Source organism: Sphaerodactylus townsendi, linkage group LG14 (assembly GCF_021028975.2).
Source record: "Sphaerodactylus townsendi isolate TG3544 linkage group LG14, MPM_Stown_v2.3, whole genome shotgun sequence".
Lineage (NCBI taxonomy): Eukaryota > Metazoa > Chordata > Lepidosauria > Squamata > Sphaerodactylidae > Sphaerodactylus > Sphaerodactylus townsendi.
The window spans coordinates 28,737,254-28,881,432 of record NC_059438.1 but is presented as its reverse complement, the minus strand read 5'-3'; the positions used below and the strand labels follow the sequence as shown (position 1 = coordinate 28,881,432).

The following is a 144,179-nucleotide window of genomic DNA, read 5'->3' as shown; positions in this document are numbered from 1 at the left end:
ACAGGCGAAACGTTAGGAACGTTAGGAAGATCCACCAGACCGGAAAACCCACCAGAACCAGTTGAATCCGGCCGTGAAAGCCTTCAACAATACATAGGTGATTAATGTTTAGAAAATTAAGTCACGCAAAACCTCTCAGGAAAACCAGAGTGGGGATGGAGCTACTATCCTTGTAATTTCCTCTTTAGCAACGCATTTACCAAGTGCTACATTATTATTCCTTTATATGACATACCGAAGATAAAATGGAAAATAAAGCACCAGAGGGGAAAGTATTGCCATTGTTAGCCATCACTGTGTTAATCCAAGGTTCCCACTGCAATGGACATACCCAGAAAGGAACAGGTATCAAGTTGAACATGGTACCAGTTGAGCATGGCTGTGGACCTTTATGGATACAAGTGCCACAATTTAAAGTTCCCACAACTCAGATTGCTTTCACATGCAGACTTTGCTTCCACTTATCTTCCCAACCACAACAGGGGTTCTTTTTTTTCTTTAGGGAGGATGACAGCCACACAACATTGACCCTTAATTATCTACTTCTAGTGTTTTCCTCAACTTTGCTGAGATCTTTCTAACACTGGTTTAGTGTTACCCTTGGTGTGTGTGTCTGGTGTATAGAAGGGAATCAGGGTTAAAGGACTTTTTACTATGTGGATGCGAAGGTGAGCATTTTTGCAGCTCTCACCCAAATATAATCGCGATATAGTGGTTAAGAGCAGGTGGATTCTAATCTGAAGAACCAGGTTTGATTCCCCACTCCTCCACCTGAGTGGCAGAGGCTTATCTGGTGGAACAGATTTGCTTCCACACTCCTACGTTCCTGCTGGGTGACCATGGGCTTGTCACAGTTCATTCAGAATTCTCTCAGCTCCACCTACCTCACAAGGTGTCTGTTGTGAGGAGAGGAAGGGAAAGGAGTTTGTAAGCCCCTTTGAGTCTCCTTACAGTAGAGAAAGGTGGGGTATAAATCCAAACTCTTCTTCTTCTTCTGTAAGGGATCACCCTGGCTGGTGATAGTCATGGAGGAATGAGGGACCCAATGAAATACCAGACTTTATTAATTAAAGATGGACTTTGAAGATTTCAAATGGAAAATGTACTGGATGGACAGACCACAAAACTTCATTCGAACAGAAGCAACAAAACTGTCTTTTAGTTTTAACACCGCTTGATGTCCTCCACTCCATCAAACACATACTCCAAAGATAACGGTGGAGCTGAAAGACATTATATAGAAAAGCTTTACCTGAAGAAAAACTTAGACTATCCTATTTGCTAGCCAAAGATGTGGTAGATTGTTTCAGAATCACATGTGGTTCCAAGCCTTCGCAAGTCCTGACCATAACTTCTCCTTTCTGCCCTTCTCTCCTTCCCTCTCAGACTGTTCCCTCTTCCATTTGCCATGCATTCCCTTCCCAACTCTAGATTCTGCCTTCCTAAAATCCTTCGCTTGTTCCTGCTTCTTTAACCCACACTTCTTTTACCCCTTTCCTTCCTAGGCCTTTCTGCCTGTCCTTGAGATCTGAGCAGCTCAGCCAATAGAATCCAGAGAGTCTTCTGCCTGCCTATGTGACATCACAGAAGCTCAACCAATAACTGCTAGAAGATTCGCTATCTATGCAAAAACCCTGACTTTCTTACAACATAGATTTATTAAAATCAACACTACAGTGATTTAACAGCACTGTGAATTTCCAGCCTGTTATGTAAAGACCTGAAAAGACAACAGATTTGCACAGAAAGGATGCAAATGGTCACCATCAACAATTTCATGTATTCAGACAGAGAGTATCAGTACTTGTTAGGTAACACTCTTACAGATCCAACAATAACATATAAACCCAGTGTATTTTTGTGGTTGGTGGATTCTTCTCCATTTGGCCAATGCACCAGACTGTTGAATTTAAAATGTGTGTTTTTCTAACTAGTTTTTCTTACATCATTCATGTTCTCCTGTCATGAATGAACTACCCAAATGTCCCCAAACAGACAGCATGCTAGGGGCAGGAGAAAAACAGGACTCCAGACAATAAACCAGTCACAGTATTCCTGAGTAAGATCCTTAAAAATTATCTTTAATCGATGCCAAGTATGAACAGATGTTAAAAGTGACAGAAGCAAGTAAAATTGCATAGATGAAAACTATGCACTTTTGTATGTTTTATATATAAAATGGTAACATTCGCTGTCCTAAAAATTGACAAACCAAACTATTTCAAAACTATTTGAGCTATGGTTAAGTCAGATGATCAGTAATATGACAATGAGGTACATACTTGACTCAAAAAGTATAAGCAATTTGCAAATTATGGAACTGAAAAGACCCAACTCAGCTTCAATGGTTTGTTGCCCTGATGGTGCACATTTCTGTGAATATCCCATTCCATGACCTCGTTCAACAATAATACTGGATCTTTAAAATGAGAGGTATGTCAAAGAATCCATTTACGTTCCTACCGACTGCTGTTATTTACATAGTTTCAAACCAATGCGCTGGGAAAAAAATATGGTTAGATGACCTGGAAAGAAACAGAAAATTCTAATGTTTTCTTCTTTGATAAATTTAGTCATAAAAATATCCTTTTTTTTTACTTTTGTACAAAAGTAAAATATACATTTGATTCCAATCACATTATAGAAATGCCATTGAAACAACAATTGAATAAAAGACAAATATGCCCCCAAAGAACTCAGATGTGTTCAAATGATGGTAATAGCTGGACAGGAAGACCAAATCATATATATTATAAACAGAAGAGGTGAACCAAAAGAACAAGTTATCAACCAGGGTTGTCTCAAACAAACTGGGATACAAACTGTAAATTCATGACATTTCTTTCAGAAGGTCAAGGCATGCTATTTTAGATCATACAAGTTTCTGACCTTACTATTGTATACCTGCTGCCATTAATAACGTCTGAATTTCTTGATGAAAATCAAGGAACTGATTAATTCTGATTTAACACCTCACTGTTTCGGGATGTAAGGGGGGAAAAGGCCATGCATACCCGTCTCTTTGAAACAACCTGTTTTGAAGTAAAATATTAATTTAAAAGCCCACAATGCTATTTACATACAATAGAGCTGTCCATTCTAACTGGCTCGGGGACTAAATGGCTCAGAAAAAGAGGAAGAAGAACCAAAAATACTCTGAAAATACTTTGAACAAAAAGATTTTCCTGTCATAGCACAGGAATTAACAGAAAGGGTTGAGTTTTCCAAAAGGGAGCATATGCCATTTTTTTTAAGTTTAAAAAAGCACCTCAAAATCATAAAGACTTCCCTTTTTCAGCTCTGAGGTCAACATTTGTCAATCAATAATAATTCAAACAGTGCAAAATAAAAATTGTATTTGGTCAGATATTCCAGGATTAACATCTGAATTGTGTTTGGCAAGATGTATTCTAGGCTCCTTCTTAATTTATTTCTAAATTGCATGTAATGCCTTACATTTCATTTGTGCTATAGTTGTATCATAAGGGGAAAATTCCCAAACTTCCGGTTTGGTCATGGCTGCGTCCGCAGGTCCCTAAGAACAAAGGGGAACATAACCCACAGAAATCCAAGAGCTCCCGACCGTCAGGAGCCTCTTTTCCATCCCCAAAGGAGGGATAGAACCAAACTAACCTTTTTAATGTCAACTATTGTCTCCGGATAACACCTGGACAGAAAAAAATTGACACAGCATTGTGTGTCTCTCTTCATGTGCTGCCTGAATAAGGACTATATGGCTCAGCTATAAGGGTTTATTTGCACTTACTCATATATGTGCTAAGAGATTTATGCATACGAATGGCTAAGTATATAAGAAAGGCCTATAAATAAAAGATTTTTACATTCTCAGAAGCCAGCATTAAATTCTAGGATGTTCAGCTTGTACCAAACTAAAGAAATATTTAAATTCTTCTGGTCCCAACATCTGAGATTTGTCCAGCCTTAAAGCAGATGCCTGGCCCACATAAACAACAGATGATATGGTAAAATTGTTCTAGGACTGTGCCAGTTCAGAATGGATGAAGAAGAATCTCATGACTGAATGTGCTCCTCTGCATACAAAAAAACAAAATTCCTGGAAAGCTAGAGCCTAGTTTTCAATAAGGTAATAAACGTGTGATAGCCAAATGCTCTTTCATGACCCCTTCCTCCGCCCCTGAAATAAGGATAAGATTATCTGGAATTTCCCTGATGCATTCATTTTGTGAGTGAAAGGGTTGGCATTGGTCATGATGCCCCCCAACACAGCTCTCTGCATTCTGAAATTGTATGATTTAGAAACAATCTTGTTACTTCATTTTATGGTTTGTGAAGACCTGGCCAAGCCAATCAGAATTAGGGGACATAATTTAGTGGACATAATTTACTTCATATTTGACAGGAACACTGGATCCAAAAATCAACTTCCTCCACTTCACTGTGACCTAACTCATCTTTGGAAATAGACAGGAAAGTAATGAGAAGTAACTCATCGTCAATATATATAGTTCACGTGGTAGTGAAACACATCAGTTCAACAGCAGAGTTCCATTTCAGTTAAAGCTAGTTTTGGGGAGTTTTTTAAACTCTAGGGAAGTAATCTTATTTATCTTTCTCTCTTATCCCTCTGTCTGAAAGACAGAGTATTCCCCTCCCCCCAATTCATATAAATCTTTTGTCATAGTGTTTTCCAGAAACTCCACTACTCATCCTTCTAGGGGACACAGAAGCAGAGAAGACTACTGTATTCTCAAATGTTCTTTTTTAATATACCAGAATGTATTCCTAGAAAGGGAAAAGGTGTGCAAAATCTCTTCCACTGACCACATGAGGTGGATATCTGTAATGCCAAAAAGAACAAAACGCAGGCAGTTCAACACCTCAGGTGGAAAATCAAAATGGCTGCCTTCCTTCCACTAACGAATACATCCAGGCAGTTATCTTGTGTAGGCCTCACTGAGATGAATGGGAGTCTCCAAAAGAAATACCATATTCTTGGGTACCTCTTGCTTACTTCTATGTGACATGTGCAAGTCAGCTTCCCAGTAACTCAAGGGTCTGGTCCAGTGGTGGGATTTAGCCGGTTTGCATCACTTCGGCAGAACCTGTTGTTAAAATGGTGCTTGTAAACAACCAGTTGTTAAATGATTTGAATCCCACCACCAGAACCGGTTGTTAAATTATTTGAATCCCACCACTGGTCTGGTCCCTGAACCTCCTGCCCTAAAGTGTACCAAGTCTACAGTCTGAAGGGGTACCAATGTTTTCTCACCATATGAAATGCCTCCCTTGCGAAATTAAAGACATGCCAACCAGTTCTGGGCCTTGGAAATCATTATTCTTATTTCAGAAACAATCTGGTTAAGCTATGGCCCAATCCTCACACTTAATGAATCGGTAAATAAATGCTTAATGTGGGGAGAACCAATTGCCACATCAGCAGGGTGTCGCAAACCATGAGATGATACTGACACTGTTGCTCCTGATATGCTAGCAGATGAATGAAATATCTCTGTCCCGCTTTGGCACCCATTTTCAGGCCACTCCCACAGGGACAAATTTCCACGTCTACATTTTAAATCCAATCAATCCTCAAAAAGAAATGTGGTAAAAACTATTTTTTTAAAAAAATCCAAAGTTTATTGGTAAGAATCAGGCAGTAGTCTAGTGCACCTTCAGGCCTACAAAGTCATTTCCGCACCATACAGTGCAAAGCAATTTGCTTGGTTTCAAGGGGACCTTGCCAGAAGAAATGCATGCCTATGCTACATGAATTTATTCCCTGTACTCCATACTTATCAAGTTTCTTTGTCGTGAGCTATAAATCTGTAAGCAACAATCATAATGCCTCCAGCCACACCCCCAAGCCCTAAAGATTCACCCATCCTTGCTAAAAGTAAAAGCAAAATAAGCCATGAATCAAACCACTGCATGCAGTAATTTCTCTTAAACATGCAGAATAGGGGTCAGTCTAGCAGCATAGATAACGGAATCATCTCACCAAGCTGCCCATCTGAGGCCTCAAAATCTCAGGGGGGGGGGGGGCGATATCTCCTGATTAGTGACCCTACATAGCAGTGAGCTGATTTACGGATGGGGCAACAGCACAACTTTCAAGTCACAGAGACATCCTTTCCAAAACTTTGGAGCTTTGGCAAGTCTAGATCAGATCACATCTGGTACTTTACTGTGGGGAAGGTTATCTTTAGGCTTCGAACATGGAAGAGTAATGACAGCGTGGAGCTTCCTATCAGAAATGCAAAATGGCTTTGCCCTCATATATATTTTTTTGCTATCAGTTCTTTAAGAGGTTGACTATTTCCTACCATTGTGTGTCACAGAAGCCTCAAAAATGACTTCTTTCAAAATACCTGGAATATCAGGATTCTACATAACTGCATAGTTAATTTTTTTGTTCAGGTTTCAGTGCCTTTTAGAACTGTCATGATTGAGATTCAGCCATTGAAGATGGAATGTGGGCCTTGAGAAAAAAAAAGGAAACTGGAGAACAAATGGCGGCGTCATGCATGCAAAAGAAGGATCCTCAACCCTGACCTTTAAAAACCATAAAAAGATTGGTGCCTTATATTGGTTAACGTCCACAGTTAATCGATTTCCAGGGCCTATAGCATAAAACTTGCATATTTGGAGAAAACGCCTTCTCACGGTGCTGTGACCTGCAACCCTACATAACAGTAGGGAAGCTACTTGGTGAGAGGGAGAGTTTTCAAAGAGATCAGATACCAGAAACTGAAGGACTCTGGAAGGGTTGGAACAGGGCAGGCACTTCCCTGGGAAAGCAGAAGAGGTGAAGAAGAGACCGAGGGAATCAGAAGGCGGTCATCCAACCTGACTGACTTCCCAGCCATCTGAGGCAACTGATGGCAGTTCCCTTGGTCTGTTTTGAGGGGTGGGCTCAAGGATCTTCCTGGGGAAGCACGGGCCAAACCTACCATCCCTCCAAATATGGAGGGCAGTCAAGTTCTTTTCAACAAACAAGGGAAAACTTTGAATCTTCCATGAATAGGATTGCAGCTTATTTGGGCAAGGCAAACGCCACCAGGTTGCAGAAGTCACATTGTGAGGGAAGAGGACAGCAGTGTGTTTGGGGGGGGGGGGATGAGGTTTGCTTACGCTCTGGTGATCTGTGCCCTCTCCCTCTCACACAACACTTCCTTCCCTCGCTCTCTCCGATGTGCATGTACCTGGCCCAGCGCACTCATGATCTTGCCCTGTCTCTTCCCTGCAACTCAGAATCAGCTCTTAGAGGCACTTTCAGCAGTTCAGTGGCTGTAAGGATAAAGGCACTAAGCAACGATCTAAAATCAATTGGAGTCTCTCTGACAAGTCCTAGGGGAGTACAAAATGTCTCTATGGTTCAAACAATGACTGTGAAAGGAACTGGGTTGCAATTTGGATGCATATAATAGATTAAGTTTCATTTTACATTCTAAGAATGCACCAAAAGGCATGCTTCTGCACCTTTTTTTCTGCTCTAAGAGATACAGATTATTTAGGCATTGCTATATATAAACTGGGCTTCTTAATTTTCCATATAGCTTTCCCTTTAAGGGATGGGATATGTTACTTTTCAACAAGGTCTGGCCAGTAGCCAATACATTTCCCTGACCAATGCAGGGGACAAAAAGTCTCTCTGGGTGAGCTCTCCCTGGCCCTCACTCCCAACAAGCAATTTTTTTTTGTATTTACTACTGAAATCATGCATTAATTAATTTTGAGTTACACCTTAGTCAAATAGGCCATAATGCTGAATATTTGAACATGCTTTGATCTCCAAAAGTTATTGTTCCCATTTGACTAACATATGCACTTAAATACAGTTCTTTTAGTTAATAATCAGATACTTAATAAATAAAAAAGGAGTGTGCACTTTTGGTGAATGCAAATCGAAACCAAAATAAAGGGGGGGGTCTATTTTAAAGAAGATTGGTTCAAACGAAAGCTTATCTCTCCTATTGTCTGAGGTAATGTTTCAGGCATGCAGTTATAAAATAGATAGTATCAAAGTCAAACATGCTTATAGTAAATTCTATTGTGCTATCTTGCAACGAAGGAGCTAAAAAGGTTTGCATCCAGTTCCGGAGGGGGGGGGGGAGTACACGGAAACCATCTGCATTTAAGAAACCTTAGCAGCGCTGCAGATGTTGTCTCCCCTCCCCGCAATTTTAAGAGTGTATACAGCGAAAACCAAAAAGACCTGGCATATTTTTTTTTATATAAGGTGCTGTGTGTGGATCTGTAGATCAGAACTACAAAACCTTTCATAAAGGAAGGGAAGATACCTTGGTCAGTCTAAAGGATTGCAAATACTTGCACGTTTCTGCTGAAAATTAGTTGGATGCGTTTTCTAGGATGCATTGTGCAGGGTTTTGGTAGAAACTTCCTGGAATCCATGCATATTTTAAATATTTTTTAAGAGTCCACTCTTGAGTTGATCTTTTTAAAAAAAGAAGAAGAAGAAGGTAAACTGAAAGTAATGGAGGGGAGGGGGAATCTAGACTTATAAGCATACGATCCTTATTTATAACTAAGCTAGCTGAAAGACTTATAGTTAGCCATTTATACCAGTTGGAAAATACCCTTAAAAAAAACAAAAAAATGAATATCTTTTCATGGATTCTGAAAGCTTCTTGAATCGCTGAGCAAAAAATCCACAATGCAACAATGCATCTACGAGGTAAAGCATTCAAAGACTATTCATAAAGCATCTACAAAGAGTGACCGCAGATCACTTAAAGTCTTCAAGCTGCCGGTGTTTCTCCTCTCTCTATATAATATATATATATATATACCTTCATATATATAAATATATATATATATATTTAAACATCTGTGAGCAGCTTGCTTTTATTAACACAGTTTTGGTTGGTTATGGTGTAGTTGCCAGTTCTGAGGTTAGCCTCTCTAAAATTGTCTATGCTATTATTCATATCCTCTTCAATTTCCATGTACTCAGATTTGCTGATCGTGGAGGAGCTACGGCGACTCAGGTCACTGTCAGATGCTAAATTTGGAGAGCTAACTTTAAGTAACTGAGCCTGTTCTTCCCCCTCTGTTTCTCGGTGGTAGAAGTAGTTGAAGTTGGACACAATGACAGGTACAGGCAGGGCAATTGTCAGCACACCAGCAATGGCACACAAAGAGCCAACTATCTTGCCTCCAATTGTCACAGGGTACATGTCACCATATCCCACAGTGGTCATGGATACCACTGCCCACCAGAAAGCATCGGGGATGCTGCTGAAATAAGTCTCAGGTTCTTCCGCTTCGGCAAAGTACACCGCGCTAGAGAATAAAATCACCCCAATGAAGAGGAAAAAGATAAGCAGCCCTAACTCCCTCATGCTCGCCTTGAGGGTCTGTCCCAAAATCTGTAGGCCCTTGGAGTGTCTGGAGAGTTTGAAGATTCTAAAGACTCTTACCAGTCTGATGACTCTCAGGATGGCCAAAGAGGTAGCTTGCTCCCCCTTTTGGGGCCCCTGCTGCTCAGCCATCTCTGTACCCAGAGTGATGAAGTAAGGGATGATAGCAACTATGTCAATGAAGTTCATGATGTTCTTGAAGAACTCGGCTTTGCTGGGGCATGCAAAAAAACGCACCACCAACTCAAAGGAAAACCAAATGATGCAGAGGGTCTCTATAACGAAGAAGGGATCGGTGAAGATGTTAAACTTCGGAGGCATAGTAGAGTTGTTGCTGCGGTTTAGGGGTTCCATAGGCTCCCTGCCCTGTGCTTTCAATGCTGGCAAAGTTTCCAGGCAAAAGATGACTATGGAGATTAAAATCACCATGACAGAAACTATGGCAATGATCCGGGCTGCCCCGGAGCTCTCGGGGTACTCAAAGAGGAGCCATATCTGGCGCTTGTATTCCGACTCAGGTAGGGGCCTCTCTTCTTCTTTGATGAACCCTTCATCTTCCCGGAACTTTTCCATGGCTTCCTCTCCCAGCTCGTAGAACTTGATCTCCTCAGAGAACATGTCCAAGGGCACGTTGACAGGCCTACGAAGCCGCCCTCCGGACTGGTAGTAGTAGAGGATGGCATCGAAGCTGGGCCGGTTCCGATCGAAAAAGTATTCATTCCTCAGCGGGTCAAAGTATCGCATGCGTTTCTTGGGGTTGCCTAGCAAAGTGTTGGGGAACTGGGCGAGGGTTTTCAGTTGTGTCTCAAACCTCAGGCCGGCGATGTTGATGACGACCCTCTCACAACATTCATGGTCGTCGTGAGCACCAGGCCGATAGCTATCCTGCGGGTGGCCCGGCAAAGCTGACGTCTCGTCCATATTTTCCCCAACCATCACAGTCATGGCGGCAAAGGGACGGGACAGACGGAAAGACTAGAAAATGGGATGTGATGCGGAAGGAGAAGAGTTCCGAGAACCAGAGGAGAGAGAATGGAGAACCTCGGAGGGGAGGGAGACAGGGTCTGGAGACAGAACGACAGAGTACATGCAGAGGAGAATATGGGGTCCTGGAACGGACAGCTTCAAGAACAGGATGGAAAGTGGGTTACCAGAGCTGGGAACTTCAAGGATATAGGAATGAGAATGGGGTGAGAGGGTTCCAGGCTGGAGAAAGGGGCAGAAGTCATTTGGAAGGGAAGGGAGGATGAAGAGAAAAGCTCCAGTAGTACCCAACGGGGCCGCTGAGTTCTCTGAGAACACCTGCAAAGCAAGAAGACCAGAATCCTTCTCAGCTCCTTCCCGGTGCCTTTTTAATGCGGTCCCGCTGCTTTCCTCCAGAATGCAGCCATCGCTGCTGCAAGGGCGGCGTTTCGGCAGGCTTCTGCTGTTGTAGCCACACACTTTTTTTTTTCCCTCCCCAGCAAATAAATAAATAAATGCAGACAGCTGGGATGGGCGCACCGGCTTGAAATGCCGAGTCAGCGATATCCAGGAGCTTCTGACTTCCTTGGGACCAGCCCCCCCCGGGCTCCTCTTTAATTTCTGTTATTTATGGAAAAGAATAAAGCTCACTTCCAGGGAGGGGAGGCAAGTGGTGGATACTGTAAAGGGACAAGAAATAAATTCATTTTTTTAAACACCCCACCCTCTCTCATACACAGGCAGGTAAACTGCCAGCCCTGCAGTTCCTGGGGCTGTGGTTTGCCTGCGACTTTTTCCTAGCCTGACCCCTGAAGAGTCCACGTAAGGAAACGAAAAGGGAAAGGGAGGATGCCAAAGTCCCACCTCGGCCACTGCTGTTTGAAATGTCAGCGTCCCCCTCCCTCCTCCTCCTCCTCCCCCCCCCCACAAAAAAAGTCCTGTCTCTTTGCTCATCCTAACTTTCCCGAGCCTTTTCGAAACCGCTGCCTCCCTGGCATCCACCCACAACTTTGCCTTCCCACCCCGAGCGATGCACAGGAGCCCCACTGACTTCCGTGGGGCAGCCCCAGAGGCGAAGCAAAGAGCGCGTTGGAATGGGGACTCCTGACCGGCGAAATGGGCAGAGAGGAAATGGGTGGGGAGGGAGGGAGAGAGTCTGCAATATTTCTGAACAGATCTAAACGGGGGGGGGGTGTTGCAGAGTGCCCAAGGGGGGGAGGTCGTGCATTCCCCAGCCCCCGACTCGCCGGGGGTCAGAAAGTCCCTAAGTCTTCCCCTGCAGTGTTCCTGGTCTGGCGCTTGCAAGCCTTCCCCAAGCCCCCCCCCCCTCCCCCAGCGCAGCCTGGGCTGCGACTCTTCCTTACCTGCGGCGGCGGGCCGGGTGTTGCAGCAAGCCCCGGCCGGAATGCGTCAAGGCGCTTCGCAGCAGGAGCAGCGGCGTCAGCGGCAACCAGGCGCCCGCCCCCTCCGCCCCTCGCCCCCCTCCGCCTCCTGCTCCTGCTCCGCGCCCGCTGGCTTTGCAAGGCTGCCCGCCAGCTGCTGAAATATTCATGGGACCCCCGCCGCACCCCGCCGCCGCCGCCGCCGCTTGGAGGAGGAGGAGGAGGAGGAGGAGAGCAGGGGATGCCAGCAGCCGGGGGCGCCTTCCTCGCGGGCAGCCCCTGCTTGCAGGCCGGTTGCTACTCACGCGAGGGGCCAAGGTGCAGTTCTGCGGCGGCGGCGGCGGCGGCTGCAGCCCTGGGGTCCCCCGGCGGAGCGGCGGGCGGGCCGGCCGGGCATGTCCTCTTCCCCCTCCTCCTCCTCCGGCTGCGGGCGCTGCAGGCAGAGCGGCGCGCGTTGGTGCAGCCGCGGCGTTGCGTTGCGCGGCGTTGCGGCGCGGGCTGGCGGGGGAGGGGGCCGGGCCGGGCCGGGCCGGGCCGGGCCGGGCCGGGGGCAGCGTGGTCTCCACCAGGCGCCGGAGCCGGAGCCCCGCGGGGCGGCGTCGCAGTGCAGGCGCGTGGCGGGACCGGACGGCTGCGGGCTTCCCACCAACGGCGGCCCTGCTGCGGGCCTGGCACGGGGACAATGCGGGGCACGGGCAAGTGGCTTTGCGGTCGTCGGGCCCGGTGGAGGGGGGGCGCTTGGAGAGGCCCGCGTAGGTGTTTGGCGGGGGGGGGGGGGGTAATATGGAGCCCCGCGTGTCTCGACACGCGTGTCCTGGGGCTTCGAATGCGGCCGGGTTCCGGGTCCTTTTTTTTTTTTTTTTTTTTTTGGCTTGGTGTTGAGATGAGACTTGGCCCCTTCGCGTCTTCCCAAATTCTGTCCCCGATCTCCCCACCGCCGCCATCTAGCCGGAGCGGGTTGGCCCCCGAGACGCTCGTCGGAACATATGGGTTAGTGGAGCACTCGCTGATCCCGGAATCTGAACACGGTGCTGGGCCGTTGGGGTGCTGAGCACGGGTTTGATCCCCCTTCTGCTGCTTTCCAACCCCTCCCTCGGCGGGCGTTAAGCGCAAGCAGGTCCCTCTGCAGAGAGCTGCTGCAGGAAAGCAGCCCCCCCCCCCCTCGAATATACCTGCAGAGCGGCTGAATTGGTGCAGCTCGGTTTGCCTGCCTGCCTGCCCGCCTCCCTCCCCTGGCGCTGCACCCAGCCCCAGACAGGACCAGCTCTCCGCAGGCTGCTGGAGTTCTTTGCAGGGCCCCTCTGGCCAAGCCCCCCACGCCCCCACCAGCCTCAGCCCATTGAGTAGCCCCCACCCACCCCTTCCCTCTGGAACTGAGGTCATCCTTAGCCACCCCAGATACACAACACACACACACACACACCAACCCTCAATTCATAATCAGGTGCTTGCTAATGGACTCTGCTTCCATCCCCAAGGGAAGCCTCCCAAATGTATTTGGCACAGTTGTGCGTTTCGGGGGTGAGGAGTGGGGAGACGTTAGGTTCAAATCGCCCTTTTTCGTGATGGTGTCATCAGTTCACTGAGTTCATGGGCTTGATAGATGTCAGCACCCAGAGTGGAAGGAAGGAAGGAAGGAAGGAAGGAAGGAAGGAAGGAAGGAAGGAAGGAAGGAAGGAAGGAAGGAAGGAAGGGCTGGAGTCGCCATGAGAGAGGTCCAACTTTCCCCCCCCCCCAGAGAAAAAAAGGGAGCCGCAGACATCACCACAAGAACACCCCCAGCCTCGACCTGTAACAGCTGGGGGAGCAAGGTGTCACCCATACTGAATCATAGGCCGATTCAAGTTTCTGGTACTCACTGTGCAAGGGAGAAAATCCTCTGCATGCATCCATTGAAGCGTTTTCATCTCTCAAATACCAGTTTCCCCATATCCACAAAACTAGTGTCGGAGTTATGCAACAGCCAGGGTGTTATAGTGCTGGATTATGAGTAGAGAGAGCCGAGTTCAAGTCCTTCATGGCCAGGACATTTCCTGGACGACCTGGGGCCCGCCATCTGTTTGCAGGCTGGCTGAACTCACAGGGTGGTTGTGAAGGCAACGTGGAGGAAGGCAGGAGCGTGCCTTTTGCCCTGAGCTCCTTGGAAGAAGGGAGGGACAAAGATACACGAAATCAAGGGTGTCCAACTCCAGCCATCCAGGTGTTCATGCTGGCAGGGGCTGATGGGACTCAGTCCATGAACATCTGGAGGGGCAGAGTTGGACAGCCCTGCACTCAATAATTTTTAAAAGCGGGGGTTCAAAAACAGTTCCAGATGTGAACAGGTGTATCACCATTCGGGGTGGGGGGGACCAAACACTCTGCTAGGTTCATCCAAGCTCTTGACTTCCCCTAAACTACTCCTTTGGAATCACAGTTGCTTATTCTGGCCGAGATCCTATTTATTTCTTTCATTTTCCCCTGCCTTTCTTCCCAGTGGGGGACCAAAGCGATTTACATCATTCTCCTCTTATCCATTTCATCCTCATAACAACCCTGTGGAGTAGGTTAGGCTGAGAGTTGTGTGGCAATCCCAAGGTCTCCCAGCAAGCTTCTGTGCCAAAATGTGGACTCGAACCTGGGTCTCCTAGATCCTAGCAGCATCAGCAGAAGGTACCAATGGAGATGGCTCTTCCTCGCCTTCACCTTCTTTCAGCAGTCACCTGTGAGTGCCCCAGATGTGATGCCAAGATTTGGGGAGCCTGCAACCAACGGGAGGAAATGAATGAAACTACACAACCTGCCTCTTGTATCAGTAGAGCTCCTTGTAACAAAGAAGGTCTACTTGCATGGCAGGAAAGGATGCTTAGGGAGCAAAAAGCCCCAAACACCATGAGAACATCAGAAGAGCTTGCTGGATTGGGTCCATCTAGTCCAGCATCAAGTCTCACAAAGTGGCCAGCCAGTTACTATGAAGGACCAACAATAGGGCATAGAGGCCAAGTCCTTCCCCTGATGTTGCCTCCCAGCACTGGTATTCAGAGGTTTACTTCCTTTGAATGTGTAGGTTGCCTTTGTTCACCGTGGCCAGTAGCCACCGATAGACCTCTCCTTCATGAATCTGCCTAATCCCCATTTAAAGCTGTCTGTGCTTGTGGCCATGATGACATCCTCGGGCAGTGAATTGCACATTTCCATCACTTACGGTACAGAATCATACAGCTGGAAGAGACCACAAGGGCCATCAAGTCCAACCCCCTGCAATGCAGGAACACACAATCAAAGCACTCCCGGCAGATGGCCATCCAGCCTCTGTTTAAAAACCTCCAAAGAAGGAGACTCCACCATACTCCGAGGCAGTGCATTCCACTGTCAAACAGCCCTTACTGTCAGGAAGTTCCTCCTAATGTTTAGATGGAATCTCTTTTCCTGCACCTTGAACCCATTACTCCTTGTCTTAGTCTCTGGAGCAGCAGAAAACAAGCTTGCTCCCTCTTCAACATGACATCCCTTCAAATATTTAAACATGGCTATCATGCCACCCCTCAACTTAACATTCCCAGCTCCCTAAGTCTCTCCACACAGGGCATGGATTCCAGACCTGTTTGCCATTTTGGTTGCCCTCTTCTGGAACCATTATAGCTTGTCAATATCCTTCTTGAATTGCAGTGCCCAGAACTGAACACAGTATTCCAGGTGAGGTCTGACCAATGCACAATAGAGAGGTACTATTACGTCCCTTGATCTAGACACTATATTCAGTGGTGGGATCCAAAAATTTTAATAACAGGTTCCGATGGTGGTGGGATTCAAACAGTGGTGCCGCCGCAAACATGCACCTCCAGTCCCTATTGGGAAGGGAGGTTGCTTTAGTAACCCCTTCTCAGCACTCAGAAAAAATTAGTAACCACTTCTAGAGAAGTGGTGAGAAGTGGTTGGATCCCACCTCTGACTACATTCCTATTGATGCATCCTAGAATTGCATTGGCTTTCTTAGCAAGCTTGTTTTCTGTTGCTCCAGAGACTAGGACCAGGAGTAATTGGCATTATAATATAGTCCCAAATGAATATGAGAATTATCATTTCATTTTTATGCACTGCCTTTGTCAAAAACCATTATTTTGTGCATTATTGGACAGGGTACTTTGATACAACAGCATTTATTTTTAAATCTGGCATCTTCAGATCCTCGGAAGATGCCAGCCACAGATGCAGGCGAAACGTCAGGAGAGAATGCTACCGGAACACGGCCACACAGCCCAGAAACCATACAACACCTCAGTGATTCCGGCTGTGAAAGCCTTCAACAGTACATTTATTTTTACTTTCAAACAGATGGGGGAGCAGGGGTAGGTAGGAACTAGGACCCAGGTGGAGCATTTTACAACAAGAAGATCCGGCATGCTTTGTTTTGTGCGAGTGGAATATACAATCTGCTATTATCTTTATGTGGAACATTGTGTTTTATCTCCAGCATATGATGTTGAACATGGTGATGGAAAGAAGCAAGGTAAGAAACAAACAGTGGTGGATTGCCATTGCCTGCCTCTTCATAGTAACCTGAACTTCCAGGGTCATCTCCCATCCAAGTATTAACCAGAGTTGACCCTGCTGAGCTTCCAAGTTCTGGTTAGAGAAAGCTAGCCTAGGCCATCCAGTTCAGGATATGGAATTTAGAGATTCCATTTGCCAGTCATGGCTGTGTCCATACCTGTCCTCCACAGGTGCTCAGCCTGGTGTAAATGCATGCATTTATAAGAGTTTCCCATAGGGAAACCAAAAGCAGCCTAATAATTATATAGTTATTTCATTGAAATATGTATGTGCCTTCTTTTGTCCTGAGCATCTCAAGCTATAAGCAAAAGCAGAGAACCGCAGAGAAGAAAAGGAAGAGGAGGAGTTTGGATTTATACTCCCCCTCTTTCTCTCCCGTACGGAGACCCAAAGGGGCTTACAGTCTCCTTTCCCTTCCCCCCAAAAAACACCCTGTGAGGTGGTGGGGCTGAGAGAGCTCCAAAGAGCTGTGACTCACCCAAGGTCACCCAGCTGGCGTGTGTTGGAATGCACAGGCTAATCTAGTTCCCCAGATAAGCCGCCACAGCTCAAGTTGCAGAGCAGGGAATCAAACCCAGTTCTCCAGATTAGAGTGCAGCTGCTCTTAACCACTACGGCACTGCTGCTCTCAAGGAGCCAAGTAACCCATTTCCTTGTGGTCATTAAAAAAAAAATCATAATGATAAACACCTTACAGGGAAAAAAGGCGTATTCCCAGTTTAATGCCCTGATAGTACATGTTCCAGTTTAGGGTAAAAAAAAACATATTTCATTCAAAGTTAAATGTTAATACCTTTCAACTGTTCTGCCAATGCACAATATGTCAGTTTCCGCAGCCTCCATTGCCTTAATTTGCCCCTCCCGGAGGTGGAACTATAATTCAAGAAGAAGGTTCGCTCCCACAGGTGTTTCAAGGCCACATCTAGGCACCAGGATCCAGATCAGTGCAATGTGCCACTAGCACAAAATAACCTAGCACTAAAGTGAGATTTAATTTTCTAACAGTGTAGTCTGAAACACCCCACAGTGCCAGGTAATAAGTGTTAAACTGTACTCAAAGCCAGACATACATCAGGGGAACTCACCTTCGAAAGAGCTTGTTTGCTTGGTGATGTGGAGGAGAGAAAAGGCTTCATGTTTTCCTCCTGTCCAAATTCAGCAGTGGAAATGGTGGCAGCGGGGGGCCTTTTCTCCCCTTTTCTCTGGCCCCACATATCCTTCCACGTCAATAGAAGTCATAAGGGTGTAAGTCTTCCCTGTAAATTTTCTTACTGCTTTCTGATAGCCAAACACCAGCAAAAAGGTTAAATACTAGACCTGGGTGGCCCAGGCTAGTCTGATCTCATTAGATCTCAGAAGCCAAACAGGGTTAGTCCTAGTTAGTACTTGGATGGGAGAAGGAGAGGAGTTTGGATTTATACCCCACCTTCCTCTCCTGTCAGGAGACTCAAGGTGGCTTACAAGCTCCTTTCCCTTCCTCTCCCCACAACAGACACCTGGTGAGGTGGGTGGGGCTGAGAGAGTTCCGAAGAACTGTGACTAGCCAAGGCAATGGCATAGCTGCCATGGGGACAAGGGACAAACGCCCCGGGCGCCCCCGTGGAATTCACATGGGGGGGGACAAAATTGCCCCCACATTGGTGTCCAGCGGCTGCAAGACTACACTCCCTATGTCCATGTCGGGCAGAGGGGATGGCGGCAGCCTCAGCCAGCCGAGCCGGCCACATCCCCTCTGCCCAACAGAGCAGGTGCAGTCGGCTGAACTAAGTTAAGTGCGGGTGGAGCCTCAGGGTTCTTTTTTCAACAGGCCCAGTCCTGCCTTGGACTACCTTTTCCAGTTATGGTGAGCATTTCAACAAACATATTACAATTTGCATATTTAGCAAAGGCACATGGACATGTTGTTGAAATGTTCACCGTAACTGGAAAATATAATCCAAGGCAGGACTGGGCCTGCTAAAAGAAGGACGTCCATGCAAACCAGGGGGTCGGTCTCAGGGGCAGGGCAAGCCACGGGGGGTTGTGGGGGGGTGGGTCCAGGCAGCATTTTGGCCTGGGCGCCATTTTGCCCCCCTACGCCTCTGACCCAAGGTCACCCAGCTGGAATGTAGGAGTGCGGAAACACATCTGGTTCACCAGATAAGCCTCTGCCACTCAAGTAGAGACCACCAAGGAATACCAGAGTATCTATGCAGAGGAAGACCTCCTCTGTTAGTCTCTTGCCTTGAAAACCTTACGGGATCGCCATAAGTGGGCTGTGATTGACGGTACCTTACAGGCACAAGACAAGTAAAAGGTTAGAGCTCAAGATAATAACTAGGTCCGTGGTGGCGAACCGTTGGCACTCCAATTGGTCATGCTGGCAGGGGCTGATGGGAATTGTAGTCCATAACATCTGGAGTGCCAAAGGTTCGCCACCACTGAACTAGGTAGTTTCAAACAGCAGCCATGTTGCTCTGCAGTAGAAACAGCTAAATTCAAGTCCAGTAGCCCAACAAGATTTTGGGGTACCGTATAATGTTTTAAGAGTAAAACTCCCTTCGGACCCTTCTGCACATGCAGAATAATGCACTTTCAATCTACTTCAATGCACTTTGCAGCTGTGGAACAGCAAAATCCACTTACAAACTATTGTGAAAGGGATTGAAGGTGCATTATTCTGCATGTGCAGAAGGGGTCTGTGTCTTATCTGATGAAGGGAGTTTTACTCTTGAAAGGTTGTACCCCAAACAGCTAGGCAGGTGGCCAGTGTGACTCTCACCCCTGACCATTGGTAGCCCAGCTGCTTTTCATAAGCTGGTTCTAACAAATTTTGCAACAGCTAAAAGATTCTGCAATAACCGATTCAGAGCACTTTTTTCCTCTCTTTAAAATATTCAGTAGGGATATTCTTACTCTTTTATCTGTGACTTTAAAAAATTACTTAAATAATTTGATTCTAATACCATAGGGAACATGATAGCTCTGTCACATGTGGAAAAATTCTGCATAATCCTCCTGGTATTTCTAGTGCTTAATTACACCCCTAGTCAAGATAGTATTTAATTGTACTGGTGTCAAATGCTTTAACTAGAGTGTAATGCTTCAGCACAGCCTTAGCAAACAATACTACACAAAAAAGGAAAATGCAGTAGTACTAATACCAATTACGATATCAGCATCAACACAGCTACCACATAATTTGATCAATAAATAGTAACACGAATGAACACAATCCTGTCCACAAAACAAAATTCATAGAATCATCATATGATATATAATTCATCATATCTAAAAGATCTTATAAAATTAATTTGGTTCTGTAATCTTGACTGATGCTACAAACTTTGCATTGTGGTCCATTTGTCCTTATCTGCCAATTACACAGCAGTTTATTTTGCTCTGATTTTCCTGGAAAACCTTGTAAAATATTTTTTAAGAAACTTCCCCCCAAAAATTACAAATTTTGGACATTGAAACACAACATGAGCCAAATCTTCAATAGATTTTGTGATCGCAAGAACATACTCGATCTACAAATAGGGATTTTCTCGTAGGGTGTCAAATACTATAGAACACTGCTTTCTCAATAGTATGAAAACCATGAAACTGAATGATGGATTCCCCGCCCCCAAAAAAACCCCCTCTGAAATATTAATACCAGATTTCTTGCCTATGAACATAAGAACTAGCCTGCTGGATCAGACCAGAGTCCATAGAGTCCAGCACTCTGCTACTTGCAGTGGCCCACCAGGTGCCTTTGGGAGCTCACGTGCAGGATGTGAAAGCAATGACCTTCTGCTGCTGCTGCTCCTGAGCACCTGGTCTGCTAAGGCATTTGCAATCTGAGATCAAGGAGGATCAAGGTTGGTCGCCATAGATCGACTTCTCCTCCATAAATCTGTCCAAGCCCTTTTTAAAGCTATCCAGGTGAGTGGCCATCACCACCTCCTGTGGCAGCATATTCCAAACACCAATCACACGTTGCGTGAAGAAGTGTTTCCTTTTATTAGTCCCAATTCTTCCCCCCAGCATTTTCAATGAATGCCCCCTGGTTCTAGTATTGTGAGAAAGAGAAAAAAAAATTCTCTCTGTCAACATTTTCTACCCCATGCATAATTTTATAGACTTCAATCATATCCCCCCTCAGATGTCTCCTCTCCAAACTCAAGAGTCCCAAACGCTGCAGCCTCTCCTCATAAGGAAGGTGCTCCGATCCTTCAATCATCCTCGTTGCCCTTCTCTGCACTTTTTGACATTTGATAATATTTTCATCTTTTTTTCCTTTTTTGGAATTTTGTAAAAGTAAAAAAATTGTTTGAGAAACAGTTCAATCCTAAATAGAGTTATGCCCTTTCATGCCCATTGACTTCAGAGGACCTAAAAGAGCATAATTCTGCGTAGCACTGCATGACTAGTTCCTGTCATGTAAATCCTGATAACATGTAGGCATCCAGTTATTTGATTTATGTATTACTTTTTCAAGCACAAGAAATAGTTATGATTACTAAATCTTTGCACCTGTAAACGTTGGATTGGATCCAAGGATTCTCTTAAATGAGGAGTGTTCCTCTCCCGCAATAAGCCTTCTTCCATTGGAAGAAGATTCCTCCCATCAGAGCAGAACTTTTCACTTAATGGAAGGAAATATGAGTCCAAACCGTTAACAGCCACTGCACTGAGTAAGCCTGCCAATACATTTTCTGAATTAAAATCAAAGTTCGTAAGTGAAGTCAGTGGCTAAGAAACTAAAATCTTAAGGGAGACACCCCTTGTTTTTTGATAATGTCTTGTTTTTTGGATAACGAAAGGGCAATTCACAATTGTGCATTTATCATTAATATAAGAAAAAGCAGCAGTTTAAAACCTCTATTATGTTTTTAAAAGCTCTCTAGTTACAGTTTTCTACAGTGCTTAATTAATTACTTCCTGTTCACTTCTGGTGCTCCAGTATAACTGAATGTATTAGCCAGTTGCTTTTCTTTTTTGGGGGGGGTGTTTTTTTCAGGCCAGCAGAGTTTGTTCAATATTTTTTGCCATGGTTGCATGTGTGTAACTTTGTGATTATGACAAAGAAATTAAAAATTAATTATCAACTTTTATTGCTGCAAAGGGTAAATTGGTCATTTAAAGGCTATTCCCTGCCCCTAGCCCCCCAAAAATGAATTTTTAAAAAATCCATTTAGGAGCACTGGCCACTTGAGTGAATAAGAAGTAATGAAGTAAGCAGAGAGCAACAGAAGTGGCAGAGAAGTCTAGGAGGAGACAGGACTTTTGCTGAACAAGGCTTACTTCAAAGTAAACTGAATAGTAGGAATTTGGGGACAGGCATTGCCACATTTTTCTAGCCCATACCATTTCTGAGTTGTAAAGGCATACAGCCCCTTTACCTTTTCAACTCTGTAAGAAAAAGGGTTTGGGACTTCCTTTTCGAAAACATGAAATGTGAGACTTCAAAGATCATGGCAACAGATTTTTTATAATGTTAGTTTGCAGTAATGATTACCAATTTAAAAGAAAAAAATTCAGAAAAGAAGAAGAAATGAGATATGACAATGTGAGTGTAGCCATGGACAGTTTCAATCTGTTACAAATTATAAAAATTGGTCATGAATAAATCCTGTGCTTAAAAAAAATTCTACCCTTTTTTTGGTGATCTATGTAATTCCCAGCATGGTAGATACAAGATTATCAGAGGGTAGCCATGTTGGTCTATAGTAGAACAATTAAATTTGAGTCCAGTATTACCTTAGAGACTGACATGAGTTTCAGAGTGTACATGCTTGAGAGTCAAAGTTCCCTGCTCATGTGGAGGAGTGGGGTATCAAATCTGGATTTCCAGATTACAGTCCACCTGCTCTTAACCACTACACCATGCTGGCTCCCAGAGAACTTCATGGCAGAGCAAGAATGGGAAGTCTCCCTAGGAGCAGCAGTGGCGTAGGAGGTTAAGAGCTTGTGTATCTAATCTGGAGGAACCAGGTTTGATTCCCAGCTCTGCCGCCTGAGCTGTGGAGGCTTATCTGGGGAATTCAGATTAGCCTGTACACTCCCACACACGCCAGCTGGGTGACCTTGGGCTAGTCACAGCTTCTCCGAGTTCTCTCAGCCCCACCTACCTCACAGGGTGTTTGTTGTGAGGGGGGAAGGGAAAGGAGATTGTAAGCCCCTTTGAGTCTCCTGCAGGAGAGAAAGGGGGGATATAAATCCAAACTCTTCTTCTTCTTCTTCATGGATTTGATGCTAACCCAGTGATCTTAAACCCGTCAGACAGACCCTTCAGGTTGGTTGCACGGCCCTTATTTTGGGTCGCAGCTCCCTCTCTCTGTGCACATAAAGGGCCACCAGGTCACAGCTGACTCACTGCAATCCTTCGTGGACCTTTCGAGGCAAGAAAGTGGCTTGACATTGCCTCTCCCTGCAGGATGACCCTGAACTTCCTTAGGGGCTCCTCATCCAACTGACCCTGCTTAGCTTCTGAGATCTGACGAGATCAAGCCAACCTAAGCCATATAGCTTAGAGCAGGGGTGTCCAACTCTGGCGCTTCAGCTGTTCATGGACTGCAATTCCCATCAGCCCCTGCCAATTGGCCATGCCAACAGGGGCTTATAGGAATTGTAGTCCATGAACATCTGAAGCACCAGAGTTGGACACCTCTGGCTTAGGGCAAGTCCCTCTAGAGTTGCCATATTTTTAATCAGTTAATTACCTGGACTCTGGTGAGGTCATCAGAAGCCCCTCCCTCTTCCTGGCAGGAGACTCTGATGTCACAGATTGGAAGGTCTGCAGGTCCAGGGTCTGAACATCTTGGAGGCTACTGTTCTAACCACCACACCAAGTCTCTTTTAAAACTAGTGGCCTGCTATTTATTTTTCTGGACTAATAAACTTCTTCTTGCAAGGGCTCAGGGAAGAGAAATATATGTTAAATGCCTTCCCAGCAGAATGAATTATTCTCTGCAGAGCTGGCACAGTAGGCGAGAAACAGAAAGGGAGATTGAGAGGGAAACCAGGGAAGGAATGAGTAGAAATATCTGAGCCAAGATTAAGGAGTCAAAGAAGGAAGGGCAGGATTCAAATATTTCAGTAGTCTCCTTCATCACTCTTAAATGCAAGAAAAATTAATCCTTTCTGTTCTCATTTTTCCCCAAAAGCCTTGACCAGTCACAAAGGATCAAGTGTAGGGGTGACGTTGTTCACACCCTTGGAGATCTTGACCATGTTAGGGTGTCCTGTTTGAAAGGATCTGCAGAAATCTGACACGTTCATCACACTCAGCCCTGGACAGCAGAAGAACGAACACAATTGAAGCAATAAGTCAGAGGATCATAAGGTGCTGATGGAGAGACAGCAGCAACAGAGCAGCTAAATAGGTTTTTAAAAACCAGTGGTACAATCCATACACAGACACACACACTTTTCGTCCCCCATCCCAAGGAGTCCTGTCTAGCACTTTGGAGGGAAAATTATGCAGCAGGTTTGGAAAAAGCAAACTCTACCTAAAATGTTAAGGGGGGAGAGGAGGGCGTTTTAAAAAAATAACTTGGTTTTAATTGCTTCTTTTATTGATCTGGCAAAGTTTTCAGATTTATTTTTATTGACTTGGTTATATTATCCTGTTTATTTCATCTTGCTTGCTTGTATTAGTTGTAAGCCACCCTGTGCAGTTCTGAAGAGGCGGCATACAGATTTTGTAAATAAATTGAAAGGAAATGGCAGGCATGCAGTTTGTGGTGCAGTGGCTATTTCTTTGGGAAGACCCTGTCCCTCCTGCGGCACACAGCAAAGCATGATTAACACACCTGCAACAATTAACACAATTTACCCAAGGCAGAAAGACTGCAGTCACCAAAAATACCAGTAATAAAAGATGTAAAACGTTCAGAAAAGAGGGGTCAAAGACAAAAGCACATTTGGATGAGTTTTTTTTTAAAAAAACACATTGCAATTCGAGAGGGGCAAAGAGGTCATCTTCGAACAGATTTGATAAGCTCAGTTTTGATTATAGAAGATTGGATTACTAATTTTTATGAGTCACTGGCTCCATATGAATTGTTTCCTTCCATATAATTTCTAAAAAATCAGTGAGGGAGCATTGTGGTTCAGTGATTATCAAAGAGTCAAAAAAAAGGTATCCATTTGGGCATCATTAGCTAAAACTCTGCTCTCTGAACTCAGACCTGGAGACTGATGACTTCACATTGTTTTCTGGTTCCTGTTCCCATATGAGGCTATCCCTATTCCTGCAGCAAGAAGAGGGGCCGAGGGTGCCAAGAACTTTGCAGTTGGCAGATTCAGCAGTTGAGCACTCTAGGCCTGGCTGCCATGGCAACACAGAGGCCAAGTCTCACATACTCCTGCCTCATCCCACTGGGTCTTGAGTAGATGTCGAGTGATGAGCTGTGGTGGCGGCGGCAAAAACCACAAAGGGGTGGTCTCAGCAGTGGTGGTAGCAGGAACTATGGTGGGACCTGCCGAACAATAGGGGAAAGGAGGCACTGGAGGGCCCATGGAATGGTGGCAGCTGCATCAGGAGAGATGGGGAGTCTCAGTGGTGATATCCCCCCCCAATAACCATCCTGACAGTGGGTCTGAGAAAGTGCTACAGGGGGGCCTAATCTGTTTACTGTGTGACCCTTTGTTAGGTGACCCCTAGGTTACCTCCTTCTACCACATTCCACCCCCATGTTGGCTTGATGGAGTAGCAAGAGAAAAAGGGCTGGGGTCAATGGTGCAAACATTGCGATCTCATATCCAGGTGAGCCCCTAGTAGTGATACTGCAGATGCTATCTCTCTAGAAACACACACACACCCCCTCCAATCTCTGTGGTAAAGATCATAGAGACTGGGGAAATTCCTAGAGCATCGCAGATGCTTTGATGTCAATTCTGTGTTATCCTCAGGACGCAGCATCACAGTCCATGAAACTTCCCTTTCCCAGGCTTAGTCCCCAAAATGCTCCCAGGGATTGCCAGTGAGGGGCTAGCAACCCCTACCCCTTGTGGTGGCATAACACAGCAATGTGCACTGCATGGTGTCAGACCATATGCAAGGTATGGCTGAAGGAATAGGGTCAGCCTCACAGACGGCTGAATTGCCTACGGGTAGTCAGCTCCCTGCTCAAGATAAGGGCAGGGGTGAGCTGAGCCGGCAGTCATGTGAGCATCCCTAGAGAGGACATCCAGCGTTTTTATGCTCTTCAGCACAGCATGTCTCGCAGAGGCCTTTTGTTCTGAAATGTTCTGTACTCTCAACGAGTTCAGTTCCACACTCTGCAGATTTCTAGAGCCGCCGAAGACAGCTAGGAAATTAGTATTCAGCAAGATTTGCCGCCCGTCCATTGCAGTCTAGATTATGAATCGTTGAGGCACCATCCAAAAATTGGATGGATTTAATTCTCATTGATTGCTGCATACAGGAGAGAGTGAGGAACATGAGATCCTGGCGTTTTTGTGCGGCTTCCAGGTTCCTAGGCAGGAGCTCAGATCCCAGGTGGAATCATACATTTCTGCCAAAGGTCTAGAAAAGTTTAGCGAGAATCAGGGCCAGCATTAGCTGGGGCCAGGGCTTCTGGCGGGGACCACTGCTGGTGACCTCAGCCACCCACTCCCTTGCTAGTGCCAGCCCACCACCCACACTCTCAGTTGTGTGCACTGCCCAGTGCCACCAGAAAAAGGGCTGCTGTGGGTGTGGTCAGGAGGAGAGCTGTCAAGCGCCAGGTGGAGGGAGGGAAAGGGGCACAAGCAGGGTGCCCGGTGGTGGGCAGAGGAGTGGACAAGGCCCCCTAGGAACTTTTTGACTAGCCCCCCCCCCCCCAAAAAAAAACATGGAACTTGCCCAGGTTTTGACCTTGTGCAGTTCCCATCAGGGCAGCAGCGTATCAGGGGAAGGGGAATTGTGCTCGGGGACAACACCTGCTCCGGGTGCCCCCCTGCTCCCCCTGAATGATCAGGGTGGACTAGCCCTTTGACTTATGGGGAAACTTCTCGGTAGGATTGCTAGGTGCTCCCTGGTCACCATGGAGGGGGGGCAGGGCTGCCAGTTCCAGGTTGGGAAACATCTGGGGATTTGGTGGATGGAGCCTCAAGAGGATAGTAACCTCAGCAGAGTTCAATGCCACAGGGGCTACCCTCCAAAGCATCCATTTTTTCCAAGGGAACTGGTCTCTGCAGTCTGGAGATAAGCTGTAACACCAGAGAATCCCCAGATCCCATCTGAAAGCAGGCATCCCTAGTTCCTGATTGGTCACAGCCCTGATCACCATGGTGACCAGGTACAAGCACAGCCACATGGCCCCTCCAAATGTGCAAGTCTATAGTCTTCATTGTCCCTGCAGCCTGGTTCTGAGCCAGCCCACCCACACGGCTCTCCCCCCACCTTTAGGCCCACTCAGTTCAGCTCAGCCCAGGTTTGCTTTAGCATTCCAGTTCCCCCCCCTCCAACTCCTGCTGGTTTTATGGGTTTGCACCACACCAGTCACCCCATACTCTGTGGCCCCTTGTTTCCCCCTTTCCTGTAGGTCACCAGTTCTCAACCTGTGGGTCGTGACCCCTTTGGGGATCGAACGACTCTTTCACAGGGGTTGCCCAAGACCATCTGAAAACACATATTTCCGATAGTCTTAGGAACCGAGACACAAATAATTTTATGGTTGGGGGTCACCACAACATGAGAAATTGTATTAAAGGGTCGCAGCATTAGGAAGGTTGAGAACCGCTGCTCTAGGTGCAGGTCCCAGCCTAGGAATGTCATCTCTTTTTCAATCTTTAATTCATAGGAAGCTCTGCTCAAGCAGAATAATTGCTCCTTCCAAACAAATAAGATCTTTGGTTGGTAGCCATGTACTGAATCATTAAAAATTATTTCTGCCTCTCCAGAAGCTTGGGCACTGAAAGAACTGCTTGCAAAGCACCGTTCGGGAGGGGCGGGCAGGCATGCCGGTGAGGTTTAACAAAGCTCTTCTTTGTGAGCACCCTGTGAGCAAAGTGCCAAATACTGCCTCTCCCTCCCTTCCCATCCCGTCCCTTGCCTCTCGCGCTCTTTGCTTCTCCTGGGAACACCTCATTAGCCTGCTTTTCTGCTCACACATCTCTGTGGCTTCTCTCTGCTGGTTTTGGACCATCGTTTTTCTGCAGTGCTATCTGAAGGGGATTTGAAAAAAAAAATGGGACAGAGCCTCAAACACTAAGAGATTCATTGCAGCCTAAGCTTTTGTGGATGCAGCCCACTTAGTGAGCTGCTCCAGTCCACAAAAGCTCCTGCCCAATCAATCTCCTAGCCTTTAAGATGCCAACGAAGGATCCTTTTCTTTTGTGCTGCAATGCATGGCGCACACACAGTTACCACTATGGCATGTCTTCAGTGGAAAACAAACTGCAGGGGTCTCATTTCTGTGGGGCAGGGAGCAGCTATCTCTCCTGTTTGCCAGACCCCCGAGTGATGAACAACGTGATGGCCACACTGGGCATGCCAGAAGTAAAAAACAAAACCATCAATGAAGCAGGCAGCAACTCAAGGAGGGGCCTTCTCAGTGGTGGCACCCTGCCTGTGAAATGCCCTTGAAGCTCACCTAGCACTTACTTTACTGCCTTTTGAGAACCAAATCATGCCACTTTTGATCACCCAGTTTTTTACATTTTAAATTTTATTTCCTTCCGTTATCTCCCCATTTTACCTGGTTACTTTTATGCTGATTTTATCTCAATTTTACTGCATGCAGCTTTATAATGCTGACAACAAGTGTCTCTGCTGATATATACCAAGTAAACAATTATATCTTTACGTATTATCCTATTCAATTAATTTTTCTGCCTGTAATTGTAATTCCCTTCAGTGTTGTCGTTTTTAATTGAACGGTTCAGCAAAATACAAAAAAATCAATTTTCAAAATGAATTTTTATTGTTCACATCAGCTGCTTTGAGAAGATTTTGGAGAGCGTGGGAGAGAATCAAACAAATATCGAAACAAAAACCCCGTTGCTTCCCCGAAAGAGGGTATGCTAGTAGCTGAGTGACATGAACCACTCTGGCCGCTTCCACACATGCAGAATAATGCACATTCAACCCACTTTCACAATTGTTTGACAGTGGATTTTGCTAATCCGCACAGTAAAATCCAGCTTCAAAGTGCATTGAAAGTGGATTGAAAGAGTATTATTCTACATGTGCGGAAGGGGCCTCCGATCAACTGCACCGATAGCTTCCTGCATAAATCAAGCCTTCTCTGAGGACGCCCCAGTTTTTCCGGAGAGGAACTGTGTGCATCTCTCTCTCCGCCCCACTGCCCAGTGATCAGGAGAACTCATAGAAGGTTGAGTTAACATGAGGGAGCCACTCCGGCATCCTGGCTTGTTCCAGTGACATTCCCACAGTCTAATCTACTTACAGGGTTGTTGTGAAATTAAAACAGGGAAGATAGTATCATGGATGCTACTCCGAGTTTCTTGGAGAAAAGGCAGGGTAAAAATACGATGAAGACCTGCATGCTAGAGGAAGAGAGTGGCATGAGGGATGCTGCCCAATATTGCATCCATGCAGTTTCAGCTTGAAACTTTTAATATTTGTGCCCTGATTCTTCGCCCTAAAATTTCAGTCATTTAAGTTACATAGGTCGATTCCCCACTTGCGGAATCGACCTAGGTTCGTCCTGGTCCATGAAAGTACTGGCCTAAATAGATTCCACAGTCACTCTCCACAGCAGCCGAGGTTGTCGTGCTGGAGCCACGCTCAGAGGGCGGGATCACCTCAGCGCCTCTTCTCCTCTCCATTCCTGATTGGCTGTTGTCTGCTCTACTCAGCTATCAGATCAAAATGGCACCTATCCCTCAGAATGACAAACTTTTTAACATGCCACCATAAAGGAGTGAGTGAGTTTAATTGATTGGCCATTACGTCGCTATGAGAGAAAAATGTTGTAATTTCATTGCTATCAGCAGTGTGTAAACATGCGCCATTTATATGTATGACCGTTGCTTCATATACAAGAAGGTTTTTTTTAAGGAGCGCTTTTCCCTGCTGTGAGTCTCCCATTCTGCGCATGCCCAAAACACTTATCTGTGATTGGCTGAACAGGAGAATCCCGGCGAGGAAGTTTCCACACTTTACCAGCTTCGACCTGAGTTCGATTTAGGTTGGCAGAAAAAACTGTACCTCCCTGATGGAGTCAGAAATTTAACGGTAAGAAGGGGCAGTGCTGGAATAGACCCGGGTTGAACTCAGCAAATGTGGGGAGTTCCTAGGCCGATCCTAGGTCGATCCTTGGATGATTCTGCAAGTGGGGAACCGACCATAGTGTTGTTGGCATTTTTGCATCCTTTGCATATTAATAGTATATAAATGACATCAATACAGTGTAAAATAATTCTGCCCCTGGGCTGGTTCCAGAGGGTGCTGAGGTTGGGTAATTCCTAGCCTCCTCTTCTGCCCAACAGCATTGCTAGTTATCCCAAGAAAACTCTGTTTGCTTTTTTCAGTTCCCATGAAGGTGCCTTCCCCACACTCCCAAATATTGGGACCGCTGTTACTTGCTGTTTTCTCCCCTTTTTACCAACAGCACTCATGCCTGTATGAAAACTAACTGAAGGCTGTTCAGACATGCCATTCCCTTTGAACCGGCAAGTGCCCAGTTGTTTGTTCCTGTATTACAACATGATCAAGACATCTTGCACAGAGAACAGTGCCAAGGAGGTTAGGCAAAGCTAGTGTGTCTCTCTGACACGCTGGGCTATTTTAAGCCCTGGATGGGAAAAAGACAGGTGACTGTGCCTGTCTTTTTCCCTGCCAGCCTTTAAAGCCTTTTCAATAAGGGAAACAGCACAGAAGGGAAGAACTAAATCGTCTGTCCCCTGTGACCTGGCCCTGATCCAAGCTGCCCAGTGGCTGCTTTCAGAGCTGAAACGTTGATGTGACATGCAATTTGACCCTCACCATTGTCTGCTTGGTGTTCTGGCAGGTGTTACAAGGACTCAGGCTGAGAAAGATCTGCCCCAAAACCTGCAACATGAGATCCTTTGAGAGGGCACGGATCGGATCTAGAATGTTGAGTTGTGCTAGAAGCATGAGTTGTGTCACTGAGTCACTGGCAGAGAGGAGTTTGGGGGGATTTAAATATGCAACTCATCTCCAGAAAAATGAGTTGGTGCTGCCTGGGGAAATGTGTCATGTGTTTATAAACTGGTCTTTAGTGGTTATACTCCCGTCTCTGTTCACCTGCAGCACTCTGTCTGACATGGTAATTAGTGAATACCAGTAAATATGTATCATTTATCTATTTAGAACATGTATATGTCACCTCTCTGGCATATACATTCATTTGACTCCATGTTGGAATGGTTGACAACAAATAAGAATGAAAGCAACTTAAATACTTTTGCAAAGGTGTGTCAAAAATCACTCACTTTAAAAAAATAGGCTTTTTTTCAGAATTGTCAAAAAATCCTTTCATTTAAAGGGGGAAGTGATTTGGGGTACAAAATCCTGATTGCTACTAAGCATGCAAATACCTGATTCTATTATGCAAAACAGCTCCCATGACAAGCTTAGACATACCACCCTCCAGTAAAATAATCAATAGCAATGAATTTGCAATCTATGGATTGTATCACCCTTCCCTTCCACTCCGGTTTCATATTGTAGATTTTGCAGAGGCTTTTCTCTACAAGAATGAATTTCATCCATAATAGATGTGCAATTTTCTCTGCAGCATGACTATACAATTCCTACAAACTCTTTAGGCGCTGTGCAATATTTTTAGCTTGGGATGTAATCAAACTTCATTTTTTAATTGGCCGAAAAAGATGACCCAAAGGAGCATGGAAGGTTTCTTTTGACTCTTAGCAGTGATATTGGGATGCTTAATTGGCATGCGACAATATAGCTGGATTTAATCCTGCACTGATGAATCTGGCACCAGTGAAAGGCAGGGAATCACAACAAATGTACTTGAGAGAAGCTGGTATGCATTTGTTATAACCGAAGCTGCATTCGTGCTGCCGGTACACAGGCACACAGAACTCATCTTCTTGAAAAATGCAGCTTAGTAAGTTTCTAGTTATTATTAATGCGATGATACACTTGAAAGTGTATGGGCACTCTCTACTAACATTTCAGGAGAGGGGTGGCTGAACCACATTTCCAGGGACTGAGAAGAGGATTTCCATGTTCTGCTTCGCTGCTGCCCTCTATTGACAATGAGTGAAAACAAGAAAAAAATATATGCAAGATCAGAATGTATTACTGGACAACTCATGCACAATTAAATGAACTGTGTACATTTGATCTATCACAAAACCAAGAATTTCTTGTCTGTGAGTCTGGATTGCTTGGGGATAGATTATTTTTTAAAGCACAGAGTATAACCCTGGATATACACATGCTGTATAACCCTGGTTATCACCCTGGTTATACACATGTGTTTCTGTAAAGATAATGAGAAAAGATTACCGGCTCTCAGGAGAGTTTGTGAACTTTGCAAGGTAAAGGTGCTTCATGGCAGAAGCGTACCACCCAGGGGGACATATGGGATCAAATGTCCCCGGGCTGCAGCCATTTAGTCATGTGGGGGGCACAAAATCGCCCTCCACACCCCTCCCCCTTTCCTGATGACCTGGCGCAAAAAAAGTAGTTTGGTCATGGTGGGGGAGAATGGCTGCCCATATGTGAGGGGGGGGGGGCAGAACCCTCTGATTTTGCACCAGGCTACATTTTCCCTAGATACGTATCTGCTTCATGGTCATTGATGTCTGTTAAATTTCCTAGCACCTGGAATGTTTATCACGCCTTACTAGACTGGGGTCTCCAACAAAGGGCTTTTATAAATATTTCTGGAGAAGGAGAATCAGACTCTGTGAACCAGCTGGTAAGGACTATTGTTGCTTGGAGGGGCAGTGATACACATTGAGGGCCTGCCCTTGTTTCTACTTGCTTTTGGTCTGCTCTGCCTATCTATTGTATTTGAAAATCAACAGACATTGGGGAAAAAATTGCACTTTCTCCTCACACTAAAAGGGAAGCCAGGAAAACACATTGCAACATCACTGTGAAAGCTCTTTTTTATTGCAGAAACTATTCAATATTTCCCAAACAGACCAAAAACACTCTATACCCAAAAGCAGCTAAGTCAGTCTGTGATGCATTTTGTACCTAGTGGAAGGTAGAGGGATTTCTTGCATTCCTTGCAATGGTTTTTCCCCCCGAAGTATATCTTTTATTGGGCAATAATTTCTACATCTGGGCTCAGTCAGGCAGCATCTGGTGGAGAGGTTCACTTTAAGTCCATAATTCTTTCCCTTTAAAAATACCATTTATGATTCTCAAGGTGATTTTGTTCCTCCGGTTTGTGTTAATCTGTGGAACCAAGCTGCGTTATGGGTTTTTAAAAACTGTAAGAGAATGGAAATAATGGCCTCCTTTTGAAAGAATAAAATTGGAGTTCCCTTTCACTCATTCCTGACAGGGAATTTCGAGGGAAAGAAATCATGCAGAACTTTGATCTTTTAATGGATCTCTCCTCAAGCAAACAATGCCACCACCTAACTGGGATAGATGTCCACTGTTTTGTTGTCGCACTCAACTTTCCACTGAAAGTAGCCCCTCGAGAGAGTTCAAGTTGGGGTGCAGTTTCTCACAGAGCTCGGATGAGCAGATTGGTGCCCCTTCAGCAGCAGTACCTAGGGCACGTGCCTGACTCGCCCCCTCTAGATATACCTCTGACAACTCAAGATAAGCCTGACTGTCTGGCTGATAGTCAAGTCGGGGCTGTTAATTGATTATCAAGTATAACAGAGTTCAGTTAAAAGAACAAAAGCCTTTCCTCAGCTCACCACACCCCCTCACCCACCTCCAAAACTCCCCATTCTCTGCCGCCACTGTACAACGTTCAAAATAAATCAGATGGATAAAACATAAAATAAACTCTATGCTCACACTTTGTGACTGCTTGCCTTCACTCCAACCGGAAACCAGAAGCCCTGTTTTCATTCAGACATGTAAATATGTAGCATGGTCTTTCAAGGATTATCTTCTGTATTCCCATAATTTCATTCATGTGTAACATGGAAAAGAATTCATGTGAAGATAAAAGCCAGTGTATTGTAGTGATTAGAGCAGAGGTGTAGCTCCAAGGGACGGGGGGGGGGGGTGATGCACCAGGCACACGGCCCTGCGGGAATGTGGCGAGGGCATTCTGGGTCAAGGTGGGGGCAGGGCGGGGGCAGATGGGGTCGTGGCAGTGACGGAGGACTCACCAGTGCACCGGGAGCTTTTCCTCCTTGCTCCATCCCTGGGTTAGAGTATCAGTCTAGCATCTGGTAGATCCGGGTTTGAATCCCCGCTCTGCCTTAGAAGGTCACCTGGGCTAGTCACACACCCTTAGCTTAACCTACTTCAACACGGTTGTAAACTGCTGTGGGTCTCTACTGGGTAGAAAAGCAGGGTTTATGAACAAATAAACTTCCTTCTATTGAGTCAGACCAGATTGACTCAGATTGAGTCAGATCTCTGTGCTCAAGACAGAAGCAGTTCTCCAGGGCTGGACAAGCCAGGTCTTTCTAAAGACCACAGACTTCTAATAATAGAACCATAATAATAATAAGATCAGGACTCTCCGAGATTATCTCGGGGAGCAGGATATGGACCTGGCATGCATCGCCGAGACCTGGGTACACGAGGGGGAAACAATCACCTTATGCAAAACCTTGCCCCTGGGGTTCGTGTGTGTTCACCAATCACGAACCCAGGGCCGGGGGGCAGAGTGGCGATGTTCATCCGTGATTCTATCCCCTTCAGGGTGCTCCCCATTCCGAGGATTACCCGAATTGGAGTGTGCTGGCTTAGCGTGGGAGGCTGGGAAGAAGTTAGCTGTCATGCTGGTGTACCGGTCGTCTAGCGCACCGGCAGACAGTCTGCCACAATTCCTGGAGGCAGTGGCCAATTGGGCATTGCGGTTCCCCAGACTTGTTGTGCTTGGGGACATAAATGTCCTTGTGGACTCCACCTCATGTGCAGGGGCTGTGGAACTGGTGTCATCTATGGTGATACTGGGCCTCTCCCTGATCAACTCTGGCCCAACGCATGAAGCTGGACATCTTATAGGACGTTTATGAAAGCCTATGAGATGGCGACGAAGGAGGTGAAGAGGGATTATTTTTCGTCTTCTCTCGCATCTGCTAGCTCTCGCCCGGCACAATTGTTCCGCGTAATTCGGTCCTTGTCCTCTCTACCTGAAGGCTCTAAATCTACTCAATTGGCCCACAGCTGCGAGGCTTTTATGAGCTTTTTTGCAGATAAAGTCACGTCGCTCTGCTGTGACCTTCTTACCACATTTGAGACGATTAGTGAACTGGAGGCTCCGCTGTCATCTTCGGGTCCTTTTTGGGACCAGTTTCCCCTGCTTGCCGAGGCTGGTGTGGACAGAGTCCTAGCTGCTGTAAGACCTACTACCTGTCCTCTGGATCCATGTCCCTCCTGGCTTATTAAAACCTGCCTGGGAGGGCTGCGACCCCCATCCGTTGGCTATCATCAATCGCTCCCTTGAGCAAGGGGTGTTCCCAGATAGGTTGAAGGAGGCGGTGGTCTGCTCACTCTTGAAAAGACCATCCTTAGATCTGGCCAATCACACATCCCTCCTCCATCTTGAATTTATCGTTTCTGGGGAAGGTAATTGAGAGAGTAGTGTTGGAGCAGCTTCAGGGTTTTCTGGAGGATACAGCAGCACTCAATCCCTTCCAGTCCAGTTTCTGTGCTGGGCATGGGACGGAGGTGGTGCTCACTGCCATCACAGATACACTCCGCATACAGCTTGATCAAGGCGGATCGGCACTGCTGGTTTTACTGGATCTGACCGCAATGTTCGATATGGTCGACCATGACCTTTTAACCCACTGCCTGGCTGCTTCTGGGGTCCAGGGCGTTGTCCTACAATGGCTCACCTCGTTCCTCCAGAATCGGACCCAGCAAGTGAGGTTAGAGGATGGGGGTTCTCAATGGTGCCCACTTCATTAGTACCTACAGGAGGGCCCCATCCCTCTCTTGTTATTTAACATCTACATGCTAATTCCCTTGCTCAACTGGAAAGCGGAGTTTTGGGCTGATCTTACATCACATTGCTGATGACAGCTCATTCTGTTGGATCTTGAGTGGGGAAACTGGATTCCACCTCTGTGGGTTTCCAGCATTGTTTGGAGTAAGGTCAGCTGGGTTGGTTGAGGCAAAGCAGGATAAAACTCAATCCATCGAAGACAGTGGTCCTGTGGGTGGGTCACGAAAGGGGGGGAGGGGTTTCAGCCGCCATTGCTGGAGAGGGCTTCTCTACCATTACCTCCCTCAATCCGGAGCCTGGGGGTTTGCCTGGATTCAGTTTTCCCCATGGAGGCCCAGGTTGCCCAGACGGCTCAAGGGGCATTTTTCCATCTGCATCAAGCACGTCGGCTGGCCTCTTACCTCTCCCGGACTGACCTGGCCACAGTGATCCATGTGACGGTCACCTCCAGGTTAGACTATTGCAACTCGCTCTATACGGGCATTCCCTTGCAGTTGATCTGAAAGTTGAAGAATGCACCGGCGCGACTTCTTATGGGTAGTTCATCTTGAGATCACATCTTGCCTGTGCTGCGCCGCCTGCACTGGCTTCCACTAGAATTCTGAAATCTTCAAGGTGTTGGTTTTAACCTTTAAGGCACTCCACGGCCTGGGGCCTTCATATCTTAAGGACCATCTGTCCCCATATGTCCCTGTTCAACCTCTGCATTCGGCGGAAGCCAATTTGTTGGTGATCCCAGGCCCCTCCATGATACAGCTGGCCTCTACCCAGGCCAGGGCCTTTAGTGCCCCGGCCCCAACCTGGTGGAACACCCTCTCCCCAGCCATCCGGGCCCTGCAGGACCTAGAATAGTTCCACAGGGCCTGCAAGACGGAGTTGTTCCGCCAGGCCTTTGGGGAGGTCGGCCGTTGAAAGTGCCATCCCCTGTACCCCATATTCCACCTTGGGAATTCCATATTATGCTGACCACCCAAAGAGTTTGTCTTTGTTTATGTTATCATCTGATTTTAAGATGGAGGTTGATGGTTTTATTGGTTGTACACCCCTGTCGGTACTGTCCCAATGCTATAGACTCAATCCCTCATATCCTGCTTTACTGTTCGAGGTATAATGAGATTAGAACCGATCTGGGAGGTTTACTACCTCTAGAATTTATGTTTCTCTCAGACAAACTAAAAATGTCTAAGCTATTGAACAGCCCTAATGTAGAAATTTCTGAAGCAGTTGCTACATTTTTCATCCATGTTCTACATGATATATAACAATGATCCTGTTTTTGTATTTGGAATGTATGGTACTTCTGGTTTATGCCTAATAAAGGTTTTTGGATTGGATTGGTTGTACACCACCCAGAGTCCTTTGGGGAGGGGGCAGTCTGTTAAATCTGATATATAAATAAATAAATTCAAATTCAGATCTTGTGCCTGAAAAACCTTGTCTTGAACCATGAGCCGGTGCTCAGGTGTCAGTTAGTACCTTAGCTAGCATTACTAACATTAGAGGTTCATCTAAAATACATCATTTGCTGCGAGTGGAAGTGGAGAAGTTTGCCCCAGCTCACCAGGGAATATGCTCAAACATCTCTTTTGTTTTCATGCAGCAGATTGCAACACACTACGGGTCCATAAATTGCCTTTGTCAGGTTCTCATCCCAATTTCTCCCTGCTCTATGGCAACAGCAGGAGGGAGGAGGGAGATTCTGGCAGGTATTTCCTGTTGAGTTACTTTGAGCTGTTTTATTCTGCTTCAGACAGCTGAACAACAGAAAAGGAAGAGTTGCACAGAAGGCAGTACATTCTCTTAGCCTTCTGGCCAGCCGTTCCCTGAAGAACAGAAGCTGCAACGAAACAGTATTTGTAGCAAAAGGATCCAAGTAGTAATTCCAACATGTTTAGAGAGTTACTGCCCCTTATTAGATCCATTAGTGGTACACTCTGCCTTTTAGAGGAATTTTATTAGCATAGGCTGGACAGTAGTTCCATTAGATTTATACTTCCCTCTCGTTGGAAGAGCTTCAGAAGTGAAGCAGGGCCATATTTTGACAGCTTGAGAAGGCTCCATCATTCATTTACCCGAGGAGGCCTTGGCAACAATCAGTCAACGTTTACCTATTCCAACTAGTAAACTTCTGTTCCTCAGATAACCAGCTTTGACCCTTTGAGTCTCAGATTTGTACTGACCCTCCAGATTCCAACCTGGCCATGCCACCTCATTGGTAAGAGCCAGTGTGGTGTAGAGGTTAAGAGTGGCCGACTCTAAACTGAAGAACCAGATTTAATTCCCTGCTTCTCCACAGGAACCCCCTTGGGTGACCTTGGGCTAGTCACAATTCTCTCAGAATTTTCTCAGCCTCACCTACCTCACAAAGAGCCTTTTGTGGGGAGAGGAAAGGAAGGTGATTATAAGCCACTTAGAGACTCATTAAAGGTAGAGAAAAGCAGGGTATACAAACCAAGTCTTCTTCTTCTTACCAATGTGGGCTTCTAGTTACCAACCTCCAGATGGGGCCTGGGTTTCTCTGGGATGATGATGGAAATCAGTTCCTCTGGGGAAAATGGTTGATTTTGCAGGGTGGGCATTATGGCATCCCACTGATGTCACTCCCTAAACCATGATCTCCTCAGGCTTCACCCCCATATTCCCAGGGTTTTCCCAGCCCAGAGCCACAAGAAGAAGAAAAGTTTGGATTTATATCCCCCCCTTTCTCTCCTGTAGGAGACTCAAAGGGGCTTACAATCTCCTTGCCCTTCCCCTCCCCCACAACAAACACCCTGTGAGGTAGGTGGTGCTGAGAGAGCTCCGGAGAGCTGTGACTAGCCCAAGGTCACCCAGCTGGCATGTGTGGGAGTGCACAGGCTAATCTGAATTCCCCAGATAAGCCTCCACAGCTCAAGCGGCAGAGCTGGGAATCAAACCCAGTTCCTCCAGATTAGAATGCACCTGCTCTTAACCACTACGCCACTGGTGCTCCTCCTCCTCTAGGGAGACTCCATTCCGCACATGCCAGGTCCTTCCCAGGGTCTACCTGACCCAGCACTTTTCTCCCCTGAGATTATTGAGGAGTTACAAACAAGTCGTTTTGTGATGAATCCTGGGCTTATCATATTTGTGGTGGGTGTTTTGTCAACAAATCAAGACCCAGCCAGAGCATCGCACCGTGCAGCTTAAAACAAGTTTCATCAGTTCCCAGGCTAAAAGCAGACTATAAAAGTGATGTTAAAAGATAAGGCCTTAATTAAAGGCCTAAGTGAAATGAAATGATTTAAACTGGCTCCTAAAAGAAAGTAGGATGAGTGCCAGGAAAGCCTCAAGAGGAACAGCATCCCACAGGTGTAACGCTACTGGTGAAGAAGCCCTGTGCTGGTCTCTGTAGGATTTGGTTTTGAATTAGAATGTACCATTGAATTGCTCCTGCTCAGTTAAGCTGTTTCAGGTCATCGTAGCCCATATGCTGAGCCACTCAACTTCTGCTTTTTCCTGTTACTTCCATCTAGGCCTCAGGCACAGTGCTCCATGGATCAGCGTGTTTTGGAAACATTAGAAAGCACCTTAGAAGGAAGCAACTTACTGGTCCAGAAAGATCCTTGACTGCTTACCAGAGGCGAAGCAAGGGGGGGAAAGCACCCGGTGCACTGGTGCATCCTCCACCCTGTCCCACCCCGGAACGCCCTCATCCTGCCCCAGAACGCCCTCATCCTGCCCCAGAACGCCCCCAGAATGCCCTCGCTACACCCCCACAGGGATGCGCGCCCAGTGCATCACGCCCCTGTCCCCTTGGAGCTACGCCTCTGCTGCTTAAACAGAATAAAATACAGTGACTGTGCCATCCAGAACAGAGTTATACTTTTCGAAACCCATGGACTTTGGTGGACTTGAAAGGGTGTAATTCTGTTTAGAGCGGCACTGTTGTTTTGAGGATGCTTCCATTTCTTTTGACATGGCAATGCTCAGTGGTAACACGGATATCCACTGTTAAACCCTTCTAGCTATTTTCATACCTTTTCCTTCTGCCAGATTCCCCTGACTAATGGCAACTGGATTGTTCATTTCCTGGCCCTTTCTTCATTACTCCCTTCCCCCTAGAATCTAAGTTGCTTTTTGCTAATTCACGATAGCACAGAGGGGGGAGAAAGGCCAACTGATGCCAAGATGTGGGGAGGGGGTCTTTTTCTTCTCCTCTTTGGCTGTTTCCCCACTCATTGCTCCCTATTACGTTGTTTATCAGATGCTGCATTTTATTGGATGCATTGGCTTACCCTTCCTTGAGTTTCCGTGAGAAAGGTGGACTAAAAATAGTGTAGTCTGCCTTGAGTTTCCATGAGAAAGGTGGACTAAAAATAACGGCGATAAAAATAAATAAATAAAAATCTGTTTGTTAAACTATTTCTGCTCTGCAGCTTCGGAATGAGTTTATTAATCCATTTACGTCCTGTAGCTTCCAATATATTAAACGGTTGTTTTGGAAGGGGGATTCCATGGCATTATGCCCAGCTGAGATCCCTCGCCTCACTTCCTTAAAATCTCCCCTCCCCAGGCTCCACCCACAAAACCTCCCCTCCCCAGGCTCCACCCACAAAAAAATCTCCCCTCCCCAGGCTCCACCCACAAAATCGCCAGAAATTTCTCAATCCAGAACTGGCAACCCTACTGTCTGATCAATGCAGTCTGATCTTCTGGATGTTTTCTAGGATGGAATTCCCACTTTATTTAATTACTTGTATTTTTACCCCACCTTTCTACCCAATGAGGATCCAAAGCAACTTTCCTCGTTGTCCTCCTCTCTATTTTATCCTCATAACAACGCTATGAGGTAGGTTAGGCTAAAAGTGTATGAGGCTGAGCCAAGGTCACTCGCCCAGCCTCATTCAGTGGGTCACATTTCTGGGTAAACCTGCAAACAACTGTAGCCTTTGACCTGAAGACCCCCTTGACAGGGATGGGCCGTCTCAGTGGAGGGCACAATTAGTACGTTGAAAGAAAGATTGGATGTCTAGAAGCCACAGAACTGAACAGAAGGGAAGTTAAGAGACAATATCCACCATCAAATTATCTACTGAACATTGTGTTCCTTAATAATCTATGCCAACAAATTATTTGGAACCAGCATGAGAAATGACTCCTTCTTTAGCAATCCTTACTCATGGATTCTTGTGGGAGGTTTTCCTGGGTAAAAGCTAAGTGAGACAGAGACACGTGCCTGACACAAACATATTTTGCCAATGCAGAATATAAAGACTAAAAGACAAGGGGCCATAAACTAAGCTGAGTCATTCTTAAAGGTAAAGGCAAGCATTGGGTCATTAATCACCTTACAAAGTTTACTGAGCAAACTGGGTTTACAGGGTGTTTTGTCATTGCCTTCCCCAGGCATCTACACTTTATCCCAGAGGTGGGATCCAACCAGTTCTCACCACTTCTCTAGAAGTGGTTACTAATTTTTTTCTGAGTGCCAAGAAGGGGTTACTAAAGCAACCTCCCTGCCCAATAGGGACTGGAGGTGCGTGTGTGCGGTGGCGCCACTGTTTGAATCCCACCACCATCGGAACCTGTTATTAAAATTTTTGGATCCCACCACTGCTTTATCCCCAGCAAGCTGGGTACTTATTTTACTGACCTCAGAAGGATGGAAATATATCAAAATATCAAAATATGTCAAAATATTTCTTTTCTACAAATTAAGAAATGTTACCCAATTAGCAACCATAAGAATCACAAATGTATGAAATGAAAGAAGAAGAGTTTGGATTTATACCCTGCTTTTCTTTACTTTTACTTTTCCTTTAATTTCTATTACAACAAAGGCCAGGCTCAGGGAGACTTACAACCCATCAACAGAACATTCCCAAGTCAAATTTCAAAGATAGTTACTGTAATACAAATAAGTGACTCAAGTTAATCAATAAACAGTTTTAAAAAATGATATTCCACCCTTCTATTTCCCAAACAGGGATATAATACTCATAATTCCAGCTACATCCAAAGGGACCTTTATACACCTCTGGTGGGAATGTGAAATCTCTCAGAACTATTGGGTGGACATATATAAGATGATAAAAAAAATTATGGAAATAGATTTTGTATATGCGCCAGAGATGTTTCTATTGAATATGTTTGAAATTAATCTAGGAAAAAAATCTGAAATATTATTATTGTATATGTTAGTGGCGGCAAGAATTCAATATGCGAAAAACTGGAAGAAACCTTCAACTCCCACTATAGAGGACTGGCTATTACAACTTGCAGAATATGCAGCTTATGACAAACTATCGAATATCTTAAAAAATAAGACAACAGAGAACTTTTTGGACATATGGAAACCTTTAATAACATTCTTGCGACTAAAAGAAGAATATAAGAATATATTGCTATATTTGCAGTGTTAATAATTATGACATAATAACATAAGAAATTTAATAAGTAAGAAATAAGAGAAAGTTGAAAATTGAATTTAAAATTCAAGAAAAAAGGAAAAAGAAAAATGTGAAATAATGACCAAGTGGAAGTCCTAAAATTCGATCTCAACTCACCTATTCCTTTCTCTCTTTATCTCACTCTCTTCTCCTTTTTTTCTTTACTCTTCTTTCCCCTTTCCCCTTTCTTTCCCTCTCTTCCATTTCTTTCTTTCCCTTATATTCTTTCCTCTCTGAACCCTATACTATAATATTCAGTTAAAGATCTACAGTTATGGATCTGTTACAGACAGGTTGGACTCTTAAACCTCTACAATAGGTTTGAGAGATTTATGTATGATAATAATGTTATGTAAAACTAAAGTAATAATGTTATTTTATGTATAATGAATTGTAAATGTATGTAAAACATAACTGGAAATAAAATTAAAAATTATTAAAAAGAAGAAGAAGAAGAAGAAGAAGAAGTAGTAGTAGTAGTAGTAGTAGTAGTAGTAGTAGTAGTAGTAGTAGTAAGCCCCTTTGAGTCTCCCACAGGAGGGAAACGGGGGATATAAATCCAAACTCTTCTTCTTGGGCCTACACTATCGTGAACAACTTAGCATGCTTCCATTGTGGCTGGTCAAACACCATTTTTGTCTCCCTCCCCCCAGTTTGATTGCATGCCAACATCTTCACCAAGAAACACTGCATTTATTTTCAGCATTTTGGCCAAAAAGGTTGCCCATCTCTGGTCTAGAACACAACCCTGCCACTGCCTGAATGTCCAATGCTAGGAAAAGAAAGCACAACTGGGTAGAAGGTAAACACTGTAAATAATTTTGCTCCTTTTGAACCCCGTTCTTCAAAGAATCAACAAAATCCACTTTTGAGCACTCGTATAGAATGATGTCTGCATGTTGGGAAGACCCAGGGCGGAGTATCTGCTTCACCATAAATTCAGAACTGCTTTATCAGGCAAGCTACTCAATCTTCTGCAATTTGGGGATACGTTACAGAGCCTTGATAAGGTTTATAGAGGGGGTGTGTACAGCACACTTGACATACACTCCATTAACAGTAAGTCATGTGATTATTAACAGTCCAACACTCTGATTAAAACCGAATGTATAATTAAGTGAAAAAGCATTTTATAGCAAAGAAAGGAAATAAAGGCATGGGGTTAATAACACGCACAATACACTGTTGAGACTAATCTCTTCACATTGTTCACTGGGAATTCTATATCAATATTATTGATCTCCATTATCAGGCTATTATCAGACTATAAAGTACACAACTTGAATGTAAAGTGTTTCCTATTTTCAGTCCAAATCTAAATGGGACTCTAGACAAATGTGCTTGGTTCACAAAACCAGATAAATTCAGAATACGCAAAAGTAAATAGCCGTTTTACAGCCTTTTAAAAATTACGATCCTCCTGCAGACAACACGGAGTGGATTTCTAAACCTAGAAGGTGAGTGCATGTGTATGTTCTCATGTATGCATGGGCATGGCCAACTATCACTAGGGTTGCCAACTTCCAGTTGAGGCTTGGAGACCTCCCGGAATTACAGCTGATCTCCGACTGCAGAGATCAGTGGAGAAATGGCTGCTTTGGAGGGTAAACTGTATGTATTCCACTGAGGCATTGTATTCCACTGAGGCTCCACTCCTCCCGAAACCCTTCCCTCTTCAGCCTCCTCCCACAAATTCCCAGGAATTTCTCAAGCTAAAGTTGGCAACTCTAACAGTTATGAGAAGGTTGTTGTTTTTAATGAGACCCAAAAGATCCCTCTTCTCACACGGTTTGTGTGCCTCAACTATAGTCACAGGCGTGTGGGAGGAATGGTGTCAATGGAAGGTTCCATGAAAAGCTGAATCGACGATCATATGGAAAACTGCTTGCAGCTGAAAGAGGCAAATATGGAAATTACACACACATAGCTGAAAGTTCCCCCTGGAAAATTACAAGGACCAGTTTACTTGGCAGGGAGGAATGCATGCCTTGAATTTTTGGCAGGAAAATCCCAAAGGAGAGCTGGCAGAACAAAGGCACAAGAGTTATTTCTTGGCAGGATAAACAGCTCATGAAGATTATCGTCTGTGTAGTAGACTACCCCTTCTTTTCTGGCAACATATGCCTGGCAAAGAAGTGCTAGGAAGGCAAATTTCATTCTCTCTCTGGCAAAATACATGTATTACACTCTAAAGAACGGGAGCCTCCATTTCTCAGTCAGCTAATGGACACCAAGCCACACAGAAAGCCAATGCACCACTTCTGTTCCTTGGCGGAACAGATAGCAAGTCTGCAGGGAAAAAATGGATTGCTTGGATTCCTTCCAATTTGGTTTCAGGCCTAGTTATGGAACTGAGCCAGCCTTGGATGCTCTGGTGGATGACATGCACTGGCAGACGGACAGAGGGAGTACGACCCTGTAGATTTTCCTGAACTTTTGGCAGCTTTTGATAACAAAACACACACACACATTGAGAAAGTGTATGTAGTTTGTTGGACATATTTAGAGCAGTAGCCCAGTGTTTGAAAGATACTTCTACTTCATACGATAATAGTGAGACAAAATCAGAGAACATCTTGTTTATTTTGTTTATTGAGAAATATCAGTACAGTCTTCTTAGCTGAATTATCTTGAGCTATCATCTCTAAAAATAGAGAAAGAGTAAAAATCATTTAAGTGACTATATGAGTTAAAGACTTACCAGTGTTAACACACCTTTACGTGTTTTGGTGCAGTGTGGCATTTATTTAACCTTTCAGGTGCACCTACCACCTGGAGATTAGCAATCCTGTTGCTAAACTGACCAAAAAAAAAAAGACAGAAAACGTTAATGCAGTTCATCCTGTTTATCAATTAAAGACTGGTGTGAGGTCTTACCATCTTTGGGGGGTGGAAATTCTAGACAGCTGTGACTGGAAAGAAGCAGAAAATGTTATTGCCATCCACTGATAAATAATAGTTTTCTTCCCAGCAGAGAGTCTTGCCTTCCTTTTACAAACCCGTTCTCACATTTTATTTCAGCATGCTATATAAACCGTAAATATACCGCCCACACAGAATGAGAACTCGAGTGGTATAAATAACCTCAGGCAGGTCTCAAAGCCGCAAACCTGAGCAGAATCATTATTATGCCTTATGGAAAGAGGGAGCAGCTGAAACCTCAACATCGGAGCAGTTCCCTAATGCCGAATGATGGGAGCTCATGCACAATTCAGCTCAAGCGTGGGGAAAGCAGGCCATTTAAAATGAGGTGCAGAATTCAATGCCTGAAGAGAAACCGCCATACACGTTTCTAGTCATCATGGCTACCAAGGTTACTGCATGAACTGGGCAGAGTATGACCTTGATTAAAAAAAGAGACAGAGAATCTCTCTCTCTCTCTCTCTGCGGTGCTGTGTGGTTTCCGGGCTGTATGGCCGTGTTCTAGCAGCATTCTCTCCGAATGTTTCACCTGCATCTGTGGCTGGCATCTTCAGATCCTCTGAAGATGCCAGCCACAGATGCAGGCGAAACGTCTGGAAAGAATGCTGCTAGAACACGGCCATACAGCCTGGAAACCACACAGCACCCCAGTGATTCTGGCCATGAAAACCTTCGACAATGCAATCTCTCTCTGTGTGTGTCTCTGTCTCTCTCTGTCTCTCTCTCTGTGTGTGTCTCTGTCTCTGTGTGTCTCTCTCTGTCTCTGTCTCTGTCTCTGTCTTTCTCTCTCTGTCTCTCTCTCTGTCTCTGTCTGTCTGTCTGTCTGTCTCTCTCTCTCTCTCTCTCTCTCTCCACGTTAGAACCAGGAGTCACTCTGGCATCTTCCCCATGGCCAATACATCCTGGGATAAGGAAGTGAACCATCCCGGTTTGGCCAGGACTTCCGCATGGCTTCTGGGTCTCACTCGGGGATGGCCCACGAGATTTGCCTTATCCCGTAGCTTTCAAAAACGATAAAATTTGCTGTTCTTTTGAAAAAGCCCGCACCAATCCGCTCCCATGCAAATACTGTAAGCTGGTTTATTTTTCTGGCTTTGCCGCCTTCTCTCCCCACCCCTTACCTGCAGCCAATCAGAATGTCGGAAAAACAGAATTTACGTAAACTACGTAAATATACGCAAACTACATAAACTATGTAAACGTTCATGTAGAAAATGGAAATAAACTGGGGGCTCATGCATAATTCACTGGAGTCTTTCCTCCCTGTCTAAACGCACTGACGGGCAGCCATGCGAAGGGAGAAACCAGGTTAAAAATGCCCTGGGATATATGATCCCAGGTCCATTCCAGGACATATTGGCTGTGGGGAAAACACCTGTGTGAAGTTGGTTGAAAATAGATTCAAAACAGAAAAAAGGAAGTAATATTTCATCCAATGAGAAATTGTCATGTGGAATTCTCTGCCACAAGATTTGGTGATGGCTAGTGTTCAAGTTCAAGTCAACATTTATTGGCAACCTTTATTGGCTCCTGACCCTTATAAAGGCATTACATAGAAACACCACTTGTCAAATAAAGTGCACTCTCTCAGGTTGCTCATCCCTAAGATATCAGTCACAAGGAGCGTTAAACAGGGTTGTGTTTGGGCGCCAGTGTTATTTAATTTATTTCTTGCTCCAACCCTGTTAGAAATCAATTCGCATGCCCCACGGCTAGATTCCAATTTTATTATATGCAGATGATGTGATACTTTTGTCTAGATTCAGAGTTGGCTTAAAACATCTCCTCAATAAATATAACGAGTTCTGTGGTAATGATTTGCTGGTACTGAATTCTGCAAAATCTGAGATCATGGTCTTTTCAATGTATACAAGCCGGCTAAATGGTTACAAAATGGTAAATCTCTGGATCTAATGAAACATTTCAAATATGTGAGCCTCAACTTTCATTTTAAAGCAAACTGGGCCACACACAGAAATCTTGGCTACAGGTTTTGAGGGATATAAAGGGGGAAGGTTGGACAAATGATGATGATGATGATGAAGAAGAAGAAGAAGAAGAAGAAGAAGAAGAAGAAGAAGAAGAGGAGGAGGAGGGGAGGAGGAGGAGGAGGAGGGGAGGAGGAGGAGGAGGAGGAGGTGGAGGTGGATGGATGGATGGATGGATGGATGGATGGATGGATGGATGGATGGATGGATGGATGGATGGATGGATGGATGGATGGATGGATGGATGGATGGATGGATGGATGGATGGATGGATGGATGGATGGATGGATGGATTTATATCCACCCTTTCTCTCCTGCAGGAGACTCAAAGGGGCTTACAATCTTCTTGCCCTTCCCCCCTCACAATAAACACCCTGTGAGGTAGGTGGGGCTGAGAGAGCTCCGAGAAGCTGTGACTAGCCCAAGGTCACCCAGCTGGTGTGTGTGGGAGTGTACAGGCTAATCTGAATTCCCCAGATAAGCCTCCACAGCTCAGGTGGCAGAGCGGGGAATCAAACCTGGTTCCTCCAGATTAGATACATGAGCTCTTAACCTCCTACGCCACTGCTGCTCCTAGCTCTGTGGTTAGCTGTGAGAGTCAAAGGAGACTTCTGGGTTCAAAGCAGAATGCTGCTACTTGTCAGAAACTGGGGGATAGTCATCAGGAGAGGGCTGTTGCCTGCAAATCCCTTTTCAAGGCTTCCCTATGACATTTATCTGGCCACTGTTGGAAATAAAATGCTGCACTAGAAGCAGGGGCGTACCACCCTGGGAACATGTGGGGTCAAATGTCCCCTGGCTGCGACCATTTTGTCAGGTGGAGGGGCAGAAAATTGCCCCCTGCACTCCTCCTCCTCCCCCCCAGGTCCATACACTGACTCCATACACTGGTCATGGTGGGGGAGGGTGGCCGCTCATACGGGGTGTGGGGGGGGCAGAAAACTCAGATTTTGCACTGGGCTACATTTTCCCTAGATACTCCTCTGACTAGATGGACCATTAGTCTGGATCCAGCAGCAGAGAACTCCACAAGGAGGATCTGAAGACACTATCTGGAGGTGGGTTATAGCAATGTTATACTTATTTTCAGGAACGCCTCCTTCAATAAATATATAAGGGGTGCAGTTATAAGGTTGCAAAGAATGCTGTGCCATGTTCTGCATCCTCTCCATTCGCTTTTTAAACAGCTTAGTATTTGTAAAATGATCCGGACAGTCTCGAAATCATCTCTTGCATCTGTAAAGGTCTGGAACAATTCGACGAAATGCAAAAGCACCAGCCAGGTACGGACAAGAGAACATCCTAAAATTCCTTTCCTCAAGAAATGAATCACAAAAGCAGACCAAGATTGCTCCCTAAAAGCAAATGTTTTGGGGAACGAATGTTCTCTTCCAGTCTGGTGTTTCCTGTCCAAAAGGGGCAGCTACTAACTGTTCTCAACTGCATTTTCAGTTATGAGTCTCACAACGCTATCCTAAGCAGAGATGCTCAACTGATTTAAACATCTCTCCCTGCCCTCTCAGTGCCAAGCATTTGCTGCTGAAATACTATTTTTTCCCACTGTCAGCTTCCTGAGATGCTGCCCAAAACCAGAGGAAAAAAAGAGTCACATTAAGGCTGACAGTGGTCCTCCTATTCCAGTCAATCTCAGTAATTTCATGAAGTGCAGAGCTGTAGCGATGTCTGAGCTGTGAATCGCCAGACATCCCGTTGATAATTTCCAAAAATATACCTCTCCTGCAATGTCTATGCCTGTCCTTTCCTCAAAATAGCACTCAGATGTGATTGGCCGCATCTTCTCTGTCATCCATGCCGTAGCTGGAGCATTAGTGCCGGCATTTCTCGAAATCTTTTTAAAGTCCATGCTCAGCGGAGGGATTAGTTCGTGGACCATTCAGAACTGTACGGATCAGCCCACCCCCGCCATGTGCAATTGCATAACGGCCTGGCGACACGTTCTGCAATTGCTCACACAGAAGAACGAGGCTAGGAAGGAACGTTGGGGTATTGTTTCATTCAGCCACTGGGCCAATGTGGTCGTTCCTGTCACAGCCAGTGTTTCGGGGGAGGCCTCTACAGAACACCAGCAGAAATCCAAGCCTGATGAGATGGGATTGAGAGGCAATGAATGGATTAAAGAAGGGTTTTTTTTGCTAGGCAACAGACTGATGTATTCCCCCCCTCTGAGGCAAATGGTTGAAGGCAACCTAGAAACAATCCATGAAGACTCCTGTCTTGTTTTGTTTTTAAATGCGGAGGAACAAAAGCAAGTTGCAGGGACCGTTGGGCTTACAGAAGAAGCTGCTTTGAAAGAAAGGAATAAACGATACTGTAACATTTGTAGAAAACACTGAAATAAATGGAAATATCCAAAATTCTGAAACGTGCCTGAACTTGGCACTCAAATAATGAACAGAAAAACTGGATTGCACCCCTCTGGTTTTAATTTTTAATTTCAAACAGCCAATCTCATGATTTTGGCAGGCATCATTTTTGAAACCATTTTTGCTTTACTGGCCCCTTCCGCACACGCAAAATAATGCGTTTTCAAACCACTTTCACAACTGTTTGCAAGTGAATTTTGCTATTCCGCACAGCTTCAAAGAGCACTGAAAGCAGTTTGAAAGTACATTATTTTGCATGTGCGGAATGAGCCAGTACTGTCTAACACTAATTGCTGTTTTGTCGAAGGCTTTCATGGCCGGATTCAACTGGTTCTGGTGGGTTTTCCGGACTGTGTGGCCGTGGTCTGGTAGATTTTGTTCCTAACATTTTGCCTGCATCTGTGGCTGGCATCTTCAGAGCTGTATCACAGTGTGAAGTCTTCCCCTTTCTCCTTTGACTTCCCCTTTCTCCTGCCCAGAGGAAAAAAATGCTTAAACATTCCCTTCAAACCTCAAGGGGGGAACGCCATTTCTTCACAGGTTGCTAGCTAAAGTTTGGATGGAGCCTGAGGAGGAAGAGGTTGGGGGAGGGGAGAGAGGGAGGGAGGGGCGTGACTTCAGTGGGATATAATGCCATAGTGGCCATTTTCCCAAAGTGGCCATTTTCACTTCCCAGAGTGGCCATTTTCTTGCCTGAAGATCAGTTGTAATTTCTGGAGGTCTCCAGTTACCAGCTGAGGGTAGCAAGCTATGTGGCATATAGAGCTAGGCAAAATAGAATGGTCAAGATTAGGGCTTGTAATTGACCAGTTTTTCCATGCTGATTACTCGACCAAAGAGATTTTCGCTGACTGGATATGAAATTGACAGGTGGAAAAGCCAGGATACTTGAATTAATAAACACATTAATAAAAAACGCACTTATATCAGGACTTCTGCCTCTACATCTAAAGCTGCCTTTGTAATCCAATATGCGCATTTCCTAACACATGCTTTGCTTGTTTGCATGTGGTTTGATTATTTGTGTTGCTTGTAATAGTGAGTCAGATTCAAAAGTGCAAAAGCAGCATATCAATATTTAAAATGAACCCATCGATGACATAATACCTGTTTGGCAGGAGACGACTGCAACTGGAAGGAGAGAAAATACAGAAAAGGTAGGAGTGTCATTTGGGGCTGGCCGACTTGGCTGTTATTATCTAGAGATCTCCTTTAACTTTGAGCTGTGCTAGCTTAACAGAACAGTGAAGAAATATTTAGAAACTAATTTCTGGGGTTTAAAACATTCTGATTTTAAAAAAATACACACATACCCTTAAATGTGTGTGTATGCAGATTTCAAAGTGGTCTGCATATATTTCTTAATTTATGTTTGGGGCAGATTGCTAGCAATGATCTCATATTGTCTGTGGGGATCAAACCTACCTTCTTCTTCCATTAGGATTCTAACTTTGAGTACACTAGCCTACCACTTTCTCTCTGATGCCCCACTATTTCTTTCCCCTGATACACAGTAATGGGGGAAGATGGGGGATGGGATAAAATAAAGAGCCCACACTGAACAAAAGGACTATCAATTCAGTCCTTAAAAAGAGTTAGACCCTCCTGACCAATTTCATTGAAGTCAGTGGGTTTTAAAACATGTAACTCTGCTAATGATTGCCCTGAGTATGGTTTAATTTCATCTGCTTCCTTACTTGCTAGGTTCCCAGGGACTTCCATTCAATCGCCTCCGGCACTGGCATTGCCAATGGAAGAACTAACCATCTCCCTTCTCTTCAGAAATTAACAATAGTTTGGCTCTTTTGTCGTCTTTCAGAAATAGATTGTGGAAGCCCTGAGGGGGAGAAAGTAGAAGTATCTAAAAGTAGCTCCAAAGCTGGATTAGGGAAGGAGAGAGAGGATGTCTACTTTTTCAAACGCAGCAATTTAGGAACAGGAACAAAACTCAGGGGTCTTTCAAGGACAAGCTAGGGAATTACAGCTCTCTGGAAATCAATAAAGCCCCACTTCCTTGCTGCTTCTTTGTGGTGCCGTGCCAGCTATTCAGTTGGAGTATGGAGCTTTGCAAAAACATGCCATCACCATGTAAACAAGAAAATGTCAAAGATGGAGGGGGGTAGAGAAGCAGCTCTTACAAATGAGAAACAGTTGGGTAGGTGCCCCCCCCCCCAGGGAGTTGTATTAATCACCACCCGTAAGAATATTTCCCTGGGGAGACAAAAGATGACTTCTCTAGTCTAGGATTACTTCACTCATTATTATGATAGGCCCGCACTTAATTTGCACAATTTTTTTGTGTAGATGCACCAGTCTTTTTTATCTTGGGTTTGGTTTACATCCCATTCCCAAAGAGAAAGAAGGGTAGGCAAAATAAAAGGGATTTCCCCCTGTTAAGCTTCTCCTCCACTGCATTAGAACTAATGCCCTTGTTTGAAATCTGTAATTTTTCCACCTAATGGGGTTCCAAGCTCTGGAGATCCCTGGGGATATAGGGGAGTAGCCCAGGGAGAGCAGGGTTTGGGAAGGGACTTACGCAGGATATAACGCCATAGAGTCCAAATTCCAGAGCAGCCATTTTCTGCTTTGTCATCTGGAGATCTACTCCAGAAGTCATGAATGCTTTGATTGTGTGATTCCTGCATTGCAGGGGGTTGGACTTGGTGGCCCTTGGGGTCTCTTCCAACTCTATGATTCTATGAGTCTAAGTTTCCACATCTCGTCTGGAGGAGACCGGCAGTCTTACACGACCTACACGAGGTGCCAATCTCTTGAGTTTGTTCTGCTAAATCTCTTCAGAATTTCTTTGAGGATTCATTAGTTTGCACATCTTGCCAGGGGCGTAATGAGGCAGCCCTGGGCAAACTGTAGCCCTGGGCAAAACCTGAGTTGGATGCCCCCCGCCCCCTTGGGCGGCCACTCCATCACGACCAAATTTTTTTTGCACCAGGACATTGGTGCCTGCAGGGGGTGCATTTTTGGATGTATCAGCACCAAAATTTCAGGGTATCATCTGGAAACTGTCCTTATGGTACCCCCAAAGTTTGGTGCAGTTTGGTTTAGGGGGTCTAAAGTTATGTACCCTCAAAGGGGGTGCCCCATCCCCCATTCTTTGCTAAGGAGATGGGGGCTACCCTTTGAGGGTCCATAACTTTGGACCCCCTGAACCAAACTGCACCAAACCTTGGGGGTGCCATCATGACAGTCTCCAGATGATACCCTGAAATTTTGGTGCTGATACGTCCAAGAATGCCCTCCCTGCAAGAACATCCCAAAATTTGCCCAAGAATCTTTGTTCTGCATTGAGTTTTCTGCATTGCTGTCAATGGGGGTTGCAGGCTGGGGGGGGGGGGGGCACATTTTTGAAGGCACAGTCTCAAAACTTTCAGGGTCTCATCAGGAGACTGCCCTAATGATACCCCCCCCCCAAGTTTGGTGCAGTTTGGTTCGGGGGGGGCAAAGTTATGGACCCTCAAAACTGTAGCCCCCATCTCCTATTAACTCCCATTGGAAACAATGGGGGATGGGGCACCCCCTTTGGGAGTCTATAACTTTGGACTCCCTGAACCAAACCTCACCAAACTTGGGGGGTATCATAAGGACAATCTCCTGATGATACGCTGAAATTTTGGTGCCGCTAGCCTAAAATTTGCGCCCCCTGCAGGCCAACAATGGAAAACCATTAAAAATACCCAAAAACGAACCCAGCATTTTGATGCCCCCTACAAGGTGATGCCCTGGGCAGCTGCCCACCTTGCCCAATGGGCATTACGCCAGTGCATCTTGCTACACAAACTATCAAGTCTTTAATCATTTCTCTCTCCTTCCTCCTCTCCTGCTGATATGTATTGACTGGACAGAATGTCCTAAAACACAGCCTCCTTTCTTCATCGGATATAGCTAGAGGGCAAGTTGCATTGACTGGGGGCAGGGGAGGGGCAGTGTCCTCACGATCTATAAAAACTGTGGCACCAGTGAAAAGTTGCCTCATCAGAATATACTATCTCAAGTGTCCTTTCCTACATCTTGTTTTTCACCTCTGTAATAAACAGACATCCAACCTAAATGCCCTAGGCTAGCCTGATCCCGTCAATTCTTGGGCCCTTTCCACACGGGCCAATAAGCACGGGTTAAGGGCAGGATAAAATCTGGGTTGGGAGGGGGGACTTCTCATGGATCCCGCTCCTGAAGTGCGTTCGTCCCAGGTTCCCCCACACCACCACCCCGGCTTTTACAAGAATCACGACTTCTGCAGTTCTTTTGTTTTAACACGCCTTGTAGCTGCGGCCAAGTGAACGGCCACGGCTGCGAGGCGCATTATGTGACTGCGGGTTCTTTTGTTCCCTTCCCAGCTCCCATCTGTGAAACCACGCAGGCACTGCTGGCTCCAGCAAGGCTCTGGGGGAGCATGTGTGCCTGCCTGCGTGGCTGTGCATCGGAGGGAGGTTAAGTTTTCAAAAAGTTTTTTTTAAGTGCCTCCGTGCGAAGGCGCACGCCCCAGCTGATGCGCTAGCTGTCCACGGGACATCCAGCTATGTGAACTGCCTGGGGCGACACCGGGTTCATTTATCCCAGCTGCAACCCAGTCTAAATTTGCTGTGTGTAAAGGGCCTTGGAAGCTAAGCAAATTTGCCCTTGGTTAGTCGTTGGATGGGAAATAACCAGGGTAGTCCTGGGTTGCTATGCAGAGGATAGTGGCCAACTACCTCTGTTCATCTCTCGCCTTCAACACCATAAGCGGCTGCCATGAGTCATTGTGACTTGACAGCTCTTTCCACTGCTAATGTGCAGAGACCCGGAAGATATATGTGAAATACATTGAATTATTTTCTTCCATATAAGGAATTGTAAAGATGCACAGCAGAGTAATTTGGGTGCACAATGGATCGAGCTTTTTTTCCCGGAGAATTTAAGAAGCACGCTTTCCCCCTTCTGTTTCTTCGCTGTATGTGAAGCGAGCGCATGTAGCTTCTGGCATGTCAGTTGATCTTGAAACCACTAAAAATAAATCATCTCAAAATGAAATAAATGAGCATGAGGGGAAAAGAAGGAGCCCATTTTTATGATTAATATATTCCCACCTTTCATAATAATTCTTCCTACAAGAGTGGGAGAAGTGAATAGTTATAAAGGAGATATATAAAAAGTACAGGTGTGGGAGGGGGATATGTGAACCTGCCTCTCCTGCGGTTGAATGTCTCACATCAGTTCCAGGTAGAGGAGGAGGAAGGCGAAGCTTGCAGGCAGTTGCTTAACCACTGGATAATGAGTATGAAATTGGATGGTGAGTTTTCCATCCATCACTTTTATCTCAATGGCCCCTTCCGCACATGCAGAATAATGCACTTTCAATCCCCTTTCACAATTGTTTGCGAGTGGATTTTGCTATTTCGCACAGTAAAACCCAGCTGTAGAGTGCGCTGAAAGTGAATTGAAAGTGTGTTATTTTGCAGGTGCGGAAGGGGCCTTTGGCTTTGTTTTTAGGGTTGCCAACCTCCAAGTGGCTCCCAGCGCTCTCCTGCTATCACAATCAACCTCCAGATGACTGAGAGCAGAAAATGGCTTCTTTGGAACATGGGCGTTTTCCCCACGACCAATATATCCTAGGATAAGGAAGTGAACCATCCCAGTTTGGCCATGAATTCCGCATGGCTTCCGGGCCTAAATCGGGCCTGCCCCAAGATATTTGCTTTGTCCCGCAGCTTTCAAAAAACGATGAAATTGGGCGGTTCCTTTGAAAAGCTCCTGCTGCTCCTGATCCCATGCAAACCCCGCAGGAGACGGGCCGATTTGTTTTTCTGGCTTCGCCGCCTGCTCTCTCCGCCCCTTAGCTGCAGCCAATCAGAACATCGGAAAAGTGGAATCGATGTATGTAAACATTCTAATGGAAAATGAAAATAAACAGGAGGCTCGTGCAAAATTCACTGGCGTTCTTCCTCCCGGCCTGAACGCGCTGATGGGCAACCGTGTGAAGGGATAAAAGCACACTGGGATATATGATCCCGGGTCTATCCCAGGATATTTTGTCCATGGGGAAAACGCCATGGACTCTGGCCTTTTCCTCACAAATCTCCTAAACTGTTTGTAAGATGGGGTGCTGTGTGGTTTCCAGGCTGTATAGCCGTGTTCTAGCAGCATTCTCTCCTGTTTCGCCTGCATCTGTGGCTGGCATCTTCAGAGGATCTGATAGTGGGAAAGCAAGTGGAGTATATCTACCTGTTGGAGTGTCCAGGGTGGGGGAAAGAACCATTGCCTGTTAACAAGTAAAGGGTGCAATTAGCAAGCTAGATTTACATGTTTTAAGTGGGATCCACCCATTAGCATGTGAGTAACAATGAAGATAGCAAGGTCAATAGGTGAGGGCATCTGAATAGAAGTAGCCTGGCCTTTGTTCCCTTTGATTGTTTACTGTCTATAGTCATCCTGTGTTTGCGTGGAGCTGATTAGTCACTGTCTTGACTCTAGTGTTTTTCAACACTGGTAGCCAAGTTTTGTTCATTTTCATGGTTTCTTCCTTTCTGTTGAAATTGTCCATGTGCTTGTGGATTTCACAAGCACATGTTTATAAGATGTTTGTAAAATGTTTTCAGTCCCCCCTTTTGTTTGCACTCACACCCTTGAAACAATTCCTGGCCACCATTACATGATTTTTCCTCTCTTTTTTCTGTGTTGAATCGATGCTTTAGTGCTTCACAGCTTTGTGCTGCATTCTATACTCTTAGCATACTCAATGTTCAAAGACTTGCTCCCCCCAAAACAAACAGAAATGCTGCAAATAAGCAGATCGGGGGGGGGGGGGCTGAGTGAGCTCAGAAAATGGCACAGGGAGGAAGTTTCAGGAAGCAGAAAAGCGTGGGAAGCATTATCAATAGATTGCACAGCAACTGAAAATGTTTTCAAAACGTTTCAGCCAGAGAATTGCTTTAAAAGAGTATTCATTTAAAATGTTTTCAGGCTGGAAATGAAATGTTTGCGGGGAAACATAATGCAAAACTCCATGGAGGAAATGCTGTATTTCCTGCCTCAAAACGTTTTAAATGAATTGTGCGGAAAAGCTCTCTACTGCACTAACCCTGCTGAGGTTGCTAACCCTCCTCATGCTCCACACCCAAGATTTCCAAATATAACCCAGAGCTGGAAACCCTACTTGTTGTGGAAGGGTAGCAATAACCACATCATCTAGCGGCAGCTATGCCAGCTCTGTTTGAAATGTCCTGACGTACACAACACTGCCTTATATTGAATCAGAGCACTGGTTCTTCAAGGTCAGTACTTTCTATTCAGACAGGCAGTGGCTCTCTGGGGGTTCACACAGAGGTCTTTCACATCACCTGCTAACTGGAGAGGCCAAGGTCTGACCTTGGGGACTCTATGTGCTAAGCAGATGCTCTCCCACTGAACCACAGTCCCACCTGCCTCAAAATAGCCTCAGCCATGGTCACACAGATCATAAAATAGTGACCACTGATTACGCCAGTGGTGGCGAACCTATGGCACGGGTGCCAGAGGTGGCACCCAGAGCCCTCTCTGTGGGCACGTGCAAACAGAGTCCCCCCGCCCACACACACACACACATCTAGGCTGGCCTGGGCCGCTGGGCTCGATTATTAGCATTAAACCTAAGACCTAGTTTTGGGGAAGTAGTGTAGGTAACCCTGTTAAGCACTGTTAAACCCCACTGATTTTCTTGCGAAGAACTAAAGCATGATCCTTTACCTGGGAGTAAGCTTGGTTGCTGGCAATGGGGCTTGCTTCTGAGTAAACCCTCCTATGGTCGTGATTCACCCATTGGAAGAGTTGCTTCAAAGCAAAGCCACCGACTACCACCAAGCTTACTCCCGACTAACGCATGCCTTGGAGCCAACCGTTTTTTCTAAACTAAAACCTCAGTATTCAGGTTAAATTGCTGTGTTGGCATTTTGTGATACATGAGTGGGTTTGGGGTTGCAATTTGGGCACTTGGTCTCAAAAAGGTTCGCCAGCACTGGATTACGCCATGCTCTCATAAGAACATAAGAACATAAGAACTAGCCTGCTGGATCAGACCAGAGTCCATCTAGTCCAGCATTCTGCTACTCACAGTGGCCCACCAGGTGCCTTTGGGAGCTCACATGCAGGATGTGAACGCAATGGCCTTCTGCTGCTGCTGCTGCTTCTGAGCACCTGGTCTGCTAAGGCATTTGCAATCTGAGATCAAGGAGGATCAAGATTGGTAGCCATAAATTGACTTCTCCTCCATAAATCTGTCCAAGCCCTTTTTAAAGCTATCCAAGGGTTGAAGTGGCCATCACCACCTCCTGCAATATTGGCAGCATATTCCAAACACCAATCACCGTTGCGTGAAGAAGTGTTTCCTTTTATTAGTCCTAATTCTTCCCCAGCATTTTTCAATGGATGCCCCTGGTTCCTAGTATTGCTGAGAAAGAGAGAAAAATTTCTCTCTGTCAACCAATTTGCTACCCCATGCATCATTTTATAGACTTCAAATCCATATCCCCACTCAGGCGTCTCCTCTCCAAACTAAAGAGAGTCCCCAAGCTGGCTGCAGCCCTCTCCTCATAAGGAAGGTGCTCAATCCTTCAATCATCCTCGTTGCCCTTCTCTGCACTTTTCTATCTCTTCGATATCCTTTTTTTTGAGAATCTGGCGACCAGAACTGAACACAATTGCTCAAGTCGCGGTCGCACCACTGCTTTATATATAAGGGCATGACAATCGCTTGCAGTTTTATTATCAACTCCTTTCCTAATGATCCCACAGCATAGAGTTTGCCTTTTCACAGCTGCCATGCATTGAGTTGACATTCCCATAGGAGCTATCAACTAAGACACCCCAAATCTCTTGCTTTCCTGGTCTTGTGACTGATAGCACTGACCTGTAAGCATGTGTATGTGAAGTTTGGATTTTTTTGCCCCTGTATGTGCATCACCTTACATTTAGCTACATTGAACCTCACTTGCCATTTCTTAGCCCACTCACCTAATGTCTTATCAAGAGTCCACTTGGAGCTCTTCCAGCAATCCTTTGTGGTTCTTACCACCCTACATAATTTGGTATCTGCATCTGCAAACTTAAGCCCACCCACACTACCCACCCCTACTTCCAGGGTCATTTATGAATAAGATTAAAGAGCACTGGTCCCCAAAACGGATCCTTGAGGGGGACACCACCACTCCTTACATCTCTCCATTGGCTGAGAACTTCCCATGTTATACCCGCACCCTTTGTTTCCTGTTCCTCAACCAGTTTTAATCCATGGGAGGACTTCCCCTCTTATTCCTTCATTGCTGAGTTTTTTCTCAACAGTCTCTGGTGAGGAACTTTGTCAAAAGCCTTTTGGAAATCCAAGTAGACAATGTCCACTGGTTCCCCCTTATCCACATGTCTGTTTACACCCTCAAAGAACTCTAGTAAGTTTGTAAGACAGAACTTGCCTCTACAAAAGCCATGCTGACTCTTCCTCAGCAGGTCTTGCTTTTCTACATGTTTAATAATTTTATCTTTAATGATAGATTCTACTAATTTACCAGGAACAGATGTCAAACTGACTGGCCTGTAATTTCCTGGGTCCCCCCTAGACCCTTTCTTAAAGATTGGTGTGACATTGGCCATCTTCCAGTCTTCAGGGATGGAGCCTGATTTCAGGGATAAGTTGAATATTAATGTGAGAACATCAGCAATTTCATGCTTGAGCTCTTTAAGAACTCTTGGATGAATGCAATCTGGGCCAGGGGATTTGGTAGCATTTAGTTTATCTACCATGTCACTCAATACATCCTTGCCAGCAACGGCTGACAATGATAAATTAAGAATTGAAGTCAAGTCATGTCCAAGCTAGATATCATACAGCACCACCCTTCCTGGGTTTCACCTGCCAAGGGTGCGCATTCTAGGGTTCCCAAGTCCAACCTGGCCACGTCCAAGGGATGGTGGGTAAGGCTGTCAGATCCAGATTGGGAAACTCCTGGAGATCTGAGTATGGTGCTAGCGGAAGACAGAGACTTCCTCACTTTCCTCCACAGTTGGGAATACTGCCCGTTTACATTATTCTCTGCTTCTCCTTTTTATATGCAGACGAATCCAGTGAGATAGGCGGAAAGAATGGTATTAGATGATATCAGGTCACCCAGAGGTTGCTGCTAGGCCTAGGTTTGCCAGCTGAGCCTCAGAGTATCTTTCTTTTTGCCTATGAGAAAACGCAGCTGCATTCTAGAGATACTAGTACAGGGGTAGGGAACCTGCGGCTCTCCAGATGTTCAGGAACTACAATTCCCATTAGCCCCTACCAGCATGGCCAATTGGAATTGGCTGGTAGTTCCTGAACATCTGGAGAGCCGCAGGTTCCCTACCCCTGTACTAGGAGGAGGAAGATTGGGATTGCCTTGCTAAGTGGAGGAAGGTAATTGTAAAACACCTTTACTCCTCCTCTCTCGATTTGATTGCTAAAAAACCCTTTACTCTGACTGCTGCAAAAGTAACGATTGACATGAACAGCTTTGTTGACAAAAAGCTGATAAAAGACCAGTAAAGACCTGTGTAATAACAGTTATTAGCTCCTATGTGAGAACTATAGTGAACTAAACTTGGAACTTAGAACTCTTATATCATTCCAAAACACTATTGTGATAAAGGGTGTAAGGTAAGGGTGGCCAACCTATGGTGCTCCAGATGTTCATGGACTACAATTCCCATCAGCCCCTTGCCAGCATGGCCAATTGGAATTGGCTGGTGGGAACTGTAGTCCATGAACATCTGGAGCACCATAGGTTGGCCACCTCTGGTGTAAGGAAATGACAACAGAGATCTCAGTGGGGTGTAATGCCATAGAAGCCATCCTCCAAAGCATCTGATCTCTGTAATCTGGAGATAAGATGTAATTCTAAGGCCCCTTCTGCACTGGCCAATAAACACAGGTTAAGGGCGGGATAAAACCCAGGTTGGACGGGGGAACATCGCACAGATCCCGCTCCTAATGCAAGTCTGCTTCACGTTCCTCCCCTCCCCCAGGTTTTCAAGAATCGTGATTTGTGTGATTCTTTTAACGCGTCCTGCAGCCACGGCCAAGCAAATGGCCGGGCACAAGATGCGTTATGCGGCTGTGCTTTCCTCTTTTAAAAAAAAACTCGTGGCTCTCATCTGTGGAGCCACACAGGCACTTCTGGGGAAATGAGGCGTCAGCAAGGCTCTGGGGGTTCATGTGTGCCTGCCTGCCTAGCTGTGCATCGATGGGAGGTAAGTAAAAAAAAAAGACGCAACTCTGTGCGAAGGTGTGCGCCCTGGCCGATGGGCTGGCTATCCATGCGAACAGCCCCGGTCGAGGATGGGTTCATGTTTCCTGCCTGCAACCTGCTTTAAATTTGCTGTGCAGAAAGGGCCTAGGGGATCCCAAGTACCTTCAGATGATAAATAATCAACATCCAAACTGAATCAGGTACAAAATTTAATATACTGAATTCAACTTCAATAATTTTAAATGCAATAATAGGACAGGTTAATGCCCTAAAGTTACTCTAGGAGCAGCAGTGGCATAGTGGTTAAGAGCAGGTGCATTTTAATCTGGAGGAACTGGGTTTCATTTCCCACTGTGTCGCTTGAGCTGTGGAGGCTGACCTGGGGAATTCAGATTAGCCTGTGCACTCCCACACACGTCAGCTGGGTGACCTTGGGCTAGTCACAGCTTTTTGGAGCTCTCTCGGCCCCACCCACCTCACAGGGTGTTTGTTGTGAGGGGGGAAGGGAAACAAGACTGTAAGCCCCTTTGGGTCTCCTACAGGAGAGAAAGGGTAGATATAAAACCAAACTACTCCTACTCCTACTCCTACTCCTACTCCTACTCCTACTCCTACTCCTACTCCTACTCCTCTTCTTCTTCTTCTTCTTCTTCTTCTTCTTTAGGATCAGTTTCCCAAGCAGTAAGGTAAGAGAGTGACTCAGCAAGTATGTAATCCAGGCTAAACAGCATCTTTCCGATCGGTCTTTCTGCCTTTCCACTTTCCACCTATCATCACACAGTCTGGGGCTACGGGAGCGTTTTCTGATTCTATTTCTGCGCCGTTGAAAATCGAAATTGCAAGCTTGTGCTCAACTCTGAAACTGGAGAATATTCTGCCCTGCTCAGATTTGGCCTCTCGCTCCCTGCAGACTCCTCAAAACCGTGCAATCGCAAAGGCATGCATTAAAAGCGACCCGCACCAAATTCTGTGCGCTGAGTCAGTAGTCACACCACACCAAATTCTGTGCGCTGAGGCAGCATGCACGCCACCGGCTCTGTGAACGGTATTTACTGCAGCATTCCGAAAAGGAAGGGGTGGCTTTTTGAATGATCACGCATCCTGAAAGATGGGGTGCATAATTTAGAGACTGCTGAAACGAGAGAGAAAGGTTCTCAGCAGCATTTATCCAGAAGAACACACAATCAGCAGTCTCTCTCTTTCTCTCTCCACCCCTACCCCCCCCCCTCTCTCTCTCTCTCTCTCTCTCTCTCTCTCTCTCTCTCTCTCTCTCGGTGCTCAAGTACCATCTCCATAGAAAAGCCAACCAATCTCTTCATACAGTAATTACCTGTCTCCTGGGGTTAATCCTCTCCTAAGGTAAACTGCAAAAACCGAGTCCAAAGAGAGTCTTTTGCTTTTTGGCAGCCGCTCTTGCAAACATCTGCCCTGTGGAGAAGTTTTGTTGACTTAAGCACTTAACACACTCTTTTTTCAATAATACAATATTCACAGAGGAGCAGACTAAGCAGAACCCAGCCCTCTGCAGCTGTGCTGTGCTTGGCCACAAAGTCATGGATCAAGCTCTCTCTCTCTCCCTCTCTCTCTCTCTCTCTCTCTCTCTCAATCTCTCTCCTTGAACTGGCAAATGGTATAATTAATTACCACGTTTATACGAAGTGTGCTGCACTCATTAAATCTGACAGCGCGGATACCAAAAATAAGTCAGCAGGAGAACATAAATCACTTTCCCACCAATTTGTTGTAGGTCACATTCTGTCTTGGCCACCACTGGGGCGGCATGAAGCTGGAACGGAGTACACCCCCCTGGGTAACCCCAGGTCACTGAAGTATGAAGTGATGGCTTTCGTCTGATGAAACGGACTCTGGTTCACAAAAAAGCATGCTACAAGTGCTGAAGGTGCCACACGTCTCTGTGTGCGCGCACACACGCACACGCAGCAGATTAGCACAACCTGGAATTTCCAAATAGCTTGGCCAAAAGACAGCAACCCACCAACCTTTGCAGCATTCGTGTTGGCTGTGGTGCCAGTCAATGCCCAGATGCCCTTACCATTCCTGAGCTGAGGCCTCTCTATGGTCTTGTCTCGTGAGTGAACAGAGAGAATTAGTCTCCTTTGGTCTGTGCAAACAATGTTCTAATCCTGGCCCACTCATGCCACATGCTGATGGCAGAGGATAGAGGGAGACTTCTAGGGATTTAATCAGAGGTGGGATCCAGCAGGTTCTCACAGGTTCCTGAAAGTAGGTTACTAATTATTTGTGTGTGCTGAGAGGGGGTTACTAATTGGTGATTTTGGCCTTAGTTACGCCCCTCCTCTCAGCAGTAGCACGCAGAACTTGTGGGAAGCGGCTCAGTTAGCAGGAGTGCACCAAGCGTGTGTGGCAGACCCCGCGCCTAGATGCGATTCAAGCCTTCCCACCCAAGGACCAGAGCAGTGGCTGCATCCTTGCCACAGCCCCGCCCAGGAATGCCCCACCCCCAGAATGCCCGGCCACGCCCCCGTCGTGCCCAGCCCAGCCCCATTGGCGCTACGCCACAGTTTGAATCCCACCACCATGGGAACCTGTTACTAACATTTTTGGATCCCACCACTGGATTTACTAATCTGGTAACAGAACTTCCACTAAATGCGAACTGTGAAGTCAACTGTAGAGGAGGGAACAAAGACATTCTTTCTCAAAGATGGTATCCAGCTGTGTCTGTTCGTTCATATCTTGTCTCCTAAAAAGAGCACCAACATCTGCTGAACCTGCCCCTGTCATTGAAGAACCTTCAAGAGCAAGACTTTACAGGGGGATGAATGGCTCAATGGAGCGAGTGCAATCTTGCACCAGATGTTTGCCCACCCCACTGGTACATTGGCCAAAGGTGCCAGTGGAGTGGGCAACCTGGGAGACCGGCAGGTGCTGTGGGCCACAGCAGCGCCTAACCGGGACGGGAGACTGGAGTTAGGAGCTGCATTGATGTCCAATCAGACACCAGCACAGGGGAAGGGAGGATAGGGCCAGGAACATAGCTATAGATTTTTCATGGGGTGGGTTCGGGGGTGTGGCCGGTGGAGGTTCATTTCCGCCGCAATGCAGAAAGGGCCTTACTTTCCAGAGTTGTGAATGGTCAAACGGTATCCTGCACTATTTTGCTTCCCTACCCTATGGCAAAATAGATGAAGGAATGTTCACCTTTCCTTTCAAAATCAACGGGGAATAAAAGGGACCTTCTCCTCTATTCTTGTTTTCATAAAGTTTTGTTTCATCAGCATACTGAGTTTCTGGACTCCCCTCAGAATGAATCATTCCATTGCTATTCATCACTTTTTCTTTTTAAACGCATTTATTTTTTTAAATAAACCCCATTAATTCCTAACTATTTATTATTATTATTATTATTATTATTATTATTATTATTATTATTATTATTATTATTATTATTATTATTATTATTATTATTATTAATATTTATTATTATTATTATTATTATTTTAAGGTGAGTACGGTAAGTGGCAGGCTGGAGTATTTTCTTCACCAGTTTCAAATCTGCATTTCAAATCTGCATTTGTATTTTGAAAAGACTGCAATAGTTAGATATATTAATACATGCTATTGGATTATTACTACTCAAGTATCATATGGAAAAGAGACTGAATAACTTCATTTCTACAATTACATACTTATATCACTGTAAATCACATTAAAAATAAAATTCCTTCCTTTGTGAAACAGACTATATGAAACAATCATTCATGACATAGTATACAATGGAACAGTTTTATGAAATGTTATTATAGCCCACAAGGGGAGACTTGGTTTGATTCATTTGGAAAAGCAAATAGAATCGGTTTTTGTTATTTTTTTTAAAAGCTACCTGGGGATGACCCAGGATTAAAAAGAAGGCAGAGAAGGAATGCTTTAAGAAGACACAGAATAAACAATCTTCCATTAAGCAGACTCATATTGACATTCATTTTCATTATAAACTTTTTTTTGCGGGGGGAGGGGGGGTTCAACATATGTTGAGGATCCATCCTATAGCCTAAAATATTATTCTCAATTGATCTAATGAACTAGAAATTTCTTGTACAGTCTTAAGTATAGCCTTTAAAAAAAATTAAATCAAGCAACACTGCAGCTGTAAACCTGTAGTATCTGGGGGCACGTATCTCAGATCCCAGCAGAGGTGGAGCGCTCCCGGGGACATGCAGGGTCACATGTCCCCGGGCGCACACCAGCTGGTCATGGGGGGGGAGAATCGCCCCCCACACCCCGTCCCTCGGCCTCGCCCTATCAGGCTGCCCCTTCTGCTGGTGAAGGCTCCACCGCCTGAAGAAACAGCCTGGCGGGGCGGGGCCAAGGGGCATCTGGTGGCAGCCCAGCCAGGTAAGTGGGGCACAGGGGGAAGTGCCCAGAGTAGGTTTTGCCCCAGGTGCCATCCCCCCACACACACACACACACGTCTCTGGATCCCAGGCAGAGGGAATTATTTGATAGAGTACTCTTCTGTCCAAAAACAAAAATCCCATCCATGAAAAATTAGATGCTGGGAAGCGGGATCCCATTCTTACCTTCTCCTCAGCATATGCTAACGTCTGTGGGGAGTTTAATTGAGGAGCATTTTATCATCCGAGCTCTCACATGCTTTCTCCCACAGTAAGAATTGGGCTTAAAGGCCATGATTCTCATTCCAGGTTAGGAATGTTCAGGAGTTTGTGTATGAGCCCAAGACTTAATAACAGAACCCCAGACCGAAGGGAGTGAATACAAGTTAAGTCATTGTTTACAGAACCAGAACTCGGAAAAGGTCAGGCTTGAATACATTCCAAGTTTTTTCTCCCCTTAGCCAAATTTTGTATTCCATGCTCAGAAAATCCTGTTAAGATCCCTACTTATTCATACACTCCACTTTGTGGATAACCTATACACACAAGGAGCCATGTGGCGTAGTGGTTAAGTGCTTGCACTGCCATTCACACAGTCAGGAGTTTGAGCCCCCTGTGGGTCAGATATCCTGGCAGCTGGCTCATGGTCAACTCAGCCATCCATCTATTCCTTGGTCAGTAAATGAGTACCTAGCTCATAGATAAAGGGTAAAGTCCCACCCCTTCCTGCTCCCCAAACCCCACCCCCCGCCTCAGTGCTTATAAAATAAGGTCTCCGAGGCCGGGACTGCAGTCTCTTCTGGCCTGCCCAGAGGGGAGGTCAGAAGAGACTGCAAGCTGCTGGCTGGGAGCCCAGCCGGCAGGGGGAGTTTGGGGCGGAGGTGGGCACCCTTGACTTTGCCCATGTCCATGGCGACATGGGTGGGGTCGAGGGCAGTGGGGGGCGGAGCCGGGGTGGGGGGCAGAGCCTGGGGGTGGGGCGGGGGCAGAGCCTGGGGGCATCCTGGAGACAATTTGTCTCTGGGCACCATTTACCCCAGGTACACCTCTGCTCAATGCCATACAGTCCACCTTCCAACGCAGCCATTTTCTCCCGGTAAACTGACCTTTGTCACCTGGAGATCAGTTGTGATCTCAGGAGATCTTTTGCCATCACTTGGAGCCTGGCAACCCCACTGGATTCCTATCTCTCCCACCTTTCTCAGAATGTGCTAGGGTCGCCATCTCTGGGTTTGGAAATACCTGGAGATTTGAAGATGGAGCCTGAACATTTGATGGTTTGAGGTGGGGTGGGGTGGGGAGGGGTGGGGTGGGGTGGGGTGAGGTGGGGGGACAACTCAGTAGGGTATAATGACATATTGTGCACTTTCCAAAGCAGCCATTTTCTCCAGGACAAGTGGAATAAATGTTCTAAACCAGGGGTCTGCAACCTGTGGTTCTCCAGATGTTCATAGACTACAACTCCTATCAGTCCCTACCAGCATGGCCAATTGGCCATGCTGGCAGGGGCTGATGGGAATTGTACTCCATGAACATCTGGAGAGCCGCAGGTTGCAGACCCCTGTTCTAAACAATCAATTATCTTTATAGTCTGGGGATCCATTGTAATTATGAGGGACCTCCAGCCCCCACATGGAGGTTGGCAACCATAAAACACGTTGTTCATTGGCAGCTGTGTACAAGATCCAAGGGTAGTCCCCAGGGGAAGCCTTTCAACTGAATCTGATGATGCCTCTGGTGAGCAAAATGAAAAAGCTCTGTGAGTGGAAAGCCCTCAGGATTGGCCTCCAGGTCTTCACACATCGTGACCTCATGCACTAAGATCTAAGGACCAAATCTGGAATCCGCATCCATTTTGAGGACTATGTGGTAGCTCCCCACCAAATCAATCCACTTTTAGTTCATTGTTTCTGGAGCATTCTTACCTTCTCTAGAATTGAGGAGCAAACGAAGAAGAAAGGTCCTGTTTGTTCTATTTATAAAAATACTTGGAAAGGATTTAGCCTACTAGCAAAAGGTGCCTTAAATAGATGGAAAGATGGCTACAGATAAAACAGTAGACCAATGTCAGCAAAACGCCATGTCAGCAAGAAGAGGAAGACTTCTGTCTGATCTTTATTCCCTGGGAAGGTCATGTTATTTTATCCTGCTGCTACAGTAGCAGACTTTAGATGCCCTGCCAGGATAGCAGGATACCCAATCTTTCTGTTCTTAGGGAGAATTCAATCTACCACAGTGGCTCTCTGAATAGGGTCTTTTGGGCACATTCTAACTCTTTAGAAACTCAAGTCCTTCAAGGGAGAAGAGACGTTTTCCTCTGGAAATACTGAAGTCAAGAAATTCTGTTAAGCATGGTAGATAGCAGGATATCAGTCAAAATTTAAATTTTGACAGTGCAGTCCTACGCACAGTTACTGGCATCCAAGTGTACTGAAATCAGTAGGTTCAGATGCCAATAACTCTGTATAGGATTCCCTGTGAGACCACGGACAAGTCAGTTCTGTCTTGTTCCCGCCCACAGATCTACAGATGTAATAGTTCAACTGCACTATCACAGTTTTAAAATACTGTTAGCAATCACCAGGGGAGAAGTGATTCAACTGTCAGCCACTGAGAGAAGGCACACACAAAAAATCATCTGTCATATCACTTTCCCTTCCTCCAGCTCAGGATGGAAATTCTTCCTTCTTCCATTTTATCATCCCAACACTCATAGCTGTAGTCCTAAGAATACTGTCCCAGTAGTAAGTCTTAATATTATGGCTCCTTCCAGATATGCAGAAGAATGCACTTTCAATCCACTTTCAATGCACTTTGCAGCTGGATTTTACTGTGCAGAATAGCAAAATCCGCTTGCAAACAATTTTGAAAGTGGATTGAAAGTGCATTATTCTGCATGTGCAGAAGGAGCCAGAATAAAAGGGGACTTATTTCTAAGTAGACTAGCTTAGGATTGCTTCCTGTATGAGGTAAATTAGACTGAGAGTGAACAACTGGCAAAGGGCACAGGGGCACCCAATAAGTGCCAATTATTTATTTACTTACTTTTACTACAGTTTTATTCTAGGCTGCTTTTCTCACAGAGGCTCATTCCGCACATGCAGAATAATGCACTTTCAAACTGCTTTCAGTGCTCTTTGAAGCTGTGCGGAATGGCAAAATCCACTTGCAAACAGTTGTGAAAGTGGTTTGAAAACACATTGTTTTGCTTGTGCGGAAGGGGCCAGAGATTCAAAATTAAAAGCCAATGATTATTTATTATTGACCAAGATATAAGTAACTGCTTACTAGATACTTATTGCTGTTTTGGAATTAAATGTCAGAAGGTAACGAGTTTTAAAACTATGTAATGTTCTCTCTGAATGATATTAGTGTTGTAATTTTAAGATCCAATGTGTAGGAGTTTGTGCGTACGTGCGTGTGCGTGTGTGTAGTTTGAGCAGCTGTATTTTTTCTTTCTCTATATTTTCTTTTCTGTTCTTGAATTATATTTGAGAAAATTGATAAAAAAATATTTAAAAATGAATAGTATTTATTCTAGCATGAAGTTTCACAAGTCAGAGCTCATTTTCTCAAATGCAATAAAAGAAAGAAAACAATTTTTCTCCTTTTTATGCAACAAAGGACAGATGCAGGAAGGGGGGAAATAAAGAACTGGGCAACTAGAGACCTGGTATAAATCCCGTGCAGTTCTCTATGTTAGAGACTTGAACAGCTGTTATTTCTTTCACTCCATCTGACTTGTGAAAGTTCTCACTAGAATAGATCTGTTAGTCTTTAAGGTGCTGCTAACCTTTGATTTTATTCCTGAAGTCTTCCCCAAATTTTACACACACACACACACACCCCTTTGTTTTAAATAACCTGCCTCAAAAATTTCATTAAAATGAATGTAGTTTTTAAAAAAAACAATAAAGTAATTTTGGTTATGCTAATGAATGCTATCATCAGTCCATGCTGAGTTCTTTTATTTAAAAGTAAATAACGAAATTTCGGTTATCTTTATGTTGTGTGTTTCTGTGTGTATGTGTGGTTGTGCAAGCATATTTGATAGTCTGTGCCCATGCTGTGCATTTATGCATTGATTAGGCTTGCATTATGAAAAGAACATTTGCGAGATGCATTATTCATGCTAATAACCCTTTTCTTCTAGCTAGCAAATGGGACCTAACAGAAAATTTTAAGTAGTTTAGATTTGCTGTTAAAGTTCCCCCTAGTGGACTGAAGCAAAAAAATCACTTTCAGGAACATTATCCATGAAGATATCCATGAAGGATTCCAAGAACTGAGGGTTGGAATCCCGACTAAGGTGGCAATTTCTACTGATTCCCTGTTCCTGCTACAGCCCCTTCCCCACGCATGCAGAACTAAATTATTCAGTAGGGCATTTTTACAAAGATAATAGGGCTGTTAGGAAGGGAAGCCTGCATACTATAGCGGGATGGATCTCATCAGATACTGGAAGCTAAGCAGAGTCAGTACATAGACCACCAAGGAAGACTGCAGAGGAAGGCAATGGCAAACCACCTCTGCTTAAGCACTTGCCTTGAAAACTCCACCAGAGGATGCTGTAAGTCGACTGTGTTTTTACACAGACAAGAAGGCTATATTATAATGGGACAGACGCATACCTGCCAGAGGGACATGTGGGGTCACATATCCCTGGGTGTCATTTATTTAATCACATGGGAGGCCCTCCCCGCTCTGCCAGCCGTAGTGGCCTCCTCTGGGCTCTCCCGGCCCATTGTGATGAGCCAGAGCTTCCGTCAGGGCGTCATTTAGGAGCGGCAGCAGCAGCAGGATTGGCTGTTCTACACTTCTCTCTCAGGCTGGCAAGCCAGCGACCCTGCATCAGACATCAGAGGGCAGCTGGCTGCAAAACCTCATCACCAGGCAGCCACCAACCATCCAAGCCTAGTTGTGCCCTCAACGCCCACCACCACCTCCATTGTGCCTGCCTAACCTGCAGGCTCCACTGCCGTCGAGAGGCACCCCTCAGCCCGGTCCCACCAGACCTGCCCAGAACTGCCGCCGCCCTCCTCCAACACACCAACTGCAGCTGGTCTGCAGGTAGCTGTAGGGCAGGCAGTGCTGGAAGTCTGCGTGGACCTCGTGTGCTGTGCAGTGCAGGGAGTCAGGCCCGAGGCCAGCGTGGCAGCCGCAGGAGCGCATGCAGGCCTGGAGATTCGCGTCTGGGGAAAACCTGTGGGGATCTTCCTGGGAGGGTGGGCTGGCAACCTGCTGTGGGGGTGGGAGGGTTCCCTCCAGGTCCCACAAGTAGCAAGGGGGGCAAGGCTTCTGTGGCAGCCGGGGGGCACGGGGGGTAGAAAATCTAGGGAAAATGGAGTGGGGGCCCCTCAGATTTTGCCCCGGGCTCCATTTTCCCTAGATATGCCTCTGTATGGAAGGTTTCAGGAAGATGCTTTAATTAAACAGAAAGGAATGGTGGACTATACTACTATGTGTGGAGCATACAATCCGCCACTGTATGTATTATCTTACTATGTAAATTCCAGATTGTTTAACGTTATATGTTAGTACTTATTCTTGATTTCAGCTTTGTTGCAGGTTTCCGCAGTTCTAACCCTATCGCATCACTTATTGGATGTCTCATCCTGTTTGTTGCATTGACTTGCTCTATGTGATCTGCCTTGGATTTCATGAGAAAGACAGATGATAAGTAATGTAAACAGATACAAAATAAAAATAAATTTAGTTGCTCAGGGACAGCATTTTGTGGAGATTTAGTGGGAGGAGAAAGGCTAGGAAATTTCATTTTACTAATTAGACATTTAGTCTGGGTCTAACTCTGGGTCTGTGCCAGGTGTCTGCCAAATATTTTAATGGCATGGATGAGGACTATACATTGGGGGGGGGGTAGAATTCCCTCTTCCCCCAAAAAAACACCAATAGTATGCTCATCTTTCACTATAGTTTCATGCCTCTGTACTAAACTACAGTTCGGCCCCATAGTTTCCTTTGATTTCTGCTTCTTCCTGACTTAGTCACATGGGCGTTGGGGACTCCACCCAATCAGGAATCAAATAATGTGTTTATGTCACAACTCCCTGCCTGTTGTGATGATGTCAGTGAACAGTATCTGAAAGCTTCATGAATTGAACCAGGCAGTCAGATTCAGTTGTATGATGGTGTCATCAAGGGCATCTGGTGGTCAATGCGATAATGTTGTCTGGTGAAAGAGAGGATGTAGACTGAAAATGTATAATAGGAAGAGGAGGTTGAGTTTGTCATAGGAGTTTTCTCCAGCCCCAGTCCCTGGGAGCTTTGGCGGACAGAACATGGGAACTGTTAGTCAACCCATAGGTTCTATCTGGAAATAACATCACAGTGCTGTAGGGATCAACGTCACAACACTGTAGAGAATTGTGACATTGATTAGCATTGCTCTCCCCTCACCCCCACCCCACCCAGTACTCTATTTCCCCACTACTACTATTAAGTGAGCCAGGATGACATGGGAGTGTTGGCAGAGGATTCCTGTTACAAGAGGATAGATGGAAATCTGATGCCTACCTGAAAAATGGAGGATAACCCAAGCCACTTTACACCCCTGAGAAAACAAAAAGGAAGCTATTCAGTTCAGACACAACGTTTTTTTTAATTACATAATCGAGGGATTTCCTGTGCAATGCTAAGTAGAGTTACACCCATCTAAGTCTACTGAAAATTATTATTATTTATTTGTTTATTATTATTATTTATTTGACTTTTATACCGCCCACCCCCGGAGGGCTCTGGGAGGTCCAGCCCACTGGTATCATACCAACACATGATGTCACTTGCAGTACAAAACCAGAAGTGATGTCATCACATCAGGGTGAAACTTTGGGATTTTGCCTAAAAATCTATAATTTAATCACAGAATTTTGGGATATCCTAGAGCGTCACCCCAACAGAATGACATCATTTCCAGTGTTGCAACAGAAATCACTCAGAATGGTGACAAGCCTGTCTCCACCACCATTACCTCAGTTTCTCCCAACTGATGCAGCTGATAACCCAACATAAGAACATTAACCAAAGTTGGTTAAGTGCACAATTCATCACAAGTGAAGCTAGAATGTCTGTCCACAGTGATGGATCTGATACTGCCCCAGACATTGAATGTGATCTTTCAGGAAGAGTGTAGTAACCCATTCAAAATAGGCTGACTCCTCATTCTCAGCAGAGCACTTCTGTTGAGCAATAGTTCCTCAGGCTTGGACAGAGCTTTAATTTATGGTAATTCCTCCTGCCCATGACTGTTATCCTGATAACTGCTTCATGTTCTCATGATGATATGCTCCCCCATACCAACACAGCCCCGAAGAAGAAGAAGAAGAAGAAGAAGAAGAAGAAGAAGAAGAAGAAGAAGAAGAAGAAGAAGAAGAAGAAGAAGAAGAAGAAGAAGAAGAAGAAGAAGAAGAAGAAGAAGAAGAAGAAGAAGAAGAAGAAGAAGAAGAAGAAGAAGAAGAAGAGAAGAAGAAGAAGAAGAAGAAGAAGAAGAAGAAGAAGAAGAAGAAGAAGAAGAAGAAGAAGAAGAAGAAGAAGAAGAGTTGGATTTATATCTCCCCTTTCTCTCCTGTAAAGAGATCCAAAGGGGCTGACAATCTCCTTCCTTCCCCCCACAACAAACACCCTGTGAGGTAGATGGTGAGAGCTCAGAAGAACTGTGACTAGCCCAAGATCACCCAGCTGGCATGTGTTGGAGTGCACAGGTTAATCTGAATTCCCAAGATAAGCCTCCACAGCTCAAGCGACAGAGCGGGGAATCAAACCCAGTTCCTATAGATTAGAGTACATCTGCTCTTAATCACTCCGCCACTGCCACTCAGGTAGAAAACTAATAGTCATATAGAAAACTAATTTGAGGATATGGCATTCCAATAAAGAAGAAGAAGAGAAGAAGAGTTTGGATTTATATCCCCCCTTTTTCTCCTGCTGGAGACTCAAAGGGGCTTACAATCTCCTTGCCCTTTCCCCCTCACAACAAACACCCTGTGAGGTAGGTGGGGCTGAAAGAGCTCCGAGAAGCTGTGACTAGCCCAAGGTCACCCAGCTGGCATGTGTGGGAGTGTACAGGCTAATCTGAATTCCCCAGATAAGCCTCCACTGCTCAGGTGGCAGAGCTGGGAATCAAACCCGGTTCGTCCAGATTAGATACATGAGCTCTTATCCTCCTACGCCACTGCTGCTCAATATACTCAGTATATTAGTATATTTTTAATCAAATAGATGCCAGGAGGTCGAGCGATGGCCACCTGTGCCCACAGCAAATAACATCCAGGGGTACCTTTCAGCTTTTATTTCAGCTGTATGTTGTTTGATTCTATCTCTGTGGTCACACGCTGGTTTCCTTCAAGCATTTCATGGGCATTACGCGAATATTGATAGTATGTCAGCACAGCGCTCTACTCTCTGACTCAGGAGCACAAGAGTTAGAGGAAGCGTGCTGAGGAAAGCACTTGGGCTTCCAAGAAAGATTTCATCATCATCTACAATAAGAGAAGCACTCGATAATCATCATATTCCCTCCCCAAAGAACACCCCAACCATTCCTCCTTTGCATGAGTCCACTTTCTCCAGGTGATTTTTCCATTACTGCTTCCAGGCATCTGTTCAAAATGTCCACTTGTCTCTGCTGATTTTGCTGAAAAGGACAAACAGGGGTGAGTTTCATCGGCACATTTGTGATCTCTCTCCTCAAATTTTTGGATGACTTCTCCCACTGGTTCCATGTAGGTATCAAACAGCATGGAGGACAAAATGGGCCCTATGAATGCTTGGGTCTTTGTGGCAGTGACTGACATCATTAGCATAAAAGAGGAGGAGTGGGGGAATTTGGATTTATATCCTGCTTTTCTCAACTTGAAGAAGTCACAAAGCAGCTTACAAACTCCTTTGCCTTCCTCTCCCCACAACAGATACCTTGTGAGGTAGGTGGGGCTGAGAGAGTTATGAAAGAACTGTAACTAGCCCAAGGTCCCCCAGTCATTGTGGTGTAGTGGTTAAGAGCAGGTGAACTCTAATCAGGAGAACCAGATTTGATTCCAGATTAGCTTATGCACTCCAACACATGCCAGATGGGTGACCTTGGGCTAGTCACAGTTCTTCAGAGCTCTCTCAGCCCCACCCACCTCACAGGGTGTTTGTTGTGGGGGAGGGGGAAGGGAAAGGAAATTGTACGCCCCTTTGAGTCTCCTTACAGGAGAGAAAGGGGGAATAAAAGTTCAAATTCTTCTTCTTCATGTGCAGAAGTGGGAAACAAACTTGGTTCTTCAGATTAGAGTCCACTGCTCTTAACCAATACACCCACAAAGCTTCCAAAAAACCTGTTGGCAAATGCAGGAAGATCTGAGGAAAATACTTGGAGAAGGTTGATTTTGGGGTGGATATCATGTCACTTCTGGGTGACTCTCTTTTTTGTGGGTAATTCAATGACAGAAATGGAAGCTGAGACATTGAATTGCTTCTTCAATGTAGTTGCTCAGTAAGCTAGAGCAGCTGCGCTAAAGGAAAAAAGGGGAGGGTTGTTTTTCAGTGTCATGAATGACATCCCACCCTCATTAGGAATAATATGTTCTCAGAAGTAGAGAGAGAAGAAGAGTTTGGATTTATATCCCACCTTTCTGTCCTGAAGGAGATTCAAGGTGGCTTACAAGCTCCTTCCCCCTCCTCTCCCCACAACAGACACCTTGTTAGGTAGGTGAGGCTGAGAGAGTTCCAAAGAACTGTGACTAACCCAAGGTCATCCAGCAGGCATGTAGCGGAAACACACCTGGTTCACCAGACAAGCCTCTGACACTCAGGTGGAGGAGTGGGGAATCAAACCCAGTTCTCCAGATTAAAATTCACCCGCTCTTAGCCACTACACCACGCTGGAATAAATGCAAGTGAAAAGAGGGGGGAGGGGAGCTCAAAACAACAGGGGAAATGGAGGTGAGCAGCATGATTTCATAGACAACGTTTCCAAGACATAAGATTTGACCACTGGGAAAATCTGCGCTAAGCTGTGCATAGGGAAAAGGCCAATGAACAGAAAGGTGGCTGCCCTTACTGCTGTGAAACAATCGATCAAAAAGTGGGCTTCTTCCATTTTGATGGAATGGGTAAGGCCACCATAGCAGCTGTATCCTCCTTGGTTGGCTCTAAAAGAATTTCATTTCAAGATTATTTAAAATGTGGTAGCAATTAAAGGAGCTACTGGGCACACCACAGCCACAGTGGTTGTCTTCTCAGATGGCCCAGCGCTGTCTTTTTACCAGTGATTAGTAAAAACCTAAACTGACCTTAAGTTCTTTATTAATTCAAACTATTTCCGAATTTAATTTCCATTAGCAATTACTTCATTGCCTTCTTCCCCGTCCACTGCGCTAAACATGAAGATTAAGTATAGATCTCAATCAAGCATTTAGATGAAGGTAATCAGAGAGCTGTGCCCACAGAATACATGAAGCCATGAATTGCGACTGATCTTCAGACTCCAAAAATCTGCTCATTAATAAGCCTTCAAAGGGAAGTCTCTATGGAATCACATCCCTGGTCCAAGAGAGCTGTGTCATATTACTCTACAAAGGCTGGCCCAATGATATGCAATGGAAAATGGTGGGGTAGATCTTACCCCATCCTACCACTCCACTGAACAAAGTTAGTTTATTTAGTTATTCATTTGTTAAAATATTTATGTCCCATCTTTCCTTTTGGCTCAAGTTTGAAGCCTTCCTCCAATAAAAGGAGACTTCCTCCAAATTAAATGGATATTCCACTGATGGAAGAGCCACTTACGGTGGAAGAAAACAGTTTAGCTCAGGGGTAGGGAACCTGCGGCTCGAGAGCCGCATGCGGCTCTTCTGCCCTTGCACAGCGGCTCCACGAGCCGAGCCACCAGCCCCATCCTTGCCCGCCCTGCAAGCAGCAGGGCTAGTGCACCAATTGCCCGCAGCCGGCTGGACCATGCCGCGTGCTTCCCCTCTCGCCTGCCCCGTTCGAGCGGGGCGGGTGCTTTCCCGGCGGCCAGCAAGGCCGAGCCACTGGCTTCATCCTTGCCCGCCCTGCAGGCAGCAGGGCGGGCGCACCAATTGCCCCGCTTCCCCTCTTGCCTGCCCCGTTGGAGCAGCGAGGCCAAGCCGCTGGCCCCATCCTTGCCCGCACTGCAGGCAGCAGGGCAGACGCATCCATGCGCTTCTCAGAATAAGTGGAGTAAAAGGTAAAAAAACCCCAATATATACAGTGTTATCTTTATTTTAAATGTCAAAAATTATTTGCTGCTCCAAGTGTTTTCCTTTCCCGTGGAAAACGGGTCCAAATGGCCCTTTGAGTGTTAAAGGTTCCCTACCCCTGGTTTAGCTGGAGGAAGAAGACGAAGAAGAGTTTGGATTTATATCCCCCCTTTCTCTCCTATAGGAGACTCAAAGGGGCTTACAATCTCTTTGCCATTTCCCCCCTCACAACAAACACCCTGAGAGAGCTCCGAAAAGCTGTGACTAGCCCAAGGTCACCCAGCTGGCATGTGTTGGGAGTGCAGAGGCTAATCTGAATTCCCCAGAGCTCAAGCGGCAGAGCAGGGAATCAAACCTGGTTCCTCCAGATTACAGTGCACCTGCTCTTAACCACTATGCCACTGCTGCTCCTAAGGCTACTTAGAGAGTGGTTGGACTTATACCGGTATCATTGCTGAACCTCACATGCATACTTGTTGGAGAAAAACTCTGTTCAGTTCCTCTTAGGCCGTTTCTGCACAGGCCAATTATACCAGGTTACAATTGGTATCTTACAGTCCAGGTCTATTTTATCCCGGTTTCTCCCTTTGCATGGCTGCCCATTTCCGTGAAGGAATCAAGTGAAGACCGGGAGGGAATACTCCAGTTTGTGTCGCACAGGCCTGAGTCTCTTGTATTTATACCGTAAACATTTCCAGACTGGCACAAACATCCCCAGTGTCCCGCATTCTGATTGGCTGTTGTTTTTGAGCAGCAGCAAGGGAAAACGAAGTCCCCCCGCCCTTTTCCAGTTCTGGATAGGGCCTATTGCAGGCCTCAACATGGCAAGCGGCAGCAAAAAACAATGGGGCACAGCATCCCATCACACTTCTGCCCCACAGTGCAGCTACCAGGTCCGAGTTAAGTGTTTTATGAGTAATGGGCCAAAAATTATCCATTGGAACGAAACACTGTGGTGCTGAGCTCTGATTTTAAAAGTCTGCTGACTTGTTTGGGATAGAAATTGCTATGAATGCCTCTTCATGTTGTAGATAAACATCATTAGAATGCAGTGCCTTCTTACTTTGATTTTCACTTCTAATTTGAGGACTCTCCAAATTAAGCAATCTTGCTCTTTCAAGGGGATCTGCTAATTTTCTGCTAATAGATGTTATTATTGCAAATACAGCACAGCTCCTAAGATAGATGTGCTCAACACAAAGTTCATTCCCCAGCTCTTGAAAATTAATCTTTAAGCAACACTGTAATTACAAGACTCTTAATATTCCCCTATGGACTAATATGGGTATCTGTGATCTTTGTCAGAGAGTATCTGTGTTGGATGATTAGAAACAGTCACCAGAATTAAATTTTAAGAACGATCTTCATGATTCTCCGAACATGTTCAGGGATAAGCAGTATCTTGGCCTCCAAATAAGAATTTTCTCTCTTTTTGCTCTAAAACAAAGTCATTTCAGAGTAACAATCTCAAGAGCAGGTGTCTTACGTTCCATTAACACATACGTGAGTTTGGTTGGCCCCAAGAATCTGCAGCCCAAAGATTTTCTGTTCCAGCATCTTGAACAGACATGCCATCAGGGCACTGAAATATAAGAAAACACATCACTTTTGAAGTAGATTTTTATTGATATATCCCACCTATTTAAGAGTGGAGAGAAACAAACAGTACAACATGTAGCAACCTGGCAGAGCCGACTGTGAGAAGCCCCTGTGAGATGCGGATAAGTAATTCGATCACGGTTCCGGTGGTGGGATTCAAATAATTTAACAACTGGTTGTTTACAAGTACCATTTTAACAACCAGTTCTGATGAAGTGGTGCGAACCTGCTGAATCCCACCACTGGTCCTGACTATTGGCTTGGCACCCCCAGAAGAGAAGCAAAGGCCAATTCCTGGGGGATTTCATTCTGCCAGCCCCAAGTGTGGCTGGAGTTTAAACATTACCCCACCAACTTGGAGGTGCTGAAAGGAAAGTAATTCCTAGGCCAACAGGGCAACTTTTCAAGTCTGTGTATGAAAGGGGAGATAATATAGCAAAGTTGAGAGAGCCTCACAGTCATATGTACACTCCCAATTTTAAACCAGTTTAAATTTCTCCACCTCTCCCCAACAATTCTGGAAATGGCAAAAAACATAAGGATACCGTCCTTTTTGTGGAAGTCATTCAGCACCGTAAAAGAACCACAGGGTTTTGGTTCCACGTCCATGAGGTTTAGAACTAGTTTAAATGTGCAGTGTACACAGGGCAAGCTTTTCATTACTATTACTCTCTTTGACAAGCATGGAAATCCCAAGGGAAAAACAAATATGGTGCCTTCTCTTCATTGGATTTCTCTTTTTTTAAAAAAAGGTCTTTCCAATGGTTGAGTGAGGTGTTTACTCCAGACAGGAGGCATTTTAAGGGACATTATGGGTGACGGAGCAAAGTTCTCCCCCCATGAAGCACAAAGTGATCCAGAAATTCTCTAGCACCCCCCACCCCACCCCACCCCCACCCCCCACACACACACTGAAATAAACAGGGACTGGTGCATGAGTTTGGACAGTAGCCCTGTTCACAAGTGAGAATGAATGCATGTACCTTCTGTATGTATGTGCATACATCTGTTTATAAGAAAGAGCTTGCACATGTTCACTTTACAAATGAAAACAAAGACCAGTACCTGGATCAATGTGGAAAAAGATTTAAATTCAGTAGCACCTAAAAATCCAACAAGATTTTGATCCTTTCTGCACACGTCATTTATAATGTTTCCAGAATAATAATGAAACGTTTCCTCCTTGGTCTTCCACACTGCATTTTCCACCACTGATGCTGGGAAAAGTTTTATTTACCTTTTACTCTGTTGTAAGGAGCAGCAGTGGCATAGGAGGTTAAAAGCTCGTGTATCTAATCTGGAGGGACTGGGTTTGATTCTCTGCTCTGCCGCTTGAGCTGTGGAGGCTTCTCTGGGGAATTCAGATTAGCCTGTACACTCCCACACATGCCAGCTGGGTGACCTTGGGCTAGTCACAGCTTCTTGGAGCTCTCTCAGCCCCACCTACCTCACAGGGTGTTTGTTGTGAGGGGGGAAGGGCAAGGATATTGTAAGCCCCTTTGAGTCTCCTGCAGGAGAGAAAGGGGGGATATAAATCCAAACTCTTCTTGTTGTTGTGTCTGAAAACCCTTTTAGCATGAGGTTTTCCACTGAAAGTTTTGAAGCTGGCTCCCCTCACAATGCAGTCATATTTAAAACATTTTAAGTTTCCCGCTGAAAAGCCTGGCTGTTTTCCCACACTCCTATGCCACCACCCAAAGTTCCCCTTGGTGCCTAGTCCACCATTTTTTTCAAATCCCACACTCGCTCCTTTCCCCCTCGCCTCTTTATTTTTGTCATTTTGGGTGTACGTGTGTTTTGCTGTTTTGGGTGTCACCACAATATATCAGTTAAACAGATCTACAAAGCATGGAATCAATGGATCAAATCATACATTGAAAATGCTGGGGGGAAGAATTAAGATTAATAAAAGGAAACACTTCTTCACACAACACGTGATTGATGTTTGGAATATGCTGCCACAGGAGGTGGTGATGGCCACTAACCTGGATAGCTTTAAAAGAGGCTTGGACAGATTATTGAGAAGTCTATCTATGCCTTAGCAGACCAGGTGCTCGGGAGCAGCAGCAGCAGCAGCAGCAGCAGCAGCAGCAGGCCATTGCTTTCACATCCTGCATGTGAGCTCCCAAAGGCACCTGGTGGGCCACTGCAAGTAGCAGAGTGCTGGACTAGATGGACTCTGGTCTGATCCAGCAGGCTGGTTCTTATGTTCTTATGATCAGCAAAGCATCATTTCTATAAATAAGTTTTAAAAAATTAAAAGCATTATGGCAGCCATAAAATGTTTGGAGGAAGTGATTGCAGACAAACATTGTAGTAAAGGGGGGATCAAAAACATTCTGGAAACATTCTATGTGTCTTGTGTGGAAAAGACCATCATCTGACAAAGGGAGCTTCAACTCTTGAAACTGAAAATTTGTTGGGTCTCTGAGGTGCTACTGGTCTGGAATCTTCTACTGTGGAACAACACAGCTCCCTCCTGAAACTGTCTTTTTGGATCAATGTAAAGTTTCAATCACATGTTCAGCTGTACATACATAGAACTGAACATGAGGATTATAAAGAAAATTCAAGTGTACGGTACACGTGTGTTTATTGTAACTTTGTGAATATGGTTAGCAAGAGGTTTTCCAGCTCATGCTTCAAAATGTCTGGCTCTTGTATCTTTAACATGAGAAAGTTACACAGATATCTAGCAAGTGGACTGTTCCCCATCACTCATTTCTGTGGCATGGAAAAATACACTGTCTTGCATTAAAGGCACAGGCACAGGGTCAGAAACAAGATGGAAGCCTTATTTCTTCATAGTCTCAAAGCCCTGAAACTCCCATGCAGTTTCAACCTCTGTATGAGAGCCACTTCACCTGTTTTTCATTTTCCCAGACCAGTGGAAACATTATAAACATTCCCTGAAATAAGTTTCATCCCATCAACCAGAATGTGATGCAAAGATGGTCATTTGCAGCTCCAAAGAACTTGAATTCCCTTGTTTGAAATTTTCCTGCTGCTACTAGATATTTATAACACCATCCAGAAGAAACAGCAATAGGCAGCTTCATTGCTACCAGCCTGCATCCAACTACATATTCTGAACAATTATGGGCAGAGGCGTAGCAAAGGGGGAAAGAGCCCGGTGCACTGGTGTGTCCCCCGCCCCAGAATGCCACACCCCCACAAGGGCGTGCACCCGATGCGTCGCGCACCCCACCCCCCGCCCCCCGCCCCCTTGGAGCTATGCCTCTGATTATGAGCACTTAAATTGTTGGAAGGATGCTTTCTGCTACTCTCCACCCCTCTGCCCTAATAGAATTCCTTAGGGTCCACTGAAGAGCAACAAAACTGGAGGGAAGCTGCAGCAAGGCAGAGGAATCCGTGGAAAGTGTTTCCCCCTTTCCCAAAAATGTAAGCATCTTTATCTGACACATTTACTTCCAATGGCAGTTTAAATTATTTTCTAGTTATGGCATCCGAGAGGATTGTCTTTCATTCACATACATGTTACAGTGATGACCAGTAAAAAATATATATAAAATTGATGCTTAACTTTTTAAAGGGGAATCATCTTACACTGAGGGTTGTCTTCCTTTGAAGTACATACAATATTTGGAACCGCGCTAGTGGAAACTGACCATCATCTGTTGCCCTGAGATAGCTTAATATTCTTCAAAGGGTAGAGTTCACTAGAGTCAGATCTTTAAAACCAGTGAAAAATCCACGTAATACCTTTTTTGAGGACCAACTGAGTTGACACAAAACATTTGGTTGGCTCTAATAAAAAGTATCCACAGATCTTGTTCCTGTTTTTGGATTCTGAGTGGACTGGCTGTCTATCTATCTATCTATCTATCTATCGACCGACCGACCGACCGACCGACCGACCGACCGACCGACCGACCGACCGACCGACCGACCGACCTATTTATTTATGAGTATACCGCCCACCCCCAAAGGGCTCTGGGCGGTGTACAACAGATAAAATATTATTGAATCATACAATTACAATATAATAATTAAAACCAGAATAATTTAATATAGTAAAAACCAAGAGCAGATGGCGACTCAGAGAAGGACCTCCCATCCCCCTGGGAGGGGACTGGGAACTATAATAATGGCAACCATGTGTGGTGATATATGGGAGTAATGGGGGGCGGGGGGCAGCGGCATATCAGCGACCAGCCTCCCCTAAAGCCTGGTGGAACTCCTCTGTTTTGAAGGCCATGTGGAACTGTCCAAGGTCCTGCAGGGATCTGATGGCTGGAGGGAGAGCTTTCCACCAGGCAGGGGCCAAGGCAGTAAAGGCCCTGGCCCGGATAGAGGCCAGTCACATCATTGAGGGGCCGGGGACCACCAGCAAATTTGCCTATGCAGATTGCGGAGGCCGAGTAGGGACATAATTTACCTCTTCTTTTTTCCCTTCCCTGATCTAAGACCAGTGCCATACAAGGCAACATTTCTTCTAAAGTCTCAAAGGGCAAAGACTTTGGACACATGGAAGTGTTTGAGTGGCAGGATGGGTGCTCACATGTCATTGCCTCATCTTCATGCTACCTTGTACCGACCCATTCTCTTGAGGTTTTCATAGCAACAACACCATGGATGAAAGCAGGAAATGCAAGACTTGTTGCCTGTTCTGCTTTGTTACGATCATAACTATGCACTGGGTTTGCCACAAGAAGAGAGTAGCCAATCCACAGCAAGAGTTGATTTCCAAACCTGGCTAGCCAGCAAAATGGATACCAGAAGTGGGCATTGCTGCAGAGTTTGTGGTATGTTAGCACAAGCACAAGAGGGCATTTGGGCCCAGCTGTAGCACATAAATCAGGTCCAGTATTCCCACATTTCTCCATAGTTGCCTATCGCTGAGACCGCAGACCAGATAGGAAACCACCCAAGGCATTATGGTGGCTGTAATGAGCACATCTCTGGCATCATCTCTCTCTTTTTAAAAAAATTGTGTAAACCTTGGTTCCCCGCCCTCCTTTTCCAGATAGTACTGGAAAGAGGGCAATACCCCCCCTATTACTCAACAGAAGAATAAGGAGAATATTGGCAGCAGAAACTTTTAGGATCTTTCAGGTATTTAAAATGTATGTAGTTTTTAGTTAATAGGCTTTCTGAAATACATGAAGTACCCTAACAATGCTATTTTGGTGGCTCTCCCAAACGCTGCCAAAAATCTTAACCCCACCCCCCTTTAACAAACCAGTGTCAGACTACAAGTCTAGGACAAATACTGGCTCTACAGACAAATAAGACAGCTCACCACACACTTCTATACATGAGACACATCTTACAGATAGAGGATCTACACATCACAGCTGAACACTTGTAGCTACAGTGGTAAACTTTCATGGATCTTTGTTTGACGTTGATTTTAAGTCTTGTGGACTTGACAACGTTTGTAAGTTTGCACAGTAAAAGAGAGAACAGAGAGAAAGAGGAACGAATCCTTTAGGCATTTCTTCAGTGTCCCAAAGAATAGCATTGTGCTGCTTTTCGTAGGTCCAGTGTCAGCGAATCCTGTTCTTGTGTGAACCTCACTAATTAGGAAGTTTTGCTTAGGCGAGCCAGGTGAATATTCCACATATGGGAGACATCTGATGAACAGTTATCTGTCGAAGGGACTTGTTTTGCCTTGGCACCCTACACAGGCGACACGAAGGTCTTTCTAGCTGCTTAAGTTCTCAGCAAAGGATTTCCAATTCCAGGAAGCTGGAAAATTATTGACTGGGCCTGAAAATCAATTTCTCCTGTTTTGCCGCTTGGCATTTTGCCGACGGGTTATGGGCTTCTTATTTGCTGCCAGTTTGTTCCTTCCCTCTGTTTCAAGCTCGCTCTTAATTTTTTTACCCCGTTTGGGATCATGTTAATAGAAAATCAGTCTAGGTTTCGTAAATAAATAAATGTTAGCACAACATTTTTTTTTCTGCGCAACCGAGTCCAGATTTTTTTTTAAAGCAGATGTGAAAGACACGATCTTGCGGGTAAGAAAGGACATCTGTTTTGATGATCCCCTGTCATTTCAGCTCCTGGTTTCTGTGCTCAAAGAACAACAGTCTGTGGATTGCTCTTCCAAGGCTACATTTCACCACTGCCATCCAAGCTTTGCTGCTCTGCAGGCGATCAGACCGACTTACTCCTTCAATCTCGTTCGTTTGTAAGGGGTTGACTGCCGTGCTCTTTGATTTTGACATCTGAAACACAAAGGGACGGGGAGGGAAAGGAAAACAAAGACAGTCAAAAGCAGATTTTGTGACAAAACGCAGCAATCGCCAAATGCAGCAAACCCCACCCCCACCCCCTTTCCTCTGCACAGAGAGTGTAAGGAAACCTACTGCATAGACTTGACACTGCAGTTCTGCAGCAACTCTGAAGCAGCTGCTGATCTCCAGTAAGACTTGCAGAAGGGGTAGGTGATATGCAATCCCTAGGTTGTTGGGGGGGGGAGGGGGTTTGAGTCAAGTGAACCATAATTGAGCAACCAAAGAGGGGGTTTGGAAACCAAAAGTGCATGTCAGAAAGGTAACTGCAGCCAGCCTCATCTGTCAGACAGGCATGTAGATACATTAAATGTGATTCCTTCTTGTTCAAGCATGGCAGAACTCAGCTGTCCTCTTGTGAGGTCATGTCTGTGTATGTTCTGGGAGGCTGTGTGTGTGGTCACTGTATGCGTACTTTATAATTAATTGACTCTTCACAATTCCTGACGTTTGATTTGCCAGCGTTAACCAAAGTGCCTTTTTCTGAGAACTAATTCAGATTTCTAGTTGCCATTCTTGCAGAGTGCTCAGCTTGGGAACCAGCAAGAAAAGATTTTTCAGGGGGAAACCAGATAAAGCGGGTAGAACTGCGTTTGTTGTTCATGTGGCTGCCCCCGTTCACAGATCTTCATACAGTATGTGTGGGTGCTAGTGATGTTTCAATAAGAAAGTAGGAGCACACCAGTAAGGGAAATTTGTGAGAAGGAAATAAGTGGGCTTATATAAAAATATGAAGATGTTCCTAATAGTACAACTCAGATGGCATGTGGCTGTTTGATAAGATTACAGTTTGTTACAGATTTCTAAATTCTTTGAAATCAGATGCACTTCCTGGTTGATATACAGCTTTGACTCAAGAGCTGCACTCAAAGGTGCATGTGTAAACTTTGGTGGCCGAAATCCAGAAGGAGTGGAGTATGCACCCAATTCCCTTTCCCCTCTGATTTCATCAAACTGTATAAATCCATCTCAGAATTAGGGATGGGAATTCTTCTCCCACACAAAGTTCAAATTCCCCTCCTGGCTAGAAATTGGTCTCCCCCTGACACCATCTCTCTCACTCAGCCAGCTCCCTCTGTTCTACACACACAGTTCAGGAGACAAATGGGCAAGTCTTTGAAGAGCCTAGGCTAGTAATTCTTCTTTCCCTAAAAATTTATTCCTCTCTTTGGCTAGAGTAGGGTCCTTTTTCCCAAGATACTCTTTCCCTGCCAACATGTCCAAACCCTCCAGTTCTAAGAGTTTTTCAATGTATATTCCTGTCAGCAGCTCTTGAGTTCTAAACTGCACCATCTCCCAGTATGTCACTCACATACACAGGTTCTGTGATGAATTAATCCTCCACAATCAGGTTATTCTGCTTCTGCATGCTCCTAGCTTTGAAGAAGCATTATATAGAACAGAGTCTTTATATGATGTTTTCCTTAAGTCAGTCACACCTTATTCGTTTTGGCGGTAACACACCCATCTCAATCATGCACACACACAAACACACTTAGTATATGAATAGCAATTATCACATGTCCAGACGAACCAACTAACCTTTCAATTTGGAATGATCAGAATTCATTTGTTCATTTTTGCACAGGACAAATGATGGGGTCCTGACCCAAAAGTGGGTTACAAAGTCTGCGAAGGCTTTCGCCTTTCTGTTGTTTTGGTAATGCTCTGGGGGTTTTTTAAGTGGCTCACCGTTAAAATTTGAACTTGTGGGTCACCCTATCGAAAAGCTTGGAATCCACTGGTATAGACAGTACAACTAATTTCACTCCCATATTTTCTGTGTTGTTGTTCCAGGTTTTCTCAGACACGTTTTGTGGTTTTAAAGTGGAGTCAAAGTGCCATTAAGGGCTACCATCCCTTTAAGTCTCACTCTTCCCCTTCCAGCCACATTAATTACTTCCTGATCTCGTCTGGCTGTTTCTCTCCTAGCACTGATGAATAAATGGTTTGTTGTCGTCTCTTGGGAAGGCAGGGGCTAAGAACTGTTTTTCATACTGTGTATCAAGCCTATGTTAAGGTCCCCCACACTTGAATAGATAGAAGAAATCAGGCCTGTGGTCTGATTCAGGACAAGGCAGCTTCATATGCGTGTGTGTGCGTGTGCGTGTGTGTGTGTGAGTGAGTGTACATTCCTTGCAATAGATTTTTTTAAATGAGCAGTGATTTTAACTTGCTACAAAGGCCCCTTCCCCACATGCAGAATAATGCACTTTCAATCCATCTTCACAATTGTTTGCAAGTGGATTGTGCTATTCTGCACAGTAAAATCCAGCGCAAAGTGGATTGAAAGTGTGTTATTCTGCATGTGCGGAAGGGGCCAAAGAGAAAAAAAACCTCTGCTGTGAAGCTCACTTGAGCCAGTCACCTGTATCAGTCACCTTCTCTCTTTCTCAGGCTAACCAACCTGATAGGGCTGCTGTGGGGACCAAATGGAAGAAGGAAGAACCATGAATACCACTGTGAATACCTTGGGAAAGGGACAGATAAGTGGAAAGATAAGAAGCAGATAATTAAGCATCTGTTCATGAGCTCTATGTAAGAAGTGGCTAGCAGTAGAGAACAGAAATTGATAATCAGGCTAAAAACAAAGAAAGTAAAAGTGGAAAGTTCAGGGAGAACAGGATTTTTGCTGGAGACAATGTACTCGTGAGTAGACATTGCTATGTTTTTTAAAAAATGGAGTTATATTAAGTGCCAATGTGGAGTCCCAATTACAGTTCAGCTTTCAGTCAATTGCAAAAGGGTAAACCTTAGATCTGCACATAACAACCCATCAGCCCCTGCCAATGTAGCCAATGCGCAGCACTGATGGGAATTGTAGTCCACAAACATCTGGAGAGCCAAGTTTGCAGACCCCCGATCTAGCCTAATATTGCTTACTGTGACTAGTAGCAATTCTCTGTGGTCTCAGGTTTATAAAGATCTTTCCCAAAACCTGTTACCTGAGATTATTGATCCAAAGGTGCCGGGAATTGAACCTGGGACCTTCTGCAGTCAAAGCAGGTACACGTGCTATTTTTTTCCTGAGAGTCCCTCCCACATTTCTCCCCTTCTTTGGCTTTTCCTTCAGTCCTGCTCTGCTTTGGAAGATCAGCACCAGCCCCCTGTGAACAGCGCCCCACCCTGCTTGCAGTTTGCTGCCTTAATATTAGGAAAACACCTAGGATTTTCTCACCCTAGAACAGCGGTGGCGAACCTTTGGCACTCCAGATGTTATGGACTACAATTGGCCATGCTGGAAGGGGCTGATGGGAATTGTAGTCCATAACATCTGGAGTGCCAAAGGTTCGCCACCACGGCCCTAGAATCCTGCCCCCAGAATCAGACATAGTTATTGGAGTTAACATTCTTTTTTAAAGTGCATGTCATTATATGTTTATTTTAAAATATGAAACAAAGAAATAGGATCTATTTAGTTTCCATTTCTAATCAGGCTTTAGCACCCAAACACAAAAAGCTGGCAGGTCCGATTTGATCACTGCAGGGCGCATTTATTAATCATGCGCAGAGCACCATCAATGTGCTTGACATATTAGAGAAAAATGTCAGCAACAGAGAGACATCAGCTCTGGAGCATGCAGTTTAAACTGTGGTGGCAAGAAGGAGAACAGTATTTCTTGGTCTCTGCTTTAAAACAAACTTGCCTGCTGAGGAAGGCCAACTAGGAACATGCACCACTGAATTCCTGGGTGTTATAGAGTTTTGTGAGGCACACTGTAAAAAGCACGCCTTCCCTTCACATGGGCCTCTGTTCACCTGCCTATGTGGAGGAAATGTATGGCCTCGGAAAAAGCAGGTGTGGGCAGAAATGGTCTGTCGGGGATATTTGTCTACCATTACTGGTGTTACGGTTGAGGAATCCCTGCAAAGCTTTCAGAGAAATTGAGCTGAGGATTCCCAAATTACAGTTCCTAAATCACTCTCTCAGGATGAGTCACCCAGAGCTTTGACATGACAGAAGGTGGGAAGTTGGGGGCTACAGTTACACCTTCTGAAACCTATTCTTGTCCCAAAACTCCTGGCCACCTTGCAGAAACCAGGCCAAGAAGCAGGTTCCTGCTTTCATGGATTTCTCTTCTTGAATGAGCAACCACAAATTAGGAGTTGACTCCACAAGATGGCACTGTGCTCCACTTTATCTAGTGGCTATGCCACTTGTGCTAAGATCTGCGAGTTTCCAAAACTGTTTTGAAGTTCCATTTTTGCTTTGGGGTGAACGCAGAGGCAGGCATTCGTTTGAATAGTCCTGGGTCTTCAAGCAGTGGCGAGCTCGTGTATCTAATCTGGAGGAACCGGGTTTGATTCCCAGCTCTGCCGCCTGAGCTGTGGAGGCTTATCTGGAGAATTCAGATTAGCCTGTACACTCCCACACATGCCAGCTGGGTGACCTTGGGCTAGTCAAAGCTTCTCGGAGCTCTCTCAGCCCCACCTACCTCACAGGGTGTTTGTTGTGAGGGGGGAAGGGGAAGGAGATTGTCAGCCCCTTTGAGTCTCCTGCAGGAGAGAAAGGGGGGATATAAATCCAAACTCTTCTCTACGATTCTTCTTCTTAGATTTGATTTGATAATCCCAGTAACCCTGCCTTAAACTAAATCAAACTATCAGTCTAACCAGGTCAGTGTTGTCTATTCAGACTTTCAGGGGCTCTCCAGTATCTCTTCCACATCTCCTGTTACCTAGCCTTTAACTGCAGATGTCTGGGATTAAAGCTGGGACCTTCCGCATGCAAGCAGATGCTCTATCGCCAGGTCATGGCCCCCTTCCCCATTTCCCTGAGGGTCTTTTAAAAATGTACAAACAGTTGGTTTGGGGCTGCCATTTATTTAATCTTTCCATTCATCCCATGTTCCCACTGAAAATTGTCACCCGCAAACTGCTGTGATGGCCACTGGGGAAGACTAAAGGATACTATTAAGTTTTCTCTAGCAGGAGTAAATGCAGCTTGGGGGTGTAATTGTACCCCACTATTCCTCCTAGGAATGCAGGGCTGCACAGAGGTTACGCTTCCTGCTGTCCTCACAACAACCCTGCAAAGTCAAGGTCCTAAAACTTTTGGAAGAGGAACCCACTTCCAACTGACTGTTCTTTTCAGGATCCCCCTCCCTTCCCCCCCCCCCCAGATAAAGCACAGAAACCTCACCAGATTTCAAAGAATCATTTTAAAATGTCCTTTTTTCCTGTTTAGCGTTTATAAATAGAATTTCCAAACAACGGATGATACTTCCTGACCATTTTGCACAGTAGACAGAAACAAACCTGAATTTGCCATCAGAGTTCCAAAGACTTTCTCTCCCTATTCTTCCTCCTCCTCCCTCCAAGCTTTCTGCAAGAGAGTCGTGATCCACACTCCGAGAACCGCTGCTGTAAAGGTTGTTAAGGTGAGCTGCAGTAACTGGTTATAGCTTCCTGGAGATGTGAACCTGAGTCTTCTCTATCCACTACGCCGCACTCTAATTCTTTATGCTTTTGCCAATGAGGAAAACACAGACGACCTCTGATATCATGTTGGATGCTTCGCTGAAACTGTGGTGATGAGCGCAAAGTCTGCCTGATACTGGATTCCTGGCCATCACTGATGAGGATCTAAAAAGGTTTGCAACAAGTCTCGGTATGGAGATTGCCTGAAAGTGCACTGCCTTTTTTGTATCTGCTGTTTTAATAGTCATTGTTTTTAATCAAGTTGTTTTATATTGCTGCTACTTGCCTTGAGCTCGGGATGCCCAGCAGAAAGGTGGGTATATAGATATTCAAAATAAACACACAAACAGAAGCCCTCCATCATCCAACACAAACATCGTAACAATTAACAATCATAGGTGGTACCTTTTGCTCAGTTTCTGGTCACCACATCTCAAAAAGGATATTGAGGAGATAGAAAAAGTGCAGAGAAGGGCAACGAGGATGATTGAGGGACTGGAGTACCTTCCTTATGAGGAGAGGCTGCAGCGTTTGGGACTCTTGAGTTTGGAGAGGAGACGTCTGAGGGGGGATATGATTGAAGTCTATAAAATTATGCATGGGGTAGAAAATGTTGACAGAGAGAACTTTTTCTCTCTTTCTCACAATACTAGAACCAGGGGGCATACATTGAAAATGCTGGGGGGAAGAATTGGGACTAATAAAAGGAAACACTTCTTCACGCAACGTGTGATTGGTGTTTGGAATATGCTGCCACAGGAGGTGGTCATGGCCACTAACCTGGATAGCTTTAAAAGGGGCTTGGACAGATTTATGGAGGAGAAGTCGATTTATGGCTACCAATCTTGATCCTCTTTGATCTGAGACTGCAAATGCCTTAACAGTCCAGGTGCTCGGGAGCAACAGCCACAGAAGGCCATTGCTTTCACATCCTGCACGTGAGCTCCCAAAGGCACCTGGTGGGCCACTGCAAGTAGCAGAGAGCTGGACTAGATGGACTCTGGTCTGATCCAGCTGGCTTCTTCTTATGTTCTTATGTTCTTATTAAATTGCACACTGCCATCTCTATCCTCAAAATTACACTTATTTTGAAGAGTTTGCAGTGTCCAATATGAACTAGCTTGACTAAGGCAGTTAATTGGCTGAAAGCGAAAAAGAAAAAGCTTAGTCGGTTCAGCTAGTTTGGACGGCTGGGGGAAGAGGGGGTTGAACCCAAGGAAGCAGAACTGGGAGAGCTTTATGGACCAAATGGCAGACGATGAAAATCATCACCTTTGCACTGGCGGAACTAGGGTGGCCAGAGGGGGCAATCAACCCAGGAGCCATTCACCTGGATCACATTTGCCCCTCCCCCCATGCCTAGCCCTCAGCCGAACTCCCCTGTCCCCCCCCGCAGCCAAACTCCCACCACCGCCCCGCCACCCCAGTAAAAAAACCCTACAAACCTTTTTCTTGCTCTCCGAGCGGCACCAGCCGGCAACACAATGGGGGCGGGGTTAAGGCTAGGGAAGGAGCACACCCTCTCTGGACTTAACCCCGCCCCCAGTATGTTGCTGGCTGACATGGCTTGAAGGATGAGGAAAAGGTTTGCAGGGGGGTTGTGAGGGGTGCGACGGCAGGGCAGGGGGAATTCAGCAGCAGTGGGGGTGGAGTTTGGCAGCAGTGGGAGGGCCAGGAGGAGTTTGGCTAGGGGCTGGGCAAGTCCCAGGGTGACATTTTGTGGCCATGCCCCACTGCACCTTTGAATTCTGTTCTTTTCTTCCTCAAAGACGTGAACAACTTCATTTGGGCCAGGACGGCTAATTGCGCCAGCATTGCAAACAAGCATCTCTCAATTCCTGAACGCGGCTTCTGTTTTGCAACCCGCAAGCTCTGAGCAGGTCTGAAAGCAACAGCAGCCACTAATGTTCCAATTCTGCCCATAAATGTCATTCCGTTTCTCCCCAGAGAATGCAAATGAATGAGTCGAACTGCACTCTAGCCTGCAGACGCACGCTTCACAGGAGATGTGATTCCACTCTATCCCATCTAGCTGTGGATCAGGTTTTTTTCATACTGGTTTTTACAATGTAACTATATGCATGTGTGTGTGTGTGTGTGTAGATGTGTGTAGGTATGGGGACATACTCGGACAATACTTGGCTTATCCAAGCAGGATAAAGAAATATGAAATAGGCCGTATGCTTTTGCAGAATATTCTATTCAACAGTCTGACGAAAGAAACAGGGAAATTAAATAAACAAATGCCTCAAGTCGCAGCTGGAAACACGCACAGCGTTGTGGTGGTGGGAAGGGCTTTCAAGTTGCAGCCAACATGGCTACACCACAGAGTTCTCAATGCAGGAGACGAGTAGCAACCCTGTGTAGCAACCCTGGACTTCCTTAGTGGTCTCATCCGAGCATTAAGCAGAACAGACCCTCCTTAACTTCTAAGACCTGACGAGATCAGGTTAAGCTGGGCTACAACACAAAGCTCTTTGATCCTCTCCTTCTTGCTTTTTTTAACCCCTTACCAACCCATGAGAGAACTTGTCCTAATACCGTGGTGGCGAACCTTTGGCACTCCAGATGTTATGGACTACAATTCCCATCAGCCCCTGCCAGGATGGCCAATTGGCCATGCTGGCAGGGGCTGATGGGAATTGTAGTCCATAACATCTGGAGTGCCAAAGGTTCGCCACCAGCCATTGTTTGGAAGCCTTGATGAAGGACTTGGTGATAATATTTCTGTCATCACCCTCACCTTCATGTTTCTTGACATAAGGGTTTCTTAAAGTCTGTTATTGATTTATTGAATGCTGCTTCTCCAGAAACCTGGTGAAGGTGCCTCACAAAGTAAAAAACAATAAAATCACAAAAACAACAACTGAAGCATTATCAGTCCTCAGCAAGCCCTAAAACCAACTACGCAAAGAAAGGGGAGCGTAAAGTCCCATCAAGTTGCCGCTGACTTACAGTGACCACAGCAAGGGGATCTCTAGGCTAATGAGAAGCAGAGGTGGTTTGCCATTACCATCCTCTGCAGAGTCTTCCTTGGTGGTCTCTCATCCAAGCACTGACCCGGCTTGGCTTCTGAGAGTTGACCCAATGTGGCTATACCATGCCACCTTCCCTCCCACAAACAATCGGCATAAAACAACTTTCAACATCCTAAAATATTTCTAAAAGTCACTTCAGGCTGCAAGCAGACTTTAAAAACAGCTTTAAAAGATGAAAGCCCTCATGGGTAAAAAATAATAACATGGGTAAAAAAATAAACGTTGGTCTTACATATTAGAGATCAGTAACTGACGGCCAGGCGGAAGTCGACGTGGTGTAGCCTAATCTCATTAGATGTTGGAAGCTAAGCAGGCTCAGTACTTGGAAGCAAGACCACCAAGGAAGACTCTGCAGAAGGAGGCAATGGCAAACCACCTCAGCTTCTCAGGTGCCTTGAAATCCCCTTGCAAGTATTGCTGTAAGTTGGCTTTACGCACTTGATGACACTTTACACACATAAAACTGAAGGTCAAAGGGACAAATGTGGTCTCCTGGTTGCTAACCCAAAGGCAAGGGAGGTTTGTGAAAGGGGTGGTACGGAAGTTGGCCGAGGTCTGGCACATCCCCCACCATTCCCTCTTTGTGAACTGAATTGTCGACCAAGGAAATGAGATGCAGACTTTTCTGCTAAACCAGCTCAATCTTAATAATGCTGCCCAGGGTGCCTGGAATAGATGTCAGGTGGACTATTCAGTCATGACAGCCCTTCCTTACCAAAGCTGACAGCTGATGGTGTCCTCATATCTCACCACACACAAAACCCACAAATTACTGCCAGGATTTGGCAAGCATTAATGCTGTCAGAAAAGTTTGAAGTCTGATCTAAGCCTCATTGGGGCTCAGCCCTGGATACTTTTTCAATCCATGCGCTAGGGATGTTGTTGAAGAGCAGACTAGGATTTCAGAACTGTCCTGGAGGTGCTCACTGATTGCTGGCAAAGCCCCAGAGACTGCTCAGCTTGGACACTGGCCCCAAAAGGTAGGCTCATTTGCTGCACATAGGGGGCACGTGGCCCAACTTGCTACTGCCCCCTGTGGACTTCAAGGGCAGTGGCCTAGGGCAGCAGTGGCAAACCTATGGCACAGGTGCCAGAGGTAGCACTCAGAGCCCTTTCTATGGACTTCAAGGGCAGTGGCCTAGGGCAGTGGTGGCGAACCTATGGCACAGGTGCCAGAGGTAGCACTCAGAGCCCTTTCTATGAGTTTGTCATGTGGGGGGAGGGGGGGGCAGAAAATCACCCACACACACACACACAATCTAGGCTGGCCTGGGCACAATCTGGCAATGGGGCTTGCTTCTGAGTAAACCCTCCTAAGGTCGTGATTCACCCATTCGAAGTGTTGCACGCTTGCTTCACCAAGCTTACTCCTGAGTAACGCGCGCCTCGGAGCCAACCGTTTTTTCTAAACTAAAACCTCAGTATTCAGGTTAAATTGCTGTGTTGGCACTTTGCGATAAATAAGTGGGTTTGGGGTTGCAATTCGGGCACTCGGTCTCGAAAAGGTTCGCCATCACTGGCCATGGGGAACTTTCCTGGTCAGTTGAACAGTACTAAATAATGTAAATATACGCACATTAAAACTGAGTACTGTCATGCAGAGCTTATTAATTAAATGGCTCGTATTCCAACATCAGAGAGTGCTTGTTAAAAATGGACCACATAAAAAATCCTTGTTAGAGCAAAGGAAAACATGCACACACACCAAAAATAAATAACATTAAGGGAGCCAGGGACAACCCAGCTTAGCTTCCAAGATCCAAGGAGATCAGGCTAGTCCAGGCCATTCGGATCAGGGAAATGGAGCCAAACTGGGGGTTTCTTTCAGAGTAGCATCACACATCTTAATAGCACATGGCCAGTTTACACCAGCTAAGAATATATCTCGTTGCTTCAAATTTATAATTATTTTTCTCTCCCACTCTGATCACAGCAAGCTGGGTTTTCCCTGCAGGCTGTTCACCATAATTAGGAACTTCCTCGCTAACTTTAAAGACAGAAGGGGGAGGGAGGGAGAGACTTACCAATTTCTGTTGCTAACGCAGATGTGTATGAACACCAGTTTCCCTTTTCTCCCGATGATCACCGAGTTCTCTTGAGCACAGTATGAAAAGGCCTCCTTTTCCAGCTTTACATTCTGTTCGGTTGAATTCTCTTGGCATGCGTTTTTCTTCATCTCCATGAGAAGCTTGCTAAAGTTTAATATCACTAGTAGGGGCTTCCAGTTAATTCCCTTTCAACCCTACTCGAATCCAGCATCTTCCTTTGAGCTGTATGTTAGGAGCAGAGCACAGGAGGAAATATTCACACATTCCAAACTGCCCGTTCTTTCAACTGGGAATCAAAGCCTCATCCACAAGGATCCATGCACAATATCCCAAGAGTACAATGGGTTACAGATTCTGCACATCACATGCTTCCAAAGTGCATCTACTTATTATTTTACTCCTCTTCAAACACAGATTAAGGAAATTATTCTCGTGTGTTCGATCTTCAAACAACAAGGAATTCTCTCCAATGTTCACATTTTCTGCCATTCAAATACTACAGCATTTTGCATTCACTACTTCCTTGTAACCTTTACAGTAAGCGTGGAAGGCCAGCATGACTAGAAATAGTTATGAGGAATGCATCTGAAATGTTCATGTGAATTTCTCCACTGTTTTCAGAGGCTTGTTTCCAAAGTAGAACTAATTCATTGGAAATCCTCCAGAGTTTTGCATTGAATCATCCATAGTTGCACTTTGCACCACACACATAAGCTCCTTCAGTTCATGCATCTTTCCCCTCTCTACATTATCAGTGTGATCAATTATAACTCTGCCTCCCCCCCCCCAAATAACAATTTTGATGTGATTATACATATGATTTATCCAGACATTTTGTGTATACAGTGTTTTTCCCATGGGCTTGTGCATTTTTGTGCAAACCTTAACATAATCATACATACAATCACCCCAAACTTGTGTTTTTGCACCATGTTTCTGTAATGCACTTAAGTATACTAGTGTAGAAGAGCGAGGAAGCTAATGCTGTGCCCTAACACAGATTACTTCTGGAAATACTTGCATAAATTCTCCTCCTTAAACTGGAAAGCATAGTAAAGGGCAGAACAGAAGAGAGCCCGTAGAGAATGGAAAAGTAAAACTCGGAGCATCCCTTATTTATTCCACCTGCAACCACCTACTAAATGTCCTCACAGCAGATTTCAATTGGGAATGTCTACATCTGCAGCTCAGCATTTTAGGACCCTGTTCTGGACTCTGACTGTCCAAGTCAGCTACTATGGTTACATCCCTAAGTTGGGTCAAAAATATGTTCAGGGAGTTTCATGCTTCTCTGGCTCATTGGGGTGCTAATCCAGTCAGGACTGCTGCATGGGACGGAGGCCTTTACCTAAGCACCATTTTTTCCAATCTGAAATGGTCCCCATTTGCTCTGTCAGGGAAACTCAGAGATCAACTATACCAGTCCATGTGCAGACTGCTACAGGGCAAATAGCAGCTACTGAGGCCATTCTAGGAGAAGAAAATGGCACAAATCCTCAAAATCCTGATACAAATCTGGCTTATTCATGCCTGCAAAGCACTAAGTTCCCAGAACACACTTGTGGAAGACCCAAAATGTGGTTAGGCCTTGCCCTGCCTTAGCTGAACCACACTATCCGGATCTCAGCAGATCTTGCTAAGCAGGGTCAGCCCTGGATAGCATCTGGATGGGAGACCCCCAAGGAAGTCCACGGTTGTTACATAGAGGCAGGCAATGGCAAACCACTTTCAAGAATCAAACCTGGTTCCTTAGAGTCCACTGCTACACCCCATTTCTAGGGCTAGGGCTACCCTGTTTCACTGAATATAAGACATCCCTGGAAAATAAGACATAGTAGAGGTTTTGCTGAAGTGCGAAATATAAGGCATCCCCAAAAAGTAAGACATAGCAAAGTTTTGTTTGGAAGCATGCCCGACGAACAGAACACAGAAAAATAAGACATCTCCTGAAAATAAGACATAACGCATCTTTGGGAGCAAAAATTATTATAAGACACTGTCTTATTTTCGGGGAAACACGGTAGTTAAACCCCAGATTTCCAGGAAACCACAGTGACTTTTTAGGGCCCACTCTACAGGTCAGATCTGGTACGCAGTTGTTTATTAAAAAATCACAGGGCCAGCAAAAGCAGATTGGGCCAATTTAAATTGCAGCTTGCATAGGAAAACCTCCCAGAGGTTGGGGCCCTCAGTCTGTCATCTTGAATTGCCTTGAGGAGGAACAAAATCCTATAGAAGGTCTCCTTCCAAGGAAGTGTGTTTGGAAAGTTTTACCAGCAGGCTGAAACAAAGATGAGGAAGATCTTATTTTTATTCTTTGCCACCTCTTCCAAGGCATGGTGTTTACTTTTAGAAGATGGAATATTAAGCCAGGCCATTTTACTTTTGAATGCCAGAGTTAGCAGGTACAGAAAACCATTTGGGGAGGTTGTTATGGAAACCAGTCCCAAAAGATGTTTTCTTTCCACACAGGTTCCACGTGGCTGTACGCTGACTTCAGGGCAGCTAAAGAGTGATGCAGAATGGGCACGTTTTCTTTAGAAAGCACCTCAGGGGCTCCTAATCCCATTGGCATTTCCTAGGAATTGAGAAGTCTTGGGGCATGTTTTCCTAAAGGCAGAAGCAACATGCATTTTCCTCTGCCTATTGGACAAGTTAGTGTATTTACAGTCATTGACCAGCCTATTTGTAACAGGTGATGTTCTTTTACCTGGGGAGTGGGGGTACTGCCTGCACACACTACAGATCCACATTTATTTTTAAATTGAAGGGGAGAAAAGAAGGAGGAGTCTGGATTTAAACTCTGCCTTTCTCTCCTGTAAGGAGACTCAAGGTGACTTACAAACTCTATTCCTTTCCTCTACCGAGAACAGACACCTTGTGATGTAGGTGGGGCTGAGAGAGCTCTTGAGACAACTGGAACTAGCCCAAGGTGACTGAGCAGGAATGCAGAAGTGGGGAAGCAAATCTGGTCAACCAGATAACAATCAGCCACTCATGTGGAGGACTGGGGAATCAAACTAGAGTGCACCTGCTCTTAACCACCACACCACGCTGGCTGAAGGTTAACTTGGGGAAAGGTTGTTGTAAACCAAGGGGAACCAACAAATGCCAGAAGACAAATCACCTAATGTGTTCTGATCCCAATTACTCGGTTTCTTGATTGTTTATGAAATGTAGAAAAAAAAGTGGGACTCTAGAAACCATTGCAGAGTGAGGTTAGACTAATTTCCATCCCAAATCCAATTATACAGATTGTATTTTCACCTTCCATTCCAAGATGCTTTGCACTGTAAGGCTATTCCAGAGGGATAACCATTTCAGCCCACAGCAGCAAGATAATGCAGGGGTCCAGGAGCACCTTAAAGACTAACACTGGTTCTAGTGGAATAAATGTTACCTAGTTTTTAAGGTGCTACCAGATCCCCAGTTCAAGAAGTTCTATTCCCTTGACCACTAAACAAATTGCTGCAGGAGGCAATTAAATTTAGTACTGGAGGAAGTCTTTTTTTTCTGGTCCTAATTATTTTCTACAAGGAATCAAGAACCCTTAAAAGCATTCAAAACCACCAAGGGGAGGGGGAATCCAGAAACAGAAGAAGCAAATTTCTCAGTGCCCATCAACAAACCCTAAATTCTTTCCAAGGCATCCCCACCTGCAATTGACACTCAGCTGTCCTCAAGAAGAAGAGTTTGGATTTATACCCCACCTTTCTCTCCTGCAAGGAGACTCAAGTTGGCTTACAAGCTCCTTTCCCTTCCTCTCCCCACAACAGACACCTTGTGAGGCAGGTGGGGCTGAGAGAGTTCCGAAGGACTGTGGCTAGCCCAAGGTCACCCAGCAGGAATGTAGGAGTGAGGAAACACATCTGGTTCACCAGATAAGCCTCTGCCACTCAGGTGGAGTGGGGAATCAAACCCAGTTCTCCAGATTAGAATCCACCTGCTCTTAGCCACTATACCACGCTGGCTTTCTAAGGACTTGATGGGAGAGGTGGCCTCAAAACATGATGAGTTTTGTCAGGTTTGGGGTTTTCTTTTTAAATTCACGTATTTTAAATTAACAACTTAATTTTCAGTGGCACAGCATGAAGAAACCCTGGTGGGTGGCATGTGGTTCAAGATACTGGAAGAGGAAGAGGAAGAAGAGGAGGAGGCGTTTGGATTTATATCCCCCCTTTCTCTCCTGTAGGAGACTCAAAGGGGCTTACAATCTCCTTGCCCTTCCCCCCTCACAACAAACACCCTGGGAGGCTTCCAATGGCTTCCTATGGAGCACCTGGATGGAATGTTACCTGTTTTCCCCGTACAGTTCTGTAAGCAAAGATACTTTTCCAAAAAATGAACATTGAGAATTCATGGACAGGGCTAGAATACTTTGAGGGGACTAAGCTCCTGAAACCACTCCACCCCTGTTGATTCTAACAATTGATTCAGAGCAAAAACCTCTTCAAAAAGAAAAGTTGTAAATAATAACAACAGACTGAACTGTCATTCTCCAAATTTTTCAAAGAGCTAAACCAGTCATGAAGGCAGGTTTGCCATCTCCAGTCTGAGAAATTCCTGGAGGTTTATGGGTGGTACCTGTAGAAGAGGGAATCTGGGGAGAGACTTCACCTAGAATTGATGGTATACCATAGAGTTTACCCTCTGAAGTTGCTATTTTCTCTAGGAAAATTGATTCCTGTAGTCTAGAGATAATCTGTAATTCTGGGAGAACTTCCAAACCCAACCTGGAGGCTGTTAGCCATACACAGGTTTTGCTGCCACCAAAAAAAGGCATCTATGGGTAGTTAGAAGAAGAAGAGTTTGGATTTATATCACACTTTTCTCTCCTGCAAGGAGACTCAGGGTGGCTTACAAGCTCCTTTCCCTTCCTCTCCCCACAAGGAGGAGGAGGAGGAGTTTGGATTTATACCCCCCCTGCAGGAGACTCAAAGGGGCTTACAATCTCCTTGCCCTTCCCCCCTCACAACAAACACCCTGTGAGGTGGGTGGGGCTGAGAGAGCTCTGAAAAGCTGTGACTAGCCCAAGGTCACCCAGCTGGCATGTGTGGGAGTGTACTGGCTAATCTGAATTCCCCAGATAAGCCTCTACAGCTCAGGCGGCAGAGCTGGGAATCAAACCCGGTTCCTCCAGATCAGAATGCACCTGCTCTTAGCCACTGCTCTTAGCCACTACGCCACTGCTGCTGATGTCACAGACACCTTGTGAAGCAGGTGGGGCTGAGAGAGTTCTGAAGAACTGTGGCTAGCCCAGGGGTAGGGAACCTGAGGCTCTCTAGATGTTCAGGAACTACAATTCCCATCAGCCTCTGTCAGCATGGCCAATTAGCCATGCTGGTAGGGGCTGATGGGAATTGTAGTTCCTGAACATCTGGAGAGCCGCAGGTTCCCTACCCCTGGGCTAGCCCAAGGTCACCCAGCAGGAATGCAGGAGTGCAGAAACACATCTGGTTCACCAGATAAGCCTCTGCCACTCAGGTGGAGGTGTGAGGAATCAAACCCAGTTCTCCAATTTGGAATCCACCTGCTCTTACCCATTACAAAATGCTGAGAGACATTCAGAGGTGATTAGCCATTGCCTGCCTCCACATCACAACCCTGGTATTCCTTGGAGGTCTCCCGTTCAAATACTTGCTGAGACTGACCCTGTTTAGCTTGTGAGATCTGACGACATCAGACTAGCCTCAGCTATCCACTAGATACCCAGGAAGGACCACATTATCCCAAGGTGAACTCTTTCACCTTGCAGTATCTTGGTCACCATTCTGCCAAAACAGCTGAGAGATTTTTACCACACATCAGGGGAGCAAAACAGAAGAAGAATGGCTATCTGGACGAGCTCCCAAAATTTGCTTACTCAGTAGCTACACATACATCACGGTAAATTGCCACTGGGTAAATAGCTGTTCGAGTCCATCTTCATTAAAAGCAAAGAAAACAACAACGACGAACACCTCAATTTTAAAGCCATTTTCCCAGTGGTCCCAAGATACGCTTTTAAAACTGATGCTTCTGCTTCTCATGGGCACAGCGGCTGAAAAAAATCTCACCCCCGCTCTTAAATTATGCCATTAGTTTTACATATATGCATAACAAAATGCACAAATGGCTGAACCGCTCCATCTCTGCTGCTCAGGCACCTACATTAAAGTCCTCTCACATATTCCACAGCAACACACACAGGTTTTCCCCCCATCAAATATTTAAAGTGAACCGCAGACAATCCTGGCTGTCTGCTGAGTGTACCTGGAAGACCAAACCTTTACACACACTGGCTTGCAGCATTCGTGCTTTTAGGTACCCAGCTAAAACAGGTAATGTATTTAGTGACTCGATAATGCATCAATTTCCCCATCAAAAACCCTGAGGGGTGTGTGTGTGTGTGTGTGTGTGTGTGTGTCCTCTTTTTTTTTTTAACACAAAAACACGTCCTGATCCTTACATTAAAAGACTGCCAGCACCTCATCAGTATTGACAACCCTGACTGGCAGCAAAGTTCCAAGGATTCCAACTGAGCTGTTTCTCATTTCTGAGACCGGTTGAATCGGAAATGTCACCCTGCAGCCTTCGGGCACAGAAGATCCTTCTGACAGACCACAGCGGCGCTTCTCCGGATGATGCTGAGGTAGGGTTTCTTAAACTTGATGCAGGGTGAAGGCAGATGCGATACTGTAAGCAGCAAAGGCAATGTGGAAATATCCTCGCCGCAACTCAGTTCAGACACACAGCTGCTTTCTAAAGTCAAGGTTGGGTGGGGGAAGGAGGGAGAGTTCCATACATTTTATATCAGAAGCTGGGTATGCTTGGAAAGTGGCTAGTGCCCATGCCATCACCGAAGAACCCGTTTCCCCACCAACACTTGCAGCGCATTTTCACTTTTCAAAATACCTTTTTTTTTTTAAATGAGCAGGGTGGTAAATGAATCTTCACTTCAGCACTTCAGAAAGTGAAAAAGACAGGCAGCTCACCTGAATGGGGATAGTCAACACACGGTGGCTTGAATCATCAGATGGCTCACTGGAATAGACAGCTGTCATTTCATCTGCAAAGCCCAATGGCTAAGAGCCCCCTGTCAGCTCCCGTTATATCTCAAGTCTGCCTTCAGCGCTGCTCTGAGCTACACAGCTGGCAGAACGTAGCACAAGTGACATTTCATTTCCACCTCCAGCTTCCAGATGAAAAATAAACATCTGGGGTCAGCCATGTTTCCCGCAAAGGAAGGCACGTGTATACAAAACGGGTAATGCCCACATGAAACCAAAGGTGGTCTTGGAAGCCAAGCTGGCTTAGGAAAGGCAATTCAGAGAACAAGGAATTGCTACACTTGCTTTGATTACATCTTATGGCAGGGCAGGCGCAAATGGACCCAACCCAAAATGGCAGTACCGGCAGCTCCAAACTAACTGGGAAATCCTCCCTCTGGCCCCCTTGGACACAAGGGTCTGGGACAGTGCAGGGGAGAACTGATTCCCCCCTCCATTTTCTGCAATTGTACCCACTTTTCTCTAGCTCCCTCATCCCAAAAATGTTCTTTCACAAGCATGGGGGGGGGGGGCTTCCATTGAGAAAACTCTTGAGGAGCTCCCCTGACCCCAAACCCCGTTGTCTGAATGGTATGGGTCAGAAAGGAAGTGTGTTTCCCTGCTCTCTCGCCCTTTATGCCCAGCATTCCTGTGGCACCATTTGTTCGTTTGGAACACAGTCTGCAACTGGGAAAAAATCCCCAAGACGATACACCATTTCCCCCACGCCCGGTGACTGCAAGGTGCGCATGTAGAGAATGGAAAGATGGCAACATGAGTCTTCCCAGATGCTAACAAGATAACCAGCCTTGATCCAGGGCCAGCTGCAGACGTCAAGGCTGTTTGGTGGCAACCCAGTGGATACTTTCTCAGCCTTGAGCGTTTGCAAGCAAGCAGCTCCACAGGGCGCAGGTGTCACATCAAAGGGGATCTTGCCAGCTTGTTGATCCTTCCTACGGTTACCGGACAACACACTACAATGCCTGATGCAGAGTTTCCATTTCTCAAAGGGAGCATCACAGAGGCTGGGACTGATCGGGCGGCGAAAAACATAATGTACATTCTTAGCCCGTGCGGCCCATCCCGAGACAACCTGCAACCTTGCCTTGACTTTTAGGTTTTTTGTTTGTTTGGAGATGAGAAAAAATGATCCATCGGGCAGCTGCTGAAATAAAAAAGGATCCCACCTCATGACCACGTGACAGGTGACTGTCCCAGGGCTGGGACAGATGATCATCATCCAATGCAGAAGCCTACGGGGCAAAGCAAACCAGGGTCCCAAATCCCAGTTGCTTTTTTGTATGCATACATAATTTTCAGTCACCCGGACTTGGTGTTTTCGCTGTTCCTCCGCTGCGAAGACAGGAGGGATCAACAGCAGTCTGAGGAGACCGGAACCAGCTGGCCTGACCAGATGGCACTTTCGGGGTCTCCTGGTGACCTTGACGTCCCACAAGCCCATCAAACTTCCGTCAACAATTTGTTCTCCTTATAAGCCTGGTTGCCGGCTGGAATGAAATTGGAGTATTTCATCGATTCTAAGTCTTCTGCCTCCAGGAAGTCAGACTTGCTGAGCGACTGGCTGCTCTCCCCTTTCCCGGGCTCCAAGAAAGGAGATTGCTGCTGGCCACAGGTGACGTGAGTGTATTGGGTCTGCTCCTCCTGATCAGTTTCTCGGTGGTAGAAGTAGTTGAAGTTGGACACAATGACGGGCACGGGCAAGGCAATGGTGAGCACGCCCGCAATGGCACACAACGACCCCACAATCTTGCCCCCAATGGTCATGGGGTACATGTCTCCATAGCCCACCGTGGTCATGGACACGACCGCCCACCAAAAGGCATCCGGGATGCTCGTGAACAGGGAATCCGGGTCGTCGGTCTCAGCAAAATAGACAGCGCTGGAGAAGAGGATCACCCCGATGAACAAGAAGAAGATGAGGAGTCCCAGTTCTCTCATGCTGGCCTGGAGGGTCTTCCCCAGGATCTGCAGCCCCTTGGAATGCCGGGAGAGCTTGAAGATCCGGAAGACCCTCACCAGGCGGATGACCCGGAGGATGGCCAAGGACATGGCTTGCTGCTGACCCCCGTTGCCGGCGGCGCCGGGCTGCTCCCTCTTCTGCTGCTCCTGCGCCAGCTCCGTGCCCAAGGTGATGAAGTAGGGGATGATGGCCACTATGTCAATGATGTTCATGATGTTCCTGGAGAACTCGGGCTTGCTGGGGCAGGCGAAGAAGCGCACCAGCAGCTCGAAGGAGAACCAGATGATGCAGAGGGTCTCGATGAGGAAGAAGGGGTCCGTGAAGAAGGGGCTGGTGCCCGCGTGGGGCTGGAGAGGCGCCTGGGTCCCTCCCTCCGGCTGGTGGGGCAGCAAGAACAGGAGGTCCTCGTCTGGGAAGTCCGGCCGGAAGCCCCCCTGGCCGCCGTCGCGGAAGCTGCCGGAGCCCCCCTTGCTCTCCTGGCGGAACTCGGGCAAGGTCTCCAGGCAGAAGATGACGATGGAGATGAGGATGACCAGGACGGAGACGATGGCGATGCCCCGGGCCGGCCCGGAGCTCTCGGGGTACTCGAAGAGGAGCCAGACCTGGCGCTGGAAGTGGGGCTGGGGCAGGGGCTTCTCCTCCTCCTGTATGAAGCCCTCGTCCTCGCGGAAGGTCTCGATGGCCTCCTCGCCCAGCTGGTAGAAGCGGATCTCCTCCAGGAAGATGTCCAAGGGCACGTGGACGGGCCTGCGCAGCCGCCCGCCCGACTGGTAGTAGTACAGGATGGCGTCGAAGCTGGGCCGGTTGCGGTCGAAGAAGTACTCGTTGCGCAGCGGGTCGAAGTAGCGCACGCGGCGCCGCGGGTCGCCCAGCAGCGTGTCCGGGAAGGCGGCCAAGGTGCGCAGCTGCGTCTCGAAGCGCAGCCCGGAGATGTTGATCACCAGCCGCTCGCTGCTGCAGCAGCCGCCGCCGCTCGCCTCCCCGTCCGCCGCCGCCGCCGCCGCCTCCTCCCCGTCCTCCCGGGCGGCAGCCGCCTCCTCATCCTCCACCGCCCCGCCGCGCCCGACGGCCTCCCCGGCAGCAGCGGCCAGCGCCAGCGCCTCCTCCGCCCCTCTCATGCCCCGGGCGCGCCTCGCCCGTCGCGGCGGCGGCGGCTGCTGCTGCTGCTGCTGCTGCTGCTGCTTTTTTGCGCCGCTTGCCTGCCTGGCTGCCGCTCCCCTTCCCCGCCGCCGCTCCTGGTGGGGCCGCGCGTGTCCTTCAAGGCGCTTCTCCTGCTGCTCCTCCTCCTCCTGTTGCTTCTCGCCGCCTGGCTCTGCCGCTCGCGCCCCTGCGCCGCCCTCTCCTCTTCCTCCTCCTCGGCTGCTCTGACTCCCCCTGCCTTCTTCTCGCCGCTCCGGAGGCTCTGCCTGCTTCGGCAATCAGGCACGCCGCTCGCTCGGCCTCGCCAGTCGCTGATCCAAAGGATGCGGAGAGGTGGGGTGGGGGTACCCGAGTGGCATCTAGTCTGACCCTCTGACCTGGTGGGCTGCTGCTGTCAGAGTTGAGGGAAGGAAGCAGAGAGGTGGTGTGAGGGTCAGAGGGGGACCTGAGGAGCATCTAGTCTGACCCTCCGAACCTGGTTGGCTGTTGCTGCTAACTCTTACCTAGTGGGGCTGCTCAGAGATGAGGGAAGGAAGCAGAGGGGTGGTGTGAGGGTCAGAGGGGGACCCGAGGAGCATCTAGTCTGACCCTCTGACATGGTGGGCTGCTGCTGCTAACTCTTACCTAGTGGGCTGCTCAGAGATGAGGGAAGGAACCAGAGAGGTGGCATGAGGGTCCGGGGGTGGGGACATGTAGTGTGACCCTCTGACATGGTGGGCTGCCGCAGCCAGATATTAGGGAAGGAAGCAGAGAGGTGGGGCATCTCATCTGTCCCACTGGCAAAACATGCCTTGGTAAAGCCAGACAGGTGCTGCTGCTGCTGCCCTCCTGGATTAGATCTATAGCCTTCCAAGTGGATGTCCAGGTCCCACAGCAACTCACCGGACCCTGGGCACACCAGGACAGTGCCGAAAAGAGACGTCAGGCATTAATTTGCCTGGGAAGTAAGGCTTGGTTGACTCGACGTGGTTCAGAACTTCAGTGTTAGGGAGGTAGGACATACGTCATCCAGTAAGTAGTCACATTTGAATGCTCCTTGGCATGAAAATGTGCCACCCTGCAAGTGGAAAGCTAGCAAAGCAAGGGCAATCCCCCTCAGCTTGCTGGGTGGGTTGCCCACTTGCAAAGAGTCTTTAGCCGAGGAGAGCTGTTCCAAAGCCAGTCTGCAGTGCTATGGTCCATTTTACCCCCTTGTTCTCTTGTGTAAATCATTATTTTGTCTAAATCATTAACTCCCATTAAGCAGGCACAAGTTTCCAGTTTTCGTTTCACTGGCATCCAGAGAGCACACACGAAAAGTGTCCTTCCAAAATCATTCCTCCAACATCCCAGCAGACCCTGTGGTTTCAGAAGAGAACAATCGCCTTGCTGAATCAAAGCGCACAGGAGCCCACAGGAAGGGCACGAGGCTGACAGGCCAACCACAGAAACTTCTGTCTTCCTCGGTGGCACTGCTGCTTTCAAGGTTTCATGTGGCTAATAAAAGCTAATGGCTATTAATGGGCTTTCTGGCTATGCACTTCTTTAGGCAGTGGGGCAATGATGCATGCAATTCAGGTTCTATATACACTGCCTCGCACAGTACTGGAAATACACAATAGCAGCAGTGGTCCTTAATTTGATTTTGATGCAGATCTCTCCCCTGGAATCCAATGAAATGCCAGAGTTCCAGCTTAGGCACCAACAAAAGAAGAGGAGTTTTGGATTTATATCCCACTTTCCTCAACCATAAGGAGTCTCAAAGCAGCTTACAAACGTCTTTCCCTTCCTTCCCCCCCCCCCCAAACAGGCACCTTGTGAGATAGGTGCGGCTGAGAGAATTCTGAGAGACCAGTGACTAGCCCAAGGTCACCCCAGCAGGCTTCATGTGGAGGAGTGAGGAAAATAAATTTGGTTCTCCGGATTTGGCCCCCCACTCGTGTGGAGGAATGGGGAATAAACTCGGTTCTTCAGATTAGAGTTCACCGCACTTAACAACTACACCCACCCTGGTTCTCCTGTATCTAAAATGCTTTCTCAGCACTGATCTGTTTTCTGGTCAGTTCTATTACCAGACGCACTAATGAGTGATGAGAAGGGAGGCTTTCTCCGATATTATTGTGTCTTATCCAATTAAGCTGATTGGCAGGACAAAGCATAATTAACTTATAGAATTTGCTGCTGCAACACTTGCTTATCCAGTTTCTTAAAACTCCCACAGACAAAGTAAAGGTGAATTGCTCTATCCATAGCTATTAGGTGTGATATCTGGTAGCACCTCCGTATGAAGGAGCAGCATGCCCTTGAAAACAGGGTTCTGAATACACAGAGGGAATCCTCTTACTTTTTATATCCTGCTTTTCGCCTTGCCGAGGCTACTGCCTGGAAGCAGGCAGCGACAAGAAAATACCCCTTGATCTTTTCTTGCAAGCAAAATCTCATTACCTTCCATTTCATATAGCATGCTCTGCATGTTCAAAGAGCTTGACGTACGTGGGTCGCAGCAATCCTTTCAAGAGCTCTATGAGATAAGTCAAAGCTGTGTCCATCACATTTAAATCTTGCCCCTTCTCCAGGGATCTTGGTCAGAAAGCTGAAGCCCCCCCAAACAAAGAGGACAAGCAGCCCATGGGTTTCTAGGGCACGGAGAGCTCACAGAAGCGAACACATTCACTCTAGGCTGAAGAAGTAAGGAAAGAAAACGAACCGGCAAGTTTTGTATGAAGTTGAAACATGGCGGGTATCACAGGGAGTACTGGATTCATTTATAGTTCTCTCCCCCTGGGGGGTTCCTAAAGCATCTTGTGTTATTTTCCTCTCCTCCATCTTATATTCACAACAACCCTGTGAGGTGGGCAAGTCTGAGCGAGAGAGACAGATTGACCTAAGGTCACAGAGCAAACTTCCATAGCAGAGTGAAGATCTCAACCCGGGTTGCGCAGATCCTAGTCTGACACTCAAACTACTAAAAATTCCAGTGGAATAGCTGGGTTAGTTTAGGGTAGCAATACAAAAAATGGTACCTGGAGGAGGGACGGGGAGCGGCACCTGGGGTGCCATTTTCTCTCCCTACCCCCTTGCTTTTCCCTTTCCCCCCCCCCCCTACACAACAAACACCCTGTGAGGTAGGTGGGGTTGAGAAAGCTCAGAAGAACTGTTGCCAGTGGTGGGATTCAACCTATTCCCACCTATTCGGTAGAACCGGTAGCTAATTTTTTTTTTCTAGCTCAGAGAATGGTTATAATCCCACCACTGAGTCCTTTCGGAACCGGTTGTTAAATTATTTGAATCCTACCACTGACTGTGACTTGCCCAAGGTCACCCATCTGGCATGTGTTGGAGTGCCCAGGCTAATCTAGTTCACCAGATAAGCCTCCACAGCTCAAGTGGCAGAGTGGGGAATCAAACCCGGTTCTCCAGATTAGAGTGCACCTGCACTTAACCACTACGCCACTGCTGCTCTCGTAACAATCTAGACCAAAAAACATTCACTTTTTCAAACTTTCCAGACATTTGGCTGCGTAATAGATGGGTTAGTTTACACAGATGAACTCTGTCTGAGAATTTCTGCAACCATTGGTCCTTCAAGATTTTCTTCAAATTTTGGGAAAGTATTAAACTTGCCAATATTACAGCACTGAGTACAAATTCATGAATAACAAATCTTGCCCTTTCACCAGGGATCTTGGTCAAAAAACTGACGCCCTCCTGTCCTTTGAGATTTTCTTCTTCCAATTTTGAGAAAGTATTAACCCTACCAATATTACAGCATTGAGCACAAATTCATGAACTGCTTTGGGGGATAATGATAACTCTGTCCTTATACCTTGAGAGGTCACCTTATTAATCACATTCCAGCATTGAATGGCTCTACTGCATTCCCGCCATATATGCATATCTGATGTTGATAACAGTTCAGGATACAGTAATTTGCATTTCAGACCTTTGTATGTATTTGGTTTTTTTTAACATCATAAAAACAGTTTTAAAAGCAAGAGGCAATCGATTGTTATGGTACTGCAGCAATACTGATTTTGTAAAATAAAAATGGCATGTCAGGGAAAAGAATGCTGGGAAAATGGCAGCCACAAGGGGCGTATGGTAGGAAAATTGTGCCAGTGTTGGGTTACTAACTTTATGCAGCAGTGGCGTAGGAGGTTAAGAGCTCGTGTATCTAATCTGGAGGAACCGGGTTTGATTCCCAGCTCTGCCGCCTGAGCTGTGGAGGCTTATCTGGGGAATTCAGATTAGCCTGTACACTCCCACACATGCCAGCTGGGTGACCTTGGGCTAGTCACAGCTCTTCTGAGCTCTCTCAGCCCCACCCACCTCACTGGGTGTTTGTTGTGAGGGGGGAAGGGCAAGGAGATTGTAAGCCCCTTTGAGTCTCCTGCAGGAGAGAAAGGGGGGATATAAATCCAAACTCTTCTTCTTCTTACTCTTCTATGCTAAGAATTGTTTAGGGATGGGAACTGGGGGGGGGGGGTGGCGTAAGGCTATCCCCGAAGCTGCTACTTCCACGACTAGATCAAACGATCTCTCCAGCCTGCCAATGTAGGCAGGTTCTTCGCAGGGCAGGAAAATATGCATTATTCCTTCCAAATGGCACACTAATGCCCTTGGCCTGTGTTCTTTCCTAAAATATCAGCGAAAAGCCAAGTTTGAGAAAGAGCATTTTGGGACCGGGGGTGGGGGGTGGGGAGGGGAGACTGGAAGTAGGACAATGGCAGCTTGGCATTATGCAGGAAACCCGGGAAAAACAGAACCTCCACTTGGAAGCTGGAAACCTTCACGTGGAAGCAGCCTGCCCAGAATAAAACAGGCTGCGCCTGTCTGCAGCATTGCCATGTGCTGGTGCACAAATGTATTGTTGACTTCGTGTTGCTCATTTTCCGCTTGGTCCCTAGGAATTTTGGAAACAAATCTGAGCAACTGTTCTGTTTCTTATCATTCTCTTTTGCAAGGAAGATTCCATGTGCACGCATTTTCACCTTCAGCTTACTTCCCCCCCCCCCTTCTTCCCACACCAAATTTAGATGTGTTGGAACAGGGCTATTTTACCCTTCATTGCTTACACAATGTAGCCTCCCTGCCTTCCCCAGCTTGCTGAGGAATGGATTTCTTTCTTACCAAGTGTCAATAGCTATTTATTTTCCAGCTGTTATATTGTGCTCTATCATGATTCCTTCTTCAAATGAATTTCTCATGAATTATGCATTTGCGTGATTGTTCTTATTATTCAAAGTTGAGGGGCCCAAGATGAATTGTGGGGGAAATAAGTCATTAGGAAACATCTGCTGGACGCCAGATCTCACCCTCCAGGATATTATAAGCTCTTAGGAGCTGTGGGGATGGGGGGGGACAATTTTCTCATCTCCCTCTGTTCTCTTCCTTCCACTTTAACTGCCCTCGGTGTTTTATGTCTCCCAGAGCAGAGACTGGCAGCACCACAAGAAGAAGAAGAGTTTGGATTTAGACCCGCCTTTCTCTCCTGTAAGAAGACTCAAGGTGGCGTACAAACTCCTTTCCCTTCCTCTCCCTACAACAGACACCTTGTGAGGTAGGTGGGGCTGAGAGAGTTCCAAAGAACTGTGAGTAGCCCAAGGTCACCTAGCAGGCTTCATGTGGAGAAGCAGGGAAACAAATCCAATTCACCAGATGAGACTCCACCACTTATGTGGAGGAATGAGGAATCAAACTCGGTTGTCCAGGTTAGAATCCACCTGCTCTTAACCATGACAGCACGCTAGTAAGTCATTCAGCTGCCACACTGTTAGGTATCCACTGCACTTACATAGGTAGGTCATTGTTGAAAGAGCATGTTGTAATGCAAGAATCACAACCCTTGCAAAATCAGCCCTGATCCACATTCAGCCCCTCCTTTTCCATCGCGGTTCTAAAGCCTCAGTCGGTGACATATAACTGCAAAACTGGGTTTTCGTCTTTTTGGTTTTAGAATTTGCAAGAACAAATTTGATACAGCTGTCAGATCCAGTGTAACTGATCTCGCAGCGCAAGTGAGAGTTCTTTTTTGTCAGACATAAAAAGACAAATGGGAAAATGTTGTTGACATATTTATTGTCTGCATCCAATCCAATTAAGATGACAGATTTGGATCTGAACTGATGTATTCCTGTGGAGGCTGAGGCACACAATAAGGTGAACTCGTAAATCTCAAGAGATAAAATTATCACCCTCCGGCTTGGGTCCTACTGAGGAGTTCTGTCCTAGACTGATAAGGCACCTCTGTTGTCGGCTGTCTAGAAGAACAACCATTTCTCCACTTCATCTGACATACAAACCTGGGCTGAATGGATTGTCTCTTAAGCAGCTTTGACCCGCATAGCTTGCCTCAACTATTTTGTGGACTTGGCTGTGTTTCGTTTCTTTCAGGGATGTTAATAAAATTCAGAAATATATTTGTGGGGCGGGGGGGTGGGGATGGAAGTGGAGAAGAAAAGCAAGGCAAAATGTAATTTCAATCCAGAGCAGAGGAATACCACTAAAATTGATTGTAACTGCTCTGAAAATAGAAACAGGACCGGAGCTAAAGCCAGCCAAGTGCTGAAAACACAGATAAAGCCTGACAGAAATGCTGTAGCTACAGTTCTGACCTCACTTGTGTGGGGGGAGGGAGAGGAAGAGGAGGAGGAGGAGGAGTTTGGATTTATACCCCACCTTTCTGCCCTGAAAGGAGACTCAAGGTGGCTTACAAGCTCCTTTCCCTTCCTCTCCCCACAACAGACACCTGGTGAGGTAGGTGGAGCTGAGAGAGTGCTAAAGAACTGTGACTAGCCCAAGGTCACCCAGCAGGAATGTAGGAGTGCAGAAACACATCTGGTTCACCAGATAAGCCTCTGCCACTCCGGTGGAGGAGTGGGGAGTCAAACCCGTTTCTCCAGATTAGAATCCACCTGCTCTTAACCACTGCACCACGCTGGCTCTCAAACTACAGTGCAAACTCAGTGGAGTTCACCTTTGAGTAGAAGAGGACTTTTACTGTTCTAGTCAGGACTGGATCCCAAGAATCTGTAAAGTACACATGACATGTTTAACTGGTGAGGACAAAGTTTAATCAGTGGGTCTGTTTTTCTTTAGCCCCTCTAAGAAGTTAGAGTGGGCATAGAAGGTTTTTCTCTCTTCATTATACCCCATATCAAACCTGCGTGGTCAATTAAGCTGAGAAGGAATTATGGACCCATTTACAGAAACACATGAAGCTGCCTTGACTAGGAGGAAGTTTGTGGCTCCTCTGTTGATTGACAACAGCATTCTCATAGACCAACAGAAAACCTTCTTCCTTCTGGACAATGGCTCAAGAGAAGTCTTGGAGTTGACTGCCAGGTTCTTCTGTATTTTAATTGCAAGGAGCTCTTAACGTAACTTTTGAAACATTTTATTCAATTTTTAAATCATCATTTTAGAGGATTTTTTAAATTTTAGATCCCTGTTTTGTTACATGTTCTTTTAAAAATGTGTATTTTTTTTTAAAAAAAAGTATGTATTATTGTTGCTCTCTGGATGCCATTCCATGTTTCAGTTCAGACTACTTGGAAGGAGACTGACTCAGAACATTGGTTCATTAAAACCACTACTCAGAAGGGCAACCACTTTCCAGGTCAAAGGCTGAAAGAGTTCTTTCACATCATGTACTACCCAATCAATAATTGGAGATGTTGGGTGTGAAGGAATGGACTTGAAACCCCCTCCTGTTCCTTCAAGTTTGTCCCTGCAAGGTTGGAAAACCATGACAACCATCCCAGGTCTCCACTTGGAAACACCTCTCTCTCCCGTAAGGAGACTCAAGGTGGCTTACAAGCTCTTTTCCCTTCCTCACCCCACAACAGGCACCTGGTGAGGTATGTGGGGCTGAGAAAGTTCAGAGAGAACTCTGACTACCCAAGGTCACCTAGCAGGAATGTAGGAGCACAGAAACACATCTGGTTCACCAGATAAGCCTCTGCCAGTCAGGTGGAGGAGTGGAGAATCAAACCCGGTTCTCCAAATTAGAATCAACCTGCTCTTAACAGCTACATCATGCTGGTGTGTGATCTACCATCCCACCTTGGAGTCATTTTTATCTTTGATAAATAAAGTGGAAGTACCTCATGAGGCTCGATTTCAATTTTTGTTGTTTGTTTCCACAATTTTATAAAATAATATTCAGTTTTTAGGGTTACCAATATATAACAGACTATGTAACAGAATTAATTATTGTTTGGTTTGCTGTTCATATTGTCCCAACAATTCAGGTTTTCTTCTGCATGCTGAGTTCTTCCCCCATTTGATGACAATCAGCTCTATGTTATGGTAGTTATGAGGCAAGGAACAGAATGCCAGCAAAAGGAGGAAAATGGTCTGTTGGTAATAATATTATTGTTCATTTTGACTCACATGCATTTGCTAATGTAAAACTGAATCTTCCTTCTGTCTGCCTTAATTACATCAAAGTGTCTCTTTGATGAGATGTTGTGGAGATCTGCTTTTTTCTCGGTGATTCTTTGTCTCGCTCGTTGAAGTCACTTAAAGTAATAAATATTGTAGTGGTTTAGATGAAAAATGCATTATCACCCTTGCTATTTTAAGCCTTTTTTGGACTTGCTTTAATCTCTTTATATATTCCAAGCTAAGAATCACAGTTCTGTGTCTAATTTGGTCTTTGCCATTATCACTGCTTTTATTTGTGGTCCAAGGAGGCTTCTAGTAAGTTTTTAACAGAAAATGTCTTTCATCCTCCAATGGACAGTAAATGCCCACAATCCCAAAGAATCAATTTGATGCCCTTGTTTCAAAATTTAAAACAGGTGTATCTGAAGACAGCAAATAGTTTGTTAAGAGGCTTGAGCTGAGAGTGGGTATCACTTTTATGTCTGAAAGGTTTCCTGCTTTAAGTACAGGTGTACCAATTCCTGCCCATAACTATATAAAGGGTGGGCTGTACACTTTTTGGAACAGGAGATGGCTGTGATATTGTTAAATCCCACCACCACCCCTTCTACTTTTGGGGGTGTTGTGTGGTTTCCGGGCTGTACGGCCGTGTTCTAGTAGCATTTTCTCCTGACATTTCACCTGCATCTGGCTGGCATCTTCAGAGCATCCTCTGAAGATGCCAGCTACAGATGCAGGGAAAACATCAGGAGAAAATGCTTCTAGAACACGGCCGTACAGCCCGGAAACCACACAACACCCCTGTGATTCCGGTCGTGAAAGCCTTCGACAATGCTTCTACTTTTGGCTTTCCAGTCCCTGATTAATTTTTTTAACTTTTTGAAAGGTTTTATTTTCAATTAATTAGATGAATGATTGGGTTTTCATGTGGCATTTAAAAAAAATAAAGGCAGAGCTGATGCACGGCAGGAAGGGAAAGAAACTGATTCCTGAGCCAATGTGCAATTTCACTGTCTTGAGAGCCTGTGGGGAGGAGCTATAAATATTTCAAACAAACATCTGGCTGAAAGGCACTTCAGTTGCAAAATGGCGCTTGCAGTGGAAGAATTTGCTCTGAGCTCCATTTCTCAGGGTTTTGGACTGTCATTTCAACTTGCAGCTAATTTATGATGACCCCATAAGGCTTTCAAAGCAAGTGACTTGGCGGGAGGGGGTTGCCGTTGCCTGCCTCTGTGTTTTGCTACCTTGACTTCCATCCAAGTATTGACTAGAGCTGACCCTCCTCAGCTTCCAAGATCTGATGAGATTAGGCCAGGGGTCTGCAACTTGTGGCTGTCCAGATGTCCATGGACTACAATTCCCATCAGCCTCTGCCAGCATGGCCAATTCCCATCAGCCCCTGCCAGCCAATTGGCCATGCTGGCAGGGGCTGATGGGAATTGTAGTCCATGGACATCTGGAGAGCCTTAGGTTGCAGACCCCTGGATTAGGCCATCCTAGTCAGAGCAAAATCATGTCTTAGCTACACAGATACAACTGATTATTTTAAGTGTGACTTCCTAGCGTTGTAACTTTGTATAACACTGGTGCAATGTACTTAATGCAGATCTTATTCTTAACAAGACAGAGTAGCTTGAGGATGGTATTTAACTGCAAAGGTTGTTGGCGTTTCTTGTCAGTTTGATTTTGGCAGGTATGAAATACAAAGCCGACCTCTATCCATTACTGTCAAATATCAAATGTCACTGATGCTCATCTGTGAAGCACTAAACAGTACAATGCGGTATCTGCCAAAGATATGAAATATATCTTTATAGCTCATCTTTCAAATAATGGCAGAATGTCAAGCACTGAAATCCAATACATTCAGATGTCAAACACAGATCTCATATATTCTCCATCGGGCAAATATTCTAAGAAACCATCACCATCACAATGCACAGGAAAGAGTTTTGAGGAATGATTCCCCCCCCCCCAGTTGTAATTAGGAAGGACTTTTTGATCATCCCTACAAGTTTGCTGTTAGTTGCAGAGGCAAATTGGCACCAGGGAATTAATTACAGTTGCAACAGGAGGAACATGGCTTGTTTCCTCCACGATGTATTGATCCCTGCCGAGAAGAATGAAACTGCATTTATTTTCATATATAATACATGAAGCACTATGATCGTCTTCCCATGAAGCTGAAGATCGGGGATCAACAGGTTTTAAAGACTGTACAAAGTCCATCGTACACCAAAAGGCAGGGAAATTGAGTCACACTAAACTACCATGTAGAAAGTAGTCGTCCTTTAAAATCATATATGTCTGAATTCTGAGAGCATTCTCTGCACGTACAAAAAAGGACAGGGACACAGTTAACCATCTGGCTGTGCAGAGAAATCTCTTCCTGGGGAGAAGAACAGATGCAAAAAAAAGTGGAGAAAAAAAAGAGAGAGAAATGGTCACAGGTGGATTCAAGTCATTTAGTTCAAAGTTAGTCCCATTGGGATTTGCTATACTGAGTTCCAAAATGCAGGTAGTTAACCTGGTCCAAAGCCACGTAATATCGTTTCTCCAAACAAACCACAATAGCGCAACACCATCTGCAAGGTTTCAAGGTGTCCAGAACTCTGCCTCAGGCCAGATGTGAGAAGGAAAGGGGGAGAAAAATGTTCTCGTCCACACAGTACCTTTTATTAGGATCAGCGCAAACAGTACAAAACAGTCCATGAGGTTTTGAGCTCTCCAGTACTCTTTATTAGGCTGGACGCTATAAAAGAAGGGAGGGGGGGACGGCAACAGACATTTCAGGCCATGATCCAGACGCTTGTCATTTCAACTGTCTGCAGACTCCCTTTCTTCCCCCTCCCACTGGACAGGGCCCGGCTCAGTGGGACCTGACAGAAACAAACAAAGCCCCAATGGAATGGATATGTCGCAGCTCCCCCAAATACTTCTGAAAGCCTGAGAAAAAAATTATTCATATTATCTTTCCATCGTTAACAACCAAGGTGTGTTCTGCTCAGGTTTGGTTTTTCTTTTTCATTTACTGCTTTCCAAATTCACAAGTCCTGCAGAAGCAGGCCAGGGTTTTAGCTGCTTTGACTAGAAAGGATTTCCGTCCCCAGGACAAGTCCCTGGAAGTCCACCCAAGCGGATCAGGATCAGATCTTTGAGACTGTTCCCCTCCTGTGTGAATCTTCTCCCATTCCGCAGCCAGCCCTGATCACCAGATGCGGTGAAAGCAAAGTCAAGGCAGCTGGCCCGCTTTTCAAAGGCGAGAGAAAGGGAATAATGACAGATCGGTTTGCAATTTAATTTAGGCTTATTTTAGTCCAAGGTTGAGGTCAAGGCAGGAAGTAGAAGTTATCCAATAATAACTCAGAATAGCCACAGTTCTGTGCTGGGATAAACTTAGTCCTTTCTGCCTAACAGAGACAGATGATATTGTCAGATGACCGGGATGCAGTTTTACATAATTTATCCCCTTTCCCTGGTAATTTTCTTCACCTGGGGTTGTTGTTGTTGTTTTTTTTTTGGGGGGGGGGGGGTATGAGTCTTGTGCCACCATGAAACTTAAAGATTTTTTAAATCTATTTTTAAATCTAACACACAAAATGGTAGAGGCTGCTGAATGATGAATACAGATTCAAAGCAAGAAGTGCTTTCACATCTTGGGGCTCACCGTGGGCACTATGCCCTACACCACAGCTGTACCCTCACAGGATCAGACTGAGCATGGAGACTGTCCACATCTAGCTTTATACTGTTGGCTCCACCCCCAAGCTCCATCTGGCCCTAAAATGTGCCCCCCCCCCCGAAAGTGGTGCCTGATGCTCCAGCACCCCCTGCCCACTAGCTGTGCCACTGGTTCAGGGAGGGATTTCAATTCGGTATAATGCCCTGGAGTCCACCCAGGGGCAGAGCAAGGGGGAACTGAACACATGCCCTGCACCCCCATCACGCCCCAGGACATCCCTGCCACAGCCCCGCCCTGTTGGCGCTACACCACTGAGTCCACTTTCCAAAGCTGCCATGTTCTTCATGAACTGATCTCTGTTGCCTGAAGATCACTGTAACAGTGGGAGATCTCCAGTCACCACCTAGAACAGGGGTGCCCAACTCCTGCGCTTCAGATGTTCATGGAATATAATAGCCATCAGCCCCTGCAGGGGCTGATGGGAATTGTAGTCCATGAACATCTGAAGCACCAGAATTGGACACCCCTGACCTAGAAGATATAGTAATTTAAAGAAACCTTTTGCAACTGACCATGGACTCACCTGAAAAGGCTAAGAACAGAACGAAATCAGGGAATCTGAGAAAGTACTAGATGCTGGTAAACCAACAAATGTGATGTTGCCACAATTAAAGCAAGTATTTTTAGGTGGCTGGGTGAGACACTTCAAGAAAGGGTAGGAAAGTTCTCATATTATTGTAGAATGAATTTGGAAACCATGAACCAAACTCACTTGCTGAGGAGAATTCAAAAGGGAAGAGCAAGCAACCAAAATTGGAATGCAAATGGGAAACCCGTTTAAGAGAAAGCAATGAAAAAAAACCCAGGTTTCAGTCTGGATTCCCCAGCTTGACTTTCTCGCAGTCATTCACATGCTAGCTGCAAGTTCCATTCTTGGAACTCAATTCCGAGGCACATGAGAGCTCAGCTTGGATCAAGACCTTGGTATACAAGGAGAAGAGTTTCTGCCTTCCCTTGAATGCCATTTTGCCAACCCAAAATGGCCCCAGGGGCATGGTTTACTCCACTGTGCACTCCTCAGCGGTCAAACAGCACCCTTGGGGTAAATTTTGGGTTAAAAAAAAGTTGGCGGGAAATCCTTTTCTCTCTTCACACTGTGGTTCTGATCTAAATTGGCCTCCCACATACTGAGAAACTGATGTCCCAGTGAGGAGTTCATAGCTGACATGCACCATGTATATAGGCCTTCAGAGAAATCAAAGAAGAAATGCAAATGCTGAAATAGAAACAAAATATGCTATGTGGTATTACTAGACACATGGTTGACTGTGGCCAATCATAAACTTCAGAATCTTTAATAAGTACAGCCTTTTATCTGACTTGTATACTAAATGTCAAAACAGTGCAAATCCATTTCTACCGCATTTAAAAGACTCTCATTCCTTAGACACATCAATACAACATTCTACCCCCAAAAAATCCCCCCTCCCGATATTATTTCCAGCCACCTAAAATACTATTAACAGCCAAAAGTCAAAAGTTCAGCAGCATCTTTTTAAACAAGAGATTCCATTCTTCACACTCCCTGTAGTCAACATTTTCTTAATTGTCCAAATTTCCTCTAGTTCTCAAGTGGGTATTTAAGATCTCCCATTGTCTGTTCATTCAACTGGACAATACAAATTATCCAGCAATGACTTTGCTTCCCCAGCCTTTCACAGTATGTTGAATGATCCACTTTTGACCTGTACAGCTTTGCAAAATAAGTCTGTAAACTGATGCCCCGTCATCTTTCACAATTTCAAGACATCTTTTAGTTTTCCTGTTGATTAAAGCTGCCCCCTAGAACAAAATGCAAAATAACAAAATTAAAATTACAGGGTTTTTTTTGCAAGCTGTAATTATTTGTAAACTGAAAGTAGAAAAGGAAAGCCCTATATTCAGGCTTGCGCTGAACAGTCCCCAGTCAGTACACAAATCTCTCCTAGGGGGTAAACGATGACATGCAAAACATCCCAAAAAGAACTGAAAAAGGAGAGCTGTGATCAGCCTCAAGAGGTATTGGTAGCTGATAATAGCATTCTACAGAAATGTATTGTATTATCTTGATAAAATAGTTAATAATTTAATATGCAGTGATGTGTAGCATATGGCTATGTTTGATAGAGCTAATATATGATGCCTGCCAAGAAGTCCAAAGCCCACGATCTTCCATTTTCAGGAAATGTTTCTCATCCCATAGTGCAGATCCACAATTTACAATAAATTATTTGTTTTTGTGGTTTGCTGTTTGATTGTTTCACCAAATTGTTTTCGAGCTTCAAAGAGGAAAATTGGCATAGAAATATTTAAACATTTTCACATTTAAAAGACAAGTGGCAAAATCCATTGGTTTTTGAACATATTGCTCTTAGTAAATACAATCCAAAATATAGATGTTAATCCAGTGATACCCAACCAGGGTTCTGTGGTACCTTGGGGTACCGTGAGCACGTCCCAGGGGTGCCCTGACAATGCTACTGCCCCCCCCTCCCAATGCAATCAAATGGATTTGAGGGAGGGGTTTGGGAGCCTCATGGACTCCTTTTAAACAACGTTGAAAAGCAGCATTGTTTTATTTGCCTAAATTCGGCGTGGATTGCGGGAGATTTAAAGGGAGCTCTCCCTTTAAATCCCTCCAATCCACACCAAATTTAGGCAAACAAACAATGCAGCTGTCAACGCTGCTTTCCCTCCCCTTCCCCTGCTTATCACTACCCCCACCTTCCCCTCCCAGTGCCCCTGCTTGCCACCCCCCCCCCAACAATCACTCGTGGTAAAAATGCACAGATCATCATGGATCTTCCTGATTTTTCCACTTTGTCACCCCAAAATCACCATCACACCATAGCCCAAGCCCATATCTACGTGTCTGAACACAACAATCATGCATCCCACACTCTGTGGTGCCGCAGTGGTGCAAAAAAAGCAGTGGGAGGTGTGGGATGGGGTGATGCTTGCTGTTATGCCCAGCTGGCTCTGTGGTAGAGATTTCAGTGGGAGGGGCTGTACTGGGGGTCTTGCTCAGGGTAGGGGCACCAAATTTTCCGCAGGTCTGCTGGTGAGTCTCCTGAAAGGAACCAGCAAACTTTTTTGAAGTTTGCATGGGAGGGGCAAATGCTGAGGGCACCCAATTGAAGGTGAAGCTGATGTCCACAGAACAAGTGCCCAGCCATCCAAACTTCAGCAAAGTTGACTGGTTCTTTTTAGGAGACTCATCAGCATCCCTGTGGGAAATTTGGTGTCCCTACCCAGAACAAAAACCCCACCAGAGCCCCCAATAAAATCTCCATCACAGAGCCAGCTAGGCATAGCAGCAAGCCCCATTGAGGTCCACGGTTGGAAAAAAAAAACAATTTTGCCCCCACCATAGAACTTGCTGACAGAGCCTGGCAGATTCTCTGCTCTGAAGTGGCTCCATTGCAGCCAATGGGGAATTTCTGGGGTGTTTGTGGGGTGCACATTTTTCAAGGTAGAGCCACCAAACTTTCAGGGTATCTTCAGGAGACTCTTGATGATACCACCCTTTTGGGGGTCCATAATGTGGACCCCCTACACCAAACCTCACCATACCTGGGTGGCATCATCAGGTCAGTCTCCTGAAATTGTGGTGCCGCTAGCTTAATAATGCATCCCCTACAGACTAAAAACAGAAAAAACCCTAAAAAATGCCAAAAAAATCAAACAAACCTCAAGGGTACCCTGAGATATGAAGAGCAAGGTCAAGTGTACCGCAATGTCGGAAAGGTTGGGAAACACCCATTGCTGCTAGATTAATCATAACGTCCCAACTGTAGAAAAAAAAAACCTATACTATTTGTAATACAAAGCATTTGCAAAGCAAACAATATTTATAGGACCTTCAGGCATTTTTGTCCCACAGAATTTTCTGATCCAGAGGATCCCAAGGCAGCTTTGCTAAGAGAAGACAACCTAGCAACTTGTTCCTAGGAAATTCATGTGCTTAATGTTTGCTCTTTCTGAATTATTTAAGACACAGTGGAGTATAGAACCTCACCTGTTTGAAATCCCAGTGCATGTTCAGGCCCCTTTGAATAGCCTCATCACATTTCTGTAGAAAGGGCAGCTCTCCTTGGCTTGTATCAACCATGCATCGATCAACTTCATTACGCTGAGATCGTAAATTTCCCACAAAGATCTCTCCAGTGCTATGATAGAACACGAACTGACACAGAACATTCCATGGCATTTTAGTAATCTCTTAGTTAATCTGACACCACCAGTAGCCAGTAGTATATAACAGTATCCAATACATAAAGCCAGATGACTGGGCTTTTGGGACTCAGTCCATTGCAAGTATACCCTTTGATTGCAAGCTTTTGAAATTTGGATACAGACTGAGTTGTGATTGGTTGGATTCCAAGGGATCTGTTCTGCTAGTGTAGGGAGCCAATGCAAGATGCTCTAATAAAGTGGTGAATGAAAGAACCTCTGCTTAAAAACTGGATCAGTAGAATCAAACTGGGGGAGGTGAAGAGAAGCATAAGAGCATGTAGGATACTATGGTACAAACTGTTGTACAGTAACTTGGTGGTTTACCAGATTAGCTTTCACATTAGCTGGTAATGCTCAGACTAACTCTCCTTCAGAAGCATAGCAAGGGGGGAAAGCACCCGGTGCACCACCAAGGGTGTGTCCTCCACCCCCATCCCGCCCCAGAACACCCCCACCACACCCCCAGAATGCCCCCACCATGCCCTCATCACACCCCCACAGGGGCGCACACCTAGTGCATCGTGCCCCCCGCCCCTTGGAGCTACATCTCTGCCCTCCTTGCAGAGTTGTGAAGAATTCAAAAGAAAAAACAGAGTTCTCCCATTTATTCTGTGTTCTGATCTGCGCTGTATTCTACTGCTCAGGAATTTCAATTTAATTTGGAATACTTCTCAAATTATTTCTGCAACTGAACCCTATAGCTAGTTGTAATTCCTGTACTTCATTAGCATCCTACCCTTACTTATGCACAAATACACCACGATAAAAATTGTGAGAAATGCAGACTCAGTGCAGTTATACATATGATCGCATCAAGACTCGTATTGTGCAATATTTTACTGAAACACAAGTGATCTTCTGCAACTGGTAAAACACTACACAAAAAGAATTTTGAAACAATCATATGTACAGCCAACATAAACATTCCTTTGTCTGCAGTATTTTAAGAACATGCATGTTCACGAAAATGAAAAGGGTATCCATGAACATAGAAAACTGAAAAATGTGCCTGCCAAGACTATGTAGAAAAATTGGGGAAGAGGGAGAACACAATGAACAATTTATAAGTGAATCATTTCCACTTTGGAAAAATAGATCTGGTAATTTTGAAAGACCAAAACATGGTGAGAAATTCGGAAGAATAATGAACACATACTCCCACCTCCAACTCTGGCAGCTTGTTACAATTATGAAAGAGTGTCTAGTCCAGTGGTTCTCAACCTGGGGGTCGGGACCCCTTTGGGGATCGAACGACCCTTTCACAGGGGTTGCCTAAGACTCTGCATCAGTGTTCTCCATCTGTAAAATGGATAAATGTTAGGGCTGGGGGTCACCACAACTGTATTAAAGGGTCTGTATTAAAGGGTTGTGGCATTAGGAACTGTATTAAAGGGTTGTGGCATTAGGAAGGTTGAGAACCACTGGTCTAGTCTGTCTGTACTTCATACAGAGAGATCTACTTGCCCTTCTCTTCTAAAGGGCCACACAGACACATGCCACTTTAGCTAGGAACATGAAGAGACTTTGCTGTGAGGGACCTAAGAGAAAGTGAACCATGGATCCCTCTATGTCCGTGGTGGCAAACCTTTGGCACTCCAGATGTTATGGACTACAATTCCCATCAGCCCCCAATTGGCCATGCTGGCAGGGGCTGATGGGAATTGTAGTCCATAACATCTGGAGTGCCAAAGGTTCACCACCACTGCTCTTTGTGATGCGTAGACCTCCCCACCTCAAAAAAGTAAGTGTTTGATACTTGGCTGAACCCTCAGCAGAACACAACTCAGACAATGTTATAAATCTGCAAACTGCTTGAGATGGCAGTTATCAATTATAGAAAATGGTTACCATCCTCAGCGCTTAATGAAAGAATCCAGCAGAAGCCAACCCGAAACAGTATATATTTGAAAATTACCTGTGAGTTGTATCCATGACAACCATACATTATGGGCGTATTTTCAGTCACTGGACCTTGATCGACGCAGATGTCTTTGCTTAATGTGTTTTTCATCTGTGAGGTAAAGGAAACTTGCTAAAAGACTGGCTTTATAGCTATTCATGGGGAACAAAGTGAGAAACAATAAAATGTACAACAAATGTAAAATGTAGAGGGATCCTCTAACTTCTGCAGGAGTCTACTGATTATTTTAACTTCCTCCAAAGTATCCTGGGAATCATAATTTTGGGAGGGTGATCATTAACCTGGTACAGATTCTTCAACTTTCCCCAGAGAACATGGTCAGCAGAGTTTGAAATGGAAAGGAAGGTGTATTGAGCAGAAAGTTGAAGTAAATTTATCTACCATTGGGCATTAAGATGGGAAATTGAAAGATGCCTAATTTTATATATTTTGTAAATGTTAACTATTTACTGTTTTGATTTAAATTATTTACATTGCTCACTGTACTACGCATTATTTATAGATTGTAAGTATTATGTTTGGATCAGTGGTGGGATCCAAAAATTTTAGTAACAGGTTCCCATGGTGGTGGGATTCAAACTGTGGCATAGCGCCAATGGGGCTGGGCGGGGCACGACGGGGGCATGGCCGGGCATTCTGGGGGCGGGGCATTCATGGGCGGGGCTGTGGCAAGGACGCAGCCGCTGCGCCAGTCCTTGAGTGGGAAACGAATGCAGGCAGGCACAGGCTGCCACACACAATAGTGCACCTCCTGCTAGACTGCTTCAAGTTCTGCGTGCTACTGCTGAGAGAAGGGACATAACTAAGGCAAAAATCACATGGCAAAATCACCAATTAGTAGCCCCCTCTCGACACACACAAATAATTAGTAACCTACTCTCGGGAACCTGTGAGAACCTGCTGGATCCCACCTCTGGTTTGGATATATATCTAATTGAAGTAAAGAAGTCTGTGGTGTAAAAATGCCTGATGAATGCTTGCTAGGCTTGGGGTGAGGTGGGAGAGTTGAGTGAGACCATTTCAGAGTGGCGGGACGAGGTGATGCGATCTTCTGTAAAAGTGAGGGGTCAGGTGAGATATATATAGCCAGTTTGCAGCGCATATTGTAATGTGAAAACATGTCCTCCCCTATAAACACACACACACCATACTAGGATCAACAAGGGATTTAAGGCATTGAGTCCCTTAAAGCAAATATATGTAACATCACAGTAATGGCCTTTTTATTAGAATGGCAATTACGAGGGGAGGGAGGGAAAGGGAAGTGCTCGATCATCCACATTGTATGGAAGTGCTTGATCATCCACATTGGGTCCCTAGTTTGGCCCTGTGAAGATAGTCTTCAGACATCATCCCCAATATTCCTATAGAGGCTGAATTCTATGCGATTAATTTTTTAAAATCAAGATTTTCCTTTATGGAGTAGCTCTTACTGGATAAAATGTATTACTAGACTAAGTTATTTAACTGAGAAATGCTTTGTTTGCTTACCATTCCATAGGCCACAATAGTCAACTGAGGTAGTAAAGTAGGATACACATTTTTGATATACCACTCAAAGTTTTTACAATTCAGTTTCTTCCTCAGTTCTTTTCTGGAAGAAACATCTCCAAAGTCTATTCCAGGTTTCTGGGGGGGGAGCATGAAATTAAGTATTACATTTGGTGTAGAATAGCTCGAGGTGGTTGAATATAAATATTCAAAATTCTACTTGAATGTATTAAAAGTACCTTATCAGGATTGTTCCTTAAAGGCCCTCCAAGTGGCTCCCACCCAGACTAAATAGCTGACTATATCGTATTCCTGCTTAGACTTAACAATGTTACCATATCAGGTACATCCAAGGTCATTTCTGCACAGCAAAATTATACCTGTGTACCACCGTTTTTTTTAAATCTGGGTCTATTTTATCTCGGTTTCTCCTTCCACACGGCTGCGCATTTCTTTTCAGGAGCCAAGAGGACCAGGAGTAATACTCCAGTTTGTTCCACACGAGCCCTGGTCTTTTGTAGTTATACCGCAAGTGTATCCCCACAAGCACAAACCTCTTGATTGCTCACAAGAAGCATGGTGGGGAAAATAAACCAGTCCTGCTCCTGTGGTGTTTGCATGGCAGTGGGGTTACACTGGGATATTTGAAAAGAATCGCCAATTTGGCAATTTTTGAAAATCGCGGGAAATATCACAGGGCAACACCGAGGCAGGCCCACTTTAGCACCGGGAAGTGTGCAGAAAACTTGCACGAACTGGGATATTTCACTTGCCCATCCCGGAATATTTGGACCATGCGGAAACGGCCCAGGCGGGGTTGGCAGATCTTCCATATGGGAGGGAGTCCCCCCATAAGCAACACAAACCTTTGCCTGCGCTCAGGAAATTAAAAACATTGCCATCAGCACAATGGCATTATGTCACTTTGTGGGAAAACCAGGAAGTGATATCACACTGCTCTAAGTAAAACCACAGAGCTTCTACTGATTCGTCAAGTAGTGTCCCAAGAGGGAAAACACATGGGCACAGAGGCGCAGCAAGGGGGAAAAGCGCCCGGTGCATTCTCCGCCCCCGCCACGCTCCGGAATGCCCCTGCCATGCCCCAGAATGCCCCTGGAACACCCTCATTACACCCCCACAAGGGTGTGCCCCTCGATGCTTAGCCAAGCACTGCACTCCACCACCCTTTGCCTTTGACATTTGGGAAAGCTACACCTCTGTATGGTCAAATTAACTTTCAGTTATTCATGTCTCATATTTACATATTAATTACAAATAAAGTTAGCCAGTAACCTCTAAGGGAAGGTTCCATGCAAAGTAGACCATGTATTTATACTCGTCCATCCACACTTCTGCTACACGCAATGCATTTCGTTTCACAGCGGGGGTCACATCCAGCAAATAGGGCTTATGAGCTCTCTCTAGGTGGGCGACCCTTGAACACGGCAAGACTTCAATTCTCCCTCCGCACTGCCAGGCCTGTAGCCACAAAGATAAAGGCTTCATAAAATCAGCTCATATGCAGAGTCTCCAGTTGTTTCACCAGGGCACACTGCATGAATGAACTTTGGCAAGAACAAAACAATGAAGACCATCAACATGTGGATTCCTGTTGGATATCTGGAGACGTGAAGCATTCCTGCTGAGAGGGGTGTATTTCTTTGAACATGTTCAATTAATTAATTTTAGTGATTTCATTAACTGGAGGCTAACTCTGCAGACACCTAGACTCATGGAATCATAAAGTTGGAAGAGACCACAAGGGCCATCAAGTCCAACCAGCTACCCATGCATGAATATACAGACAGAACACTCCTGGCAGATGGCCATCCAGGCTCTGTTTAAAAACCTCCAAAGAAAAATACTCCACCACACTCTGAAGCAGTATATTCCACTGTTGAACAGTCTTCCTGGCAGCTAGAACGGAACAGCAGAACACTTAAACATTCAAATCAAACCACAAATCAGAAAAAAAGCCAATAAAGCAAACAAAAAATTCCAGTCTCAGCAGGTAGAAAGCCAAAAGCCAGAATCATTGATATTTTTTGTTGCCATTTAGTCATGGCTGATTTATGGGTCCATTATACATGGTTCTTTGCTGTGCAGTGGGGTTGTAGTGGGGCCTTCTCATGTTTCTCCATTTACACTCAAGGAGACACCAACTGCCTACTGCACAGCTTGCCTGCTGAATTCTCCCGGGTCTTTGCTTTTCCTGATTCTCTTAATTCCATCCATCAACTCACTCTTAAAGACGCAAGGTTGCAAGATTGCTGGCTTTGTTAAATTGCTGTTATATCGATATTGCTGTTAACTGCAGTTGTATCGATATTGTAACCTCTTTCCAAAAATAATCCCCCCACCCCAAAACAATTCCTTGGACTACACTCTGCAGAAGAAGGGAACCATGTCCTATAACTGATATTCTCTCCCCACCCCACCCCACCTCCTGCCTCCAAACACACACTTCCTGCCACTGCTGCTAACGCAGGAGGAGAGAGAGGCTTGTTATTTAAATGTTCCTTGGTATTTTAGTATTCCTGTACTAGATCTATCATTATCTTGATAGATCTAATATGGTACAAATGCTTGAAGTTGAAATAAACTTTTATAAAGCCCTGCCTTTCAATGGGGAGGGCAGAAATGGAGGGGGAGGTGGGGTAGAGCCAAAAAGCCCGAAGCAAAGAATAGCAGAGGGCCATTTATTTTGTCTTCCCTGAGAAACAGGGGGAAAGGTCACTGTTTGCCCACTCTCGCAAACAGCAGAGATTATGGGATCTGCCACACAGTAGGCATGAGAGTGGGGGGAAGGCAGTCATAACAGAAGCTCTGCCCTGAAGAGAATCTCCTTTCATCATGGGGCAGAGCACCAGTGTATAATCGGCCATGGTGACCCGAAGGGTTTTAAACACAAGAAACTCCAGATGGTGGTTTGCCATCGCATGCCTTCGCTTCACGACTCGTCCCCCTGCCAGCCAATGCAGACAAGACTGTAGAAAGACCAATGGTCTGACTACATTTAAGACAGCTTTACATGTGTCTTCTTGGGTGCTTAGGAAGCAAATCCTAAGTTTGGGTGCTTAGGAAGTGCTTGGGTGCTTAGGAAGCAAATCCTAAGTTTGGGGGTTAGGAGCGTCTGTGCATGGTATAGACAGCAATGAAGAACCCAGGCACATTGACCCTTTATTGCAAGGCCCAGCAATGCTATAAAGAAACTTTAGAAGCAATACAGGATGCAAACAGGATCCATACATAAAACAGTTTAAGGGGTTTCGGAAGAACTTGTATTATTATTTGTTGATATTGCAGTGATGTCTCACAGTCCGTGGAAACTTGAATTAAGCAATGGAATAAATACTCTTGAAATATATTCAGGGGGTGTAATTACAGTGAGGCTTATTAGTGATATTCAAAGTTTTCCACAGGACCTGTCTTTGGAAGTTTTTCAATTATATTTTTTGATCACCTGACAAGATGCAATGCCACACCTGGGAACCATAATACAATGGTCATGGTCATTGCCCTAGATTTCTAGCCTCCACTGAAATGAATGGGATATCTTATCTGAAAATGGAGTTCCGTGTCCACATTGGAATGAAGGACATTTCGAGAGGCATAAGAACAAACTAATTGCAGAGCGTTGTCCTCCCTGATTATACATTGAAAATACATTGTAAATTGTACATTGAAAAACCCTGACCTGCCTTAACAGCCGTGAAGTTTAACGAGGCCAGTTAATTATCTGGATTCTGGCTAGCTGTTATCATTGTATGTAGATTATATTGCCGTGCCGTTCTAACTTGTATATATATCTAACTTGTATATATATATATCACTCCAATGGGAGAATGAAAACAATTTTTCCAAAACATTTTGTTACTGTTCGTAAAACTGTAGAATTATTTTGGTTACTTATAAGTAAATTGCTACTCCAGTGGGAGAACTAATTTTTGAAGTCATTATTGTAGCCTGTTGGGTACAAGTTTTCTTTATTTTCACATTGGAATGTATGCAAGGTTCTGAACCTCGGTGTCTGAAAACGGTTTCCAGCCAATTCTGTGTTTTCTCTTACCAACCATAAATAATGTGCTATGTCAACTTGGAAGAAAAAGAAAGTGAACACCTTACCCTGATACCCAGCTCCACATTTTCTCCTCCATATATATGCATTCCACCATCCAGTACCCCAATTGATCCCAAAAACTCTCTATTTGCAGCAAATATTCCCATGATAGAAGGGCTCCTGAGTGGAAAAAAAAGTTTCCTTGTAAATATTTACTACATGTTCAGTGTAATCTAGGAGCAAATTATTACGTTCCTTGATGTTTGAAACTGAATTCAGACTTGGAATGTCTGGCGTTTTCTGCACGGACCATATATCCTGGGATACGGAGGGGAAACATCCCGATTCGGCCATGACTTCCACATGGCTTCTAGGTCTAACGCGGACCCGCCCCGTGAGATTTCCCTTATCCTGCGGCTTTCAAAAAACGATAAATTGGCACTTCTTTTTTGAAAAACCGCGCCAATCCCGCTCTCATGCAAACACCACAAGAGACGGAGAAGTTTATTTGTCCTGCCTCACCGCCTGCACTCAATCAGAATGTCGGGAAAATGGGACAGTTCGTGCATGCGTGCAACGTTGGTGAGGAAAATGAAAGTAAACCGTGCGCCGTGTGTAATCACCTGGAATTCTTTCTCTGAGCCTGAACATGCTGACGGGCTGCCGTGTGGAGGGAGAAACCGAGACAGAAACATCCCAGTATGTATGATTCTGGTTTTTCCCCGGGATATTTTGTCCGTCCGGAAAATGCCTCTGGCAGCATGGTAACAAGTATGTTATAGTTTGAAAATAAAAACAATTTTCTAATGGGAAAGAGAACAATTCTGTTCTAACTGTTTACAGCCAACAAATTGGGGTCTGGGTTTAAAACTGAATTCACGTGGGGACCTGTGAGACTTGTGGGGAAATCCTATTCTCTATCAATCAAATACCTTTAATGGCATATAAATAAAAGGAAAACATAGCATCACAACCTTCCAATTAACACAGGTTAGAATGACTTAGAATTACACCGTTTTTCCAGCACCTCATAGCAATGACTGTTTAGAAGAAATATAACCTTCCATTTATCAGTCGTCCCTTCCCTTTCACGCAAGTGGGGGGTTATATACTTTTAGGGAAATCCTATTGAGCAAGCCAATTCCCAGGTAGCTCACCTACAGGCAAAGCTGCCACCTGTGCTGCCTCCTCTTCATCTACCAACCCACCTGGTTCACCCAGGGATCAGGCCATTGCCTTCAGAGCTACCTAAGAATTTACTTTCACCACAGAACAGGAGTGTTAGCAGATCTAATTACAGATCTCCTGTCCCATGTCTTTTGTACTTTGGCCAAAAATCACACCACACTCCAGGATTTCCTTATTACGTTACCCAAACAACGTGCAGCCTTTTTGTGTGAAAAAAGAAAAGAAACGAGGGCTGCCGTGCAGAGTGGAGGCGCTTCCCATCTCATATGTTTCTCGGGTCACCTGATTAAAAAAAACATTCTTGAACAGTCACAAGAGGCTTCCTTGGTAAGGCTGTCAACCTCCAGGTGGGGACTGGAGTTCTCCGGGAATTATGATTGATCTCCAGACTCCAGATCAGTTCCCCTGGAGGAAATGGCAGCTTTGGAGGGTAGATTCTATGGCATCACATCCCTGCTGAACTCCCTTCTCGCCCCCAGGCTGCACCCCCAAACCTTCAAGAAGTTACCCACCCAGAACTGACAACCCTGAGTCTTCAGTCTATTTCTTTTTAATTCCACTCTTCCTCCAAGGAGCTCTGGGCAGAGGCGTGGGGGGGGGGGGATGGCACCCGGGGCAAAATCTGTTCTGGGTGCCCCCTGCTCCACCCCCACACCCCACTTACCTGGCTGGGCTGCCACCAGGCACCCCAGAGGCCGGTCAAAGGAGCAGCCTGGCTGGGCAGGGCCAAGGAGAGGGGTGTGGGGGCAATTTCCGGCCCCCCACGTGACCAGTTAGCATGCAACCGGGGACATGTGACCCCACATGTCCCCGTGAGTGCTCCGCCTCTGGCTCTGTGCACCCTCCCTCCTCTATTTTATCCTCACAGCAGGAACCCTGGGACATAGGTTAAGCTCAGTGAAGACTGATTGCCTAAAGTTATCTAGTGAACTTCACATCTGAGTGGTCATTTGTACCTGGAATTTCCCAGTTTCTAAAAACTACACAAGGTGTATGTGCAGTGCCAAGTCACAGCTGAGTTATGGAGACCCCATGAGGTTTCCAAGGCAAGAGATGTTCAGAGATGGTCTGCCATTGCCTGCCTCTGCGTGGGCATAGGGAGTTCTGAGAGAACTGTGACTGGCACAAGGTCACCCAGCAAGCTTTATGTGGAGGAGTGGGGAGTTAAACCCGGTTCTCCAGATTAGTCTGCGTTCTTAACCACCATACCACACTGGCTCTTTTAACTACACAAGACTGTCTCCCAATTGCTTTTGATGGTTGGTGGCTACAAGACAAAGATGTTTCTCATCCAATAGGTTTAAGGTCTAAGGAGATACAAATTGGGGAAGGGAGGCTGGTATAGCCAGTGCAAGATTGCCAGCCCCTAATGAGAGCAGGAAATCTTCCTACCCCAGTGGCAACAAAAGAAAGATGTAAAAACGACATGTAATAGAGCCAACAATGTGACATCAGTTCCCAGAAAAACCCATCAGTGGTTTCAGGCCTCTCTAGGAATCACCATAAACTCTATGGTTTTGCAAGAGTTTCCAGAGATTCTAGGAATCTCTGATATCACTTTGGGGGTTTCCCAGAAGTTACATCATGCCACTGCCAATTGCTTTCCCCCCAATTCCCTGCATCTCCTGTTTTTTGCCAGATGTGAAAGAGAGAACATTCTCAGATTTTGTAGCCAATTGGAGGACTTTAATAATTCGCTGTTCGGATATTAGAGAAAGACCAGTAGTATGTGTAGTTACCCTCCTCCACAATTTGTATAAATAAAGCAATGTGTAATTTCATCATAAGAAAACTCACCCTCTGCCAGCTGCATTTCATGTCATTCAGAGAAGAGGGTGTACAAAACTTAACTATTCTGACTTACTGGATTGGTGCTGTTTCATCTTTGAGGGCATACCAATCCTCTGGAGGTGGCTCGTAGAGACACCAGAGGGCCCAGTCAAATCCATCTGCAGCCACATCATACTGAACAAGTTCAAAGTCATCAAAATGGATATTATCAAACATTGGGGATATGATAACAGTGCGATCTTCCTTGATTCGAGACAGGATAGGTTCAGCCCTGAAACAAATGAATAGAATGCTGCAAACAATACCTTTCTTTTACATTTGAAATACAAATGATTAAGGGGTTGGAGCACCTTTCCTGTGAGGAAAAACTGAAGATTTTTTCAGTTTAGAAAAGAAACAACTAAAGGGAAGAACACAACAGAGGCTCATAAAATTACGCATGAGGTAAATACTAACACCCAGGTGATCTCTTGTTTGATAAGACAGAGAAACATGGGCTAGGTTCAGACAATTTTATTATTTGGTATTTTATTATCTAAATTGGTATATTGTTGTTTGCTGATCTCTGAGCATACTAAAACTCATGGGAATCCAATAAAGTTGATGAGTAATAGATTCGGGCAAATACTTCTTTCCTTAGCATGTGATCAAAATATGTTGACTCTGACAACTACAGCTGCCAAGTGTAAGGTAAAAAGGGGCAGGAGAAGTAAGTAAAGGGAATGGCCGATGGCCTGTTCAGTGTGGCTTTGGCCAGTGGTCGGATTCAGCCAGTTCGCACTGGTTTGGCAGAGTCAGTACCTAACTTTTTGTTGAGTTTGGCAAACCAGTTGTTAAAAGCGGCTGGCTGCTCTGAAGCGCTAAAAGTCGTGTCGTTCCCTCTCTGCCTAAAAACTCACAAATGCATCCAAGCGAATGTTTACTGCCAATAATGTGAGCTTATCTGCATTTATAGAAGCACGTTCAAAAATGCAAAATGTATCCCTGTTTTAGGCACTCGTGTAAATATGCTTTTCCTGGCCGTTCACTGTAGCACTTGCATATATACCTGCTTGACCTTTCGGGTGTTTGCAAATCAACTTCAGCTTTGCAGCTAGGAAACTCTTATCATGAACTTGTTACGCTAATTATGCTGCAGGAAGCAATCCTTTCCCTGATGCTTTTAAACATCATTTAACATCATTAACAGTGGCATTTTCCACGGGTGGAGGGTGCCTTCTGCCACAGGAAACAGCCTCAACTAGTGCAACAAATACACAGGGCTCAATCCTTAGGCCACCCTGGATTACATTATTGGGGGCTTGCTGGGGCTTCCAAAAAGATCTGCAGGAACCAACCTCAATAGAAACACATGTGTGAACAGCGGTCTAGTACTTTCTTTAGGTGCTGAAGGGCATCTCATTTATCTCAGCATGAACTAATCCAGGGCCACAAGCTGAAGACAAATACCAGGGATCCTTCCAAAATTCTCATCTCCAGAATTTGGAATTCTTAATTTGCTTTAAGAATTGGAGGAAGGCATTAAAGATATTAAAGCTTCTCTCTTCACAAAATGTTGCTGTTTTTATGCTCTCCAAATTGTTCACTGCTTGGAATGTATTGATAGATCAGTATCATCCATTTTTCTCCTGGACGTATTGACTCCATTTTTTCCTGTTTTGTGATGCTATCTTGCAGTATTGTATGTAACCTGAGTCACTGTATGAGACTACCCTGGGAGCCAGTGAAATTTGCCCTAGGTCAGTGGTGGCGAACCTTTGGCACTCCAGATGTTATGGACTACAATTCCCATCAGCCCCTGCCAGCATGGCCAATTGGGGCTGATGGGAATTGTAGTCCATAACATCTGGAGTGCCAAAGGTTCGCCACCACGGCCCTAGGTGAAATTCCTTTAATGAGGGTATTACTGGGGAGGGGGGAGCATTCCTGTCTCCATTTTATTCCTACCATTGATGATTGACTTCAATATGTGCATCCAGGATAGCCACAACGTCGGCACTGGATGCTTTCCAGCCGGAAATCCGAGCTTGCGTGAGACCTTCCCTTCTCTGATGCCTGACCAGTTTCAGCAGCCCAGGATGTTTTACACTGTAGCTTTTGATCTTCTCCTCCAAAGGCCCTTTTAGCTCCTCTGAAAAAAAGAGGATTGCACATTTTAGTCTCTTGAAATATTAATATGCACTGAAATACAGAGGAGATCAATTAGGAGACATCATTCATATTTCCCTTCTCTCTCTCTCTCTCTCTCCAGAACAAAACCATGAATCTTTTTCACTGTATAATGGCCAGAGGAAATCTGACTGCTCAGAACTCATGCTGAGGATAATTTAAAAAGCAGCCAGGCTGTTCACTTCAAGCTCACGTGATTCGCTCAGATTGGTGCGACTGCCTGCTTTCCTCCACTGCTCAGCGGGAGCCCTTCAGAACACACACACACACACCCTCCGTGGGAGAAAAATAAGCTATCTCTAGCTGTTCCAAGAAGTGTTGCCACAGGACCTTGAAATAGCTTGGGCATATTATTCCAGTGGTGTGCTCAGCAGTCATGCACACCAGTGCAAGAGAACCAGAGGTATGTTGGGGGATGCCTGGGGACAGCACATGCTCTGGGCGCCCTGCCCTTACGCTCAGGGGCGGGGCTCAGACGTAGCTCGGTTGGGCACCACAGCAGCAGACTGGCTCCTGGCAGCAGGCTGGCTCTGTCTTTAGGTGCCTCTCCCAGGCTGACCCAGCTCTTCCAAGCTGAGTCAGTGTGGGGGAAGAGGTGGGTGGAGGCGATTTTGCACTCCCCACCCCGCCATTACACCTGACCCCTCTGTCCCCATGGGCGGTACGCCCCTGAAGAGAACTCACGCTGCACTACTCTTTTAGAGAAGCCACTCTGCAACCTGTTCTCCATATGCAGAAAGAGCAGAATTGATGCCTCAGCCAGTGAGAAACATACTCTCTTGCAGTGGTGGGATCCAAACATTTTAGTAACAGGTTCCCATGGTGGTGGGATTCAAACTGTGGTGTAGCACCAGTGGGGCTGGGCGGGGCATGACGGGAGCGTGGCCGGGCATTCTGGGGGCAGGGCTGTGGCAAAGACACAGCCGCTGCGCTGGTCCTTGGGCGGGAAACGAATGCACGCAGGCACAGGCTGCCACGCACGCCAGTGCACCTCCTGCTAGACTGCTTCAAGTTCTGAGCGCTACTGCTGAGAGAAGGGGCATAACTAAGGCAAAAATCACGTGGTAAAATCACCAATTAGTAACCCCCTCTCGGCACACACAAATAATTAGTAACCTATTCTCGGGAACCTGTGAGAACCTGCTGGATCCCACCTCTGCCCTCTTGTATGGATAATCCACTTTGGCCTGAAACGTTTGCAGACCATGGAACTCACCATCTGAGCTGTAGTCATCAACCAAGACAATTTCTTTCAAGAGATGCGAAGGTGTTCGATTGATTATGCTGGTGATCGCACGCAAGATGATGGATGTGGCCTCGTTCACAAATATGAGAACAACGCTAATTGTTGGGAGGTCATGTGAGTATTTTTTCTCCAGACACCTGTCGGGAAAACAAGAGAAGGCAAACCTGTCAGAACGCACAATGGAAGCGACAGACGATCAGGAAGGAAAAGACCATCACAGTAAAATGTCATGAAGACTCCAGGAATTGTTTTTCCATGTGTCTCCAATACAAAACAAGGAAAGGACACATGACTTGCTCAGAATAAATTATTAGTCCACATGAGAGAGGGAAGGAAACCCAAATATTGCTTGTTCATCAGACAGCTTCATTAGATACTGTGGTAATTCTGGCTATATATTATTGTTTGTATGTGTTTGGAGTGATAGACATGGCATTAAATAGTCCCACGGCTCATTTGGTGGATGGGAATTGTGAATTCAGCTCACCATGAACCATAGATTTAGTCCTGTTAGCATACAGAATGCTAGATTCTCCTACACATTCACAGCACTTCTGAAGCAACCAGTCATAACAGTACAAAATGTATATGGTCTAGGGTTGCCAGCCAGCCTTCATATGTGGTCTTGAAAACTGCTGGGATACAGCTGTTCTCCAAACTGCAAAAATCAATTCCTGACAGTTTGGGAGGGTGGATCCAATGGCTTCTGCAGCGGAGGGTGGGGGGAATTCTTCGGCTCTCTTACTTCCTGCCTCTCTCTCTCTTTCTGCATGGGGGCCACCTTGGCCACCTTCCTGGCCTGTGAGCAAGCAGAAGGGCAGGAGGAGGGGTCAGCAGATGAATACACCCATGTGACCTGCAAGAGTGGCACCTGTGACCTGGGGCTCCCATTCCCCAAGTTACACATCTGGTGGATCCTATGCCTAATATTATATCCTGCTGTGGTACCTCCCCATCCCCAAATTCCACTCTCCCCGGGCTCTACTCTCAAATCTCCAAGAAATTCTTGATAGGGAAGTGGAAGCCCAAACTGGGCCTGGATATTAAGACCATCTTCCTTCTGGGGTTTTCACTTGTTTTCAATTTGCTACCAGGCTCGATTCAGTGTGCTGGTTTTGACCTCTGAAACATTTCAGGACCGGGGACTCCCAACACTTGAAGGACAGGAGCCCTCCTGGCTGCCTGAAGCACTGTTACCTGGCCCTCATCCAAAAGGAAACAAAACCCTTCCATTAATTAACCAGGTTTCAGGAGCAAACACCCAAATACCAGATTCCATCACGCTTCAGCTATCAGCCACATTTTGCTACCCTGTTCATTTTGATCTTGTCTTCTGTATCTTCCAAATTCCTTCATGTCCTTCCTCGTGCCCTGGCTCCCCAGCTTCTCTGTTCCTTACTCCTGCCCTCAAGGCCCCATTTGCCAACTTATATTAGGTCATACAATCACCTAAAGAAAGTCCTACTTCACCTGGAAGGCCTGGTGTCTTTGAGAGATCTGTCCAGAGGCAGGCGGTCACTGAGGTAGACATTGTATCCATACTGATCAAACAGTGCCTGAGCTGCCAATTGCTGGTCTTCTGCTAGGTTGTCACCCCACCTTTTAAACAGAAGGGAGCCTGGGAACCGCAATCTGGGTGCCGCTTTGTGCTGTCCCTCTTCCTTCTTTGCCTCCTCAGCAGCCTGTGCTCCATCGATAGACTTCTCTGACAATTGTACATCGTCTGCCAGCTTCCTTTCTCCCACAATACTTGATAATTGTATGGAATTTGCTAAAAAACAACAACAGAAAATTATAAAACCAATGTCATGATGGAGAAGAGGTGTCAGCTGGCTTGGAAAATCCCCTGGCACGGTGGCGTCTAGAGAGCGAGTTCGGCACAAATGTGATGCCATAGGATTCGCCCTCCAAAGCTGTCGTTCCCTCAAGGGAAATGATCTCTGTACTCCAGAGATGAGTTGTAACCTCAAGACAGCTTTGTTGCCTGGAGGTGGGTAACTTAATTAAATGGAGTTATGCTGTCCATTTAATTCAAAGCAGGGGAAATCTCTGTGAGCTTACCAGCACGATACTGGATGCATAGAAGGCTTTGCAAAGATACTATAACCTGCATGACCAACTTGTCAACCAGCTTCATCTTGCCCACTAGCTTCCATGGCCATGTTTTCATAAGCAATTGTATCTGCACACCAATGATCCTTCATTGCGTGACTGTGAAAGTCTTCACCTGCATTTCTGCAATTTAAAGTGTGGTTAAGCTCAACAAGAGCAGCCCACTCTTCTTCCTGATTCGTTACAAACCCACGATTGTGTCATTTAGGGTCCCTTCAAATTTTATTTTATTTTTTCTCCAGGTCTTGAAACGAAGTTGCCACCAGTTGGGATCTGGTGACCCTTCCAGAATTACAACTGATCTCCAGTCCATAGAGATCAGTTCCCCTGGAGAACAACAGGATCAATCTGCAGGTTAGGAAGTCATTGTGGCCACCATTGTCAAACAGTGTAACTGCCAGGCATGCATGGTAGTTGTTCAGATTAGGACCATGGTGCACAGTGTCTGTGGTCCCAGCCTGGACAGAGTCTTGATCTGAAGTAGACCCAAGGAGCCACTACTTGCCCATTTGCGGGCTGGGGGTGGAACTGCATATATAGCCCTGGTGACTACATGTACATTACCTTAAAAGACTGAACAGCAGTTCCCAGAGACTAACAGAAGAACCATTTAAGTTGAAAGAAGACTTCTTAAATGGGAGACAGATTCAAACTTTACTCACTGGACTGGTTGGTCTGGGGTAACATCGGTTAGGCCATTTGCCCAGTTCTGGCAGGCGTTCTCCCATGTCAATGTCATTTTTGGCCAAAAAACCAGACGTGACATCAGTGCATCAGCCCAAACTCTGGAAATTCTACCCAGTTTCCAGAGCATCAGCGGATCTCACATATGGGATGTTGGCCAGACCAATGTCTCATGCAGCATCACATCCAGAACCTCCACGGTGTAGCAGTTAAGAGCAGCAGACTGTAACCTGGACAGCTGGTTTTGTTTCCCCACTCCTCCTCATGAAGCCTTCTGGGTGACCTTGGGCTAGTCACAGCTCTCTCACAACTCTCTCAGGCCTATCTACCTCACACGGTGCCTACTATGGGGGAGAGGGGAAGGGAAGGAGATTGTAAACCACTTTGAAACTCCTTACCATAGGAAAAAATGAGGTATAAAAACCAATTCTTCTTCAACATCCACTACTTGCCTCGCCCTAAAGCTCCCAGGGGTGCCAGGAGGCAGCCTGGCATCCCTAGGTAAGATCCATCCCAAGAGAACACTATCAGGGGTGGCTGAAGCCCCTGCTTACCACACAGTGCAGTCTTGGTTTAAATGAGGCCCCCTTGTGCCCGGGAATGAAATTCTGAGTGCAGAACTCCCAGACCAGACACACAAGAACTTTGTAACACATGAGTTGGCCCTTTGTGTGTTGAACTCTTGGGAAAAACAAGTTGAGGTGATAGCTGCTCATCAGTGTCTTCTTCCACACAGCTCTGGGCTTCTCCTCTCCCACCTCAGTTACCGGAGCTTGCATATCATCAGCCTGACTTAAACTGGCCACTGGAATATTCTTCCTGCCCAAGAACCAAGTTACAGGAAACCAGGGGTGAACAGCTGTCATGAGTCACATTATGAACTGGCTACTGTTTAACTTGCTGGGTGAATGCCCGGATATATTTATTCCAATAAAAGCACAACAAAGCCAAGGAAGCAGGATATTCTTCAGTACAAAACTAGTAACTGAGACCCAACACCAAGTCCTAGCAAACCACATCTCGTCCCATCGTTTCTGATTGCCAGCCATTGGCCAATGTGTGATGGAACAAGGAGCCAGGTAGGGATGGGGCAGAATGACATGGTGCCAATGTCAAGGTGTCATTTCTAGCATAAACCCAACTGGCGATATGTTAAGCACACGTTCTGCATTGGAAACAGTGATCAAGTTTGGAGGTCTTAGAACCCAGGCCAGGAGTATGCCCTTAGTGTCCATCCTGTGCCCTTGGCAGCAATTGCCACATATCATCTGTTTCTGAACATCTACAGGGGATGACCTCCTCACCTCTTCAGGTAGCCCATCCTGACCATAGGAAACATTCAGAGTCTACTGGGACCAAATGGAGAACTAGTAGCTGATACAAGGTGTTGTACACCAAAGGACACTCCCTCAAATATTTGAATCCTGACTCATAAAGATAAGAAATAGTGTTTGCTTACACATAGTTAAGATGTACTCATACTCTAATAACAGTGTGCTGCATTTTGAACAAACTGAAGTCTCCAGGTTTCCATAAGGGCAATTCACGCTGGAGAATTTCAGTCATCCAGCAACAAGGTAACAACAGGGTGATCAGCGCACCAGGTCCAGTAAATATAAGAGGGCAGAACTGACGAATCAGAAGCTACTGACAAAAAGTGCAGATGGCCACAACACCAACCTGTTTTTCAAAAAATAAAGGTGGATCTATAAGTAAGGTTCTTCGCATGGTCTGCAAAGGATTGTTCCACTCCATCCATAGTAAGTATCCATTATATCAGCTTTCATAGACAACATGACCTCCTTCTAACAAAGATTCAACCTCGGGTTGTGCAGCCTCAGTCTCAAGTGACTGGTTTAGAACTACCAGACCAGCGTGTGTAGACTTAGATAAGGGAATACTGACATGGATATTCTCAGCATAATTGTGACACCAGACCCCAAAGCAGTCTCATTCAAAGACCTGATCTGAATATGGGGATATAACTGTTCCTAATGGGTCTAGTACCAACCCTCACAGTATTTCCACTTGTACTGGAATGAGTCAATGGACAGAAGCCAACCCTTCATTTAGAACATGGCTCAGATAAAAATTAATAGCCAAGTCATGGTGCATTGTAAGAATTATAACAATGTGACCTACCACCATGAGTTAAACAGCCATTCTCTCAGGAAATAAAAGGAGTTGTGCTTTTCGGCATAATGAAATTGTTTAAAACCGCTGCATGTGGAACAGATGAGAGATATAGGTGCTTCACAGTGAAATCCTTTTCCAAGTTACTCCAATCTAAATCCATTAACTTCAGTGAATTTAGACTGGCGTGACTCTACATAGGACTGCTCCGCGAGTGAATTGGCCAGTGACGTATGTGCTCCCATATCAAGACTATATAGTACCTTGTGAGAAGTAATCTGGAGAGAAGACAGGGTGGTCGCTGCTGTTTCTCTCATATATTGGTCAGAATGACTTCTTGGCAATTTGTCCTGCCTAAAATGAATGTAAGAAAGCCATCTTTGAAAAGGCTAGAGCTTAATAAAGACATATTACACGGGGAATATCCAGCACCATCCTAAGCAGATTTATATCCTTCTCAACCCATTGACTTCATTGGACTTAGAAGAATGAAACTCTGCTTTAGAATGGTGCCAACTGGTAGGGTTGCCACTCCCTCAAAGCCTGTAGCCACCTCTAAATTGGGAAACTCTAGGAGATTTGAGGTGGAGGCTGGGAGGACAGAGACGTCAGTGAGGTACAATGCCATAGAGTCCACCCTCCAAAGCTTCCATTTTCTCCAGAGAAACTGATCTCTGTAGTTTGGAGATGAACTGTAATTCCAGAAACTCCCTGTCCCACCTAAAGGCCAGCATCCCTAACTATTAGCCATGAAAAGTCAGTGGAGTTCCTTCTGCTATCCCCACACTAATGGTTCTGCAGAGAAATCTCATTAATTGTGCAGAATCTATTCAAGGCTTCAAAGCCTCCAGAGAACATAAGGAAATCTGTGATGGATCAGAACAAATGACCATCAAAGCCGCCCATTCTGTTCACAGAGGTCAACCAGCTTCAAGGAAGTCCACAAGCAGAATGACGGCAACAGCATTCTCCCACCCGTGATCAGCAACTGATCTAAAGAGGCAAACATACTCTGGCACTGGAGGGAGTAGATATTTATTATTACTTTATTTATTATTTATTTGATTTACCAGGCTGCCCTTCCCCTTTCGGACATGTGACGGTTTACAATCTATATATAAAACATAAAATCATCTAAAAATTAGAACATTCCAATAAATAAATTCCAGTAAATTACAGCTATTCTGTCCAGATGGTGAAGATACTGTAAAGGGTTGAATAAATTCAATAACAGCCAGATGGAAAAATGGCAAGAGAAAGAGGGCGGCAGCCCAGATGGTACTATGGCTGCCTCAGCCATTTGCCTGGTGGAGCAACTCCATCTTACAGGCCCCGCGGAACTGCGTAATGTCTATCATAACTAGTAGTCATGCATATCCTCTTTCTCCATAAATGTATCTACTCCCCTTTTAAAGCCTTCCAGGGTGGCAGCGTTCACCATTATCTGGTGGGAACAATTTCCACAATTTAACTGTGCACTGTGTGAAGAAGTACTTCCTTTTGCCTGTCTTGAATCTCCCACCCTTCAGGTTCAGTAGATTACCCTCCACCTACGTTCTAGTATTATGGGAGAGGGACAAAAATCTTGAAGGATATTGGCAAGGCTGTTCAGATATCTTACTGGAGGTTGCTGTCTGTGGACAAAAACTGAATACTTGTGAATGTTTGAGGCTCAGTGCGCTCTAAAAATATTTCGAGCCGGCAAAGATATGGCGAGGTCAGGCACCGCCCTGGGAGCCTACTATCTTCAATAGAACTTTGTTCAGAATAAAGAATCAGCAGTACCCCCAATAGAAAGACTTGGGGGTGTAATCTCACACTAGTCGGTGTATATATTACCTTGCTAAAAACACTGTAATAGGGAGTTTCTCGTGTAACTCTTTTTGTCTGGATTTATGCTCAGAAAGTGGGGGCTGAATGATAAGTTCCATGCATAGAATTAAGTTTGAAGGATTTCATTGAGTCCACAGAAGTAAATTATTTTGACTTATACTTTAAAGATATTCAGTTTTTTGACTGCCAGCCACTTATTGGGCAAATCTTGTTTTGTTCCATCTCCAGGTGGGACCTGGCGATCCCCTGGAATCATAGCTCATCTTCAGATTACAGAGATCAGACCACTGGGTGCTCGGGAGCAACAGCCGCAGAAGGCCATTGCTTTCACATCCTACGTGTGAGCTCCCAAAGGCACCTGGTGGTCCACTGCGAGTAGCAGAGAGCTGGACTAGATGGACTCTGGTCTGATCCAGCAGGCTCTTTCTTGTGTTCTTATGGAGAAAATGGCTGCCATGGAGGGTGGACTTTATGGCATCGTACCCTATTGAGGTCTCTGTCCTCCCCAAATCTCCACCCCCAAATCCCCAGGAGTTTCCCAATCTGGATTTGACAACCTTACCCCCACCCCCCACTGGTATCTCTCCTTGCTTGCCTTGCTTGCAAGCTAAACAGCCCCAAGCATTTGAACCAGTCCTCATACAGGTTCCTCTAGCCCACTGGTAAATGTTGGCTGCTCTTTTCTACACAGCAGACAGGCGAACACTATACATACCAATATCATATTAAAATTTCCCCCATTACAAAAATAAAAGAAACCTGGGTGGCAATTTTCCTGTACTTACATATGTTTTGAACCATCATTTCTATGTGTTCTAAACGTTCCACAAGGCCGTCCTCCTTTTCAAACTTCCAGGCACGACGTTCTACGTATCCCGAGTCCTCTTTCCTTAGGCTTTTTATTGTATTCTTCACATACATCATAAAGAAAATGTTCCCAGCCAAAAGCAGAATCAGCAAGATAGGAAGGAGACCGGGAAGCTTCCGGCGGGACACCATTCCTTTCTTAATCTCTCTCCAACTGTCTTTGGAAGCTGGTGGGTTTTCCCTAAATTCCACTGCTGAAGTAGCAGTCACTTTCTGCCATAACAGGAGACAGAGTGTGAGGTTGCTCACACAGGGAGGAGGGGGGAAGGTTTTGAACTCGAAAACAGGCAGGTGAAAACAGGATACAGAACTTCCGAGGGATGGGCCGTCATCTCACCTTATCAGTTAGAAGCAAAACTGATGTGGTAGAAAACAAAAGAGCCTCAGGTTGCTCTCACGTGGCATTGGCTGCAGCAGGAATGCTGATAGGAAGAGCCACCTCACACCTGACATTCCAGAGCTCTCCCCGAGGGTTTTTGAAGGGTAACCCTCAAAATGTAAAGGACGAACAGGACAAAGGCTTGTGTCATACAGGACACTGAAGTTGGACAGTATCTGCACCTGCCTTGTTCTCTGGCTTGCATTTGCCTCCCTTCTTGGTTGTCCACAGTGTATGCCATGAAAGGGAGGGAGAGTGCAACTAGAATAATCAAACAAGCAAATATTTGCACACAGCGCGGCTAGCAGTCAAAAGATGGTATAATTTGTGAATTGACTAAATCGCCAATATATACATTAAAGGGGCTGTGTCTCAGTAATGCCACTGTACATCTTCAAGTTAGTCTCACAAACAGACAAGAATGCATCCCTAAGAACTAATCAGCACTTTTTAGTTGCTTCTCCAATTTTTACAAGGATAGCTAGTGACTAAATCAGGGGTCGGCAACCTTTACCACACAAAGAGCCATTTGGACCCGTTTTCCATGGCCCCGGAGATCTACCGAGCCGGAGAGGCGGCTTCACACGGAGCCGCCTCCGGTTCGGCCCCTCCACTCACCTTTCGTTCCAGCGCTGCTCTGGAGGGCTGGAGGGACACACCCATGCTACTCTCCGACCTCCAGGCTACGTGGAGCCGCAGTATAAGGCTGAAAGAGCCGCATGCGGCTCCAGAGCTACAAGTTGCAGACCTCTGGACTAAATATTGAATACTGAAAACCCAACATGAGCAACCAGCTTCTGGATATATTCTGGCTTAAAAAATCTTCAGACTCATGAGTAGGTGGTATTTTCAACGCAGGTCAGTGAGTCATATATAAACTTGTTCTTACAACAATCAAGTCGGACTTCTTTCGGATCTGCCAAGTTTCCTCTTGCTGAAAAATGTCCCTTCTTGGCTGAGCAGAGACGCTCAGCTTGAAACAAATCCCAGTTATCTGCCATAACCTAGACCAGGGGTAGGGAACCTGCGGCTCTCCAGATGTTCAGGAACTACAATTCCCATCAGCCTCTGTCAGCATGGCCAATTGGCCATGCTGGTAGGGGCTGATGGGAATTGTAGTTCCTGAACATCTGGAGAGCCGCAGGTTCCCTACCCCTGACCTAGACACATAAGCATGAGGGTTAACCAGAGTTGGTTTTCCCCAAACAAACTAGAGTTTAACCTAGGCTCAGAGTCCTGGCTTGTGAGGAAGAAACTAATTCCATTCCCCATACATACTTCTATAAACACTAGTGGAGTTAATTTGGATTCTCTACACAAAGAAGGTGGACCCATGAGCATGTCTGTAAGCCAGGCTTCTGTGTGTAACCTCTTTCTGTGGGTTCTGTGGGGCAGTACTTGGAAGGAGTTGCAAAGAACTAAATTTAAACAAAACAGTTTACTTCTCTTAACAAATAACACTTTTTAAAAAATTAACATTTGACATTTACACTTCACAGTCCTGTTAAGTTTGCATTTTCAAGTCCTTATATTTACAGTCTACTGATATTGCCAAGTCCAATTCTTCTTTGCTGGTGGTTGGTTTTGAAGACTTCAGAGGCTTGGTGAACAGGATTCAAGATGATGAAGGTTCCCAGAAAACTCTCACCATTTACATACACAAAAACCCTTAAACAAGGT

At 45.6% G+C, this 144,179-nt stretch overlaps 3 protein-coding genes across 4 annotated transcripts in view; all 3 read right to left on the bottom strand.

The window, feature by feature from the left end:
- KCNA1 (potassium voltage-gated channel subfamily A member 1) overlaps positions 1 to 11,829 on the bottom strand; it is a 51,008-nt gene extending 39,179 nt beyond the window's left edge. The window contains exons 1-2 of one of the 2 annotated variants that reach the window (XM_048515640.1): positions 11,690 to 11,829; positions 9,423 to 11,005 (exon numbers count right to left, since the gene is read on the bottom strand). In XM_048515640.1, the coding sequence (XP_048371597.1) occupies positions 9,423 to 10,307 (885 nt within the window). In that variant the 5' untranslated portion in view covers positions 10,308 to 11,005; positions 11,690 to 11,829. Of the gene's footprint in view, positions 1 to 2,060; positions 11,006 to 11,689 lie in introns of those variants that run through there. The other variant, XM_048515639.1, reaches the window with a different exon arrangement.
- A 69,878-nt stretch (positions 11,830 to 81,707) lies between these two features.
- Positions 81,708 to 105,302, bottom strand: KCNA6 (potassium voltage-gated channel subfamily A member 6). The gene is given in 6 exon segments (XM_048515345.1): positions 81,708 to 83,579; positions 94,129 to 94,374; positions 100,601 to 104,126; positions 104,128 to 104,177; positions 104,365 to 104,612; positions 105,184 to 105,302. Coding segments are annotated over 4 exon segments (1,902 nt in total). The 3' UTR covers positions 81,708 to 83,579; positions 94,129 to 94,374; positions 100,601 to 102,641.
- A 12,562-nt stretch (positions 105,303 to 117,864) lies between these two features.
- Positions 117,865 to 142,101, bottom strand: GALNT8 (polypeptide N-acetylgalactosaminyltransferase 8). Its single transcript, XM_048515966.1, has 11 exons — positions 142,039 to 142,101; positions 135,962 to 136,262; positions 134,462 to 134,628; positions 133,024 to 133,207; positions 131,150 to 131,347; positions 128,163 to 128,277; positions 125,331 to 125,516; positions 124,038 to 124,175; positions 122,541 to 122,636; positions 120,408 to 120,575; positions 117,865 to 118,192 (listed from the first exon to the last, which is right to left on the bottom strand). Exons 1-11 carry the CDS (start codon positions 142,055 to 142,057, stop codon positions 118,034 to 118,036), a joined length of 1,731 nt encoding a protein of 576 aa, XP_048371923.1. The 5' UTR covers positions 142,058 to 142,101; the 3' UTR covers positions 117,865 to 118,033.
- Between the last annotated feature and the right edge of the window lie 2,078 nt (positions 142,102 to 144,179).

What these genes read in the sequence shown, in the direction of transcription:
- GALNT8 (XM_048515966.1), bottom strand. An exon ending in ATTGAAGTCAATCATCAATG is followed by an intron (nt 131,348 to 133,023) that starts GTAGGAATAAAA and finishes CATTTGTTTCAG; the next exon opens with GGCTGAACCTATCCTGTCTC. An exon ending in CTATTGTGGCCTATGGAATG is followed by an intron (nt 122,637 to 124,037) that starts GTAAGCAAACAA and finishes TTTACCTCACAG; the next exon opens with ATGAAAAACACATTAAGCAA.